The 144179-nt window shown below is 42.8% G+C and overlaps 1 long non-coding RNA gene across 1 annotated transcript; it reads right to left on the bottom strand.

Moving 5' to 3' along the window:
• Positions 1-53784: 53784 nt before the first annotated feature.
• LOC129700208 (uncharacterized) lies at positions 53785-112796 on the bottom strand. Its single transcript, XR_008723994.1, has 3 exons — positions 107189-112796; positions 55557-55610; positions 53785-53975 (listed from the first exon to the last, which is right to left on the bottom strand). It is a non-coding gene; the product is annotated as an uncharacterized LOC129700208 (long non-coding RNA).
• Positions 112797-144179: the final 31383 nt, after the last annotated feature.

The raw sequence follows: 144179 nt of genomic DNA, 5'->3' as shown, positions 1-144179 counted from the left end.
CATGAAAATGCTACCACGTTGCACCTTCAGCACATATAGCTCGGGACAAATTTTTAACGCTCTGTGATTTAACCAGATGAATGCAGATCAGTATGAGGCTGCAGTGGTTAGTTAGTTACCACCCCTGGAGAAGTTTAATGAAAGTAATAGAATGGATTCCCACTGGTAAATAGATTGTAATGTTGCACAGTGTAAGTTTCAATTTGGTAAATGGATAATTGTGTTTGATCCATCAAGTGTAAGACTCGGGCAAATGTAAACTGAGGTAAACATTGCACGCTGGCAATTTGGTTATGTTGGGACACCATTAAAATTATTCCAATGTGTAATATGACAACCTGGCTGGATAAAGGTGATCTGGAGGACCAGGTGTGAAGGCATGAAATTATTTGCCAGAAAGCTAGGCGTGTACTCACCTAATCTCACACCGAAACACTAGTTATTTGATGTTGTTCACTGCTGAACACTAAGAGAGTGGTGTGTAAGAAGGAACTGCAGATGCTAGTTTACACCAAAGATAGATACAAAATGCTGGGGTAACTCAGCAGGACAAGCAACTTCTCTGGGTAGAAGACATGGGTGATGATTCGGTTTGAGACTCTTCTTCGGACTGAGATATGGAAGTGTAAGTTGGGAAAACAAGAGATCAAAAGGGACGAAGATTAAGGAGTGATGACCTTTTCCATTTAGTAAGAGGTGACAGAATGGTTAACAGAACCATCCAAGGCCATTTAGGCAACACAAGAGACTGCAGATGTTGAAATCTGGTGCAACATAATAATCTGCTGCAATAACTCAGCATGTCAGGTAGCATCTGTGGAGGGAAATGGACAGATGATGCTTTGAATTGAGACCCTTCAAAAAGACTAAAAGAGTAGAAAGTAGATAGCCAATATAAAGAGGTGAGGATGAGTGTGGGGGCAAGAAATAGCAAGCATTTGGTGGACCCAGATGTGGAAGGGTTGATTTGCAGGAGGATTTAGGTGGGGGAAGGAAGGGTAGAAATAGCAACAGAGGAAGGAAGGGATAGGTGGAGGCATACCTATGAGAGAGAAGTGAGTGTTACCAAACTTCTGAATTCACTGGGGTGGAACCCTCTCCAAGACAGACGTAAAGATCACCATTTGACCTGTTTTTACTAAATGTTAAATGGTCAGCTTGACATAGATTACCAAACCAACACCAAACCCAAACCTATTAGGAGCAGATGAGGGAATTTGATCCAATTTGAGATAGCAAGACAGGTGTGTACAGCAAGTCATTCTTCGCTCGCACAATTAAAGCATGGAATAGTCTTCACCCTATCCATAGTTACTCAACTAGATGCAACAACATTTAAAGTAGCTCTTCTTCTCCATTAATCCTTTTTTGCTTAAGTCCTCCCTCCGCAACCTCCAGTTTAAATTCCATTTGGAATATTTTGGAGGACCAAGAACCAAGAAGAGAAGAAGAACAAGAGGCTGCAGATGATGGAATGATGGATGATGATAGGACAAGAAGGTGAAACATGGAATGCAGTAAAGGAAGATGAAAATGGAGTGTCCAGATGTGAACAATGGGGAGAGGAAGTGTATGAGGGATGGATGGTCAGATGGAGTGGGTAGGGGTGCGGAAAGAAACTGGATGATAGTGGTCAAGGATGGAAAGGAAGGATATATGTGAGAGCATCTGAACAGAGAGAGAAAGGGACAGTAGGGGGCAGTTTACGAGAAATGGGAGAATTCAATGTTCATGCCTTTGGGTTTTAGACTACCCAAGTGGAATGGCATGTGCTGTTCCTCTAGTTTGCTTTTGTCTCCTCTAGTTTCCCTTGCCAGTGGAGGAGGCCGAGAGCACATCATCAGTATGGGAATGGGAAAAGGAATTAGTGGCTCGCAACTGGGTACTCCAGGTGGCCCTGTGGACAGAGAGCAGGTTCTGGGCAAAGCAGTCAGCTGGTCTGCACTTGTCCTCGCCAATGTAGAGGAGGCTACATCAAGAGCACTGGGTTGGTGAAGGTGCAAATTAAACTCTGCCTCACTTTAAAGTTTTGTTTTCGTCCCTGGCTGGTGGTGAAGGACAGGTTTTACCTCCCAGGGATCTAATAGAAAATGGTTTTGTAATTTAATTGCTGTCTAGGAAACATCACGATTGAATGAAGCTGGTAATGTGGGTGAAATGGTGTATCCATTTACTGCATCCTATGCACAGGGAGCATGTAGCGCCTATTATAAAGAGCTTGCATTTTATAGCGATGAACTACAAACTAGTGGTTGTCTACAGCAGCTATAAAATTTACTGCCCACAGTGGATGGCATTAACTGGAAACACTTGGTTTGAGTCTTAAGTTAGAATGCAACAAGTGACATTGCTCAGCAACAGACTCTGAAATGAAATGAGGTCAAATGAGGAATTGCTTCCCAGTAAAATTCACATGTAAGAACAGTTCCCTGTTGCTGAGGATTCCTGCTCAGATCTCTCCTCTGTTCCCTTCATGTTTGGCTTGTCCTGCCATTTTTGCTGACCATTCCTCCCCTCTCTGCTCATCCCATTCCCCGTTCACACAATCATGCTAAACTCAATGCTGCTTGGCAAAAGAATAGGCAGGAATAGCTGGAGAAAAATACCAGCAGTCCAGAAGAGAAATAGCAATCACAAACAAAAACTATTTACTTACAAGAGCAAACTTAGCAAACTCCACTGTTGCTTTGCAGAGCCAGTGGTAGAACTGCTGCCTCACAGCACCAGGGTTCCAGGTTTAATCCAGTCCCCCGATTCCTTCTGTGTAGAGTTTTTTTGTTCTCTCTGTGACTGAGTGGGTTTTTGTAGATTTCTGTAGATTTCCTCTGGGTGCTCTGGCTTCTTCCCACTTCCCCAAGCCATGCGGGTTTGTAGCTGTCTGATTTCCCCCAGTGTGTAGGGAGTGAATGTGAAAGTGGAATAACATAGAACTATTGTGAGCAATGGTCATGGTGCATGTGATGGCAACAGGGCCTGTTTCCCTGCTGTATCTCCAAACTAAACAAAAACAACACCTATGCAGAAGGGGGAGATAATGGCATAGAATACTAAAGCTTGGTGAAAGAGGTGCATTTTGAGGAGCATTTAAAAAAAAAAGGTTTGAATGGCTAGCTTACACTTGGCATCAAAAGCAAAATCATCAAAATTATGGATGAAGATGAGATAATTGAAGGAATGCTCAAGGCTCGTGGGGCTGGAGGAGGTTACAGAGTTAGTAGAATAAAGTAAAGTAAAGTATCCTTTATTGTCATTCAGACATTTCAGTCTGAACGAAATTGTAAACCTTGCAGTCATAACATAGAATAAAATAACAAAACACACACTTAACACAGTCTACCAGGCACCTCCTCATTGTGATGGAAGGCAAAAGTCTTCAAGTCCTTGTCTCTTCCCTCCCTGTTCTTCCTCTGCGTTGAGGCGATCTAGGCTTCCGATGTTGGGACCCCGCCGGGTGATGGTAAGTCCAGCGGCCGCATCCAAGCTCCGTGAACGGGCTGGTTCAAACTCCGCGACCCGGGGTGGTCGAAGCTGCTGAAGCTGCCATCCTCCAGTCCAGTGGACGAAGCTGTCATTGCGGGAGAGAGGTGAAAGTTATGAATAATAATGGCTCTTTAAATATTGTGATGATAGTGGAAACATATTTAAGACAATTAAACATGGAATAATTAGAAATATAAGAATAAACAACATGTTATGAATGGTTTACATGTTTACAAGCATATACTGTATATATATATATATAGAGTATTAAAAGAAGACAGACATAAAGACAGGACAGGATGGAAGAGTGGTGTTATGTGTTTGACGCTGGACCTTGAATAAGTCTTGAAATGTTGGGGATGTTGTAACAACTATAATAACTGCTGAATACTAGGAATCTGAATCAAGGTTGACTGTTCAGATCAAAAAGCTTCAAGAGGAAAACATGCGATACTAACATCATATATAACATGGTGAAATGATTATATTCCATGCCTACAAAATACAGTTGCTTACCAAGCGTAAATACTCCACACTGCTTTCCTCTTTCAAAGTAAGTGTATGAACATCTTTCCCACATACACACAGACACTGAATATTCTAACTATCAAACAGTTTTCTCAATCACTTTGATCTCCCCACCTCTGTGCTGACTATGGATTAGTTTGTTGAACTTGAGAATGTGTGGCATCCTGCCTCAACTCAATACATTCCTGCAGACAGGCACCATCTACAAGAACATCAACATGTATTTTCTCAGTATCTTTGGATGTAAACTTTGCCTTGAATGCCCGATCTACAGAGAAACATTTAATGGTATTTCCAAAGGTCGTCAAATATTGTTTCAGAGTACAGACCTGGACAATTCAAATTTTTACACAAAGTAGAACACTGAGACAGGCATGGGTCATTGACTCATGCAACACGGTAACAGGCCCTCGACCCACATCCATACCAATTTAGGCTGGTCCACTTTGCGTCCATTTGACCCATATCCCTCTTAACCTTTCTTAAACATGTACCTATCCAAACGTTCCTTAAATGTTATTATTGTATTTGCCTCAACCACTTCCTCTGATAACTCGTCCAATATACCCACCACACTACGAGAGAAAAAATTGATCCTCAGATTCTTGTTAAATCCTTTCCTTCTTACTTTAAGCATATTCTGTCTCATACTTGATTCTCCAACCTCGTGAGCATCTGTGTGAGTCTGATGAAGGGTCTCAACCCAAAACATCACCTATTCCTTTTCTACAGAGATGCTGCCTGACCCGCTGAGTTACTCCAGCATTTTGTGTCAATCTCCTGTGTGCATTTGTCCTATCTATATCCCTCCTGACTCTATACACCACTTTAGGATCTCTCTTCATTCTCCAATCCCGTAAGGAATAAAGTTCTAGTCTGCCCAACCCTGTCCTTGAACTAAATCCCTTGAATCCTGGCAAAAGGCTTGTAAATATTTTTTGCACTCTTTCCAGCTTAATGGCATGTTTCCTCTAGTAACCAAAACTAAACATTTCAAGTGGGGTTTGAGCAACATCTTGTACAACAGCCTTATTTCTTTAAAAACAGAGAAGCCTTCAATATATTGATTAATATTTCATACATTTCTGACGTACAGGTTGTTTGCTTGAGAAAGTGTTTGGTCAATATGGCTGGCAGTGCACAAGGATGGTTATGTTACACCTGTAAAAGCCCTATCTCCAATCCAACTGTACTGTCAAAGTTTGTCAGAGATTAAAACCGACACGTCTATTAAGAAATTGTAGTCTGAACCAAGTTGCTATCTATTATTAAACATTACTATCTAATTCCTTACACCCTTTAAAACACATATTTTTGTAGGAGGGATGAGAGGAAGTCCAATGGGTGAAACCAGGATTGAAATCAAACCTCCTGTCATTATGGTCAATTTCTCATTTTCCCAGAGGCACAGCACTGACAGCTGCCAAACCGCATTTCAGTGGAAATGCTCCCCATCTGCTGTTAAGATCACTCGTCGTACCTTCACCGAGTAAGTCTTGTCTGAATCTTCTCAAACACAGCACACCTGCAGTTGATTAGCGACGGTAGAGAGAAACACCTTCAACGGTTTAGTCCCATTTCAGATTCTTCATGTACTGCACAAGAAAGGGGAAAATTCCCAAAACAAAAATGCTATGCAAACTGTTTGATTTGCCATGCGGACCAGAGCCCAGGAGGGAAGTTTTGAACTTACTGTTTGAGCGTAAAGCATGGAAGATTGGTCGCGCGTTATAACCGTTGCCTGGGCCAGAATTTGTTCAAGCAGGGTTTATGGAGCCTACTCAGTCTGTTGAATGACAACTTTGACCTCAAGATGGTTCACCCTGTAAACTGCAAAAAGATGTAAGTTGTTATGAGAGCAGTGTAAGAATTTGGGAAAGACAATGAATAGTACTTGCATGAAATATGTTCTAATGAAGTTTAGGCGGAATGGTGGTGCAGCGGTAGAGTTGCTGCCTTACAGTGAATGCAGCGCTGGAGACCCGGGTTCGATCCCGACTACGGGTGCTGTCTGTACGGGGTTTCCAGGTTCTCCCCATGACCTGCGAGGGTTTACTCCGAGATCTTCAATTTCCTTCCACACACCAAAGACGTACAGATATGTATCTCTAAACTAAACTAAACTAAACTAAACTAATCTAAATTAAGTAGATATCATATCAAAAGTCCACAATAGGAGGAGCAAGGCAGGATCTGATGTGATCCAAGTGTTACAGCACCTCGTATAGTGTGAGTTTTCACTTTTCTCCACTTATGTTTCTCTTCTATCCCCACCCCACCCATATTTGTAAGTCCGTCAGTGAAGGAATGCTGCCAGATGAAATTTGAAGTTTAACTGGATTATCATATCATAACATTTCAATGATTTGGATGAGAATATACTCAGCAAGATTAGAATGTTTGCAGATTATACAAAAATGGGTGATTTAGCAGATAGTGAGGATGGTTGTGAAAAATTGCTGCAGGATCATGATCGATTGGCCAGGTGGACTGAGGAATGGTTGATGGAATTTAATGCAGAAAAATGTGAGGTTTTGCATTTTGGGAAGTCTAACACAGCCAGGACCTACACAGTGAATGGTAGGGTTCTGGGAAATGTTGTAGACCAAAGGGATCTAGGAGTGCAGGTGCAAGGTTCCTTGAAGGTGTAGTCGCAGGTAGATAGGGTGGTCAAAAAGGAGTTTGGCACATTGGCCTTCATCAGTCAGGGAATTGAGTATAGAAGTTGGGAGGTCATGTTTCCGTTGCATAAAACGTGGTGAGGCCACACTTGGACTATTATGTTCAGTTCTGGGCACCATGTTATAGGAAAGATGTTGTCAAGCTGGAAATTTTACAGAGAAGATTTACAAAGATGTTGCCAGGTCTAGAAGGTCTGAGCTAAAGGGATAGGTTGAGAATGCTGAGTAGGTTGAGTAGGCTTAGACTCTATTCCTTGGAGTGCAGGAGGCTGAGGGTGATCTTATTGAGATGTATAAAATCATGAGAGGAATAGATCGGGTAGATGCACAGAGTCTTTGCCCAGAGTAGGTGAATCAAGGACCAGAGGACGTAGGTTTAAGGTGAAGGGGAAAATATTTAATAGGAATCTTGAGGGGTAACTTTTTCACACAAAGGATGGTGGGTGTATGGAACAAGCTGCCAGAGGAGGTAGTTGAGGCAGGGACTATCCCAACATTTAAGAAACAGTTAGACAGGCACATGGCTAGGACTGGTTTGGAGGGATATGGATCAAACACGGCCAGGTGGGACTAGTGCAGCTGGGACATGTTGGCCGGTGTGGGCAAGTTAGGCTGAAGGGCCTGTTTCCACACTGTATCACTCTCTGACGAGGATTATTCTCCACTCTGGACATTTGCAAACAGCAATGTAATGCAGCAAAATACAGATTTGTTTATTTCAATGCTTCTTTAGAATCACATGGCATGATAAGGCTATTAAACATTTCAATAATAGGTTGCAAAGTGTGGAACTGTGGAGTTGATAATCATTATTTTGACCATCTTCATCAACTAGGATAGCTTTAAGCATAGCCCTTTGAAGCATCTGACTCCTCCAGAGGAATAAGTTTCAAAATTCACAAAAATGATCAAGCTCATGTTGAAAGACATTGGCAAAAGCAGTGCCCATGTTAGTGCGGTCAGATGTCTATCCCTCTCTTCATCTTATTGCCAATGGGGATCATTAGCCACCAGAAAATCGATGCATGGGCCTCTGCTAATTCAGCTACAGAACTAAAATTATAGCTTGCCGTCAGTAGTGATGGATTGCAATGTGATGATATTGTTCTTTGAGCTGGATATGTGTAATTGAATGGAAAAAAGTCTTACATGGCTCAAATTGTATTTAAATACTATGACAGTAATTTGCATGTTCTATTTGCAGACAAGATTGTGAAATTAGAAGTTAGGTATGGTACTCCAAGTACAAATTATCATCTATTCTTGGTATCGTGTTCAAATGTCTCCAAATTTATTTCCAAATAAGAACAAAATACTTTTCAACATTTGAACTTCAAAGGTTCCAAAAGATAAAGTTGTGGAAATGCAAACAATAATTTCTGATGAATTATTTCTGCATGAAAATTGCTCTTTAATTCTTTGCATTTGATCAACTACATGGATTACACATTTCTTCTTGCATTCAGGAAATGTCTTATAAACCTGGTATTGAAACAACTTTACCTATAAATTGATTAATTCCTGAAAAGAGATGGCAAAAATTCTAACGTATGAATTAGCTTGAGTGGAAGCAGGCAGGGCTGTATCTTGAGCGTTCGTCCCCAATAACATTTGTATGGCCAGATTTCTCCTGCTGCACACTGGCTAAGTACATCATCAGTACCCCACATTGTGAAAAACTTGCAGAATAAAATCAACAGATCAATTGTCAACTATGGATGGGAAATGCAATCTTAGCTTTGTATGGAGGATACAACTTGAAAACAGTGCAAGGAAAAGATTAAAAAAATAACCAGTACCTATCAGGAGAGATAAAGGTGGAAGGTCACTGGGCATATGATGAAAAAAAAGTGGGGATTTATAACTGCAGAAACTAATATCAGTCAGAAAGCTTCAAGTCGCAAGACCCAATGTGCTTGAATAACTCAATGGATTGGGCAGAATCTCTGTGGGACTTGGATAGATGATGTTTTGGGTTGGGACCATTCTTCAGACAAAGTTGGGGGAAGAAAGCTGGGGGTGGGACAAAGCTTGGTAAGTAATAAATGGATACAAGTGGGTGGGGTGTTTTAATTGGCAGGTGGCTAGGATGAGTGGCAAAGGCTAGAAGTGAAAAGGAGACAAAGGGTGTTGGGTAGGAGAGAAGGGGAATGGAATGTGCAGCTAGAGGATATAGGTAGAAGGGGACAGGAGGGGGGGAGATGGGGAAGGGTTCATACCCCATGCTATGAACATTGAATTCTCCAATTTAAGGTAACAAACCATCCCTCCCTCCTTTTATTCCCTCTTTTCCCTGTGCCCCTCCTGGCAGCGTACCCATTTCCCCCACTATCCTGCCCCATTTCCCCTTCTCCATGTCCGCTTCCACCTATATCCCTTCCTCTAGCTTCACATTTCAATCCTCTTCTCTCCTTATCTTATACCATTTGTCTTTTTTATTAAACTCTCAAGCATTTGTCCACCCATCTGCTAATCAAAACCCTCCTCACCTGGATTCACCTTTCACCTGAATAAGAGTCTCGACCCGAGACACTCTGAAAAAGAGTCTCAACCTGAAACATCACCATTTCATCTCTCCAGAGATGCTGCCTGACCCGTTGAGTTACTCCAGGTTTTTGTGTCTAGCTTCACCTTTCACTTGCTAAGCTTTGTCCTGCCCCAACACTTTTCCAGCTTTTCCTCCCCCATTACTATTAGTCTGAAGAAGGATCCGAACCTGAAATATTGCCTACCCATATCCTGCCTGACCTGTTTACTCCAGCACTTTGTGTTTTGCTCACGATTCCAGCATACGCAATTCGTTGTTTATCCACAAAGCTTCAAAGACCTGGATCCCATACTAGATGAAGTCCACCAACATCACATAAATGTTCAAAAGACAGAGGAATAGGATTAGGCCACTCGGCCCATTGAGTGGTCCACTATTCAATTATGACTGATCTATTTTTCCTTCTCAACCCCAATCCTCTGCCTTCCCCCTGTAAACTTTGATGCCCTTACTAATTAAGAATCTATCAATCTCCGCTTTGAAAATACCTAATGACTTGGCCTCCTCTACCATCTGTGGCAATGAATTCCACTGATTCACCACCCTCTGGCTGAAGAAATTCCTCCTCATCTCTATTCTAAACGGACATCATTTTATTCTGAGGCAGTGCCGTTTGGTCATAGACCCTCCCACTAATGGAAACATCCTCTGCACATCCACTCATAGAGATTTGTCAAGATCAGTGAATGCATCCATGCTACCAACTTTATCATTAACCTCTGCTGATAATTATTTTATTACACCCTTATCATCCAGTTACATAGTATATCTATCAATCAGGAATCAGGAATAATATTGAAGAACATCATTCTCACACAATTATCTTTATTGCAAGTCTTACTCATATCTCATGAACATTACACAGAGTAATAACTCATGACTGTTGTATCATACAAATAGACTGCACAGTGCTCACCGACACTTCATCGTGTATTGCTTTTCATGTTAACATGAAACGCAATATCCAAAGCGTTGAAGCTGTTTGCAATTCATATCTGTAGTTGGTCATTGATCTTCTGATTATATTCAGCAATTAATTCAGTGGCCCCACTAGAATCCATTCTCTCTTCCATTCTGTTTGTTCTTCATATGAGTAATTTTCTGTACATTCCATCATTCTTTTGCTGCTCGTTTGAATTTGGGTAAACACAGGAAATAGGTGCAGGAGGAGGCCATTCGACCCTTCGAGCAAAGAGGGTAAATCTGAACTGAAATGTTAAAATATCAACTTTGCTGATGAGTTTGCAATGAAACAAATATGAACATGACCTTCCAGGCAAGTCCTAGTTGCTGCTATGGTAATACATTTACTCATTCCTTTACCCATTATGGGTAATACAATTACTCCAGCATTTTGTGTCTATCTTAGATTTAAACCAACATCTGCAGTTCTTTCCGACACATGATAATACATTTGTTCTGTAATGCATTGAAGATGGCAAACAACAAACAATGAGGATCCTGACACCTGCATTGCACAGTAATTCCCCAAAATAACAGCTAGAACAATTGCAGCTTAAAATATCTCTCTCAATATTTTCATTCCAAAGTATATTTTCTATCTACATGCTTTGAAAGGAAGAACCGACATACACAGTGCATGTGGCAGCGAGGGGTCAGTTCACTTTGGATTACTAGCACAATAGTACAAAGGGTTTCTGCGCCTAGAAGTCACAAACAGTGGGTGCATAAATGATGAAGACCTTTCAGCCGGTTTAAGTCATTGAAAAAAAACAGTTTTTTACAAATGCATAAGGTTCTTCTGTGCACACTGGAGTTTATTCCCATAAATGCTTTGTTCTAAGCAATGACACCTTAGTTTGACATATGGGTTTTAGAGACATTCTGTCTAGAAACAGGCCCTTCGCCCCATTAAGTCTAGGCCAGCCAGCAAGCATCCAATTACACCAATGACTGTATTATCCCAATATTGCCATACCTCAATGTTTTCAAATCATCTGATTATCACATAACTCTCTCTTGAATCTTGGCTATAATAACAAGAACTTTGTGCATTTTATTGACATTTGTACAAACTGTTCTGAGATCTTTATTAACCTTCTACAAATGTAATTCCAAAAACAATGCTTTATTTGCCTTTATTTTTGTTACGAGATAAAATTGAATTTTATATTAAAGAGCTCAATTCAATCAGCTGTAATATATAAATGTCCCTGTTGGAGTCATTTTAAACAGAAGAATGTTCTACTGAATAACATAATAATGATTTAATATGACATTTTAGCGTAAAGTACATCTGTCTTACATTTCCTCAGCATCCTTCACACCGCAGTGTCGTATTCAATGCTCAAATTTGAACAAAACATTTAATATGATAATTCAAATATAATTATTTATCAATAGTACATGGAAATATCATACCTTAATATCAGCAGAATTATGTGTTCAAAATTTGTTATTCAAATTATAAAAGACAGTGAAGAACAGTTTATTCAAACTAATTTGTAATCACATATAACTGCAGTTTTAATTAACAATCAACCCAATTTCAACAACAATCCCCTTCCATCTAAATCCCTTCCGTTGGCTTTATGTCACACGCCTCTTCTCTCCTTATCTTATAGTCTTTTGTCTTTTCACCTCTGGCCTTTGTCCACCCATCTGCCAATTAAACCCCCCACACGTATATCCACCTATCACTTACCTGGCTTTGTCCTGCCCTTACCTCTCACCCAACTTTCCCCCTCCCACCACAATCATTCAAAGAACGATCCTGACTCGAAACATCGACTATTCTCCAGAGATATCCTCCAGAGATGTGGCCTGATCCATTGAATTGCTCAACAACTCTGTGGTTATTTCTAAGCAACTTTTGGTCGAGTGGCTGTCTCTTTAGTCTAGTCTAAATAGTGTTCGTCTAGTCTGCCCCACCTACATTAGCATGAATACTGTTTGTTTCATTCACAAGTTTACATGTTTGAAATAAAAATCATGCCAAATCTTTCATGTACGGATAAAAGTTACATTTACTGTGCACAAATATTACTGCCAGGAATTATTTTAACAACATTTTTCACAGTGGCCATGTTGGACGTTGGGAGCAGTAAGGGGTTCCAAACTGTAGTTCCTGTAACTCCCATCAAGCATGGCTGGCTGGCAAATGCTGGGGTGGGGAGTGGTGGAATGGGATAAGGCAGGGTAGAGTGAAAGTTATCACTATACAAATAGTCCTGCCGAGGCCATTCGTGGTGGCCATGCTTGAAAAAGGCTGAGCGGCAGTTTCCGACTGCAAACTTGGCATGCAAGCTTCAGGAACACACTTGAATCATCTGTACCAGCCATTTAGTATCCAAACAATCATACTTAATAACCCTGTTCAAAAATGTATTTTTATTGGGTCAGAAGGAACAAGAAGTTGTTTCTGAACTCTCCCACCCACATGGTGCCATTTCTGGGCAATGTCTGGGCCATACCTTTTACATACAGCTGGTTGATCTGAGCATGTAATTAGCCATCAGCCAGCTCGCATTTCTGATTCTCCGGCCTAATTTTCCATGGGCATGGAGACCAGACGAAACGGGAAGCAAAGCCAAAATCATCAAAATGTCCAACAGCAATGGTGTGTCTGCTCCTCAGGTGAACTCAATCCTAGTTTTTCCAGGCTCATAATCATCCACATTTTTTTATTAATAAACATTGGGAACTACTTCAAACAAAAATAATTAAAATTTTCTTTAGGTTGTGAATATTTTTCCAATGAGGAAATACATCGAGCCAATTTTAAGTTTGAATATTTGGAATTTAACATTTATCATTGGTTGCCCAATATTAGAGTGAATGCGGAAACTGCATACAAGGCTACAACTGAGGCTTTTAATGCCATGTGATAATGTGAAGTAGGTGATAGGGAAATTACATTCTTTCTTACATGTCTCCTGATTCTTGGAGTCCTCAATGAAAAATTAAAAAAAAAACAAAGAGAGAGATTTGAAACAAGCAGTGATTACATGTTACTGTCACCCATCTTACATGAAGCACAATGTCAAATTTCACTGTACCTTAATTGGTACATGTGACAATAAACTGACCTTGAAACCTTGAAACCTTAAAACCTTGAAATTATTCCCATAATGCTAATATCAAATTTTGAACCCATTTACAGGTATCCTAGGGTTGAGACTTTGTATCAGTCTCAACCCTGAAATGTTGACCATCCTTTTGCCTCCATAGCTGTTGTTTGACCCACTGAGTACCTCCAACAACTCGTTTTTTGAGCTCCAGATTCTTTCACCTGCTGTTTCTGGTGTCTCTACTGTGGAAAATAGTATTCAGCCAGTTACATATATAATAGCGACTAGACATTAGAACCTAGAAAACAGTACAGGACAAGAACAGGCCATTCAGCCCACAACCTTTATGCCGAACAAAATGTCAAGACAAATTAATCTCATCCGTCTGCACATGATCCATATCCTTCCATTCCGTTTTTTGAGCTCCAGATTCCATTCCAGTTGGCAATCTAGAAGCTTTTTAAATACCACTATTGTATCTGCCTCCAACACCAACCCTGGCACCATATTCCAGGATCCCACCTTCCTCTGTGTAAAAAACTTGGCCTGCACATTTCCTTCAAGCATTACCCCTCTGTGCTTAAAGCTATGCCCTCTAGTCTTTGACATTTCCACCCTGGGAAAAAACATTAGGACTGTCTAATGGTCTCTATAATGGAGAGTAAAATATCAGGAATACCAGGCATCAGTGAGGTTTGGTAACGACGTCTCCACCTCATTGACCATCTACACAGGTGCACCTCAAGGCTGTGTTTTTAGTCCCCTGCTCGTCCTTCTTTATGCCCATGATTGTGTGGCTAATCACAGTTACAATGCCTTCTATACACTGTCGTTGGCAGAATTACAGGTGGGGATGAGTTAGCATACAGGCAAGAAATAGAATAACTGATTGGTGCCAAACATAAGTCACTTGATCAATGAAACCAAGACTAAAGAACTAATCATTAACTTCATAAAGGGGAAGTTGGGAGATCATGTGCTCATTTTCGTTGGTGGGTGGGCGGATAAAAGCAAGTTAGCCATTTAAATTCCTGAGTTATCTTGGATGACCTTGCGCCACAGTGGCACAGTGGTAGAGTTGCAGCCTCATAGCACCCAGAGACCTGGGTTCAATCTTGATTACAGGTGCTGCCTGTACAGAGTTTATACATTCTCTATGTGGGTTTTCTCCTGGCGCTACGGTTTCCTCCCACGCTCCAAAGACATGCAGGTTTGTAGGTTAATTGACTTCTATAAGTTACCTTAGTGAGTAGGATAGAACTAGTGTATGGGTGATTGCTGGTCAGTGGGGACTTGAGGGGCCAAAGTGCCTGTATCCATGCTGTCTTTAAACTAAACTAAACTCAACTAAACTAAACTAAACCTGTCCTGGGCCCAGCATATAGATGCAATCATAAGGATGCTTGCCAATGCCTCTACTTTCTGAGGTTTAAAGAGATTTGGCACATCACTGGATACTCGAACAAACAGCTGGAAATACACGAGAGAAAATATCCTGACTGATTGCATAATGGCCTGGTACACCAGTTCCAATGTACAAGAATGCAAGAGGCTGCAGAGACTAATGGACCCATCCTTGTCTATCATGAGCACAGCCCTCCCCAGCAGCACAAGTATCCACATGATGTTGTGGTTCAAGAAGGCAGCATCCATCATCAAGGATCCCCACCTTCTGGTTCATACTCTCTTCTTCATGCTACCATCGGGCAGGAGGTATAGAAGCCTGAAGTCCATGCTATCAGATTCAGGAACAGCTATTTTTGTACAACTGTCATGTTTTTGACCTGACGTGCACAACTAATCCTACGTTAGCAACGGAACACTATGGACTACCCCTTGCAGTACCTCAGAGATGTTTTCTAAATTCTTGTCCATAAGGTAGGGTACTGTCCAATTCACCTCTAGCCCATTGCGGATATTGGATTCTGTCTATGGAATTGTCGTGCTACAATGCTGAGAACTGTATTCTGCATCTTCCACTTTGGTCGAACTATGGTACATGAGTTTGACTTGATTGGATTTTTGTATAGTATCATCTGATCTGATTGGATAGCATGCAAAATAAAGCTTTTCACTGTACCTCGGTACACGACAATAATAAACCTAAATCTAAACCTAAACTTAACTGCGTTTTGCAATAATGCCTTTTTTTGGCAAAATAATTTTCTTGTCATTGCCTTGCTGAATTTTATGTATAACTTATGCTTTGTGTGTTGTTGTCTGAGTCTATGTGCCTGTCAGATACACAATGAACTGCAGAAGCTGGAATCTTGCTTAAAACACAAAGTGCTGGAGGAACTAAATGTGTCAGGCAGCATCCGTGGAAGGAATGAATAAACATTTCGGGCAGAGCCCCTTATTCAGACTATGTACCTATGATTGTACCCGTTCCTGAAGGGCCTGTCCCACTTACGTGACTTTTTCGGTGACTGCCGGCTCCCGTCATAAGTCATTACAGGTCGCCGAAAATTTTCAACATGTTGAAAATCCAGCGGCGACCAGAACAAGGTACGACTCTTTGGGCGACTACTCATGACCATACAGGCTTCACCCCGACATGTCACCAGGGTATCGCCTGTATGGTTGTGAATAGTCTCCTAGTCACCCAAAGAATCGTAGCGTCTTTCAGGTCTCGCTGAATTTTCAACATATTGAAAGTTTTCGCCGACCCATGATGGGTGCCGGCAGTTGCCGAAAAAGTTGCGTAAGTGGAACAGGCCCTTCACTGTACTTGTGTATATGACAATAAACTTGACTTGACTTGAATCAGCATGCGAGCTTCTACACTAATTCTCCAATCTTCTTGTGTTAATGAGACTCTACATGGGAGCAGCCTCCCCTCTGTTAAACGAATGTACTGGAAGAAGAAGAACTGGAGTTTTTAAACAGTTGCAGAGAAAGCAAACTCAGTCTGAAAGGAGAAATTAAGACTGAAATTTCAGGGGAACATTCCAAAGTCAGTGAAGCCGAGAACACTTTCATCAGATAAGTTAATTAAACGAGAAAATTGGAACGGCAAATGGGCAATTCTCAGAGCTAATCAAATATGGAAGAAAATTAAAGTCATTCTAAAAGACTAGAGAAGAATAAAACAGAGTTCCTACTTAACTGCCTAAATTTATCTTGCTGCAAGTTAATACCTGCATTGAGTTGCAAATACACCATAATTTTATAAGGCTTCTGAAGATACTTCAATGTATTAAGACATTAAAGTTGGCCAGCTTAGTATGCAATTAGGCTAAGATGGGATACAGATGACATTAGAGTCCACTTTTATTTTATCCTAATCAAACAACTAAGAATTTAAAAATGAAACCTGCCCCCAATATAGATCCAACCTTTTGCCAGCTAGGTTCAATGTTCGGCAAGATGGCTTTGATTTTTGTCTGGCGACTCAATCTAGGCTCCTATATCTGTGTACCAATTCAGGAGCATGGACCATGCAGGTGGTGTGATGAGGTGCATCTCCCATCCCACCAGCCAGCCATTGCAGTCACATCAAGCACAGCCCCATCAGGGAAATCAGCAACCTCCCTTATGAGGGTTGCCAGAACTGACTGGTTTGCTTTTCGTCATCTTTAATTGATTATTATTGATGTTTTTCATTAATTCATATGAGATAAAAGTGTGTTTGAAACCATTTTTTTAATTTTATATTTATCTCAGGAAACCTGTTAATGATAATAACCTAGACTACACTTCTTCCCACCCTGCTTCCTGTAAAGACTCTATCCCCTACTCCTAATTCCTCCGTCTACACCGCATCTGCGCCCAGGATGAGGTCTTCCATACTAGATCATCGGAGATGTCCTCATTCTTTAGGAAACGGGGGTTCCCCTCTTCCATTATAGATGAGGCTCTCACTAGGGTCTCCTCGATATCCCGCAGCCCCGCTCTTGCTCCTTCTCCCCTTCATTTGCACCAAGGACTTTTGTTCGCTCATGTTTCAGACGATGTTCTGTCATCGCTTTGCCACAGCCAGTGCCACATCTGTGCCTCTGCGGAGATCGTCTGCAGTGCATGCCTCTCCACCACAAGTCAGTAGGTGGGCCATTGTCTGTACCTCTCCACAGTTACACTTGTAAGAGTCTGAGAAGCCCCTCTTCTTCAGGTTGAGTCCGCAACATCCTATTCAAGTGCAGAGGCGGTTTAGGGCTTTCCAGGTAGTATAAGGCAGGTGGTGTCCTGGTGCATCTGTTGTTTGGTTTTGGTGCCTGGCACAGTTGGCTCTTCTTCTCAAAGTCCCGCTTGTCCTCACCTTCCACCCCATTAGCCGTCACATACAGCACATAATCCTCCAACACTTTCGCCACCACCAAAGGGATCCCACTACTGGCCACATCTTCCTATCTCCACACCTTCCTGCTTTCCACAGAGACCGTTCCCTCCGCAACTCCCTGGTCCCTTCTCACCCAAACCACCCACTCCCCAGGTAGTATCCCCTGCAACCGCAGGTGATGCAGCACCTGTCCCTTTATTCCCCCTCGACTCCATCCAAGGACCCCGACAGTCTTTTCAGATGAGGCAGAGGTTCACTTGCACCTTCTCCAACCTCATCTACTGTATCCGCTGTTCCAGCTGCCAACTTCTGTACATCGGCGAGACCAAGTGCAGGCTCGGTGATCGTTTCGCTAAACACCTCCGCTCAGTTTGCCTTAACCTACCTGATCTCTCGGTTGCTCAGCACTTTAACTCCCCCTCCCAAACTGACCTTTCTGTCCTGGGCCTCCTCCATTGTCAGAGTGAGGCCAAGCACAAATTGGAGGAACAGCACCTCATATTTCGCTTGGGCAGCTTACACCCCAGCGGTATGAACATTGACTTCTCTAACTTCAAATAGCCCTTGCTTTCCCTCTCTCCCCATCCCCTCCCCTTTCCCAGTTCTCCCACCAGTCTTACTGTCTTCGACTACATTCTATCTCTGTCCCACCCACTCACCTGACATCAGTCTGAAGAAGGATCTCAACCCAAAACGTCACCCATTCCTTCTCTCCAGAGATGCTGCCTGACCCGCTGAGTTACTCCAGCATTTTGTGCCTACCTTTGATTTAAACTGGCATCTGCAGTCCTTTCCGATACAGCCTGTTAATGAATTGTTTCAGTGGAGAACAATTCTAGTTTAGATTAGATTAGTTTAGAGATAGCACAAAAACAGGCAATTTGGCCCGCCGAGTCCACGCCAACCAGCAAACCCTGTACATTAGCACTATCCTACACCCACACTGGGGATAAATTACAATTATATCAAGCCAATCAACCTACAAACCTGTACAACACAGTCGAAAGTGCGAGGAAACTGGAGATACTAGAGGAAACCCACACAGGTCATGGGGAGAACGTACAAACTTCATACAGACAAGCCCCCGTGGTCAGGATCGAACCCAGGTCTCTGGTGCTGTAAGGTAGCAACTCTACAACTGCACGGCCGTGTCAATATTACTAACACCATACTGCCAGTTGTTACCAACTGATCTTAGCTTTTAGGGTATGAGGTCGTTCAGTGTAATTGAGAATATCATTAATATTAGTCAATCAGCTGTACGGTGGCAAGTCATTGATGAATTACCAGCAAAGTTATCCCATAAGATTTAAATTGATTAGCACAGTATGAAGAAGCAGCACAATGTAATCAAGTGACTGGATTTCCCCAGTTTCAAAGTGATATAAATTGCACTCTCTCAGATTTTGAATTTTGCAGCCAATTCCCTCTCACCTGTGATTTGCTTCCTCCTGCCTCAAAATTAACAGTTGAATACTCCACAACAAAGTAGAGGGGTTCCTCAGTGTGTCCAATACTAGATTTAACTTCCTTAGGAAAATTTAGTGGAATTTCCTTCCAAGGAATAAAGTCCTAGCCTGCCCAACCTCTCCCTGTAAATCAGCCCCCCGTCCTGGCAATAATCCTTGAAAATCTCTGCACCCTTTCCAGTTTAATGACTTCCTACCTATAACAGCGAGATTAATACTGAAAGTACTCATGACTTCCTACCTACAACAGCAAGATTAAAACTGAAAGTGTGGCTTCATCAAAGTCTTGTACAACTGCAACATAACATCCAAACTTCGATACCCTGACTGAAAGAAGGGAAATGTACCAAAAGCCTTCCGGATCACCCTATTTAACCTGTGATACTATTTTCAAGGAACTATGTGCCTGTACTCCTAGATCCTCTGCTCTACAACATTCCGCAGGGCCCTACCATTCACTATGAAGGTCATGCCCTAGTTTGTCTTCCCATAATGCAACACCTGCGCTCATATCTGCAGTAAGTTTCCTTAGCCATTCCTCAGGCCACTTGCCCAGCTGATCAACAGACACTCTCCCACCTATAAAACCATGCTGACAATCCCAACCAGTCCTTGTCTATCCAAATGCATATACAGTAGATTTCATCCCTCAGAATCCTCTCCAGTAACTTGCTCAACAGAGATGTTCAGCTCACTGGTCTATAGTTCCCAGGTTTTTCCTTGTGGCCCTTTTTAAATAAAGGCACAACATTAGCCACCCTCCAGTTATCTGACACCTCCCCCATATCTAACAATGTTTCATATATATATATAAGCCAGACCTCCTGCAATTTGGTCTCCAGCTTCCCACATCATCCTCAGATATATCTGATTAGACAGAAGATTTATCTATCTTCATATGCCCAAGGACGTCCAGTATTTCCTTAATGGTAATACAGACTTGTCCTCAAGCCATCCCCATTTACTGCCCCAAGTTCCCTTGCCTCCTTGGTTAAAAACATGATTTTTCTCCATGATAAAAACAGAAAACAAACACACATTGAAGACCATGCCTATCTCCCTCGGCTCAACACATAGGTGATCGCTTTGGTTTCTGAGGAGACCTATTCTCTCTCGTTACCCTTTTTCCCTTAATGTACATAAAATCTCTTTTGATTCTCCTTAATTTTACCTGCCAGAGCTATCTACTGCCCCCTTTTTGCCCTCCTGATTTCCTTCTCAAGCATGCTCCTCAGTCCCCGAAACTTCTCCAGGGAGACATTTGATCCCAGTTGCCAAAACCTTCCCATGCCTCCTGCTTTTTCTTGACCAGCGCCTCAATTACTCTCATCTTCCAATGTTCCTTATCCCCACCTGCCGTGCCCTGTACTCTAACAGAAGCATGCATGCATTCAACTCTCACCGTCACTTTTTTAAAAAGCACTCAATTTTCTAGTCATCCCTTAACGCACAAACAACTTACTCCAATCAACTTTAGCAAGTTGTTATGCTGCTTTCTAGAACTTAGAATATTGCACTCTGTTGTGCTCAGACTATCTTTAACGCAACCACTCTTCCAACTTCCTGTTCTTCCCTTTGATGAAGCAGCTGGAGATGTTTGGGCTGAGGACACTTCCCCGAGGAATCTCTGCAGAGATGTCCTGTGGCTGAGATGTAAGTGTTAGTCATGATTCCAACCAATGGAGGCATTTCACCCCTGATTCACAATGACTCCAGTTTAGCTAGAGCTCCTTGATGCATCATCGATTAAATGCTACCTTGATGTCAAGTTACTCTCACCTCACTTCAGAGTTCTATTTATTTTTGTGCTCTCAGTTTAAATGTTTTGTTTTACATGTCATGGGTTTTCAGACACAGAGCCTTTAGCTTTGACCTTTCATTATTTTTGTAACCTCCAGCCTTATTTGCTGATTTACTCTTGGTTTTGTAACTTTTATCTCTTCCTGTCACAGTCTGATTATCATTTTCCGTGTTAAAAGCTTTCTCTCCAGCCTTGCCTCTGCTCTTTGAATTACAGATCTTTGCATCTTTGATCCCTCAATACTTGGTTTAAAATCCACTCTCCTTCCCTCGTAACATTGCACACTGGTACATGGGTTACAGCGTGGTTCAGATGCCGAGTATTCCAACAGCACGCCTCCCATGTTCCAATATATTGATGATGGCGCTGCAATTTTACCGGACCATTCTTCAACCATGCATTCTTCCCATAACTTTATTTGTTCTGTGCCAATTTGCACAAAGGTCCAGTAATGATTCAGATCTTTGAGATTCCTCTTCTTAATCTGGTGCCAACTGGGACTCCTAATATAGACCCTGTAGAACCTTTGCTTTGATCCTACCTCTATCAATGATAAGAACAGACCACGATAATTGGATTCTCCTCTCTTCCACTCTGCTATTCCTCTCCATCCCTGATATCTGATACCCTTGCACCAGGTCAACAACACATCCTTCCATACTCTTGCTCTTTGCACCAAAAAGCCGTGTAATTTCCTCTCACCATATTGTCACCTACTATATCTACTTTCTTGTTTGCTGCCGTAATGAATGTTTTTTTTTAATGTCCAAACACCAGTGTCATAATCAGTTAGCTCATCCACCCTCATCCAAATGAGAGATTCCTAAATCCATTGGACAATTGTGAAGGCTGAAAATCCTGCATGAGCTTAGAAAAGGCAATCAGAGTGGCCCGGAAGCATAGCCTTGGTATGCACTGCCTGAGGCCCACACACTGTGCATAGATGGCTACACATAACAGTATAGTACAACAGCAACACCTCCTGCAGACTGGCGATTGTGTCACTCTTCAATTTTAAACATGATCTCACATTTAATTTATCACGGTGAACCTCAGCTTGCTGATTAGAAAGACAAATGTTTCATGGGTAATGAATGTCAAAGATGATATGATCTCATAATTGAACTGATATCTGAAGAGGGATCAGTTTGGCTAGATATGTTTGTTGTCTTTATGGTATTGTAATTCATTGGCAGTTAGGACTCAGCCTAGTATGTCAGCCAAATGGAAATGTCATGCTTCTGTTCGAAGCAAAAACTAGTCTAATTGTTGAGGTAGAGCAAAAGGTTTGCATGGCTTGGCTTTCAGATATTTGAAAACAGAACTAGCCAATTTAATCAAACGTGGGGCTGAAGATTGGGTCTTGTCAAAAAAATATAATTATGCAGAAATGTGCATAATTCTTGTTCATCATTCTTGTTCAAGTATTATTACAACAAAACGCTTAAAATATCTTCCCATTTTCTATAGATAGTTCTATTTAAGCTGCAAAATTAAACTACAAAGCTGGTACAAGATTAAGCAAATGGGCAAAAATGTGAAATTGTATTTTATAGTAGATAAATGTGAAGTTACTACATTGGAACTAAAAAAGATAGAATAGAATACTCATTAAAGTTGAGAGTTTGAAGAAGTGAAATTCCAAATAAATTTGGGAGTTCATGTGAGTGGATTACGAAAATGTTATTGACATATTAATCAAAACAACCAATGGGTTCCAGCTTTTATGTCAGTAAAGTATAAGCAGACAGAAATGATGTTGCAGCTAAACCAAGGTGTAATTAGCCCACAGCTGGCTTTCTGTGAGCGGTTCTGTGCATTTTAAGAAGTATATACTGACCTTGAAGAGTATGTGCGGCAGAGATATCAGGAAATTGCCTTAGCTCCAAGGTTAAGATGCAGGGAGAGATTACACAAAACTAAAATCAACACATTAACCTATATTAAGACAGTGCGGAATGATCTGATTCAATTTCAAAATGTTAAGGGAACTATTAAGGTAAATAAAAAAATTAAGTTCTGCTTATTAGGGAGTCCAGAATCAGATCAAAGACATTAGCAATAGGTGTCTCCAGATGCAAAAGATGAGAAAAGATTGGAATTTTCTCTGCAAATAGCTATTAATAGTAGGACAATTTTAAATTATAAATATGCTTGACTGATTTTAGTTAAATAAAGATATTAAGAGATATGGATCTGAAGTGGATAAGTGAAGTTTGGTCAAAGATAATTCCAGTAAATAGCAGAGACGGAGCCGTCACCATGGTGTATCCCCCTTGGAGAAGATTACACCGACTGTTCTTTCATTTTCTTGTACATTTTATGTACAATGTCAATCCGACAGAATATTCAGAAACTGCTGGGTCTGGCTCCTTCCCGTGCTGCTACCAAACAGGCTGGAGGATTCCTGGGACCCCACCTCAAACAAGAATTCGTAATGCTGAACATACTGCAAATTCCTCTGCCACGCTTCGGGCTTATGGGGAAGTATGTATCGTTACTTAAACTCACTGTATATAATGGGTGGCCTGCTAGCCCGCCCGGCGTATGTGCAGTACAAATCCGCCTCACCTCCCTTCGTCTAATGAGCAACTTGACCCTGAGGTAACCATGTTTGTAAATAACAGGTCTTTGATCACTAACGTTGCGACTCCATATCCAGATGTCTCGCGTTTTATATTCCCTCCCACTGCCGGTCCTGCTGCTCCACTATCCATTGGTGACCGTTTCCATTGCGGCCTCCCCGCCGCGTTCGGCACCTAGCTCGCCTACCTCACCAGCTCCCCGCCCTGTTGGGTCCCCATTCCCTCCCCGGGATCTTCTCCAGTGAAGGGAGGTGAGGCAGATTCGTACCGCACACGCGTCGGACGGGTTAGCAGGCCACCCATTAGATACGGTGATTTTGTGTAACATACATACATACATACTCCCCCACATGCGTAATTAACGTTCTGCCACCTATATTGCTCAGCCATGTTCCTAGAGTTGCTACCTTACAACGCCAGAGACCTGGGTTCGATCCTGACCATGGGTGCTTGTCTGTATGAAGTTTGTACGTTCTCCCCATGACCTGTGTGGGTTTCCTCTAGTATCTCCAGTTGCCTCCCACTTTCTACAGTGATGTACAATTTGTAGGTTAATTGGCTTGGTATAATTGTAATTTATCCCCAGTGTGGGTGTAGGATAGTGCTAATGTACAGGGATTGCTGGTTGGCGTGGACTCGGCGGGCCAAATTGCCTGTTTTTGTGCTATCTCTAAACTAATCTAATCTAAACTAGAATTGTTCTCCACTGAAACAATTCATTAACAGGCTGTATCGGAAAGGACTGCAGATGCCGGTTTAAATTGATGGTAGGCACAAAATGCTGGAGTAACTCAGTAGGTCAGGCAGCATCTCTGGAGAGAAGGAATGGATGACGTTTTGGGTTGAGTCCCTTCTTCAGACTGATGTCAGGGGAGTGGGCAGGACAGAGATAGAAAGTGTAATTATACATTTTTCTTATTAATAAAATACTCCTACCAAGTCAGAATATGGCACGATTGAAAGATTCTATAGCCTTTCAGTATATAGGAAAAGCTGGGTACAAATCAAGCTCATCCAATAACAAGTTATTGCTTATCTCTGCAGCATCAGCTATTTTTTCAATCTTGTCTTCTTTATGGCCTTGAAAGAAGCACATGTTATTACTCGGGTTTCCATCTCAATGTCTTTATTAAAAAGACAACCTGTCCTCCATATCATTTACCATATAATTTACAAAGTCATTCAGACTTGGCACCGAGCCATTCTTTTGTTCTACTAGACCATACATTCTTTATAGTAAGTTTCCATTAGTAAGAAGAACAACTCCATGTTGTATTTTGTGAATTCTATTAGATTTGATTGTATTGACTCTTTCACCACCAGCTTTCTGACTGCTAATACTTAAAATGTTAAAATTACTAATAAAACTTACTATAATAAAACTTATCTAAACTTACCTTTTTAATCAAATCTGCAAATCCATGCAAATGCTTATGTTAACTTTTATATAATTGAGTGACGTTGCTTTTTTTTCATATGGCTGTATGGTAATTTGCATATCACTGTACCTTAATTGGAACATGTGACTATAAAAGACTTATGAAACATTTGAAATGGGGCCTCAGTGAAATGGCCAGTGAAAGGGACATAATGTCGATGATACCAATATCAGAATCAGAATCAATCAGAATCAATTTATTTGTCATTTGGACCCCTGGAGGTCCAAACGAAATGCCGTTTCTGCAGCCATACATTACACACAAATAGACCCCAGACACAACATAATTACATTTAACATAAACATCCATCACATAACTGTGATGGAAGGCCAAATAAACGTATCTCTCCACTGCACTCTCCCCCCCCCCGATGTCAGAGTCAAAGTCATAGCCCCCAGCTGGCGATGGCGATTGTCCCGCGGCCATTAAATCCACGCCGGGTGGTGCGAGGTCGCACACCGGGTCTTGGTGTTGGAGCCCCCGGTGTGCGCTCGCAGAGTCCCGCGGCCATTCCAGCCGCGCGGGGCAGCGGTGCTAGGCCCCGCTCCAGGAGCTCTTCGACCCCGCAACTCGGGCGGGAGAAGTCGCCACCGCAGAAGCCCCGAAAAGCAGTCTCCCCCCAGGGAGCCGTGGGCTCGGCGCCGTCGTCCACAGACCTGTAGAGAGCCTCCGACTCTCCGGCAGCAGCAGCAGCAGCAACAGCACCAGCAGCAGCAGCGCTCCTCCACCGCTCCGGACCCGGCCAGCTCCGCTACGGTGAGGTGAGTCGACACCTGAGTCCCCGGTCTCTTCCTGTTGGAGGCCGCTCCTCGTTACGGCCTCAACGACGACTGAGACCCGACGAGAAAAGGTCGGGTCTCAGTGCAGGGAGAGATTCAAAAAGTTTCCCCCCCCCCCCTCCCACCCCCCCCCCCACCCCCCCACACACACACACCCCAACATAAAATAACAAACACTACATAAAAACACAGACAAAAATAATAAAAACGCGGACAGGCTGCAGAGGCCGCTGCTGGCCAGAGCCGCGCCGCCTACCGTTGATATCAGTTCGAGGCTATATACAGTGCATACAGAATGTATACAATATACAGTGCATACAGAATGTATACTATATACAATATACAGTGCATACAGAATGTATTCACACCCCTGCACTTTTTCTACATTTTGTTACGTTACAGCCTTATTTTTAAATGGATTAAATTCTTTTTTTTTAATCAACAATCTACACACAATACCGCAGAATGAAGAAGCAAAAACAGGTGTTTAGAAAATTTTGCAAAGTAATTAAAAATAAATAACTGAAATATCACATTTACATGAGTATTCAGACCCTTTGCTATGACACTCAAAATTGAGCTTAAGTTCATCCTGTCTCCATTGATTATCCTTGAGATGTTTCTACAACTTGAGTGGAGTCCACCAGTGGTAAATTAAATTGATTGTACATGATTTGGAAAGGCACACACCTGTCTATGGGTGCAACAAAGGTAAAACAGTTATAATGGGTGACTTCAATCTACTATATAGATTGGGTGAATCAAATTGGCAGTGGTGCTGAGGAAGAGGATTTCTTGGAATGTATGCGGGATAGATTTCTAAACCAACATGTAGAGGAACCAACGAGAGAGCAGGCTATTATGACTGGTTATTGAGTAATGAGGAAGGGTTAGTTAGCAGTCTTGTTGTGCATGGCCCCTTGGGCAAGGGTGGCCATAATATGGTTGAGTTCTTCATTAGGATGGAGAGTGACATAGTTAATTCAGAAACAAGGGTTCTGAACTTAAAGAAAGGTAACTTTGAGGGTATGATATGTGAATTGGCCAAGATAGACTGGCAATTGATTCTTAAAGGGTTGACGGTGGATATGCAATGGAAGGCATTTAAAGACCGCATGGATGAACTACAACAATTGTTCATCACAGTTTGACAAAATAACAAATCAGGGAAGGTAATGTATCCATAGATAACAAGGGAAATCAGGGATAGTATCAAAACAAAAGATGAAGCATACAAATTAGCCAGAAAAAGCAGCCTACCAGAGGACTGGGAGAAATTCAGAGTCCAGCAGAGGAGGACAAAGGGCTTAGTTAGGAAAGGGAAAATAGACCTGGATAGGTTGGGTGAGTGGGCAAATGCATGGCAGATGCAGTCTAATGTGGATAAATGTGAGGTTATCCACTTTGGTGGCAAAAACAGGAAAGTAGACTATTATCTGAATGGTGGCCGATTAGGAAATGGGGAGATGCAACGAGACCTGGGTGGCATGGTACACCAGTCATTGAAAGAAGGCATGCAGGTGCAGCAGGCAGTGAAGAAAACGAATGGTATGTTAGCATTCATAGCAAAAGGATTTGAGTATAGGAGCAGGGAGGTTCCAATGCAGTTGTACAGGGCCTTGGTGAGACCACACCTGGAGTATTGCGTACAGTTTTGGTCTCCTAATCTGAAGAAAGACATTCTTGCCATAGAGGGAGTACAGAGAAGGTTCACCAGACTGATTCCTGGGATGGCAGAACTTTCATATGAAGAAAGACTGGATAGACTCGGTTTCTACTCGCTAGAATTTAGAAGATTGAGGGGGGATCTTATAGAAACGTACAAAATTCTTAAGGGGTTGGACAGGCTAGATGCAGGAAGATTGTTCCCAATGTTGGGGAAGTCCAGAACAAGGGGTCCCAGTTTAAGGATAAGGGGGAAGTCTTTTAGGACCGAGATGAGAAAATCATTTTTCACACAGAGAGTGGTGAATCTGTGGAATTCTCGGCCACAGAAAGTAGTTGAGGCCAGTTCATTGACTATATTTAAGAGGGAGTTAGATTTGGCCCTTGTGGCTAAAGGGATCAGGGGGTATGGAGAGTAGGCAGGTACAGGATACTGAGTTGGATGATCAGCCATGATCATAGTGAATGATCATATTGAATGGCTCAAAGGGCCGAATGGCCTACTCCTGCACCTATTTTCTATTTTTCTATGCTTCTATGTCCCACAGTTGACAGTGCATGTCAGAGCAAAAACCAAGCCATGAAGACAAAGGAATTGTCCGTAGTCCTCCGAAACAGGATTATGTTGAGACACAGATCTGGTGAAGGGTACAAAACAATTTCTGCAGCATTGCAGGTCCCAAAGAGCACAGTGGCCTCTGTCATTCTTAAATGTAAGAACTTTGGAACCACTAGAACTCCACATAGAGATGGCCACCCGGCCAACCTGAGCAATTGGGGGAGAAGGGCCTTGGTCAGGAAGTTGACCAAGAACCCGATGGTCACTCCGACAGCTCCAGTTCCTCTGTGGAGATGGGAGAACCTTCCAGAAGGACAACTATATCTGCAGCACTCCACCAATCAGGCCTTTATGGTAGACGGAAGTCGCTCCTCAATAAAAGGCCAATGACAGCCCGCTTTTTGCCAAAAGGAATGAGAAACAAGATTCTCTGGTCCGATGAAACCAAGATTGAACTCTTTGGCCTGAATGCCAAGCGTCACGTCTGGAGGAAACCAAGCACCACTCATCACCCGGCCAATACCATACCTACAGTGAAGCATGGTGATGGCAGCATCATGCTGTGTGGACGTTTTTCAGCGGCAGGAACTAGGAGACTCGTAAGGATCAAGGGAAAGATGAACGGAGCAAAGTACAGAGAGATCCTGATAAAAACCTGCTCCAGAGCGTTCTGGACCTCAGACTGGGGCGGAGGTTCACCTTCCAACAGGACAACGACCCTAAGCATACAGCCAAGACAACGCAAGAGTGGCTTTGTGACAAACCTGTGAATGTCCTTGTATGGCCCAGCCAGAGCCCGGACTTGAACCCGGTAGAATATCTCTGGAGGGACTTGAAAATAGCTGTGCATCGACGCTCCCCATCCAACCTGACAGAGCTTGAGAGAATCTGCAGAGAAGAATGGGTAAATTACCCAAATACAGGTGTGCCAAGCTTGTAGCATCATGCCCAAGAAGACTGTGGCTGTAATCGCTGCCAAAGGTGTCTCAACAAAGCACTGAGTAATGGGTCTGAATACTTATGTAGATGTGATATTTCAGTTATTTCTTTTTAATTATTTTGCAATGTTTTTTTTTATTATGGGATATTGTGTGTAGATTGATGATAAAAAAATAAATGTAATCCATTTTAAAATAAGGCTGTAACGTAACAAAATGTGGAAAAAGTGAAGGGGTCTGAATACTTTCGGAATAGATTTTAATCAATCAAATCAGTTAATGCAACACACCCAATAAAGCCAAACTCAAGTACAATAGGTAGAGCAAACAGAACGATACTGAGTGCAGAATATTTTTCTCAGTATTGTAGCCAGTCTTATAGACAATGTCCAATGTCTGCAATCGGGTTGCGGTGAATCAGTACCCTAGTTTATTGATTGAGCATTCAGAAGCCTGATAACAGAGAGGGAGATGCTGAGGAACAGTCTCGACCTGAAACGTCATCCATTCCTTTTATTCAGAGATGCTGCCTGTTCTGCTGAGTTACTCCAGCATTTTGGTGTCTATTTTCGGAAGATGCTATTCCTGATTCTAGTGGTGTGTACTTTCAAGCTTATGTGGCATAACCAGAAAGAAGGCTTAATTCTACTCCTTTCAGTTATGAACTTATAACAGCGTGTGATCTTCTGGTGCTGCAGGAAATGTGCTGGTGGTAGTTTGGAAATTACTTCTTCAAACTACCACCAGTTGCAAACCCCAGCGACAGAATATGCGTCTGATGTTTGCTGACTACAGCATACAGCTCCTCCAGTACTATTTGTTTTATGGTCTTCATTATTGAATCAGTTCTGGCAGTGTGATGCAGGGTCTTGTCCCGAAACGTCACCCATTCCTTCTCTCCAGAGATGCTGTCCGACCTGCTGAGTTACTCCAGACTTTTGTGTCTATCTTCGGTTTAAACCAGCATCTGCAGTTCCTTCTTACACATGGCCCTAATAAGTGTAAGTGAAAATGGGCCTGAGACTTCTAGTTAGATATCAGGTGGCCAATGAAATATTATTTAAATAAAAATCCACATGTTATTTTTTATGGTACACTGGATATTTTGTATCAATATTTCCTTTTGGCAGCTAATCTCATCATGTGATTGTGAAATTAAAAGTTCAGCAAAGACGTATTTTTTCACTCAGCGTGCTTTGTTAAGCTTCAGTCTGTCATTTTAAATCTCAATGAATTAAGCAGCAACAAAGAATATCTTTCTTCCCACCATGTCGTTTGTTGAATATTATAAACCAGTCTAGCAACAAAAAGTAAGTTAATTATATTTATGAAATGACAGCCATCACTACAATTAAGATGTTTGTTCACACACTAAGCTTCAGTACTGTGTGAGGCAAACTGCCAAATGGTAAAATTCGATAGGCAACAAAGTATTTTTGTTTACCATAATTTATGATTCTTAGTAAACTTCATAAATAAAGTAAATGACTTTCTAAATATAATTCCACTTGATCAATGATGAATGCACCACTAGACTAAGTGGGACCCGTTGGGTCACATGTGCAAACGGGAGGGCTGGTCCCCCGACGCAATATTCCACTTCTCCACCAATTCCAATATTGGTGGCCAGTGGGGGGGGGGGCTTTCTGGAGTACTGGTATGGGTTCTTGGGGTGGCAGTTCAGTCCCTCAAGCCTGATGTGCTGGTGGGCTGGCAGTTGACTCATGACTATTCCTTGAAATTCCATTTCAAGCTGGGTGCAAGTCCACCAAATTCAAATCTATGTTCCTACCATTTCAAGCAGGGTGCAAGGCCACCAAATTCAAGTGCAGTTTCTTACCACTATGAACAGGGTGCAAGGCCACCAAATTCAAGTGCAGTTTCCAACCACTTCAAGCAGGGTGCAAGGCTACCGAATTCAAGTGCAGTTTCATACCACTTGAAGCTGGATCCAAGGCCACCAAATACAAGTGCAGTTTCATACCACTTTCAGCAGGGTGCAAGGCAACCAAATTCAGTTCCGTTTCATTCCACTTCAAGCAGGGTCCAAGGCCACCAAATTCAAATGCAACTTCATACCATTTCATGCAGGGTGAAACCACCATAAAACCACACAAAACACCAAACTCACAGTTCAGTAGACATTCAGTGTGTTCAGTTGATTCACAGCTCAGACAGAGTCATGACCTCTCCCTCCCCCATCATGCAGAGACCGAGCCACACCCACACTTCCAGGTATTATAACCCCTCCACCTCCCACCAGAAAAGATGTGGCTTTCAGGCCGTGATTGACACAAGAGAGATTCTCAACATTTTTTAAACACTAATTACACTTTTAATTTTCATTGATGGGAAGAATTCTCTGCACATGCTCAGCGGAGGGGGGACTGAGTAAGATGGCCAAAAATCACAGCCGTAAGTGTAGCACTTTATCTAAAATCAATATACAGTGCAAAAAGGAAGTAAGTGCATTTGCAGTAGTGCCTTTTAACTTCAAGCCAAAGCACCCAAGCCGCCATTTGCAGTGAGTAGTGCCTTTCAACTTCAAGCCAAAGCACCCACGCCACCATTTGCAGTAAGTAGTGCATTTCAACTTCAAGCCAAAGCACCAATGCCACCATTTGCAATAAGTAGTGCCTTTCAGCTTCAAGCAAAGCGACCAAGCCATCATTTGCAGCTAGTGACTTTCAACTTCAAGCCAAAGCACCCAAGCCACCATTTGCAGTAAGTAGTGCCTTTCAACCTCATGCCACCATTTGCAGTAAGTAGTGCCTTTCAACTTCAAGCCAAAGCACCCGCCACCATTTGCAGTAAGTCGTGCCTTTCAACTTCAAGCCAAAGCACCCAAGCCACCATTTGCAGTAAGTAGTGCCTATCAACTTCATGCCACCATTTGCAGTAAGTAGTGCCTTTCAACTTCAATCCAAAGCACCCAAGCCACCATTTGCAGTAAATAGTGCCTTTCAACTTCAAGCCAAAGCACCCAAGCCACCATGTGCAGTAAGTAGTGCCTTTCAACTTCAAGCCACCATTTGCAGTAAGTAGTGCCTTTCAACTTCAGACCAAACCTCCCAAGACACCATTTGCAGTAAGTACTGCCTTTCAACTATAAACCAAAGCTCCCAAGCCACCATTTGCAGTAAGTAGTGCCTTTCAACTTCATCAAAGCACCCCAGCCACCATTTGCAGTAAGTAGTGCCTTTCAACTTCAAGCCAAAGCACCCAAACAACCAATCGCAGGCAGTGCATTTTTACTTCAAACAAACCATATTTTCATTTTCAAGCCACATTAAGGGTACTCACAGTTGTGTAGACATTTGTTTGGTGTTAGTCAGAGCTCAGAAAGACGTGACCCTTGCCTTCATCCATCTTGCAGACTGAGTGAGGCACACCACTTCCTGGTTTTATAGTCCCTCCCCCTCCCTCCAGCTTGGGAGCTTTGGCTTGAAGTTGAAAGGCACTACTTACTGCAAATGGTGGCTTGGGTGTGTTGGCTTGAAGTTGAAAGGCACTACTTACTGCAAATGGTGGCTTGGGTGCTTTGGCTTGAAGTTGAAAGGCAGTACTTACTGCAAATGGTGGCATGCAGTTGAAAGGCACTACTTACTGCAAATGGTGGCGTGGGTGCTTTGGCTTAAAGTTGAAAGGCACTACTTACTGCAAATGGTGGCTTGGGTGCTTTGACTTGAAGTTGAAAGGAACTACTTACTGCAAATTGTGGCTTGGGTGCTTTGGCTTGAAGTTGAAAGTCACTATTTACTGCAAATGGTGGCATGCTTTGGCTTGAAGTTCAAAGGCACTACTTACTGCAAATGTTGGCTTGGGTGCTTTGGCTTGAAGTTGAAAGTCACAACTTACTGCAAATGGCGGCTTGGGTGCTTTGGCTTGAAGTTAAAAGGCACTACTGCAAATGCACTTACTTCCTGTTTGCACTGTATATTGATTTAAGATAAAATGCTACCACTTACGGCTGTGATTTTTGGCCATCTTACTCAGCCCCCCCCCCCCCCCCTCTGCTGAGCAGGTGCAGAGAATTCTTCCCATCAATGAAAAATAAAAGTGTTATTAGTGTTTAAATGTTGAGAATCTCTCTCCTGTCAATCACGCCCTGAAAGCCACACCTTTTCCGGTGGGAGGGGGAGGACTTATAAAACCCGGAAGTGTGGGTGTGGCTCAGTCTCTGCATGATGGGGGAGGGAGAGGACATGACTCTGTCTGAGCTGTGAATCAACTGAACACACTGAATATCTACTGAACTGTGAGTTTGGTGTTTTGTGTGGTTTTATGGTGGTTTCACCCTGCATGAAATGGTATGAAGCTGCATTTGAATTTGGTGGCCTTCGACCCTGCTGAAAGTGGTATGAAACTGCATTTGAATTTGGTGGCCATGGATCCAGCTTGAAGTGGTATGAAACTGCACTTGAATTCGGTGGCCTTGCACCCTGCTCATAGTAGTAAGAAACTGCACTTGAATTTGGTGGCCTTGCACCCTGCTGCAAATGATAGGAACGGATTTGAATTTGGTGGCTTTGCACCCTGCTTGAAATGGAATTTCAAGGAATAGTCATGAGTCAACTGCCAGCCCACCAGCCGTGAGTGTGCTGCCAGCAGATAGGCTTGAGGGACTGAGCTGCCACCCCAAGAACCCATACCAGCACTCCAGAAAGCCCCCCCACTGGCCACCAATATTGGAATTGGTGGAGAGGTGGAATATTGCGTCGGGGGACCAACCCTCCTGTGTGAACATGGGACCCAACGGGTCCCACTTAGTCTAGTATATTACTAAAAGTCTGATCTTGACCACTTCCTGGTGTTCTGTACAGTGATTTTAGAAAAAACGCTGCTACTTACGGCTGTGATTTTTGGCCATCTTACTCAAGAGCCCCCTCTGCTGTGCAGGACAAGAGGATTTTTCCTATCGATGAAAAATCGATGAGTTATTAGTGTTTAAAAAATGCTGAGATTCTCTCCTGAAGGCCACGTCCCTTCCGGGAGGACTATAAAACTTGCAAGTGTTGAGTGTCTCAGTCAGTTTCTGCAAGATGGTGGAGCGAGAGGGTCACGTCTCTCAGCCTGAGCTGTGAATAACACTGAACAGTTTTCTACTAAATTGTGAGTGCGGTTTTACTGACCTTGAGTGCCCTTTATGTGGTTTGAAAATGAAAATCGGGTTGGTTCGAAATAAAGCATAGCAAATGGTTATTGGTGGTGGTTGGTTCGAAATAAAGCACAGCAAGTGGTTGGTTGTTGGTGGTGGTTGGTTCGAAATAAAGCACAGCAAGTGGTTGGTGTTGGTGGTTGGTTCGAAATGGCAAATGATTAAAAGTCTAAACTTGACAACTTCCTGTTTGCACTGTATATTGATTTTAGATAAAACACTACCACTTACAGCTGTGATTTTTGGCCATCTTACTCAGACCCCCTCTGCTCATCAGGTGCAGAGGATTCTTCCCATCAATGAAAAATAAAAGTGTTATTGTTTAAAAAATGTTGAGAATCTATCTCCTGTCAATCACGTCATGAAGGCCACGCCCATTCTGGCGGGAGGGGGAGGGATTATAAAACCCGGAAGTGTGGGTGTGGCTCAGTCTCTGAAAGAGTGGGGGAGTGAGAGGTCACGACTCTGTCTGAGCTGTGAATCAACTGAACACACTGAACGTCTGCTGAACTGTGAGTGTGGTGTTTTGTGGTGTTTTGTATGGTTTTATGATTTTCTGTCGGTGACATGACTTCAGAATTAAGGGACAGAAGTTTAAGGGTAACATGAGGGGGAACTTCTTTACTCAGAGAGTGGTAGTGGTGTGGAATGAGCTTCCAGTGGAAGTGGTGGCGGCAGGTTCATTGGTATCATTTAAAAATAAATTGGATAGGCATATGGATGAGAAGAGAATCGAGGGTTATGGTATGAGTGCAGGCAGGTGGGACTAAGGGAAAAAAAGTTGTTCGGCACGGACTTGTAGGGCCGAGGTGGCCTGTTTCCGTGCTGTAATTGTTATATGGTTATATGGTATCACCCTTGATGAAATGGTAAGAAACTGCATTTGAATATGGTGGCCTTGCACCCTGCATGATATGGTAGGAAACTGCACTTGAATTCGGTGGCCTTGAACCCTGCTTGAAATGGTAGGAAACTGCACTTGAATTTGGTGGCCTTGCACCCTGCTCGAAGTGGTAAGAAACTGCACTTGAATTTGGTGGCCTTGCACCCTGCTTGAAATGGTAGGAAAATGGATTTGAATTTGGTGGCCTTGCACCCTGCTTGAAATGGAATTTCAAGGAATAGCCATGAGTCAACTGCCAGCCCACCAGCCGTGAGTGAGCTACCAGCACATCAGGCTTGAGGGACTGAGCTGCCACCCCAAGAACCCATACCAGCGCTCCAGAAAGCCCCCGCACTGGCCACCAAATATGGAGAGGTGGAATATTGCGTCAGGGGACCAGCCCTCCTGTGTGAACATGGGACCCAACGGGTCCCACTTAGTCTAGTATATATATATATATATGAGCTCCCTAGTTTGTACTTGAAAAGACAAGTGTATCAACTACCATTTTGATCTCACACTTGACATCCAACCAAACACCAGAGAATCCCAATGCCACCAACTAGAAATGCCGTAAGTTATTCTACATCTAGCAACATTATCAATGCAATTGTCATCTAACTATTCATCCAAAAATTGGAGCTCCATGTCTCTGGTCATCATTCTAACCTATCTATCACAATCTTAGTTTATATAGATTAAATTAATATATAAAGATTGCAGTATTCAAACTTCAGATTCAAACGATCACAATGACTTTCCAGGATTTTGCAACAACTTTACCTAAGCTTTGATAAAGTAGGAGCAACTAGGAGAAATTATCACACAACACATGATCTAAAAAGTTTGTACTCACATTCCACTGCTGATGAGTTGACCATAGGTACATAATATCATTTGAAAAGGCTTACCTTTCACACTCCAGTATTGGTAATTGAGCACTAAATAAAATGTATGGGGAAAAAAAAGTTCACATCACAATGTGTTTATGAAAATGCATAATGTGCAGTGAAGCAAATCTAAAGTTGAAAGTGATTTAGATTAATTAATTGCCTCTTCAATTATTAAATACGCTTACTTTTCTTTGGAAGAAGGTATGCTGAATATATAAAGGGAAGTGCATGTCTAAGAGATGAAAATGAGAGAAAACTTACTGTAAAAAATTGCAATGTTTCGGGTTACCTCATGTTTCATCCTCTCCTGGGTTAGCATATCAGACTGTCACGGTACAGTGGAGCTAAACTTCTGGATATAGAACATTGGTTCCTTGCATGAATGTAAAAGACTGTTCGCATTAACAATATTAGTTTTAATTCGTTGTTTCACATAAAAGTCATCATGATGACAAAACTTAAACTTGTTTAATGTTAATTATTTTTATGGTTTAGCTTTTAATTTGTAGAGTGGGTTTCTGTAAAATAGTAAAAGGACAAATTTATGTTTTAAATCATTATGGAACTGCCAGCTTATCTTAATTAGATTGCGATTGATTGCATCTCTATTTGCATGTTCAGTTCTATCAAATTTGTTCTGTTAGGCAATTAAATGTTGGCACTATTAAGGCACAATCAAGAATCAAGAGTGTGTTGTTTGTCAAATGTTCCAGATATGATATACAACTATAAAATGATTACTTGCTGCAGATTTACAGGCACATTAATGCACCAGCAACAACAACAATAAATACATAATAAATGAAGTTATTTTTAGTAACTTATACAATGATAGTGCAACAACCAATTATATAGTCCAAGCATAATGATTCTGGATTAAATTTGAATTTATCGCCTTTTTTTGACAATAATCAGGGTCACGGCATCTCCAAGGTTCCCTACCTAGCAAACACAATCCTTCCCAGATGTGGGAGAGAAGATTGTGAGTATGTGACTGACATCCCTCTCCACCAATTTTCAGAAAATCAGCAGGGATTCTGTCTGTCCCCGTGGGCCTGTTGTTTTGCATTTGGCTTGTAGCCTTTTTGACTTTTCATCGGTCATGTGTGCTGTTGTTTCTTATTTGGCTTTTAGTATTTTATACTTTTGATCGGTCATGGGTGCTGTTGTTTCTCATTTGGCTTGCAGCCATTTTGACTGTCCCTCGGTCATGGGTGATTTTGAGGTTGGACTGGATAGCCAGGTACGTGATGGCATTAAGGCCACTCATATCAACGTCAGAATCGCAACTGTGAAGCTTTTCAAAGTGTTTTCATTCTTTCATATGCTTGCCTCCATTCAGGGCTATTGCAGGGTGTTTGGGCCTCAGACGGCTTTGATAGTGCTGAAGGTCTCGCATGTTATGGCAATGTGCTGGGTCTCCTGAACTCTTTCCACTCACCATTGATTCTTTGCGTCACATAATGTTCCGTTGAGCTGACATCTTCAGGAGCCAATACAATTGTTTCTTATCCATGAACATCCAATCCTGGAGCATTTAGCATTTTCAGACAATTAGCTTCTGGGCCTCTAAGTTAATCCCAGCAAAATTATCCAAGTGTTTTCTTGTAAAGAAGCTAAAAGTCTATTCATGAATGCTAATCATGGTAAGCTTCAGGACAGTCCAGATGCTGTGGTTTCTGTTGGTTGGAGGTTGTTGTTTCCTCTGAAGAAAGCTATCATTATGGATTATGGATTCTTTGATGCCTTTAACTTTGACCTTTATGAAGCAGTATTTTTGTTGTAACTGTTACTTAGAGGCAGAATTGTCGAGTGGTTGGTCAATCAGCCTTTTTTTAAATGTCATGGTATCCTTGTGGTCTCTTACTCCAAGAATGATATAATCAGGATTAAGGTCTTGTGCCTGTCTCTCTAACTTAACGGTGGCACAGTGGTAGACTTGGAGCCTTACAGTGCAATAGACCCGGTTTCAATCCTGACCATGGGTGCGGAGTTTGTACGTTCTCCCCTTCACATGCGTGGGTTTTCTCTGGGTGCTCTGGATTCCTCCCATACTCCATAGACATACAGATTTGTAGGCTAATTGGCTTAGTAAAATTGTAAATTGTCCCTAGTGTGTGTAAAATAGTGTAATGTACGGGGTGATCACTGGTCGGCGTGGACTCGGTGGATAGAAGGGCCTGTTTCTGTGCTGTATCCCTAAATTAAACTAAACTAAACTGAACTAAACTAAACTAAATTAAACTGTATTAAACAACAGTGTGATTACAAGACAGTGCTCCTTGCACTTTATTAGGAGGCACCCTATGGCATTAGTTTTCTTTACTCCCTCCTTGCCAATCACGTCATGTGTTGTCTTTCTGACCCTGGCATTGGAGCTGCCCAAGACATTGGGTTGTCGCTCTTTGGGATCTAGGCCAGATTTCTTTCAAGTTTGGAGTAGAAGTCCTCATTGGCCACATCTGTAGATAAGGCAGATCTGCTGATGATGTTAGACTGGTGGTACAAGATTACAAGGAGGCACCAATTTTCTAGCAGCATCCAGAGATTTTCTCACTGAGATAGCAGATTAACCTATCCCCTAAAAGGTTTTTTTTTTGTGTGTTGTTTTATTGTGCAGAAGAAAGTAAATTAACAACTTAATCTTTGAGTTTGATACTTTCTGCCCATTATGTCTGACTTAGAATGTAAATATGTCTGAGTTACTGGGCTATGATAGCAGAGTCATTTACTCTGAGTTTGTCCATCAGAGTCCTGATGTTCCAAATTGTGAGTTCCTCTGTCCATGGCAGAAACCGGGAACAAGACTATGCTGTATGAGCGTTAATATTCACCCTCTGGTGACACACATGTAAGCTCCTAACAGCATGCACGCTATCATGTATTTACATGGATGCACTCAAGCACGGTTGCCCTTGCCCACTGTCTCTTTGCTTCTGCCCACCTCACCATTAACTCCCTCCTGCCATCAATCCTCCCTATTCATGATTATTTAAGTCTGGGAAATGGGCAAAATGTATCTGAGAGGATGGGCAAGAGTATGACCAATGGCTTTGAATTATACCTGTGGACTCAAGACCATACTTTAGTAACCCAGCTCGGATTCCTACCGAGAAAATGTAACACTCAACAATCTATGGGTTTGATAATAATTTGATCATGCAATAGCAGGTGAACCCTTTATTTACATATGTACACATAAATTAAAAAAAGTGTACGTTCAAAAACCAAGTGTTGAAGAAATATGGCAGATCAGGCAGTATCTGTGGAGGCAAAGGGGTAGAAGATGTTTTGGATCGAGACCCTGCATCAGGACATGGTTCTGATAGAAACATAGAAAACAGGTGCAGGAGTAGGCCATTCGGCCCTTCGAGCCTGCACCGCCATTCAATATGATCATGGCTGATCATCCAGCTCAGTATCCTTTACCTGCCTTCTCTCCATACCCCCTGATCCCCCTAGCCACAAGGGCCAAATCTAACTCCCTCTTAAATATAGCCAATGAACTGGCCTTAACTACCCTCTGTGGCAGAGAGTTCAAGAGATTCACCACTCTCTGTGTGAAAAATGTTTTTCTCATCTCGGTCCTAAAGGATTTCCCCCTTATCCTTAAGCTGTGACCCCTTGTCCTGGACTTCCCCAACATCGGGAACAATCTTCCTGCATCTAGCCTGTCCAATTTTGTAAGTTTCTATAAGATCCCCCCTTTTTAGGTTGATGTAGGGCATCAACCTAAAAAGACGACCTTCTCTTTAGCTTCACCAATGCTGTCTGGCCTGCTGAGTTCCAGCAGCTTGTTTTGTTTTGCTGTAAATTTCAGCATTTGTTGGCTCCTGTGTCTCTGTAAGTACAAGTTGTTATTCTGCTTCAACTAGTCATTTAAATAAGTCTCTAATGTTCATTTGTAATTTGCTTTATGTCATAAAATTAATATAATGGTAAAAAATAAATAAAAGTCATGATCTATGGTGCTCAGGAGAAATAAAATGCTAAAAGATTCTGTATAGCTTTTACATGGATCTTTACATAGATGAGTGATGCAAATAATTACTCTATATTGCAATAACAGAAGATGGGAATACCGATATGAAATAAAGTAGGAGATATAGGGCATAAAGAGCACTTGGGAGTGGCACAGTGACACAGCTGATAGAGCTACTACCTCACAGTGCCAGAGACTGGGGTTCATTCCAAACCTTGGGTGTTATGAAGTTTGTGTGGAGTTTGCATGTTCTCCTGGTGACCGTGTGCATTTCCCCCCAGGTGCTCTGGTTTCCTTTCACATCCCAAAGATATGCAGATTGATCAGTTAATTGTAGTCTGTAAATTGCCCCTAATGCGTAAGGAGTGGATGAGAAAGTGGGATAACATAGAACAAGTGTGAATGTGTGATTAATGGTCAGCGTGGACTTGCTGGGCAAAGGTCTGTTTCCATGTTGTATTGCTGAACTGAACTAAACACTTGGCAAAACTGATCAGATATCGCACAGAGCCAACAGAAACACTGTCATCGCTTGCTTCTGCTTCAGCATTTTGTGATTAAACCCTGTTCTAAAGAAAGTATTTTGCGATTGAAGAAGTACAGTTGTCAAAAGTGAAAAACATTTCTGGAATTAATTTGGTGAAGACATTATGTTCAGACATAATCATTGCTTACCTTTATTTCCCTTTAATTCACTTAATTTAGTTTCAAGTATTGGCTTCACCAAAACAGAAATAGCAAATGAAGGGACAATTATGTTTTCATCATGATTTAATAACTAAACACAAGTATAATTTGTAGACCATTTTTGTCTTTACAAGTCAATAGAGATAACCATGGCTCTGTTTTCTTAAAGAAATACAAATGAGCAAAGATTCATAACGTTGCTATTATTATTGATTTAGAGGAAGGTAAAAGCTGTTCTACAGTGTTAATAAGAGTTTGGGGCTAGAGTAAATTCACATAGAGTGCAGATATGTCAACATGGGAGAGAGCTGTAATGAAAGAGCTGCATGAACATTTAAAAAAAATGGCAAATTCCTCCTTTAGAAAAGTAGAAATTAATGATATGACCATACACAATTAAAAAATGATGGAGCTACAGCTTGAATGCTTTTTTCCCCCCTTGATCTTTCGTGTATAATGAAGGAACTTCAAAGCAGCTGAGAAACATTTATGAATATGGAATTAAAGACCGCATAGTATGAGTACAAGCCTATGTTAACAAGCTCGTTGGAGAGCAGAACTAAAGGATCGTGAACTTCTGAAATCTTAATGCATGGACCGCTTAGAGCGATCAGATACCAGAATAGTGAAATGTCGGGTTGGCATTTGACATTTTGTGGGTTGGGCAAATTTGGAGTTATGGTTAGATGAACAGTTGGAAATAAAATATCATATTCATCTGTTATTTGGCTTCTCTTGGATGTGCATGAACAAATTAACAATTTCATAACCCAATCACTGCTTCACTATGAGATTGCAAACCATTTTCAGATTGCACAGAATTTTCAAATTTCTTGTGTTCCCCTGCCTGAATTGTTGAATATCCTCTGGACCTTTCAATGGATACAATTAAAATCTTTAGTCTTGCTTTCTCCAGTGATATTGCTTCTATAATTCCATTACAAGGACACTACAAATATAATAACAACCACCGTAGACATGGAGTCATTCCACCAAATGTTTTTAATCAGATTGCTTGATAATTTACGTATCAATCTTGGCTAAGCAATTTCAGCTTCTGGTCAGCTGAATATCACAGGATCAAGATATTGTCCATATAATTGGAAACCTATTTTTCATTATTTGAAGCAATACCTTTCAGATGAGTTATGTAATGGAGAGTCAGTTAGCCCTCTTGGGAGTTTGTATAAGATCAATGATGCACGCTGCTAGTTTGCAAAAATGCTAGTTTGTAAAAGATGGCTAGTTTGCAAAATGCTAGTTAGTAAAAGATCCCATGATGCTAGTTGAAATGCCATTTAGGCATTTTGTATATTGTGAGAGAAAATTGGGTATAAAAGTACGAATACCTTGCTGAGATGGTGCAAGGTGTACATGAGATGATGCACAATATATGCCATGGTGTAATTGTAATGTAAATTCACTCCTGATCGATTCTACCCAGAGGAATTGAGCATCAAGCAGGTAAAATGGAAGGGTGTGTAGGAAGGAAATGGAGATGCTGGTTTAAACCGAAGAAAGACACAAAATGCTGGAGTAACTCAGCGGGACATGCAGCATCTCTGGAGAGAAGGAATGCAGCATCTCTGGCGAGAAGGAATAGGTGACGTTTTTGGTCATGAACCTTCTTCAGGCTTGAGGTACTCCAGCAATTTGTGTCTATCTTAGGTAAAATGGCTGTCCTAGCAGAGCCTTTTTAAAAGAATTTTCTTGATGTTAAAGGAACATAATTGTAACATAAAAATTCGCCTACAAGATTGATGGGATTAATATCATGGTTTCTCTGAAAAATTGCGAGTAAAGTGACAAACTAAACCCCTGCCAAAGGTGCCACCTGAACAAATGAGATAAAGTACTTGACGCTAATCCAAAGGCAAATGAAGGAGTGACCTTCATTTCTCCTCACGATGGAAAAATCCTTGTCAAGAAGTGTGGCACATAGTGCAAAGGACAATGAAAAATCATTTCATATTACCTTTTATTTAAGCATCAGCCTATAATCTGTGGTGTTAATAATCTTCTTGGAATTATCCCCAGAGGTTCATTGCATAATGTTCCACTGCTGAATGATCTTCCTACCATTAGTCCTTTACTCCACGCAGCATGCAACCTTTGCATGTTAAATACGGTACGATACAATACAATGGCACTTTATTGATCACAGGAGGGAAAGATCTGCCAACAGTCATACAGCACAAAATACATGAAACATGGAATTAAAGTGACAAGTGGAAATGATTGGGGATGTGCAAAGATTGGGGGAGGGGAGAGAGGTCAGTCTACCCCATGACAGAAGGGTGAGGGGGGAGGAAATAGTAGAACAAGCAGATTCCTTGTTATCCAATTAGTTGATTCGTGAGAATCTTCTTTCGATCTGAGTGATTTACTTTTAGATTTTGCTGGGTTAAATGACTACTGCAAATTGCCCCTGGCATTAGTGGGTGGCAGGAGAATTGTGAAGAAACCTTGAGAGAGAAATAAATGAAGAAATGGGACAGAGGAATATCCTCTGAGAGCCAACATAAAAACGATCAGCTACAAAGCGCCCTTCTATGTCATAGGGAAATGTGAGAAGTTTGGGAAACTAATAAACAGAAGTTTTCAAAGGAAATGAAACATTTTTTTAAATGTCCCTTAGTTTTTATTGAGTGCGAACATTATTTTTTGAAGAGGTGGATCATTAATCCATACCTGCTATAAGAAAATGCTGCTCACTGTGGTCATGATGTTATCTGCTTGCTTTAATACTTGGATTATGGAAATGGAATTCATTTTGGTAATGGCCACACATTTCTCCAGAGTTTAACTTTCAAAGATCAAGTACATACTGAAAACATAAACGACCCAGGAGTCCCACTAGATCATTTTCCCATGCATTTGGGAGATAACATGAATTCCCACCAAATTTATCACTGCAATAACATTTCATTTGAATCCAAGTAACTGCACCAGCCTTTCATCACTTCAAAAGACAGGTATGTTTAATGACTTAGTAGGGAAGCCATTACACTCAAACAATTAAGCATTTCAATTTGTGTAGCGCCTTTCAAGGACTTCAAAGGTCTCAAGAGCTTAATCACTAATGAATTATCTATCGAAGCTTTGTTTACATCATAAAGTCAGAGCACCAAATTCAGAACACCAAATTTCTGTACTGCTAAGTCTCATGAACAAGCATTAAGATAATAAACATATAATCTATTTTAGTGATGAAACATTCTAAATCATAATTCTCACAACTAGAAAGAACTATTACCAAAAAAAAATTTACACTGTAATGAATCACATGCTGTTACAGATGAGAAATGTCCTTGCCAAAGCTGCTCAAAAATTCAACATTGGCTCATTCCTAAAGCACTAGTTGATGTATTCACTCACTGCTTTCATCTATGCAATTGGTTAATATCAGAGGATGGTGAAAGAATAGAAGAGGAAACTGCAAGTTTTTAATGGAGACAGAAAGAAAGACTCTATCCACCGAGACCACTGTGTCGCACGATGGCACAGAGGTAGAGTTGCACTGTATCTATTCTAAAATGAGTGCAGCTAAACTGGAGATAGACCAATATCCTGGCAGGTAGGTGTGCTAGTGCTACCTGGGAGGATGTACAATAAATTGGCAGGGGGACAGGATCCAATGCAGTAGTGAGGTAGATGGGAGCTGTAAGTCAGTACAGGTGAATGTCAGCAAGTTCAGTCAGCAGGAGCATGGCAGGGAGCAAGGAAAGATGGTTGGATTGAATTGCACTTATTTCAATGCTGGAGGCCTGAGAGTAAGATGAATGAACTCGGGGAGTAGATAGGTACTTGTGACTAGGATGTTATAGTCATTAAGGAAATCTGGCAAAGGGAAGGATAGGACTGACAGTTTAATGTTCCAAGGTACAAGTGCTACAGGCGAGATGGGGATGTGGGTAAAAGAGGGTGAAGAATTATTATAGCGCAAGGAACTGTAGATGATAGTTTACAAAAATACACAAAGTGCTGGAATTACTCAGCGGGTCAGCCAGCATTTTTGGAAAACACAAACAGGCAAGGTTTTGGGTCAGGTCTTCAGACTGATTGTAGTAGGGGGAGAAAGTTGGAAGAGAGGTGGGGGCAGGCAGGCACGGAATTCGCTATCAAAATATGGAGAGGACCGGGGGACAGGGGACACACACTTTTTTGGTGTCCGCGTTCGAATGAGCACACTCACACACACATGCGTGAAGCTTTGGAGGGTCAATTCAGCGCTAAATGCAGCTCAACTCTGCCTGTTCCACCGGGTTAACCTACAAGCCCTGACTGGACTGACGGAACACTAGCGCTGCTTCTCCGCGCTGGTCATATTTCCCGCAAGCCCAGGCAGATTAACCTGGCGGGACAGATTCAGATTCAAGATTCAGATTCAATTTTAATTGTCATTGTCAGTGTACAGTACAGAGACAACGAAATGCATTTAGGGACAGGCAGAGTTGAGCTGGGTTTAGAGCTGCTTCTCTGCGCTGGCTGTGGGCCTGGGGGTACAGCACCCATCTGAACTCTCTGGTCACCTGTGGGGGGGGCACTCAGGTGGGGACGGGACAGCGCCAGAGACCCAGCCGGGATCGATCCTGGCTGCGGATGAGGCGCAGGTCTGTGCCACGTCTCCCTCCTCTAATCTCCGGATTTTCCGCCCCTGGGGGCAGGACAAAACCAGACAAGTGCTAGGTAGAAAGGTGGACATCCTAAGACACATGAAGGGATGTTTATCTAATCAGACACTGTGAGAGAAGAAATTGTAAGAGTTCTGACTGAGATATATGGATCATTGTAAAACAGGGGTTTGGTGCTAGAAGAATGGAGGGTGCCTAGTGTTGTGCTTCTATTTAGGAAGGCTGCAACAAATACCTGGGAACTATGAAGAAGTGAGACTAACATCCGTGGTAGCCATGTTACTGGAGGATTCTGGATTCTGAGGGATAAAGATATCGATTTGGAAAGATGGGCATTGATTAAGGATAGTCAGCATGGTTTTATAAATGGGATATCGTGGTTCTTGAACTTGATTACGTTTATTGAAGGTGCCCAAGAAGGTTGATGAGGCCAGGACTATAGAAGTAATCTATATGGACTACAGCAAGGCCTCTGATAAAATTAGGCATGCTAAATGCATATATAATTGGCTTAATGGTAAGAAGCAGAGGTTCATGTTGGAAGTTTGTTTTTCTGACTGGGGAACTGTATCTAGTGTTATGCCTCAGGGATCAGTGCTGGGCTCATTGCCGTTTGTCATGTACATAAACAATATGGATGACATTGTACACCTCACGGTTAGTAAGTTTGCAGATGGCACTAAAATAGGTGGCATCGTAGACAGTGTGGATTAATGATCAAGAATTATATCAGGATCTTGATCAGGCGGCCAAGTGGACAGAGGACTGGCAAATGTAGTCTAAGTCAGATAACAGAGAGGTGTTGCCCTGGAAAGCTTTGTGGAGGGATTTAGAAGTAAAAGTACATAGTTTATTGAAAATGATTTTGCAAATAGAGAGGGTGGGAAAGGACACTTCTGGCAGATTGGCCCAGTCGTGCCTTGAACAGCCAGGGTATAGAATTTGGGACGTTATTTTACAGTTGTACAAGACACCAGTGATGTTGCACTAGGTGTATTGTGTTCAGTTTTGTTCACCCTGCAATAGTAAAAATGTATTAAGCTGGAAAGAGTGCAGAGGATATTTAGTTTAGTTTAGTTTAGTTTAATTTAAGTTAGTTTAGTTTAAGTTAGTTTAGTTCAGTTTCAGTTCAGTTTAGCTTAGCTTAGTTTAGTTTAGCTTAGTTTAGCTTAGTTTAGCTTAGTTTAGCTTAGTTTAGCTTAGTTTAGCTTAGTTTAGCTTAGTTTAGCTTAGCTTAGTTTAGAGATACAGTATGGAAACAGGCCCTTCAGTCCACTGGGTCTGCGCCAACCAATACTCACCTGTTCATTAGTTCTTTCCTGCAACACTAGGGACAACTTACAGAGGCCAATTAACTTCAAATCCTGAACATCTTTGGAGCAATCAGAGAAAACACTTTATGTGTTTTGCATTCACTGAGAGAACGTAGAAACTTAGAAATTTAGAAATATAGAACGTAGAACGTAGAACGTAGACAGCACCCATAGTCAGGATCCAAAGTCTTGGCAGAATTTATGAATTCGGAGCAAGGAAAGATGAGGGGTGATCTTGTAGATGTGTATAAAATCGTAAGAAGAATGGATATTGTGAACGCACAGAGTCTTTTCTGACTGGGGGTTATTGGATTCAGGAACTAAAGGGTGTAGATTTAAGGTAAGAGGAGATACTGAGGGGCAATTGCTTTCACATAAAATGTGGTGGGTATATGGAATGAGCTGCCAGCGGAATAGTTGAAGCAGGTCCAAAAACAACATTTAAAAGACATGAGACCAGGTACATGGATAGGAAAGTTTCAGGAGGATATGGGTCAAATGTAGACAAATGGGTCGAGCTTGGATGTGAAATCTTAGTTGGCAAGAATGAGTTAAGTTGAAGGGCCTTATTCCATGCTGTATCACTATGACTATAAATATCTTATTCAGAGACTGTCTGCCTTTAGAGCTGAGTTGGATATAAATAATTCAGAGAGAAATGGGTTTCAATATGCAGTTGTGGTTTTAATATTTGATGGCGATGTACTTTTCAGCCTGCAGCTGTTGACTAAAGACAGCCAGCATAAGTCTTTATCAGGAACCTGAGGGCAGAAGACTACCTGGATGATTTGCAATTAATCATCAGGCTGGGTTCTGCCAGCATCACTCAACCCTAGACTCCTTGTCTGTCCCGTTCCGAGCACAGTCATGACTAACACAAAGGAAAATAGTGTGATTATCAGAAGTCAATCAACTCAGCTCCTGCTCATTATTGCAAAATATTGCCACAGTGCAAAATCATATTTCATATTTCTTGTTTTCTTATCACATCAGAAGCCATTCAGGCCATCAAGTCTGTGCCAGCTCTCAGAGAGTAAACCCATTCAACCTTATTCCACCACATTTCCCTGTAAGCTATTTTCTCGTCCATGCCCAATTACACCGGCTATTTCTCCTACAACCCATCTACACCAGGTAAATTGAGAATAGCCAAATAACTCAGCAATTGACACATCATTTGGATGTGGGAGGAAATCGGAGCACCCAGGGGAAAACCCCCATTCTCACTGAGAGAATATGCAAACTCCTCAACAACACCAAAAGGCAGAACAAAACCACACTCGCTAGAGCAACACTACTCTGTTGGCAAGCCCCAACCACCAATGTTTCATCATCAACCATGCCTGTACCATGAAGACAAAAAGGAGAATGGTTGCTGATGACCGCCCTGATCCATTCTCAACCCAGTTGGTAATAAAGCAGTCCAAGCCCAAATGCAGCAAGACCGGGATAGCATTTAGCCTTTGGCTAATAATTGCAACCAATATTTGTTACACATAAGTGCCAGGCATGACTTTCTCCATCAGGGGAAAGTCTAATGGTGTTCCATTGACATTCAATGGCTGTGCCAGCATCAAATCCCCCACCACCGGGACACCATCATGGAGCGGGCGATGCCCTACCCGGGCCGCCGTGTGGTAAGCTCCAGAGTGCTGTGACCGCCGACTGCAACATCTGAGGAGCTGTGGCTGCGGGCGTGCAGCCACGGGCGGTGCTGGATTTAAAACACCGCGGAGCCTGGGATCCGAGATCGCCAGAGTTGGAACTCCAACCAGCGCGGCCTGAAGACTATGGGTGCCACGGTCTCCGGGGAGGAAGCGGCTGCTCCAGACATTCCAAGCCGTTGAGGAGCGTTCACCCGGCACTGGAGTTCCATCTTCCCGGCAAGAGGGCCTGAAAACATCGGATTGGCTGCGGAGGCCACAAATAGGCCCCGACCTCGGGTGATCACAGAGGAAGTAGACTTAACTTTCTGATGCCTTTCCCCACAGTGGAAAATTTTGATTCTGTTGTGGGGGGACGTTCATGTTAAATTCTATAATGTGTTGTATCATTTTTATTTTTTTTAATTTTTCTATGGATGTTCGGAAACCTAATTATTTCTTCTATGTAAAGCACTTTGGTTTCAACGCGAGTTGATTTAAACGTGCTATATAAATAAAATGTACTTACTTACTTACTTACTTACTGTCCAATTACTTCTTCGGCATTGCACCAATCCCTGCCTCAACTAGCTCCTCTGGCAGCATGTTCCATACACCTACCACCCATCACGTGAAAAGGTTACCCCTCAGATTCCTATAAAACCTTTCCTCCTTCACTTTAATCTTATGCACTCTGTTTCTCGATTCCCCCACTGTGGACAAGAGACACTGTGCATCTACCCAAACTATTCCTCTCATGATTCTGTACACCTCTGTAAGATTACTCCTCATCCTCCTGCACTCCAGTGAAGTCCCAGTCTCATAAAATTATAAGAGGCAAAGATAGGATAAGTAGACACAACCTCTTTCCCAGATGGAAATACCAATTATTAGAGGGCACAGCTTTATGGTGAGAGGGACAAAGTTTATAGGGGATGTGCAGAGCAAATATTTGACACAGAAAGTGGTGAGTGCCTACTGGGGGTGATGGTGAAGGCATATACAATAATGACATTTAAAATACATTTAAATAGGCACATGTTAATGCAGGAAGTGGAAGGATATGAATTATGTGCAGGCAGATAAGAGTTGATCTTGGCATCATGATTGGCGCAACTGCGCTTCGTTCATGTGCTTCGTTCTTCTTCAATGTTATTAACAACATAAAACCAATGAAGTTTAGTTGTCCTAGTAACATTAAATGAGGGATAAATATTGACACGATCTCCAAGGACAATTCTCCTACTGTTATTCAAATTGTTGTCATAAGATATTTACATCCACTTCAGTGAACAGATGAAACCTTGACCATCATCCAAATATGTATCATTAACCATGTGATCACATTGTTCTTCCAGTATTGTGCATGGAAAGCAACAATTGCCGTAGAAACCAAAAAATAGTTATTTCCACTCTTTCCATTTTTTGGTTTGACTTTAAATATTATTCTGTGGAAAGCAAGTCATAAGGTCATAAGGAATAGTAGAATGAGACCATTCGGCCCATCAAGTCTACTCCGCCATTCAATCATGGCTGATCTGTCTCTCCCTCCTAACCCCATTCTCCTGCCTTCTCCCCATAATCTCCGACACCTGTACTAATCAAGTGGCACTAGGCTAGCTATCCACTGGACACTCCACCCTTGCAGTTTGTGGAAAGGACATTCCAATGTGACCTTCAAGTGCTGTCAACACTTAGAGTATTCACTTGAGGAAAATCAGTGAAGAATTTAGGAATGGAAATGTCGTTCTCCTAATAACATAGAAGTAACCCATGTTTTATGTACAGAATGGTCTGGATGTGCGTATAGTTGTTGGTTTTTCAGTAGTGTTTTACAATGTAATCATCCACTAAGAGCAGAGCTTAATCTCTGCTCTGCGGATGATCAGCTCAGGATTAGGTTAGGTTAATTTAGCTGAGTTTAATTTAGTTTAGTTTCACAACATGAAAACAACTCCTTTGACCCACGAGTCTATACCAGCCATCGATTACTCATTTATACTAGTTCTATGTTATTCCACCTTCTTATCCACTCCCTACACACTAGGGGACATTTAAAGAGGCCAATTACAGTAACCTACAAATCTACACATTTTTGGGGTGTGGGAGGAGATTGGATTACCTGGAGAAACCAATGTGGTCACTGGGAAACATGCTGGTATTGAGAGGCAGCAGATCTACCAGATGCATCATTGATCTGCCTGGTTTAAATGTTATTCTTTACCTTTGACAATCAGTGAAGAACCCGTGGCAGGTACATACATAAAGTATCTAATTTATCAAGAGGATTGTTAATCCATATTTAATGTTAACAAATCTCATAGCGAGAAAATCACCTTGGTGGACTGGGTTACATAAATTTAATTTGCCAAGCTTCTGTGGTCTAGTCACTACTGAACTTTCAGGAAGGTTCAGTGTCTTCAAAATCCAACATCATGTGTGTGCAACAAAAAGACAGGCTCTAACGAACATGAAACATTTGTGGTGGATTACAAGTTGGACAGGGTACAAGGCAGGGAAAGTTGCTGGGGAACTTTGATTAATTTCATGGTGGTAAATTCTCAGAATGTAACTTATAATTAACAGGAATAATGGAAGAGTAACACAATAAACAAGAGATCATGGTTAAATATAATTAGTTTTTCTGTTAATAATTGAACTCTTCTTTAAAAAATGTAGCATCATTTTGCATACTTAATTTGCAATGTATTTGGATCTGAAATTAAAGATGCTTCCAGCAAATTTTAATTTCCTGCAGCAATTTGAAAGGAACAGGATTAATGACAATAAACTGGTAGATTTATATAATGCCATTATTAAGAAAATAATTATACTTGCAGTAATTACAAAGCAGAAATCTAATCAATGGTTTCAGATGAAGTTGAACCCACATGCAGACATTAAATGATTTATAATCATCATCTGAATCACTGGACTCAATTACTTCCTGGAAATCACTCAATCTCATCCCAAATTATTATTATATAGCCTATATTATTATAGTTTTGTGAATGAGCAATGCTATTATAATATAAGTTGTATAAAAATATACCTTGCATTACTAATAGTAATAAAAACACATGTAACTAATAAAAAACAGACCATGTAGTTGTAACATCTGGCCATCAGTTGTGCCAGAGACTAGATAGCTGAAACTGATCACTGAAATATAACTCGGACAAATCTCATTCTGATGAAGGTTTTGCATATTCATACAATTTTCTCATATTTTCTTATAACAGCCGTTTGAGACCATGTCACTTCTCAGCACGTGTACCCATCAGTCCCTGCTGACTCCCTATAACCTACTCTCTTATCACATGCAAATCAAATTTTCTTAAATTCTATTTTCATATCATCCGCAAGCTTGGACGAGGGGGATGGGAAGTTTTGTGGCCAAGCTTGCGGATGATACGAAAATAGGCGGAAGGGCAGATAGTGTAGAGAAAGCAGGGCCTCTACAGAAAGACTAGGACAATTTGGGAGAGTGGGCAGTTAAGTGGCAGATGGAATATAGTGAGGCAAAGTGCGGAGTCATGCGTTTTAGTAGTAGGAATAAAGGCATAGACTATTCTCTAAATGGGGAGAGAATCCAGAAATCGGAGGTGTAAAGGGACTTGGGAGTGCTGGTGCAGAATTCCCAAAAATTGTAATCTGCAAGTCGAATCGGCAGTAAAGAAAGCAAAGTCAATGCTAACATTTATTTGAAGAGGGCTTGTACCCTGTATACAAAAACAGGGATGTAATGCTGAGGCTCTATAAGGTGCTGGTAAGGCCGCCTTTGGAATATGTGTAAAAAGTGGAGAACCCAGGAAAACTCATGTGGACACAGGGAGAATGTACAAACTCCATATAGATAACTCCATATTATACAAACCCATAGTCCGGATCAAATCCATGTCTCTGGCGCTGTAAGGCAGCAACTCTATTGCTGCATCACTGTGCCATCCACAATCAGATTTAGACTGTTTGCACACAACCTAGTGACATAAGTTTCAAAATTTACTGGGAGATACAAGAAGGTAAACTAAAACAATTTCATCCTATGAAAACGTGATAGTTTTTCGGCAAAAACAATTGATTCTTTTTGAACAACACCTTTAATATGGCCCTATGATGTGGCCCTTGTGGCTAAGGGGATCAGAGGGTATGGAGAGAAGGCAGGTACGGGATACTGAGTTGGATGATCAGCCATGATCATATTGAATGGCGGTGCAGGCTTGAAGGGCAGAATGGCCTACTCTTGCACCTAATTTCTATGTTTCTATGGTTCTAATATGAATTTGAATAATAATTGGCAAAAAGATTTTATCTCTGATAGTGAATGCTCATCTTAAACTTGGTCTGAACAAATAGGCTTACAGTTTGTGATATAGAGAAAATGCTTCCTGGGATTAATAGTGGAATTTATGATTATTGAGGTTGATCAATATTAACATGACTTCATTGTGGATAACAAACTAATGGTATATTGAAAAGTTATGTAAAGTGTTAAATGCTGTTTTGTTTCACATTCCTGAAGGTTTTGAACTAATCTCCTATGCCACCTTGAAAACATCTCACCATTGCAAATGGGTCATTCAGGTTCAATTTGTGCAAAGTTAAATTTAACAGATTCCTAATAAATTGAAGCAAGGCTGGTTTGTTAATTCCCCACTGGGAGAATGGAGCGGCTTGGCTTGTATACTGGAGTTTAGAAGGATGAGAAGGGATCTTATTGAAACATATAATATGGATGCTGTCTGTATGGAGTTTGTACGTTTCCCCATGACTACGTGGATTTTCTCAGAGTTCTTTGGTTTCCCCCCATACTCCAAAGATGTGCATATTTGTAGGTTAATTGGTTTGGGTTTGTATACTTGATATGTGTAAGTTGTCCCTAGTGTGTGTAAGCTTGAGTTAATGTGCGGGGATCACTGGTTGGTGTGATCTAGGTGGGCTGAAAGACCTGTTTCCACGCTTTATCTTTAAACTAAACTAAACTAAACTAAACTAAACTAAACTAAACTAAACTAGACTAAACTAAACTAGTTTAGGTCAAACTAAACCTGACCCTTGTCAGAGTTAAATTCCATTTGCCATTCCTTGGCCCTTTTTCCTAATTGAAATTAATATTGTTCTAAACATATCCTTCCTCACTGTCCGATTTTGGTGTCATCTAAAAATTTATGAACGATATTAACTATATTGTCATCCAAATCATGAATGTATATCGCAAACAGCAGTGGACCCAAAACTACCCCCTGCAGCACACCCCTGGTCACAGGCCTCCAATAAAAAAAACCCTTCCCCAACTAACCTTTGACTCCTTCTTGAAGCCAATTTTGAATCCATTTGGCTAGCTCACCTGGGATTCCATAGAATCCAACCTTCCAGCCAAGCCTACCATGTGGGACCTTGTCAAAGGCATTGATAAAGTCAAAATGGACAACATCATTGCCCTGCCCTCATCAATCCTCTTGGTGACCTCTTCAAACATATTAGATTTGTGAGAGACAATTTCCCACATACAAAGACATGCTGACTACCCATAATCAGCCCGTGCCTATCCAAATGTTGTTAGATCCTACCCATTAGAATCTCCTCCAACAGCTTACAACGACAACTGACGGGTAATTGTTGCTCGCCAGCCTGCAGTTACCTGATTTTTTACTTGCATCCCTTCTTTAATATGGTACAAGATTAACCGTCCTCCAATCTTCCAGGACTTCACGTGTGGCTAAATATGGTACATTTATCTCTGCAAAGTCCTGCACTATTCCCTCCCTAGCTTTCCACATTGTCTGAGGTTGTACTTGGTCAAGCTCTGGGGATTTATCCACCTTAATGCATTTTAATGTCAAAGCAGTGATCCTTCCAACATCTTGTCCACAACTGTTATACCCCAGCAATGTAGAATGAAATGCAACAAGCTCTCTTTGAACAGCAAACCTTGGTTACTTCTCATACACTGCGGTAGATGACAAATTCCAATATGCTGCAAATGACTTTGGATCCAACCTGGAAGAGACCAGATGTGTAAACATTCATTGCCGCGGTCAGCATGACAGTTCCTTTCCCTTTTATGGGCTTGCAGTTGTGCCTGAAATGGGTGGCAGTTTTTAATGCAAACTTGACAAAACACAAACATTTTATAATGTGTTCCTCCCTTAATTTCAGGTTAGATAAATTCTTCCTCATGACCCTATCTGGGTGGATGTTATTTTCCAGGGAGCATTTCAATGACTCTCTCCCCACTTTTCCACCATCTCATTCCAACAGCCCTCCCACCACACCCCTCTACCCGAAACCACCTCAAAGGAAATTAACCAGAAATTAAACTATGTGGCAACGATCTCTTTAAAAGTGCTGATGGATGCTATTTCTTTCAATTAAAAAGTTTACTTGAGTAGGTTGTTTGTGGGAAAAGAGACATCTGGAAAGTGGGATGCTTTTAAAAAGATCATAGGGAGAATGCCTCTGTAAGAATGGAAGGCAAGGCAAGTGGAACCATGGAGGTGGAGTGAAATTGAAGCTAGAGGGAGGCATGGATCAGGTATTGGCAGCTGGGATCAAGTGTATTCCTGGAAGAGAATAGGGGATTTTGGAAGCACACTTAAGAAGGAAATCAGGAGGGCCAAAAGGGGGCACGAGTTGGCTTTCACAGATGATATTAAGGTGAATCTAAATAGATTTTATCTACATGAGAAAGGATAGGGCTGCTCAGAAACCAAGGAGGTCACCTGTGTATGGAGCTGCAGCAGACACCCAGGTCTTCAATTAATATTTCTCCTCTATTTTCAACTGTGAGAAAGAAATGAACACAGGAAAACATGGAAACGGTCAATTGAGTTTTTTTGAGAACTGTCTGCATAACAGTCGAGGTGGTGCTGAATATCCTAAAACATAAGGAGATAGATAGATCTCCCCGCCCTGCTCAGATATACCCAAGAACACTGTGATAAACTAGAGCAGAAATCGCAGGCTCCCTGGCTGAGATATGCAAATCATTGTTACACATGAGTGAAGTGCCAGATGATTGGAAGTTGACTAATGTTGTGTCTCTATGTAAAAAGAGCTGCAAAGAAAAACCTGGGAAATTTAGCCCAGTAACCATAACACCTGTGGTTGGAAAGTTACAGAAGAGGATTCTAAGTGATAAGATATACATGCATTTGGAAAGATAGGTGTTGATTGAGAATAGTCAGCATGATTTTTACGTGGGAGATTGTGTATTGTTAATTTGAATGTATGTTTTAAAGTACCCAAGAAGCTAATGAGGGCAGGGCCATAGATGTATCTATATAGACTTCAGCAAGGTCTTTGATAAGGTTCTGCAACATGGGCTGCTCTGGAAAGATAGCTCACATGACATTCAGGGAGAGCAAGCTAATTGGATAGACAACTGGCCTCATGGTATCTTGGTTGGCATGGATGAATTGGGCCTGTTCCCGTGCTGTGTAACTCTGTCATTCTATGACTATGACTCTAATTATAAATTCTCTCATTCTTCTCAACTATAACAAATCAATATTATCAGTACTATACGCGATGATGAAGAATCCAGGAGTCACGGGCAATTCTAATGGATAACTTCTTTACCTGCTGACTATAGCGTGTTCTGCAATGGCTGCTCCAGCATAACTGTCTTCATAACTGTGAATATAACATATTTTAAGCGTCAAAAAATTCACATCAAACTTAACACAGAGCAAATAATGCTTATTAACTTCTACAATAGTTACAATTAGATAATGGACTGGACACCATGAACTCAATCACAGTAAGTTTAATTTGTTTTGCATCTTAAGTCTCCCCACTTTTGTGAAAATAAAAATGTATATTCTGGAAATCTAGTGAAGAGTCTTTGACTTGAAATGTTATCTATACTTCACTTTCCACAGGTTCTACCAGATCTCCTTGGTGTCTCCAGGATGTTCTATTTTTTTCTGTGCTTCAGCTTTCAAACTGCGCTTCACCCTGATTAACTTTCAGTTTGGTTTAGTTTGATTACATTGTGGATTACATGTCCTGGGCCCAGCACCAAGATGTAATCATGAAGAAGGCGCACCAGCATCACAACTTTCTTAGAAATTTAAATATATTTGGCATGTCACCCAATACTCCTACAACCTTCTGCTTATGCACTGCAGAAGGTATCCTGACGGGTTGCATCACAGCCTGGTATGGCAAATCCAATGCACACTGTTACCAGGGACTGAAGAGAGAGATGAACAGTGCAGTCCATCATGGGCACAGACCTCCCCACCATTAAAATCTTCTATATATTTGGCACCGTATCAAGATGGTATCCGACATTAAGAATCCCCGTCATCTGTACTATGCCCTTCTTGCTGCTGGCACTCACAGGCAGGGTCATGACATTTGCTTTAACCATCAGGTTTTTAAACTGACCTGCACAACCTTAGAACAAATGGAAGAGTAAAAATGAACCCATTGGCTCATGTACCCTTCCCCAGATACACAGCATCCCAAGGACAAATTAGATACGATTAATAATGTAGTATCCTTGGAATACATTGTAGCGGCACCTAGTGGTGGCTTGGGGCAATACGAACCCTCGCTATTGGCTGGTGCGGGCACATGATCGCGGGTGTGTTTTCAAGTCAAGTCAAGTTTATTCTTCACATACACATACGAGATGTGCAGTGAAATGAAAAGTGGCAATGCTCGCGGACTTTGTGCAAAAAGACAAACAATCAACAACCAAACAAACTACAAACAGAAGGTTTTACAGGTTTTATACAGTCAGTTAGTCAAGTTCCACCCATGTAGAAGGAGCTTTGTGGTATTCGGCTGATCTAAAACGCGGTTGAGTTAAACGCTTTGTTATCGTTTAAAATAATGAATTCTACTTTACTCAACTGACTCGTCTTTTCCAAGGTGGACCTGGTGCGCGGCTACCGCCAGATTTCGGTCCACCCCGATGATGTGTCTAAGACTGCTACCATCACCCCATTCGGCTTTTTTGAATGTCTGTGCATGCCGTTTGGGTTAAAGAATGCTTTGCAGGCTTTCCAATGGTTCATGGACTTGGTGGGCCAGAAACTGGACTTTGTCTTCATATATCTGGATGATATCCTGGTCACCAGCCGCTCCCACCAGGAACACTGCACGCACCTGTGGGCGCTGTTCCAGTGGCTCCAGGATCACGGGCTCGTTATCAACCCCACCAAGTTCGGACTGCGCTCCATTTCCTTCCTGGGGCACCATGTCACCTCGCAGGGCATGGTCCTGCTACCCACTAAGGTGGAGGCCATTCGCCAATTCCCTCAGCCGCTCATTGGATTGCCTGTTTTGGCGTGCTGTGGAAGATCTCCACCGACAGCTTTGTGATCGGCTTTGGCGCAGCTGTATGGGGCACGGTTGCACCATACCACTGCCTATCACCCTCAGGCCAATGGGTCAGTGAGCGCTTCCACCGCCATTTGAAGTCGGCGCTGAAGGCACAGCTCAGGGGCCCAGACTGGGTCGACCAGTTGCCTTGGGTGCTGTTGGGCATTCGCATGGCTCCATAGGTGGATCTGGATATGTCATCCACAGACCTTGTGTATGGCTCCCTGCTGTGGGTACCCGGGGATTTCCTTCCCGCGGCTCAGGGGCAGTTGGAGCCCGTTTCGTCAGTGTTAGCGAGCATCAGGGAGAAAGTGGGTGGCCTGGCTCCTGTGCTAACCTTGCGGCATGGGACAGCTCGGGTGTATGTGCCGCCAGACCTTTAGAACTGTATATTTGTATTCCTTTGCAGGGACTTGCACTGGACACCGCTGCAGCGGGTTTATGAAGGAACTTTCCAGGTGTTTCGCCCCGGGGGTTCGCGACTTTTGTTTTGGATGTCGTGGGCAGAGAAGCGATCGTTTCAGTTGCTCGCCTCAAACGCCGCCCACCTGGATGTCGATAGCCTGATGATCGTGGCTCAACCCCCGCGTAGAGGCTGTGCGCTGGTTGTTCCATATGCACCTGTTGTGCCTGTCTCCCCTGCACCTGTTGTGCCTGTCTCCCCTGCACAGTTAATGTTTCCTGGCTTTGTTCCGCAGTCCCACTTGTATCGCCCGTCCTGCCCCTTGCTTCCACTAGGGTCACATCACTTCTTCCAGCCGTTTATTGGTTACACAAAAAAGCTGGAGAAACTCAGCGGGTGCAGCAGCATCTATGGAGCGAAGGAAATAGGCAACGTTTCGGGCCGAAACCCTTCTTCAGACTGATCGGGGGCGGGGGTGGGTGGGGACAAGAAAGGGAAAAGGAGGAGTAGCCAGAAGGCTGGGGGATGGGAGGAGACAGCAGGGGGGCTGAGGAAGGGGAGGAGACAGCAAGGACTAACAAAATTGGGAGAATTCGATGTTCATGCCCCCGGGGTGCAGACTCCCCAAACGGAATATGAGGTGCTGTTCCTCCAATTTCCGGTGCTGCTCGCTGTGGCCATGGAGGAGACCCAGGACAGAGAGGTCGGAGGCGGAGTGGGAGGGGGAGTTGAAGTGCTGAGCCACCGGGAGGTCAGCTTGGTTATTGCGGACCGAGCGGATGTGTTCGGCGAAACGATCGCCCAACCTCCGCTTGGTCTCACCGATATAGATCTGCTGACATCTAGAGCAGCGGACGCAATAGATGAGTTTGGAAGAGATGCAGGTAAACCTCTGTCGCACCTGGAACGATTGCTTGGGTCCTTGAACGGAGTCGAGGGGGGAGGTAAAGGGACAAGTGTTGCATCTCTTGCGGTTGCAAGGGAAAGTGCCCGGGGAGGGGGTGGACCGAGAGGGAAGGGAAGAATTGACAAGGGATGTTATGGAGGGAGCAAATTCTTTGCGGAAGGGGCAGATATGGGGGGAGATGGGAAGATGTATGCGAGTACTGTTTTACACGTTGGAGGTGGCGAAACTGACGGAGGATTACTTTTTGTATGTGACGGCTGGTGATTTGAAAGGTGTCACTAGGGGGACTCGGCCCTTGTTTAGTGCGGGGATGGGGAGAGAGAGCAGTGTTGCGGGAAATGGAAGAGACCCTGGTGCGAGCCTCATTTATGGTGGAGGAGGGGAACCCCCGTTCCCTGAATAGTGAGGACATTTCAGATGTCCTGGTGTGGAACGCCTCATCCGTGGAGCTGATGCGGCGTAGACGGAGGAATTGGGAGTAGGGGATGGAGTCCTTACAGGAAGCAGGGTGGGAAGAAGTGTAGTCCATATAGCCATGGGAGGCAGTGGGGTTATAGTGTATGTCGGTTAGAAGTCTATCAGCTGCAATGGAGATAGTGAGGTCAAGGAATGGTAGGGAAGTGTCGGAAATGGTCCAGGTGTATTTGAGTGCCGGATGGAAGTTAGTGGTGAAGTGGATGAAGTCAGTCAGTTGTGTGCGGGTGCAGGAGGTGGCACCAAAGCAGTCGTCGATGTAACGGAGGTAGAGGTCGGGGATGGGGCCCTGGTATGTATTGAACAAGGATTGCTCGACGTAACCTACAAATAGGCAGGCATAGCTGGGGCCCATGCGTGTGCCCATAGCTACGCCTTGTATTTGGAGGAAGTGGGAGGAGCCTCCCGCTCGGTTCCGTAACTCGGGTTCTGAGGAGGGCCTGTAGCGGCACCTAGTGGTGGCTTGGGGCAATACGAACCCTCGCTATTGGCTGGCACGGTCACGTGATCACATGTGTGTTTTAGCGGGTTTTTGTATAGTCAGTTAGTCAAGGTTCATCCATGCGGAAGGAGCTTCATGTTGTTTGACTAATCTAAAATGCGGTTGAGTTAAACACTTTGTTATCGTTTAAAATAAAGTATTCCACTTTACTCAACTAATTCAACTCGCCAAGACATTTATCTATTATAGTGAAGCATGGCACAAGAAATTTGGTGTAATGAAAGGATTATTACATATATGATCTGACATTGTTATTTTGCATAGGAAGAGACTGAAGACGTGTCTCGCCACAAAATGTCACCTATTCCGTTTCTCCAGAGATGCTGCCTGACCCGCTGGGTTACTGCAGCATTTTGTGTCAATCTTCATTGTTATTTTGCAAACTGATCTTTTGCGGCATTGTTCCTTTGTGAAAACCTTTGTCTGGGTATTGGTTGTGGGAAGGTATTACACAGGAAATAAGTTTTAATGTTCTGTATAAAATAATTTAATTCAAATTAGTTACTTAGATTGGGAACAAGTTGTGAAATGGCATTTTATGTTGATAACTGTTTTACCAGGTTTTAGAAACGTAGTTAATAGTTTAATCTTACTCCTCTCTGATTTCTTGTAACTCTTAATCCAATTCTTGTCTGTCTCTCTTTATAAATCTAATTTAACTTTAAAGCGAACACTGTCCATACCTCTTTCTCCATCATTCCATGATTTATTCCCAATCACTGTCTTGCTAAATATGAAGATATACTGTCTGTTATCCTGCTAACACATGGCTCAGATAGCCTGTTTCACTATGTTGTTATCAGCTTGCAATTCTAGCAACTTATTGACCAAATCTTTTAATTCAAATTTGTGTGATTATGTCTATTTGGTGCCTTGCTACCTTAAAGTCTAGTTGCCTGCATTCATGCAATACCGTAACTGAATTTGCTCCTTAGTTCCTCAAATGTTATAAATTATTGTATATAATATCTAAAGAGCAAAAAACATCCGTGCCATAACAGATGGGGGATGAATTATGTGTATTACCTGAATTAAATGGATCAATACATGGATCAATAAGTTGATAGACTGATAGACCTAAGAACACTTTTTTCATCTTGGCATTTTTCATAAGGACAATGGTGTCTCTCATTATAGTTACATTTGAACCTTTTGTATTTTCACAGCAACTTCTATTCGAGGTTTTAATAAATGGATGATTTTATGTCCTTTATATCATGTTGGCAGGTAAATGTATATATATTTCTACATGACTTTAATCGCAGGAAATTAAAAATCATTTCAAAACATCCATGAAAACAGTTTCACAAAATTTAATCTTTAAAATGCAATAACAAAATAATATTGCAGGGCAAATGTTTACCACAAGTTTCCAGCTCTAAGCTTTGCTTTATAAGACATTATAAACAAATATTGGAATTGCTATGTATCAAAAATAGAGACATCAAAAGGACACCACTCAGAAACTAATTATTTTTCTGTAAAACTTGTTGATTTATTTTATTATTTTATTTACATAAATGGAAGTTAAGGTTCTTCAGTGGAACATCAAAGGGTTTTAACAATCCATGAGGGGACTTTCACAAATAGAGATGTGGAAATCATGAAATAGCAGCCTATAATTTTCTGTCAATGATGGATGACAAATCAAAGCCTGAACATCAAGAACTTTTCAAAATATGGATCTTATCAGGAAACCAAGCCTACTGCAAGCCACAGCTTGCAAAATTGTCTACATTAGTATATAAGGCTTTAAGTGAGACCAGGCATCATGTAACAATGTACTGACAAAACCCTTGAAATTGCAATATTAATATGACTTTGCTTTTTAATTAACTACTGTTTTAATATCATATGTGGTGAGTGTTTCTCAAGATTGAACTGTAGCATCAGAAACCATTGGGCTCCCCTGCAAAGTAACATTGCTTGAATTAGTTTAGTATTGAATGCAGCTTGCTGTGGATTGTAGGGTGAATTAAGAACAGTCATGAATAGCTCAGATCTCAATAAACTCCACCTGTAGGCAATCTAATTGTGGCTGAGTCAATCCACGTAATGCAGTGAAGGACTGAATACCAGTGTGGGATAGAAATTTGTCAGCACCAAATTTTGGCCATGAGGGCATTGATTGCAGTGCCAACTACACCACATGGCTGAAAGCCAGACATAAGTCGGGTATCAGATCTCATCCACAAAATCTGGGCAGGGGTCGGAAGTGTCACACTTCCTTTCAGCAGCTTTGAATCTCAAGGTGTCTCTTTAGTGCTCGTGGGGAATTGACGGAAAGGAATTGATTGGAGCCAATATCAATCAAGAAGGCCAAAAACAGATCAGGTCAATCACAAAATGGTTTATTTTCCTCATTTACCTTACAATGTCAAATCCATGCCAGCAGGATCACAGTAGGGCCCAGCAATGACTCTGCCATGGGAGCTCAGTTTCTCCCAATAAAGTGAGCTATGAGGCAAAGAGCCAACAAGCATGGACTTCATGAGCGCCCAACACTCATCTGCCATGTATTTCTCTTGTGATGCATAACATTGAGGTGTTGCATTTTGGGATGTTGAACAAGGGCAGGGCCTACACAGTAAATGGTAGGCCTCTGGGTAGTGTTGTAGAGCAGAGGGATCTAGGAGTACAGCTGCATGGTTCCTTGAAGGTTGAGTCGCAGGTAGATAAGGTGGTCAAAAAGGCTTTGGCATTTGGCCTTCATCAGTCAGAGTATTGAGTATAGAATGTGGGAAGTCATGTTGCAGTTGTATAAGACATTGGTGAGATCGCATTTAGAATATTGTGCTCAGTTCTTGGGCACCATGTTATAGGAAAGATATTGTCAAGTTTGAAAGAGTTCAGAAAGATTTACGAGGATGTTGCCAGGACTAGAGGGTCTGCTAAAGGGAGAGGTTGAGTAGGCTGGGTCTCTATTCCATGGAGCACAGGAGGATGAGAGGGCATCTTATAGTGTGCATCTACCCGACCTATTCCTCTGAGGAATAGATCAGGTAAATGCAAAGAGTCTCTTGCACAGAGTACAGGAATCGAGGATTGAATGACATAGGTTCAATGTGAAGGGGCAAAGATTTAATAGGGATTCGAGAGGTAACTTTTTCACACAAAGGGTGGTGGGTGAATGGAACAAGCTGCCAGATGAGGTAGTTGAGGCTGGGGCTATCCCATAGTTTAAGAGACAGTTAGACATGTCCATGGATAGGACAGGTTTGGAGGAATATGGACCAAGCGCAGGCAAGTGGGACTAGTGTAGCTGGGACATTGTTGACCAGTGTGGGCAAGTTGGGTCGAAGGGCCTGTTTCCACACTGTATCACCATGACTATATTATGAAGGATCTAAATTGAGTATGTAGGAAGGATCTATTTTGCTTGTTGCCCGAAGGGGGCTGGCATTAGCCTAAATTGACATGGTCCCTTGCAGCAGCTGGGCACTGTGTGAGCTAATTGTGAAGGTATAGAATAAGCCAACCCATGAAACCGTTCTTCTTCTTATCGAGTCCACACAAAAGATTAGAAGTTGTACAGCCAGAGCTGACCACACTTCTCGGCATCTGTATACAATGGTGTCTGGCTTGAGCTTCTTGTACTTCTTGTGCGTGGTGGTGGTGGAAAGATTGGTGAAAACAGGGCCGCGACGTGAACGCTCTTTCCTTGAAACAGTTAAAAAAAACAGACAACTATCTAAGTCCTGCACTTTAGCTCAATTGACTGTCAAGGTCTTTGAATGCCGTTAAATGTCCCTAATATTTACAAACACTCAAACCCTATTAAAAGCCAATGAAACAATTTAACATAATTAAACATGATTGCAATAAAAAATGACATTATAAAAATCTTTAAAGTAATTAAATCCATTAAAGTAGACTCAATTAAATCTAAAATGGTCATTATCTAATCTTTATTTAGGTCTCTTCCAGCCTGTTTAATAGACACATTGTAAATTATTCTGATACTCAAATCCTAATGATCGTTTAACAAATGTCCTGATCATGCAGAGGAATATAGTTTCTGAACACATATAGGCACATGTACACATCCTATTAGAAAGGAATATAAATAAATGTTCTTTCCACAATATTTATATCTCTCTCTTTCAACTGAGCCCCAATTCTCCTAAATTTCCCACCAATGGATGTCCAGAATGTTTCTATACTGGCAAAGATGCAAAATAATTAACCCGGCTCTGACTCTGTATAGTCAACTGGAATTGGGAGAACAATGAGTGAAAAAGTAGGTCCAAATATCTGTGACTTCTGCTGCATTCATAAGTTATACTGCATTGGTCTTCATTAAATCATGTCACAGGGATAGAGCCACTAAATATAACCCTCAATTGAAGGTGATCAATACTAACCCCTTATTGAGGATATTTGGTTAGTAGCTCCATCCCTGTCACTTGTTTCAGCAGTCTCTGGTCACATAAATCATATTACATGGTATTCAGCATTATAAAATTACACCCACACTCATATAAATTACAGCTTCATAACTGAGGAATGTCTACAACATCTAAGCAATAATGTTCTTGTACTAGGAGTTTGTGTTGTTGTGCTGATGTTCATGGTGTTGCCGTCATTGCTGGTATTCATAATGTTGTAGATGGCGCTATGTTTGTCAGTGGTGACGGTATTCCTGTGGAACACAATTTGTAGACCTTTGAAAAATTGAATATCTTTTCAACAAAATTTGCTCCCCAATAAACACGTGCCGAATCACACATAGGGACCTTGTCTATATCCTCAGCTATTTTTCTTAACAGCCTAGCTGTCTGTTCCAGAGCAGATGTCCACCTGCTTGGTCCTTGTATGTGAAGTGTGGTTCATTATTGCCATATGAAAGCCAGCTTGACAGTTAAAGTGGAAAACATCCAATCATCTTGGCTGTGCACTCATGCAGTACATTTTATTCACTTAGAGTCTACAGATGCCCAGTTAATTATTTGTTCAAAAGAACATTATAATAGATGTCCAGCAGCTTTGAAAATTCATGACATAAATAAGCTCTTTCGTTCTGCGTATATAGATTTTCAGATGGTTATCTTTTCACGTTAGATTTATGTTCGTTTTTTATTGTTTCCCCACATTATGCATCTTTTAGTAAATAATGAGATAACAAAGGTTTTATGTTTCAGGTACATAGTCATTATATCAAAAAGGAATATTTAGGCAGTAAATGTGATATGTTATGCATTTACTGCAATAGAATAGAGTGCATATCAATATGAAAATTAAATGTGTTTATATGTCAATATAGCTGGATATTTAAGCCTGGGGACCATGTGCAGTCTGTTCTTAACTCTTCCTGTTCCAGTTTTCCTCCAAATCAAGCTTTATGAGTCCAGACTCGACCATTTGCACTGCATATGTGTCCACAATCACCATCTGACTTTAATATCCACAGTCTCTTGCAGACAGCTTTGCTTTTAGGTTTCTGAAGCAGATCTGAGACATTTGTGGATGCTTTGACTGGTATACTGTCTGCCTCTGTGGCTTCATTCGGAACATTAAAGCCGCTGGCAGACTACTTACTCAGTGGCGTACATGTGAGTCTTTTAAAGAAGTATCAGTCTGTCAGAGTTGGATTTAATACAAGAAAAACAAAGCCAAAACACTTAATGCACGGACGCTGAAAATTCTCTTTCCAGTATTCAATTAAGATGTTTCCTTACTTCAGCCTTTCTTCTTCATGGATTTGGTTTATAACTTATATTACACGGATGTCAAAGAACAAAACAAAAACTTAGAGATGGAGATCCCTGGCATAGGATCACAGCATTAGTGCCGGGATGTGGCTTCCCAGTGAAGGATCAGAAAAAGAATCACTAGTTGCCATGGTCACCTGCACTATCGATCAGAAATCATCAGCGCCCTGTCTGTCCCAAATCCAGCTGAGGGGAAATGATTTGGAGGAGATTGGGAATTCTGCTCCCATCCCAACACTCCATCCCCTATCTCTAGTAAGAAAATATAAAAAAAACTGTTGCAGTAAGGAAAACAGATTGGCAGTGTTCTGATGCCAAACCACCATTTTCCCTATTCTTCTTCCCAGGTGGCACCAAGGGCTGTCACTCAGCAGCCCAGTGCAACTGGTTTCACTCTGTATGTCGACCATTGATCTGCACCAGCCAGTTTACAGGTTGCTAAACTGTTCTGGATCAATCAGTTGCAGCCAATGCATAAATTATTGTCTCCATCACAGACTGTTCACCAGCCATTGGCTTCTTCCCTCTCCTTGACAATTGTCTGAGGTTGACCTTGGACTAATGGGCACCCTACTGTGGTATCTAATTCTTTATATGTATCATCACTGAGACCATCTACTTCCATTCTGGTTATCTTTCCCCATACAAGCTCATCTGCTAATGAAAATCTTTTCCACATCTTAACTCTAGACTAGGTTGTTCTGACTTAGCTCTAGACTAGATTGCTAGCCTGCCTGTCGCCTCCATGAGATTAAATTCATTCAAGTGACTGTTGCCTTTGTTCTAACTTGCCATCAAGTTTTCTTTTCGCCTAGGCTTATTGTCACCTATTAGCTCCTGGTCTGGCATCTCTCATCTTGGTTTCTGATCAATCACAAAACTTCATTAAAAGCACTGTAGAAATTCAAGTTGTTATTGTTGAAATAACCATTGGCTGCCACTTTCCAGGGAAGGGGAAAAGGGCAAGACCATTTGAAATTAGAATGATGCTGGTTTTTGACTGAGTAATCATGTCTTTCTTCAGAATGGACGGATTCCATCAATGCATCTGTATGATTAGTATCCGTAATAATCAGGTTATTTTTTTTAATTTACCAACTCATCTGACAGCTGGGATGAATGGTCTAAAGCTCGTTTTCATCTCTGTTCAGCACAGCCTCTGATCTTTTTTGGACACTGGCTTTTTACTCTGTGGGTGATCTAAGAAGTGCAGCAGATGGAGAAGTACATTTGGTAGTTCCTTTCTTCATTCAAGGTTTGAAGGCTGTTTGCATGCCAACTTCACAGTGCAATTCCTGTTGTTTTCCAAACTACTGCCTCATTAGTAACCTTTCTTATTTATGTACTCAATCCAACGGAGCTTCAAAGTTGCCATCTGCCACCCCATGATGCTTCTTGGGATGGAATTTTCAAAGACCCCTTTCTTTGGCTGTGTTTTTTTCGTAGCTTAAGATATGCAGTAATTGCATCCTTGTATAACATAATCTATCTCAAAGCCACCTGTGAGACCTCTCCTATTGTGCTGACTGAATATCAATCTTAACAATTAGTCGAGTGATTCAGACCTGAACTCATGTCAGTTGGGACCACCTGCAATTCGGACCACCTTACACTGCTGACATAGATAATCTCTTTGATGCTCCTAAAAGCAAGTTTAATTATCTCGCAACATTTACATTTATCATTGATGCTTGAACAGGGCTGCCAATAACCTCAGTTTCATCCAGCATGCAAATATACCACATCACTGAGTGGTGCAGACATGCAGGGATAAAGATGCCAGCGTGGCTGTAAGGGGTTATGTTCTGAATGGCCATGAACTGCAGAGATCTCATCAGTTACAGCTACGGAATGGAGACAAACCATGCTGGCACTGCAAGCCAGTGATTGTGCATCTACATGACAAAAACTACAACACAAGAACTTAAAAAGAAACTACAAATGTATCTTAATTAGAGAGAGTTGATTATTATGTTTGACTGGGAGACCTCCCTTACTAATCATGCTGAGGCTTTATTCTTGTGTGCTGCATAAAAGAGACACAACAGCCGCTGGCATTGAAAGCAAAGTGGTGTCGCATCTGACTAGAACACAGACAGTGACGGGTTGAAACCATCAGTAGTACATCACGGTATTATAGTGTACAGAAGAAAGACTGTTACAATCACAACATCCTCCATAATGAATATCAATATGGAAACACGCAGAGGAAAACAAGGAAAACCATTAAAGTTGTCTCTTGAGAAAATTGCTGTTTACTGTCAAAACAAACAACTAGTTGCAAGTGAAATGTTTGAGCAAAAAATCCATTTACCAGAAAAACCAAATGTTTAGGAGAAAACAAACTGAAATGTAATGAAATAAAATAAGCACAGAGGGTAGACACAAAACGATGGAGCAACTCAATGGGTCTGTAGAAAAGGAATAGGTGATGTTTCAGGTCAAGACCCTTCTTCAGAGAGGGTGGTGAGTATCTTGAATAAGCTATCAGAGGAGGTAGTTGAGGCAGGTATTATAACAACATTTAAAATACATCTGACAGGTATATGGATAGGAAAGGTTTTGAGGGATATGGGGTGAAATGGGGGTTGTTGAGACTAGCATAGGTGGTGCATCCTAGTTGGCGTGGCCAAGTTGAGTGGAAGGGCCTGTTTCCATGCTTTATGACTCTCTATAAAACTGACCCGACCATGGATGGTCATGGAATCTTTCTATGAATTGGGAGAAGTGATACCTTAAATCATGAAAACAAAATGGATTGATGGACACTGAGCAATGGTGGCGCTATGGAAGGGTCCCAGTACACCAGCATGAGGGACAGAGCAGGTACATACATCCAACCAGCACATTTAGATGTCACTTCTCATCTGGAGCCAATATCAGATAGGCACCTACTCTACCTATCTGATCCTGTAAGCTGGAGGCCCGAAGTAGGTTTCATCAGCAAGAAACTCCTACATTATTTATCTCCCTTGGAGCATCCCTTTCACACAGTTTCTCCTTTTCTGCAACATCTGCTCTCAAGATGAGACTTTCCAATCAAGCACATCTGAGGTGTTCTCTTTCTTCAGAAAACATGGTTCTCCCCTCTTCCCACCCACCCCCTCCTCAGAATTGTGGATGGAGCCCTCAGCCGTATGTTCTGGTTCCCACAATTCTGCCCTTGCTCCTGCACTCCCTGCAGATCAAATAGGAGCAGAGTTCTTCGGGTCCTTGCCTTTCACCCCACCGGCTCCTGCATTCAACACATCATATCTCTTGTCAATTTCACCAGTTTCAACATGATCCCACCACCAGCCACATCTTCCCCTCTCCACCCTGCTTTTTGCCGAGACCACTCTCTCTATGACTCCTTGGTTCACTCATCCCTCCACATCCACAGCACTTTCCATTGCAACCACGAGGTGAGCGGCACTTCTCCCTACACCTCCTCCTTAACCTGAGTACAAGGATGCCAAAGGCCATTCCTGCTAAAACCAAGGATCACATGCACCTCCATCAACCTTGTCTATTGCATTTGATGCTTTCGATGTAGCCTCCTCTACATTGGTGAGACTGCGTAGACTTGACAACCACTTTGCTGAACCTACGTTCTGTCCGCAAGAGCCCACTGGAGCTCCTGGTTGCACGCCATTTCAATTCTTCATCCCTTTTCTAGAATGGCCTGTCTCTCCCCAGCTTCCTTCACTACCAGAGTGACAACCCAAAGACACAAGCAATGAACCCTCCAATGTCAGGTAACCCCCTCGTCCCCACATCTTTCTTTATCTATCCAGCTTCCCCCCACACACCCTTATGCACATTTTTCCATTCCACTTCCTCATGCCTATCACTCATCTCCTCCATCCACTTATCACCCACACCTTCCTACTCTGGGTCCCCTTCACTCACCATCCCTCCCTCTGGTTCTGCATTTCACTCCCCATGTTCCTTTCTTGTTCGATTCCAATATTTCCATCTTTTAGTCTTCTTCATGTAATATCTCCAGCCTTGGTTCCATCCTTCTCACCCACATCTGATTCATCTGCCAATCAACCCTTACCTGGAGGCACAGACCACTCACCAGCTCTTGCCTCCCTCCATGCCTGACTTCTTTCTACCCACTCTCCCCTTCTACTCCATCAGTCTGAAGAAGACTGCCGACCTGAAGAATCTGCTCTCCATTTCCCATCATAGATGTTACCTGACCCACTGAGTTCCTCCAGTGGTTTGTTTTTTGTTGGGATTACTGGATATACACGAATGCTTTGCTTCATGCATTTGTGCACTAATTACAGTGAATTATCTCAGACCATAAAAGCTAAGAGAACTTTGTACCCTTTGTAACCTATGACAGAATGATGCCTGTGACAGAGATATTTTTGCTCACAGAGCATGCAAAACAATTCATTAATAGAGTTTCTTACACAAATACAGTACTAGCAAGTGTGCCAGTCGGCTACGTGTATATTCGGAGCTTTTGTACTTCAACTCTTTTGGCATCCCTCCATTGATCTCAATTGTCATTAAGGCAAAATATAATCATAATGGTTTGTCCATTGGGAAAGCCATTACTTTTCATTAGAACGGAGATGAGGAAACACTTTTTTCTCACAGAGACTTGTGAGTCTGTAGAATTCTCTGCCTCAGAGGGCGATGGAGGTCGGTTCTCTGGATAGTTTCAAGGCAGAGCTAGATAGGGCTCTTAAAGATAGCGCTCTTAAAGATAGCGGAGTCAGGGGAGAAGGCAGGGACGGGGTGCTGATGGGGGATGATCAGCCATGATCACTTTGAATGGCGATGCTGGCTCGAAGGGCCGAATGGCCTACTCCTGCACGTATTGTCTATTGTCTATTATCTATTTCTATTGTCTATTGTCTATTGAACCAGTGGTAGTACTGGCGAGGACTTGGGGTACTAATGTTGAGATGCAGCTCCACTAATGTATTCACACTTTCTGTCATAAACATTGTAAACGGCAGAAAATCAAACAATTAATGTGGCAGGCAATATAGGCTGTGGGCCGAGCATCAAAAATGTGTCTAGAAATAGGTTTTCATGACCCAAGTCACCAAACTACATGAAATTTTCCACAGATTTAGATGAAATATAATTGAGAAGGAAGTCATAACTCGTCATTGCCAAAAGTTGCACATTAATTAATAAAATTAATTAGAAAATGAGATCGGGAAAATAAGCGCCATCTAGTGGCCGATGCCCGTATTACACCATGGGCAGCTTATTTCCGTGTTGCAGTCCATTTAAACTATACTAGACCAAGTGCAGACCCGTTGGGTCTGTTTCCCCAACAGCGTTTGCGGGGGGGGGGGGGGGGGGGTGGAGGGGGGAGGGGGGAGGGGGGGCGGGGTGGGGGTGGGGGGGGAGGGGGGGGGGGGGGGGGGCGGGGGTGGGGGGTGGGGGGTGTGGGGGGGGGGGGGGGGGGGGGGGGGGGGGAGGGGGAGAGGTGTGGGAGGAAAGAGGGGAAAGAGTCGGGAGGGAGAGTGGAGGGGAAGGGGGAGAGAAGTGGAAGAGTGGGGAGGGATGTGGAGAGGGGTAGCGGGAGTGATGGAAGAGGGACAGAGGGATAGGGGGAAGGGGGGTGGGGGGAGAGAGGGAAGGGGGTGGGGTAGACAGGGAAGGGGGGGGGGAGAGAGGGGATGGGAGAGGGGGGTGAGGAGAGGGGGGAGGAGAGAGTGGGAGAGAAGTGAAAGAGTGGGAGATAAGTGAAAGAGTGGGGAGGAAGGGAGGGGTAGCGGGAGTGGTGGAATAGGGACGGGGGAGTGGTGGAAGAGGGACAGAGGGGTAGGTGATGGGGTGGGGGAGAGAGAGGGGAAGGGAGGGGAAGAGAGAGGGTGGGGGTGGGAGAGGCGCGGGGTAAGGGGATAGAAGTGGAAGAGGGGGGAGGGAGGGGTAGGGGGAGTGGTGAAAGAGGGACAGAGGGGTAGGGGGAAGGGGGTTGCGGTAGCGAGGGAAGGGGTGGGGAAGAGAGAGATGGGTGGGGAGAGGGAAACATAGAAATTAAGTGCAGGAGTAGGCCATTCGGACCTTTGAGCCTGCACCACCATTCAATATGATCATGGCTGATCATCCAACTCAGTATCCTGTACCTGCCTTCTCTCCATACCCCCTGATCCCTTTAGCCACACGGGCCACATCTAACTCCCTCTTAAATATAGCCAATGAACTGGCCTCAACTACCTTCTGTGGCAGAGAGTTCCAGAGACTCACCACTATCTGTGTGAGAAATGTTTTCCTCATCTCAGTACTAAAGGATTTCACCTTTATCCTTAAACTGTGTCCCGCTTGTCCTGGACTTCCCCAACATCGGGAACAATCTTCCTGCATCAGACAAATGCAATTCAGGACTTTTCTCTTCACAAGCAAAGTCAGAATGACGGTTAGTGAAGAATTCGAACAATCGCTGAACGTTCAGATGCTGCGCGCGCCTCCTGCACCAAAGGAGGGGGGGGGGAGCGTGTGTCGTCACGCACAAAGATCTTGTAGTGGTGAGCTCCGCTATAAGATCTTTGGTCACACACTAAGCTCGCGCCTCCACAAACAGATGAGCGTCTTCTTGAATGGAGAGCGCGTGGCTGCCTCCACAAACAGTCACACGCACTGTGGACCTGCCCCCCACAAAAAAAAATTGTGTGAGGAAGGGGAGGAGGAGGGTGGGGAGGGGGAGGGGGAGGGGGAGGAGGGGATGGGGGAGAGAGGTGGGGGGGAGGGGTTTGGAGCGGGTGTGCATGAGTCGAGAGAAGAGAGAGGGATGGGGAGGGGTGGAGGAGAGGAGAGGGGAGGGGGGGAGGAGAGAATGAGGAGAGATTGGAAGAGTGGGCAGGGGGGGGAGGGGTAGCGGGGAGTGGTGGAAGAGGGACGGGGGGGAGTGGTGGAAGAGGGACAGGGGTAGGGGAAGGGGTGTGACAGGGAAAGGGTAGAAAGAGGGGTGAGGGAGGGAGAGGGGTGGGGTGGGGTAAGAGGAGAGAAGTGGGAGAGTGAGGAGGAAGGGGTAGAGAGACTGGTGGAAGAGGGACAGAGTGGTAGGGGAAGGGGGTGGGGTAGAGAGGGAAGGGGGGTGGGGGAGAGAGAGAGATGGGTGGCAGAGGGAGAGGGGTGAGGAGAGGGACACATAGAAACATAGAAATTAAGTGCAGGAGTAGGCCATTCGGCCCTTCGAGTCTGCACCGCCATTCAATATGATCATGGCTGATCATCCAACTCGGTATCCCGTACCTGCCTTCTCTCCATACCCCCTGATCCCCTTAGCCACAAGGGCCACATCTAACTCCCTCTTACATATAGCCAATGAACTGGCCTCAACTACCTTCTGTGGCAGAGAATTCCAGAGACTCACCACTATCTGTGTGAGAAATGTTTTCCTCATCTCAGCACTAAAGACTTTTCCCCTTTATCCTTAAACTGTGTCCCGCTTGTCCTGGACTTCCCAAACATCTGGAACAATCTTCCTGCATCAGACAAATGCAATTCAGGACTTTTCTCTTCACAAGCAAAGTCAGAATGACAGTTAGTGAAGAATTCGAATAATCACTGAGCGTTCTCTATGGCAACAATGTATTTGAGCATCGGGCATTGTGACATCACACGATGGAACGTTCACCATGGGCTGGGCTCCTGCAAAGGCATATGTAAATGAATCCATTCCGATTGGACATATGTGAACATCGGGCATTGTGACATCACACGATGGAACGTTCACCAGGGGCTGGGGCAGGTGCTGCTTCTATGGGTGAGAAGCCAGTTTATTTTTGAAATATTGTGGTGGGGGGGGTGAAGGATTTGATTAAAAAAGTGTACTTAAACACGACGAAATGTAATGAGGTGCGGATACTTAGAAAGAAAAGTGAAATCTCTACCGAAATAGAAAATATGTCGGCGATTCTGCATCCGGTTTCGGAGTTGCGGGGAATCAAAGGAAGAAACGCGGCTGGAAGCCGTACATGCAAATGGATCCATTCCGATTGGACGTCTGCGAGCGTCGGGCATCACGATTGGACGTCCGCGAGCATCGGGCATTGTGACATCGCACGGCGGGAATGAATTGAAAGGCAGGAAGGGCGCCGTACGGCAGGCGGTCGAATGGGGCGACAGTTTTATATATATATAGATATTATTAAACCAATAAGGGTACCTAGGCCCCGCGATCGGAGCCCTTTTTCCCGGTAAGTTATCGCAGGCAGCTCCGAGATTAGCTGTTAAAGATTTATTACTCTACAAAACCCTGGCATTAGTGACAATGTTTAATTGACTGTGTTATGGAAACATATAGTTTAGGCCCTCAATTCCATGAATGAATGAATGAATTAATTAATTAATTGATTGATTGATTGGTTAATTAATTAATTATTTAATTAATTGATGAATTTATTCACATTATAAAAGGGTGCAATTAAATTAATTAAAGTCCCTACAGATAGATTTTCATAAATTCAGACCAGATCTTACCTTTCAGTTAGAGTTGATTCCTGGCTGTCTTCTTGTGTTGCAGCATCTCAGCAGCAACTTTGCTTTCAAGGCTTTCTTCCACTTCAATCCACTTAGCAGCACATTCTTCAGCCTTTTTTATGCTTTTCTCACCAAATTCAATTACCCTGCTGCAAGTTTCCACAACATTTATTCCACAGAACAACAAATCAGAATCTCCAGTAAAACAGGCATCTGCAGGGGCACCCTCCGCCATTTTGTGTGCTAGCCTGAAGCAAAGCGCGTGATTGGCCAACTGGCAGACAATTCAATGTTAAACGTGCTTTGATTGGACTAAAAATTACCCGAAGGTTTTTCCGGTTTTTCTCTAATTTAATAAAAATGTGCAAGTCTTCTTCACGACGAGTTTCAGGGGTGATTTATATAATTTTTTTTACACAATATGTGAACATTTCATGTAGTTTGGTGACTTGGGTCACGAAACTGTAGAAGAAAACTCCTCGGCCCACAGCCTAATAGTATATAATTTTCATTCATTAACATTAAAATGGGAAGGTGCTTCCTACAGCCTCTAATAGTGCTCCAAGTTGGCGTATGCACAAAATGTTTGAAAAGGCCGGTCTGATTGGAAAATTTGGACTGGAAAGTACATCCAAAACATTCTGTTTTCATTTCAGCGTTACCAGGGTACAAAGCCTTTCTTTATTATTTGTGATGCATTCGTTTCCTGTTATATAATGTATTGTGAGCAGATTTTGCATTCTATTTACATTTCATTCAGCCAGGAAACTACAGTTGATGAAAAATTATTTACGTACAACCTGCTACTGATAGTTTGATATCAACAGATGGGAATTGTACATTGGAAATTTTCCAATATCAGCTCCACACAGACAACATAACCCACATCTTTCAAATACACTCAGTAACTAAAACAAACCAAATTTGACCTCAGACAATCTATAGTTTAGAGATCAAAGAAAATAGTTGAATCTTGGGTCTGTTCGAAGAAGCAACCAATTTTGGTGCCTACTCTTCCATTTCTCCTAGAAGCTGTGAAACACTTGCCATAATCCACTTCTCAAACCCATAGAATGAGCTTTACGGATGAGAATATTATCCATTCAACCCATCCCACTAAATCACTGACATGGTCCCAGAGGAACTAACAAAACATAATAGAATTCAGCTTTAAAAAGACGGATGAGTAAATTTACTGTGACATGGTAACCAGTAACCTGTCACCCACTAAACTTCACTGACATGGTCCCAGAGGAATGTTTAACAATGAAGCAATAAAAGGACTGTCATGCTTGTTTAGAAATGTGCTCAGGTCGGGAGGCCTGTTTATCCGCAGTTTTTACTAATGACATGAGTAACCAGAACTAGTCATACTGCCTGTCAGCTGTCACCAGGGACTAAAGAGGGCTGACAACCTCCTCCCATGAGAAATTGTAGGGAGCGTAGCAACTTTTGCATTTTTCAGCTTGGGGTTGTGTGCAATCTGGTTGTGGGGGGGGGCATACTGTAGCGAGTCTTTTAACTTGCATTTGAACGCAACATTTATCATTTAAATTGGATTAGGTATGAATAAGGTTAGGCTAAATTACATTCCTAATTACATTCCACAATAGAGCCAGGCTCTGATCAACAGGTGCAGCACATGAATGACCACCCCATTAAATAATTTTTTCTGTAATATATTTATTACGGTGTCACATGAATAAAGATGAACACATGATTCTGATTTCTGCCCTTAGTTGGAAAACACTCAGGTCCAGTCATTGTGTTTTATGGCTGGTTTCAAACCTATTCAGGCTGATGGTCTCGACTCGTAACATCACCCATTCTTTCTATCCAGAAATGCTGCCTGTCCTGCTGAGTTTTTCTAGTTTTTAGTGTCTATCTTCTGTTAAAACAGCATCTGCAATTCCTTCCTAAACTATTTGTTAAGCAAAACAGGTCCTATTCTCATTATATAATTTTGTGATCAGCGTGAGAGCATGAGAATTTTGTGAAATGCGTGAATCTCACGCTCAATGCGTGAGAGTTGGCAGCCCTGCTAATAATGCAAACATTTTATGCAAGTTCCAATTGTTTAGACAAAAATCACTTATTACTGCTTTATAACAGTTAAGTTACTTTAAGACAATTTCAGAAATTATGGCAGTCACCAAAAAATCAACTAACAAATAGCAAACTAAAAAAAAATAACGTGTTCCCTTTCCTGACTCATAAGTACTTTAACGCTGCTAACAGAGCAAAGGGATATTAATCTCAAGAATCAAAATGGGGAAAGTGAGGGCAATGGTCATTCAAAGCCTATTCAGATCTGCATAGAGTCAGAGTTATACAACATGTACATGGCTGGCCCAATTTGTCCACAATGATTAAGTTGGCATTCTGTGTGCCCAGGGACTGGCTACCGTTCCAAGATCAGCTCGCGTCCCAGGGACTGGCTGCAGTTCTCAGGTCGGCTCGCCTGCCCGACCCTGCGAAAACGAATGAAAAAATAAACGTGGTTTTTCGGGTTACGGGCCGGATTCAGCCCGTGTGCCGTCGGTTGCCGAACCCCGTCCTAGATGTTTGGCCTCATTGTGATCCCCCCCATGTTTTACAACCAATTCACCTGGTTAGTTCTATCTCCGGCTGCTTCATGTCGTCGGCGGCTGCACATCCAATCAAGAAAGAAGAGAAGAAATGCGACAACTGACGCTCTTCCACATACCGTGCAGATCGCTGTGATGTGGTGCAAAAGAGACAAACTGTGCAGGGACTGAAGACAGCGTGAGAATTCTGTCATCAGCGTGAGAATTGGCTGAAATGCGTGACTTTCACGCTCAAAGCGTGAGAGTTGGCAGCCCTGTCTAAGGCCAGGATGTGACAACAGACACACAGGGAGACACATACACAAAGGAAGACATACACACACACACAGGGAGACACACACAGGGAGAGGAAGACACACACACACACACACACACAGGGACACACACACACACACACACGGAGGGAGAGACACACACACGGGGAGACATACACACACACAGGGAGGGAGACACACACACACACACACACACACACACGGACACACACACACACACACACACACACACACACACACACACAGAGACACACAGACACACACACACACACAGCACACACAGACAGGGAGATACACACACACAGGGAGACACACACACACTGGGAGACACACACACACACACACACACACACACACACACAGACACACACACACACAAGCACACACACACACACCTTTCCTTCCCCCTCCCTCCCTCCATCCTCCCCTTCCTCCCTCCTGCCCCTATCCCTGCTCTTTCTCCCCCTCCCACCCTCTTTCCTCACCCTTCCTCTTTCTGCCCTTTCTCCTTTCCTTCCTTCATCCCCTTTCTACATTCCCTCCCCTTGTCTCTCTTTGCCTCCATCCCTCCCTTTTTTTCTTTCCCTCTTTCCCTCTCTGACTTTCTGCCCTCCCTCTCTCTCCCCCGGCCGCCTGGCGGGCACAGTGTAGCGTTGGCGCTGGCGCTGCCGTGTGAGTTGAAGGGCAGGAGGGAGGGAGCGAAGCTGCAGCAGCAGCCGGCACCGCAGCGCTCACAGCCGGCGCACAGATGCGCTGACACTCGGCGGCTGCACATCCAACCAAGAGAGAAGAGACGCGACGTCACTCACAGCCGTCAACCGACGCGCTTCCCCAGACCGCACAGATCGCTGTCATGGCACAAAGAGACAAACTGTGCAGCAAAGATCATATAGGGTGATTTCACGAAAGGTCACTGGAGCATAGATCCGCACCCACGTGACCGAAAATCTCAAGTGGAGGACATGCTAGACATCCGGTACATGTCAGTGGATGGGAAAACATGCACGTTCCCACCCGTTAAAAACATAGAAAACGGCCAGGTTTTGATCTGCAATTTATTGTGCCAGTCGGGGGTGACCGTGAGGCACAGCTACCTAGATTTACAGTTAAAAAAAAAGATAGAAACTAAGGTAAATTAAAGAGGGAGCTGAAGGTGCCAATCCAGCGGAAGTGAACAGCGGACATTTGCCGTGGAGATTTAAAGGTCCAAAATATCGGGAATTATCGAGTTTGCTCGCTGAATTTCATCAAAAGTAAGTCAATAATGCCTTACTTTTGATGAAATTCAGCGAGCAAACGCGATAATAGGCTCCACAATAAATTGCAGATCAAAACCTGGCCGTTTTCTATGTTTTTAACGGGTGGGAAAGTGCGTGTTTTCCCATCCACTAACATGTACCGGATGTCTAGCATGTCCTCCACTTGAGATTTTCGGTCACGTGGGTGCGGATCTACCCTCCAGTGACCTTTCGTGAAATCACCCTATAGCTCCGCTATAGGTTCCTTGCTCTGCAGGGACTGAAGACTTCTGAGAATTCTGTCTTCAGCGTGAGAGCGTGAGAATTGGCTTGAATGAGTGAGTCTCATGCTCAAAGCATGAGAGTTGGCAGCCCTGGGAAGGTCTTGTGGGAATGTTATACTTTGACCTGGAAAGGGAGTTTTCAGTGGCGTTCTAGGGCAGTCAACTTCACTCACCAAGGCAAGCTGGTCTTTGGATACTGCGGTGGATGAGCAAGTCAATGCTAGAAAGGAAAATGTACACTGTGCCAAAAAAGCCAGGGAAGTGAGCTGTCAGTGCCGGCAGCTCCATTCCAAAGGATTGCTGACAGTTTTGAAAAAGTGTAATGGCCTTACCAGGATTATTAAAATTAAAACCTTCTAACATATTTCTTTGGACGCAATCCTACCCTTTCCTATTTTGCTCACTTGAAGTCATGAAAAGTAAATCTTTCTCCCTCCTTTGCACGGTTGATTATTTCCTACTGCTTCTCCATAGCATTGTGTTAATGTTTTTCATTTTACCATTTTCGAGATCCTGATAACTCAAGGCTCTGTAGCCAAATGGAGTAGGCGACGTTTTGGGTCGAGACCCTTGAAGGGTCTCGACCCGAAACGTCGCCTACTCCTTTTCTCCATAGATGCTGCCTCACCCGCTGAGTTTCTCCAGCATTTTTTGTCAACTGCATTAATCTATGATTTGCAGTTGATTCTCCTTCATGGAAGACAATAGACAAAAAACCCCACATGGAATGGAGGGTAATTACTAACCTGAGTGATATTGGTTGTTCAGCAGATGACCATTATTAAAGATAATAGCAATGTGTTTGGATTGTAAAGAAGTAACTAATGATGTCCCACAGGGCTCCATGGTGAGGCCTCAACTATTTGTCTTATTTATTAATGATCTGGATAACACAATAAAGGGCAACGTTTACAAGGGTGCCAATGACACAAAGATTGGTGGTTTTGTAAGTGGTGTGGACAGGAGCATAAAGTTACAAGGAGACATTGATAGATTAAGTGAGAGGCTGAAAGTGTGGCAGTTGGATTTCAACACTGCTATTTGTGAAGTGATCCAGTTTGGACTAAAATGGAAGAGAATTCAAGTATTATTTGAATAGTAAATGCCTAGGAACCGTGGAGGCCCAGAGAGATTTATAGAGCTATGAACCCAGGTCGGTAATATGGCAGTCAGATTCAAGCATTAATAAATAGGTTAATGGAATGTAGCCCCTTATTATAGGGGTCTAATGAATAGAATGGGAATATTTTGCTGAAGCTATACAGGACCTTGGTTAACCCTTGTCTGGTTTACTAATTTTCAAATGGATTGCCATAGTCAGGTAGTGTAATTTCAGCACACACACTTACCAGAGACCCGAGGGTTAGATTTTAAGGAGAGATAGCATAGATTTGCATACGCTGAAATAAAAATGGTTATGAAGTTATTTGATAAAAGCATTTTTGAGTTTGACAGCTTAGTTGGAGAAAATTGTTTTCCATTAACAATGAGTCTGGCTCAGGAGAACTAGATAAACAGAGGAAACAACTCTTCCAGCAAAGGGTGTTAGAAGCGTCAAACTCCAACAAAAAGCATCGGTCAATTAATAATTTTAAACCTGAGTCTCTTACCAATCAAGCTTATAAAACATCTGGAGCCAAGGCAGATGGATGTATCTGTGCTGAAGATGACTAACAATCCAAAACTACAAGTGTACAGGAATACAAACAACAGTTTTGAGCAGGAGCCGATAGAAGATCTACAGCAGGGAGGCATTCAGGGCTTTGTTGTCCCATACATTAAATCAATTTAAATATCTCACTAATTATTGCAAAACAGCAGTGGAATCATCCTCACAACAACTTCCTCTTTCTGATGCAGGGCTGCTCTTTCTTCCCTTTCAAACTCTCCACAACACAGAATCACTCTTCTCTCAGAAAGAAAAATCATATTACTCTCCCAGTCAGTCTCTCATAATTCATGAAGCCTCTCCCTAAATTTGTAAAACCTATTTAACACAATTAACACAACCTAGATTGATGAATCAATAATTTAGAAGGCTCTTATTGTCGTTTTCTCAATTTATCAATTCAATCCAGTGAAAGTAATTATTTTAGTAATCATAATAATTACCTAATTTTGAAATCATTCCAATCTTTGTAATCCATTAATTCCTTTGTAGCTACAAGTACATTACCCACATACCCAAGCAACAAAAGGACTACAACCTGCTCAGATAAAAATATTTTCCTACATTATGTGGATAAAAGGTGTTTGAGATAGATTTTCATCTTTACTGCATGGATGAGACATTGCCTCATGAGATAAATGGAATATTTAGTCAGGCAGATTCCATACAGGTAGTCACTCTACAACGCTACCACAACAAACTTGGTGTGGTGAGATATATCTCTTTCTGTGAGTGATGCCCACTATCAATGTCCTCATTCTAGCAATAAAGGACTTCATCTCCCAGTATGTCAACGCTCTCTCCTATTGAGGCACAATTATGGATTAGCAGCTTGTACAGCATATGCATTTGAATGCTTGTGAGTCATTATCTCCACCAGCAACTAGGAAAGTATTAGACATTTGGGATACTTATTCTGCATCTGTATTTTAAACTGCCTTGTGTACAATCAATATGCTGCTGGAGATGAAAAGCTGGGTTGAAGCTAATGAAAGCTCCAGCATCCACACTACTAGAGCATCCATGTGTTAGTGCTAATGTCAGGCTGTAATACCCTACCTTTGCCCATTTCATTCATGTTAACGACCATACGCACCCAATATGTCAAACACATTGTACATGCAACAGTTGTGAGTTCAAATAGGTAAAGAAGGGAGCAAAATTAATTTAAATGTGATTAATTTTATGAAAGAAACCTGGAATACAAAGATAGTATCAACTGTGAAAACTATAAAAATGCTGAATTGATGTAAAAATAAATTAATTTCATAAATAGCTTTCAGGTAAAGGAAATCTGCCATCTATCCATTCCTGATCCAAAGCTATATGGTCAAATATTAATATTTGTCTCAAATTATTTAAGTGAGAATTCAACAAGCAATTATGAATAGGAAATAAATATTGGCATTGCCAGCTTTGACCCCATTCTGAGAATGTATAAAGAAGTCTCCTTGTCATATTGATCATATCAAAATAATTTGTAATGCACTAATGCAGTGAACCTTGCCAGTAATATTACATTAGGTGAGAGGAAAAAGATTTAATAGGAACCTGAGAGGAATCTTTTTTACAGAGTGGGTGGTAGGTATATGGAATCAGCTGCAGGAGGAGGTAGTTCAGGCAGGTACAATCACAACATTTAAGAAACATTAGGACAGATAAATGGATAGGTTAGGTTGAGAGGGATATGGCCAAATGCAGGCGGGTGAGACTAGTGTAGTAGTATGTTGGTCAACATGGACAAGTCGGGAGGAAGGGCCTGTCTAGACAGTGCATGACTCCATAACTGATATTTTAAATTTGGGTGATTTAAGAAATGTAAACAGATGTTCAGAAAATTATGAGCAATAGTTTTGTGCTGAAACAGAAAATAAACAATTAATAACTACAGTATATTAACCCCATTGTATCAGCATAAAAGCTTAGCTTTCCCACATTTGCAACCTTTTTGTCCTGACTGTTAAGATTCCAGATTTAATGCCTAACTGGTTTTTCAATGATTAATTTCACAATACAAAAGACTGAATTCCATTATTTACATTAGGTTTCAGGGCTTCTAGTGGCTCTTGAACAACATTATGGCAGACAAAAAGGGGAATTATTACATAATCTCGCCCAGGAGTGTTTTAGAAATCAAATGCATGGAACTGTGCAATTTTACATATAATATTCATCCTGAACTACTGCCATTAGCTGTACGAAATCATGTGTTCTGATATAGAGTCAAGGAGTGATACAGTGTGGAAACAGGCCCTTCGGCCCAACTTGCCCACGCCGGCCAACATGTCCCAGCAACACTAGCCTGCGTTTGGTCCATATCCCTCCAAACTTGTCCAGTCCATGTACCTGTCTATCTGCTTCTTAAATGTTGGGATAGTCCCAGCCTCAACTACCTCCTCCGGCAGTTGTTCCATACACCCACTACCCTTTGTGTGAAAAAGTTACCACTCAGATTCCTATTAAATATTTTCCCTTTCACTTTAAACCTGTGTCCTCTGGTTCTCGATTCACTGACTCCGGGCAAGAGATTCTGTGCATCTACCCAATCTATTCCTCTCATGATTTTATCCATGTGCTCATAATTCAGATGATTCACTGCCTGACATTGATACATAATTTGCAATTTTCATGCAAGTACTGAAGTGTAAAGTATGATCAAAAAGACAGGCAAAGGGGCCAGACAGCAGTCAATGTAGGTATTCTGTTGCTATTTTGTTAGGATTTCACATCCTGATGTCACATCATGTCAAATGCCATCCAGTTTGGCTGAGAAAGAAAGGAAATAGTTCAAATCTTTTCAATTAATGCTCAAAATAAGCATTGAAAAGCCTGATAGCTTGACGTTTTCTTCACAGTTTATATTACAGAAATGTTCTGAAGGAGGATAAAATAGTAAGATTAAACGAGAACTTACCAGTTTGAAGTTTGATCTGTATTTTATGAGGAGTTACGATGAGGGAATACGTGAAGAACGCGTTCAGCACGCATATGCGGCATACTTCAAAGCAGCTGTGTGGAATCACAGATAGACACAGTTATTGAAGTAAACATAGTAAAGATAAGGAGACATCTGTTTATGAATTTGACCCATATTATTGAGGGTGGGAGCGGAGGGCACGTAATCCCTCATCGTAACTCCTCATAAAATACAGATCAAACTTCAAACTGGTAAGTTCTCGTTTAATATTACTATTTTACTTTGGAGTCACGTGAGTGATTCCGTGAAGATTTCAAAGCTCTGTGATTTCAAACCGTGTAACAGTTATTACTACATCACTGCCGAAGTCTTTGAGGGAGGAAGTGTGTTATCGTAATCAACCAATGTTTGTAGAAAAACACAATGGTATTTTTTAACAATAACAATAAAGAAATTAAATTGCTCTCCTGGGCTTAAATTAAATATTTGCAGTTTGTAAAATCTTTCCTGCAATTAAAACAGGTTTTGCCACCGGCTTCTTATAAAATTTCTGAACAGTCTTTCCCCCCACCATCCTGCTGTAGCCAGGATGTGGTTTATAGGCACGTCCATTCTTTTAGCCGTCGACGTGGATGCTGCCCTGGTGGAATGAACTTTGTACATGTTAGTTTTTATCCCAGCAGCTTTTAGCACCTGCTTGAGCCATCTCGAAATGGCTCGTCACCCGACCATAAGGTTTTTTATGACTGACACACAAAGCTTTTCATCTCCCTCGAATATTTTGGTTGTGTCTTATGTAGGATAATAAGGTCATGGCACATTACTGTGTTTCTGGCGGGTAAGCCCGGAATTCCACGACTGGATTAGGTGTTCCTGGTCTGGTCTGTTGATCATTCCCTGGATAACGACAGAGATCTGGTCTGGAGCTGTGAGCATGGTGTCCAGTCGCAATAGGTGTAGTGACTGGACCCTCTGTGCAGCTACAAGTGCCATCAACATGAGTGTTTTGAGCATAGATGGTTCCAGGTTGAGGGATCTGGCTGGTGGCCATCCCCTGAGGTATGTCAGGACCACACTGACATCCCATATATGGGTGTACCTTGGTCTAGGGGGTTAGAGTTGTAAATACCCTTCATTAGTTTGACCACCAGCTGGTGGGACCCCATGGCCTGTTGTCCTGGAGCTGGTTTTAAATAGACAGGCAGGGCAATTCTAGCTGTGTTGATGGCTCTGTAGCTGAAGTCCTTCATCGTGGTGAAGGTTCACCAGGAATTCCAGTACGTTGGTAACTGTAGCGGTTGAATAGGTGGTCCCTGTATCCAAGCAGTACTTCTTCAATTTTTTGATGCTGGACAAGTGCTGTTTTTCAGTGGATGTTTGGAGGGATGCTGACATGGTGTCGACGGTTTGTTATTATAATCCTAGTCCCAGAAGTGGTTTGTGCAGCATCTGCAACTCAGGAGTTTGATTTTTTCATGGCACGGGTGGCTTGTGCCCAACACTGAGTGTTAATAACTCTGGGTCACTGGGGAATACCATCGGAGTTTCAATAACCATGTCATGGAGTATTGGGAACCATGGCTGTGTAGGCCAGTCGGGTACTATCAAAATACCTGAAGCAGAGTCCATTTGTACTGTGCGTAGCCCCTGACTGATGAGGCAGAAGGGAGGAAATGAATAGAAGAAAAATTTCCCCAATCCAGCGCGAACGCATCTACCGCTGCTGCCTCAGGGTCTGGTTCCCAAGCGACATACATAGGTACCTGGTGATTTAGTCTAGATGCAAATAAATCGATATCTAGCGTGCCATATTGCTTGATAACATTTGTGAAAAATATATTTTTTTTTTGGGTTTTAACATCCATTCGATGTTGTCATTAAATTTACGTGATCTGGTGTCTGCCACTGTATTTAGCTTACCTGGTAGGTAGGTTACTGATAGCCAAATATGTCTTTGGACACACCATTGCCAAATTGTATTGACCAACTTGTCGCATGATACCGATTTTATGCCGCCCATATGGTTAATGTAGGCCACCACCGTAGTATTATTTATTTATAACCGTACATGCAAGTGATGCATATTTATGTATATGCTTTTAAACCATAAAAAGTCACCCAAACATCTCCAGATAATTAATGCCCAGTGTAAGTGGTAACGATGTTTCTGGGTTAGTCCATCTACTACTTGTGCTGGATATAGAGTTAGGTGCTCCCCAGTCTTGAGCACTGGCATCTGTTTGGATAACTGACGTAGGGTTAGTGATGATAATAGGCTGAAACTATGTCAAACGTTTTTTGCCCACCACTGTAGTTCTGATATTACTTCAGTGGGTAACTTCATGAAACGATCATAATGACCTGTATGTCGTTTTTGGTACAAAGGTCCGAATTATGTAGCTGGAAATGCCGCTACCATTATCCCAATTACTCTGTTACTTGTCGAGTAGTTGGTAGTTTGTTGATCATTAAATTGTACGATTGTGCCAATACAACTATTTTGTCTCTTGGCAATGTTACAGTCACGTAGACTGAATTAATTGTGAAGCCCAAGCAGTCCATGATAGAGGATGGCTTCAACTTAGATTTATCTGGATGTAACACAACCCCAGGGTTTTGAATAACTGTTTGGTAGCTAAACAGCTAACAAAGTCAAATTCATGGTCTTGCCTACCATTTAAGATATCATCAAGATATGCCATGACAATATGTTTTTGTCTTCTGAATATTGCCAGAGCTGGTTTTAGTGTCTGGGGACACTCTTGGGCTGACGTGAGCCCATTGGGTAACGCTTTAAACTGCTATAGCTGCCCCATCCAGGTAAATTTCAGGTATCTACGATGATCCTTGTGAATGGTACTAAACAGTAAACATCTTTAAGATGAATGCTTGCCGTGAAGTATCCTTTGGAATTTAGTTGTTTGGCAGTAACAACCGGTTCCATTTTGAAATGTATATACTTAACAAACATATTTAGTGAAGTTAAGTCAATGATGATGCGACATCCACCATCTATTTTGGGTTTAGTGAATATATTTGATACGAATTGCAAGGGTTCAGGTTTTCCCATGATACCCTTTGTAATTATTCTCACCAGTTCAGCTTGTCCCTCTTGTTTCTTTAACGGAGAGGGGAAAATACCCTCTGGGGTGAACGTTGACCTGGTGGCAATTTTTCTAGTATGAATTGTATTCACTAATGCCATTGAGTATATACTGATCACTCGAAAGTCCCCCGAGAGGTGTTGGCCTGCAAAGACTCTGATTATCATCTTGAAGGTATGAGATGCAATAAAATTAGGTAAGAACTCCTGCGGAGAAAACACATTGGCACCAGTGACATCCTTGAAGCTGTCGGCAGAGCTATCACAACCCAGCATGGTGCCCTGGGTATAAATGTTTGGGGATTTAAACGTCACTTCAGGACCTCAGCATGCACTGGAGTTCTGTAAGACTGCAGCGTCTGAGCAAGATATTAAACAACTTCCATCTTCAGGTGGCTGCAAGGTTTCCGGCGGTGTATCCTGCAGGTAAACAAGAGCATGTGTTGTCCAATCTTTATCCCTCTATCCCTCACTCAACAGACCCACACAGGTCGTGATTTTCCTTATGAGTGAAAATCACTCACCTCACCCCACCCCCCAAAAAAATCTGCCGATGCTGGAAATTTAAATCACAAAACAGAAAATGGTGGAAATACCCAGCAGGTCAGGCAGCACCTGCGGAAGGAGAAACCAAATTAATATTTCAGGCCAGTGACTCTTTGGCGGGACTGGAATGGAGATGGAAGAAGCTTGCTAAAGATGCAGAGAAGATGGGGAGGACAAATGACTCTGACCAGCGGGGATAAGGTGTAAGCAGAGCTATTTTGGTTGGTTCGTTCGTGTGTCAGACGACGTGTAGCTCGCTGTTAGCTTCTGTCGTCGTCCAACATGTTGACAGAATTGGTCGCCCGAAGCGTCGCAGAGTGCATCGTGTCGTCGTTTCCGGGGATCGCCACAAGGAGGCTTCTGTCATGATCGGCGCTATTTTGGTGAGACACAAGGGATTGCTGATTCGGAAATCTTGAGCGAACACAATGTGCTGGAGGAACACATTCGGTCCGCCTTGGCATATGTAGAAACATAGAAACATAGAACATGGGTGCAGCAGTGGGCCATTCGGCCCTTCGTGCCTGCACCGCCATTCAGTGTGATCATGGCTGATCATCCAACATGTTGATCCAAAATCCAAAATATTTTGTGCCTTCCACCACAGTGATGAATGCTGTGGTGGATGTTTATGTTATATGTTGTGTCCTGCTTATGCATTTTATTATTTTGTTAACCCATCTTTATGCTTTGTATGGAACTGATTTTTAAATTATGTAAAGCACTTTGGGGTCAATGAAAATTGACTATAAATGTGCTATATAAATAAACGTATTATTATTATTATTATTATTATTATTATTATTATTATTATTATTATTACTCATGATAGACTCCCATGTGTTAGTATTACTCTATATACTGGTAGGAACCAGACCCACCTACCTCCATGATTATGGGTATTCTTCTGTTTCCTGCCGGTCCAACTAGTGTTGCACGCCGTCTGACGTGGTGGTGACGTTGGGGGGTGGCACATTTTCCATGGGGCCCGCTCTGGGCCCTGGTCTAAAGAAGACTTTCAGTGATAGATGCGGACCCAGAGCTTTCATCAGTCCGATATGGTAGACGTTGACTGATGGATGCGATAGGGTGCTGCTGCGTAGGAATTACTGTTTTTGGTTACTCGTCCCGGACCTGCCCTCATGAGCCGAAAGTTTTGTAAAACCTCTTGCATGCCTTCATATGCTTTGTGAGGTTTTTCCCCAAAGAGCAGTGGGTCTGTCTCAGTGGCTGGGGTATGCACAACCCCGCAATGTAGGATTTTATGGCAGGTCTTATGAATTGTTTACGAAGGTTGTGGTCATCTCCGTATTTGTCCATGGAACGAGGAGAAAAAACGATGTGATGGCTGTCGTCAGGCTTTGAACGGCCTCCTGTACGTGGGGTTTCCACGTAGCTGTCCACCACACCTAGCAGCTCTTCCTGTTCCTGCACCCCTTGCATACTCCCGAGATCATCAGCCATTGCCCCTGTTCTTGACCAGCCCAGTCCTGGCCACCAAAGCTATCCTCTGGAAAGGAGGAAGCAATGGACAGTGCACAAGGCACTGTGGAGGGAGAGCCTGACCCCTTCTGCGAGAGCGCCCCTCCTGGGGTGCACCTTGCTGGAGCTCCTGCTCCAAGAGCCGCTCCATGTGGCTCAGGCAGCTGTCTCTCCCCTGCCTGGGTGGAGAGACGTCCCCGTCCGATAAGTCGGAGCCACCGGCTGGAAAGCCTCCTCCTTGGCTCGTACATCCAGCCCGGTGCTCAGGTGCTAGTGGGGCTGGGCTCGGTCGCGGTGTCGGGTAGTGGACCACCCGGTAAGCGGTCCTACCGCCTTGTTGCTGCCCCCACGAGATGAAACGCTCCTCCGTGGAGTTGAGCGGGGGGGCAGGTCTGTGCAGGCGGCTGTCTTTCCTCCCGTGCGGGTGGAAAGACGTCCCGTCCGATAAGTCGGAGCCACCGGCCGGACGCCTCCATGACGTTACTTCCAGCCCGCTGCTGAGGCGCTAGCGGGGCTGGGCTCGGTGCGGTGTCGCACCCGTTAAGGAAGGCTCCTCCGTGGAGTCGAGCGGGGGACAGGTCTGTTCCGTTGCTGCCCCCCCCAGATGGACGCTCCTCCGTGGAGTCGAGCGGAGGACAGGTTTGTTGCAGAGCCTTTCTTCTCTGCCGGACAGCAGAAGGCTCCCTGTGAAAGAAACTTGACGTCAGCTTACGTGACGGTCCGTTCTTTCACCTCCATAGCGGGAGAGCCCGACTCCCGCCTGTCGCTGTTGCTCTGCTGGACGTAATGCTGCGCATGCGTGCTGAACGGGTTCTTCACTGAATCACTCACGTGACTCCGAAGTAAAATCAGACCACATAGACCAGTCCAACCATTAAACAGGATTCAGGTGTTTGGGATGTTTCACCAGACAGATTTTCTTTCCCAGATGATTAAAGACAACTGCCTAATCGTCTGATAATGTAATTTTTCAGCGATAGATAGCAAGTCCAAAATGTATTTTATTATGTTCCACTACTCCACACAGCAGCAAGAAAAATAACACAATTAGTTGCTTCTCATTACTGATATGTGTTTCATTATACTGACGCAAAAAGCTTGTTTGAAAAATAGACTTTCACTCATCTTCCTAGCCAGATGGTGCAAAAAACATGTTTTGCTGCTGAAAATCAAAAGCTCACTTCAGGCAAAACTGTTCTGTTACCCTTTGCTTTATCAAACAATTTAAGTGAAATTTCAAGGGTATTTTGTAGCAAAATCAAAGTTACCAATGATCAACAATCAAATATCAAGAGAGAGGAGAATTAATATTTTGTTAATCTCAAAATAGATTTTAAAGACAAGCACAGTTAGTTGTCAAAGAAAGACACAAAGTGCTGGAGGAACTCAGCGATTCAGGCAGCATCTCTAAACAAAAAGGGTGGGTGATTCAGAAAGGGTGGATGATTCAGAAAGGGTGGGTGATTCAGAAGACCTGATATGTCACCTATCCTTTTTCTCCAGAGACGCTGCCTGACCCACTGAGTTACACCAGCACATTGTGTCTATCTTTGGTAGAAACCAGCATCTGCAGTTCCTTGTTCCTAGTTGTCAGCTCTGCACCAGTGTTATAGGGAAAGACAAACTCCCATATGGGGTAACTTGACAAATTTACTATAAGGCCTCTACCACAATGAGCCAGATTGTTCGACCGACTTCTCTCAGTGTCTCTCACCTTCATTTAAGTGACTCCTGTAGCTTGCTATCTGGTTTCCCATTCACACAACATAAACCTATCTGCTTCTGCAACAGGCCCTGTACATCCAACTAATTACAATTCTTGACTACTGCAGTGCACCAAGGATGTTCTTAAAAAAGGCAATAATTCCAAAACTAAAACACTCTACATGGTTACTGGTGCTACCTAAATGACTTAAAAGAGATTTAAGTATTTATGCACTTAAGATTTAAACAAATAACATATCTTATTGACTTTTACAAATTACCATGATAAAATCAAGATTACTTTTCTGCAGTTTTGACTCTTGTTCACAACTCCAATTTATATTATTTTAACTTTCATCCCACAATTATGATTTGGCCTGTTAGGACAAAGTCAGAGATGCTTATCCCAGTATCCACCAGCTAGATGTACAATACATGAAAAGAACATAACAGTAAAATCATGAAATGTAAAAGAAAAATGCAGATGCTGTGAATTTTTATTTTGTTTTTATTTTTATTTGAAGCAGTGTACAAAAGTATAAACCGCAGCATCTGACATAATACATTTATTGTACAGCTTCAATTTTAATTATTAGCTAAAGATGAGAAAGAAGAAGAGAGAAAAAGCAAGAGAAAGAGAAAGTGAATGTGCAAGAATAGAACCCCTAGGCTGCCAAGTTGGTGGAGCCGAAGTGTGAGTAAGTAAAAAAAATAAGAAAAACGTAAAGAAATAAAAAGACAAAAACAGAAAGAAAAACAAAAAGTGATGATATTCCTGCTTCGTATCTCTCCCCACCCATCACCTAATCTGTAATTCAATTTAATCCCGAAATTGTGTTGCACCATACTATCCTTGTAATGAATCAATGAATGGTGTCTATGTCTTCGAAAATTGCTCTGGTTCTGAGTGGACAGCTGGGAAAACTGCTTATTCAAAATCTCACCAAAGTCCTTTGCCATAGCATGTCTTAAAGATTGTTCTTGTTCTTTTACTTTTCCTTCCATAGTAGCAATAAATCTTTGTCCTTCAGATTGCTCCTCAGATTCGTCAGGGGTTGCTTTCTCTGACTTGAGCAACCCGCAGTCTGGTTTTTGATCTTGTCTGAGGTACCGTCGGGAAAGTCCGTTTTTGCATTTAAAAATACCGGTATCCCGTCAATTTGCAGCGATTTCTGATTACGTCACTTACGCGACGTCAGGTATCTCCTGGTGAGTGTTTTTAAATCAGTCCCGTTTTTCTTTTCAGGCTTTTTTGCGCTTTTAGCGCATTTCAGGAGCGGAGCTAAAGCGGACGCCTGCTTCCTACTCTATGGCGTCACCGGAAGTTTGTAAATTTGAAACAAAAACAGAAATGCTGGAAGCACTCAGCAGGAAAGAGAAATAAGAATTAATATTTTGGGTCGAGAACCCTTCACCAAAACTGGTAAATAGTAAATATTCATGACTGCTGTTTAACTTGCTGTAAGTCAATTTCAATTAGTTACTAAGTTTCTTCTCAGCATAACCAACCAATAGCAAATCCTGGTCAATATCAACGATGCTCTACGATAATCCTCAACACCAGTGCTCCGCAAGAATGCATTCTCAGCCCCTTTCTTTTCTTTTTGTACAACCATGACTGTGCAGCCATGTACAAATCTAATTCAATTTTCAAATTCACAGACAACACCTCCATTGCGGGCCGGATATCAAATACTAATGAGACGGAGTACAGGAAAGAGACAAAGAACCTTGTTGTCCTGATGTCGAGACAACAACCCTTCTCTCAATGTCTGCAAGACAAAGGAGATAGACAACAGCACAATCAAGAACGAGTCGCACCCTGGCCAGTCCCTCTTCTCCCCTCAAGCATTAGGTATAGAAGTGTGAAAGCGCACACCTCCAGATTCAGGGACAGTTTCTTCCCAGCTGTTATCAGGCAACTGAATCATCCTACCAAAATTAGAGAGCAGTCCAGAACTACTATTTACCTCTTTGTTGACTCTCGAACTATCATTGTTTGGAATTTGTTGAGTTTACCTTGCACTAAACATTATTCCTTTATCATGTATCTATACACTGTAAATGGCTCAATTGTAATCGTGTATTGTCTTTCTGCTGACTGGATAACATGCAGCAAACTGTACCTCAGTACACATGACAATAAACTAAACTGAAACTGAAACTTCTACAGCCAAGAAAGCACACCAATGCCTCTACTTTCTCAGAAGACTAAGGAACGGCAACATATCTCCATCAACAATTACCAATTTCTACAGATGCACCATAGAAAGTATCCAATGCACAACAAATAAGTTCCAGGACATATCACAACTTGGCTTGGCAACTGCTCTGCTGGAGATTACAAGACGTGGCAGAAAGGTATGGATGTAGACCAGTCCATCACATGCACCAGCCTTCCCACCCATTGACTCCATCTACACTTCACGCTGCTTTCGAAAACCAGCCAACATAATCAAGGATAACCCATACCCTCTTCTCCCATCTCCCCAGGCAGACGGTATAAACATTTGAAAGCACATAGCATGAGATTCAGAAATAGCTACTTCACTGATGTTACTGACCAGACCTCTTATTGGCTAACGATGTAGTCCTGATATCCCAACCTATCTCATTGCGGCCCTTGCACCTTGTTTTTTATCTGCATGTTCTCTGTTGCTGTAACAGTAATGCTGCAACACTATGCTCTGTACTCTGGTTATTTTTCTCTTAGCACTACCTATTGTACTTGCATATGACTGCGTCGCATGCAATGTTTTTTCGCCATATCTCAGTATATGTGATAATAATAAACCAATACCACTGCCAATGACCTTTTGTATGAAAATATCCTCAATCGTCTTTATGGACTTGCAGCATTAAAAAAGAGTTAGCATAATTTCTCAAAACACACTCGAATATTATTCCATTACTGTGCATTTCATTCATTTATGGAATTAAAAAGGGAAACAGACACCTATTTGAAGGAGGAAAATGTTAAAAGCTGAAGCGATAAGTATTAACATGAAATTAAAGTTGATAGTTCTGATGTGAAACTAATACCATAACAGGCACATTGGGCTTCATTGTCTCTTCCCGTATTGAAATTTCAGGAATTTTGAAAAAACCTAGTAATGATTGCACTCATCTTTTCGCGCTGTGTTTAGTTAACTTGTTAGCACTACGATTGATCACAAATGCTGGTAAGAAGATTAAAGAATGCAAGCAGGCCTTATTTTGAATGACTTGGATCACGTGGTCAGTAATTTGAGTACTTTTACCTTCATTAATGAGTTTTCACAGTTGTAGCCCTATGCTGCTTTATCAAGCTATGCGTGGGTTCATCTAAATAACTCTAGACCAAGAAAAGAAGAAAACATATTTCTTACGCTGTCAAGTTAAGTTTATGATCCTTCATTACACCCAGGTCTCAGACAATTTACAATCAGTCACATTCATTCCACCAGAAACATATGCTTTTGGAGGTGTTGGACAATAAATCACCTTTAATGCCCTGCTTTGTTGCAGCTCATTGTCAGAGGTCTCCAATAATTCTGCAACATGATGGGTCTGCCTTGCTTTAAAGCTAATATTTCTCATTGCTATATGTGTCCAGTTGCAACATATTTCGCCATTCACAAAGTTGTAATTTGCAGGTAAGATGCCCTATTGTCATGATAACTATCTGATTTCACCAAACAAATATTGGCAGCAGGTGCTTCTTGTCAATGAAGGGTGTACATTTCAACGGTCTCACACTGCGTACTTTATCTTTTGAGTGATGAGAGCTGTACTCTGGGTGACCCCTATTCCCTCCACCACCACCACCCCCCACCACTGTCAGTATTTAATATGATTTACTCAACTTTAAGTGGGACTTAACAACCGAGTGTAATGTATATTGTAACATAATAGACACTGTGTGTTACTGTACTTCCAGGAGTACCTAAAACCTGCAGCCTAAAACTATTTATAGAGCATTAAGGAATTACACGCTACATTCCATTTTATAACACAATGGATCCTGAAGGTTTGCTGTGGTGATTCCAGCTCATTGTTGATCTCTTACTGAAGATGTTTTAAAAAGATTGTCTAAATCTTTGATTTCAGGCCCTTTGTCCTGTCGAGTCTGGGCCGACCAGCGATCACACCGCACACTCACAGTATCCTACACACTAGGGACAATTTACAATTCTTACCAAAGCTAATTAATCTGCAAACCTATACATCTTTGGAGCATGGGAGGAAACCAGAACACCTGGAGAAAACCCATGAAGCCACAGGGAGAACATGCAAACTCCATAAAGACAGCAACCGTAGTCAGGATCGAACCCAGGTCTCTGGGTTCTATTGCTGCGCCACCGTGCTGCCCCTATTTTTCTGCCTATGTGTCATGGGAGAAGGGTTGATGCTGTTCTGGACTCAGGTTGGGTGAGCTGAAACTGATTGATTGATTGAAACATACAGCATGGAAACAGGCCCTTTGGCTCACCGTATCCATGCCGACCATTGATCACCCGTACACACTGGATCTAAGTTATCCTATGTTTACATTCACTCCCTACATAGGGGAGTGGGGTTATTTACAGGGGTAACCTACATACATGCACGACTTTGGGGTGTGGGAGAAAACTGAAACACCCAGAAGAAACCCCAGTGGTCACAGGCAGAACATGCATACACCCTACAGACAAAACCTGAGGCAACATCTCTACCATCTGTGCCACTATGCTGCCCAGTGATCTTGACATTCAGCAGTATCCCTGGATCAGGATAGAGTGACCACTGCGCTGGTGATAGGATTTCTACCGTTGTGTTGGAGGGGCAGCACTGCGGAGCAACCTAGCAAGTGCAGTAGGTAGAGAGCAGAGCATGGGTTGTGAGGACTTGATTGAGGCTCAGAGATATAACTTCCATCAGGAGTAGCTTCTCACTAACCCTCTTTTATAAAGGGCTGATGAGGCCCTTCAGTCTTAACATAAAAAAACATAGAAAATAGGTACAGGAGAGGGCGATTTGACCCTTCAAGCCTGCAGCGCCATTCAGTGTGATCATGGCATATAATCCACCATTAGTAACCTGTGCCTGCCTTCTTTGATTCTGTTAGCCCCTAGAGCTCTATCTAACTCTCATTTAAATCCATCCAGTGAAATTGCCTCTACTGCCTTCTGTGGCAGAGATTTCCCCAAATTCACAACTCTGGGTGAAAACATTTTTTTCTCATCTCAGTTTTAAATGGCCTCCCCTTTATTCTTAGACTGCGGCCCCTGATTCTGGACTCCCCCTACATTGGGAACATTTTTCCAGCATCTATCTTGTCCAGTCCTTCTAAATTCCAAAGGTTCAAATTGGTGTAGTGAAATGCTTATTGCCATTGCAGCACATAAAATAAAGAATACAACATAACAGTAATAAAGACATTTAAACATAAAAAACATCCCCCACAATGGTTCCCATTATGAGGGAAGGCACAAAGTCCAGTCCCCATCCCCATGTCCACCCATAGTCGGGCCTATTTAGGCCTCCACAGTCGCCTTTACGGAGGCCCGATGTTCCAGGCCGTTCTCACTGGATGATGGTGCTTCAGCGTCGGGAGAATCCTCTCAGCGGCATGGGAAACCTGGAACGGCCGCTTCCTTATTGTCCGCGGCTTCCGAAGCTGACAGGCCGCGCTGGATGGAGCTCCACCACTGGTGATCTCAGCAAGAGATCCCAGGCTCCCGATGTTAAAGTCAGCGCAGCTGCCTGCGGTTGGCCGCTCCACAGACCCGCAGCTTTGCGATGTTTTTGTCGCCAGTCCCAGCATACCGGAGTACCAGCGCGGCGACCTGGGCAAGGCATCGCCCGCTCAGCGATAGCGCTCCAGCGTTGTGCCGCCGCCAAAGTTCTGACCGGTAATCTCATGAAATGCCACTCCAGGCCTGCTGGTAGGCCACGAGGACGGGTCGAAGATGCTGCCTGGAGAAAAGCCGCCTCTCCGACCAGGTAGGGACCCTGAAAAGCAGTTTCTCCCTCCCCCCCATCCCCCACATAAAAAAGACTAGAGCTCCGAAAAACAAAAACTCAACTAACTAAAAATAAAAAAAAGAAGTGAAAAAACGGACAGCTGCAGGCTGGGCAGCCATACCCATACAGGACGGCCCATACAAGCCCAGTCTTTCCAATCTTTCCATATATGACAGTCCCGCCATCCTGGAGATTAACCTCGTGAACCTACTCTGCACTCTCTCAATAGCAAGGATGTCCTTCCTCAAATTAGACGACCAAACCTGCACAAAATACTGCAGATATGGTCTCACCAGGGCCCTGTACAACTGTAGAAGGACCTTTTTACTCCTATACTCCTCCCCTCATTATAAAGGTCAACATGCCATGAGCCTGTAATGGATATCTTGTTTACTAATGACCTGGAAGGAAGTAATTTGTAGATTAAAAAAAGAGCAACAGGAAACTTTTAGCAACTATATTTTTTCTATGAGCTGGTGTGAAAACCCGATGTGTGGAATTTGAAGACTTTTCACCATAAAATTACAACAGGCAAAATAACTATATTTACTAAAATGTTGGAAAGAGGATTCTCAAACAAATGCTTTAATACTCTGCATAATTTCTTGCAAAACTAATCTTAAAATCAAACCTTGGCAATGTCTCAAGCTGTTTTCCAACATTAATTTTTATGTCAGTTATTGAATTGGAATTGGCACGTGTTTACATGGCCAGTACTTTGTTGTTGTTATAGTGCTTTGACATACTTTGAAGTAGAGCTATAGATTAGCCTTATCTAAGTTAACTAATGGGTTGTACACTTCTCAGATTTCCCCTCTTTCAGTCTAAAGACCAGTAATTTCTTCAGTCTTGGCAGAACTCAATTATCTGACACCATGAATCACAGCTTATCATGGTGATGTCTCCTTGGCTTAAGAGTTGACTTTGTGCTTTGGTGAAATGAACACACTATTGTAAATGTCCAGGGCATTGTATAATTTCTGATTTAAGTCAATTGATCAAGTGTCATTCATGTTTAACTGATGTGATTGCTTTTCATCTGTCCTCCAAATTATTCAGACAAATTATTTACACAGGTGATGGTTTATGTTATTATTATTATAAAAAGTATCATTTGCCCATTCTTAGTCATGTATGTGACCAAACATATGAAAAATTGTGGAATACATCTCTTTTAATTCTGAAAGCATTACAGGTATATTGTTTTGGGCTGTATATATGATTCATATTTTATCATGACATTTTTATGTTATGCTGACAATGTTTGTTTAGTGTCAGAGGTCAAATACGACTGGTCACGTGTGTGACCTCACACAGAAGCATTTTTTCATAACTCAGTTTTATCTTACACACTCTGAATTTTAAAAAGCTAGAATGTTCATATCTTTAGCAGACATGCACTATAGTTCTGTAGGTAGGAAAATAGCAATGAATAAGATTAATCTCTTACAATAAATGTTTTAATGTATTACTTTATGTGATGCCATCTGGTCACGTGTGTGAAATTTGGTTCTCTCTCCAAAGAATGGCCCCATTATAATTTGTCATTAATTAACTTTTAGCTGTATCAAGTTCAAGTTCAAGTTCGTGTTTATTGTCACATGCACCAATTAAGGTACAGTGATATTGAGTTACCATACAGCCATACTAAGTGAAAAGCAACAATACACACAACCACATAAAATAAACTTTAACATAAACATCCACCACAGCGGAATCCACATTGTGATGGAAGGTTATAAAGTTCAATCATTTTCCTCGTTGTTCACCCGTGGTTGGGCTGTTGAACCCTCCAGCAGTTGCCGCTGTCCAAATCCCTCGCGTCAGGATGATAGAAACTCCGGCGTCGGGATGGTTGGGAACCTGTTCACCCACTTGGTTTTCACACTATGATTTCAATCATCTATTCATCGTGCAAGCTTTGCAGAAACCAAATGAACCCTTTAAATGGATATTTGCCCTGCTGAGTTTAAAAGTAATACTTCATAATTGTTTTATTATTCATAAAGTACACCAGATGTCTTTCATGTACTAAATTGGTGAGGGAGTATCAAGTCTAAATGCAATCATTTGAAGAAGGGTTCCGACCCGAAAGGTTGCCTGTGCTGATGAGATGCTGCCTGAGTTCCTGAGCTGGCCTGCACAGTTATCTCGGCACTTTGTATTTATTGCTCTAAATTCCAGCATCCGCAGTTCCTTGCATGTGCAAAGCAAAATAAGTGGCCTCTCCCATTACCATAAAAGGCACCAATTCTTTCCATGTTTATTCACTCAGTGTTGCTCTCTTTACATGGGTCTCTAGTATCTGGGTCCTGTGATCCTAAGTATCTCTGTTCTGGCTCATCTATTGCAACAGAGCAGGTCATATACTTTGAATGCATTTTCCATTAATAGTATTTTCTACAATGATTGTGAAAGTCATGTTATGTTCTTCATTTTATTTTCTTAGCAGTAATGCATCTTTTCCCAACCAGCACTGAAGAGTTCAACCCTGGGCCATCCTAAGAATGCATCAAAATTTTCCCCCTGACAGTAGTGAATTCTCATGATGGATGATCAAAAAAAATTCTAATGGAGCATGGAGGCTTCTTGAGATTATGTTAGACCGCACACGCAATAAGCTTTTACTATTCTACTTGGCTGTCATTATGTTCCCATAGAATTAGAGCACAGCTTGGTTCCAGTCAGACACAGAGAGGTAAACAATTTCACATCTGCTAGGTTCTTTGGATGGACTCCTGTATGCTACCGTATTCTCAAATCTGAGGACATCAGCCTGACTTGATACGAATGAGTGAAGCAACCAGCCAGAAAGCAGAAAATATCATATTGGTGCAAACATTTGCTCCATATAAAAGTTGGCTAAAGAAACGGAAAATTATTAAATTATGTTTGCAAAGTCAGTAAACTAGCCGAGCCTGGATGCAAAACTCATTTTACAGCCTAAATAATGGTAGCAAGGTGGAGGCAGCATTTGGGTCACCGTAGCTGCCTTGCAGTTGTGGCGGGGTGTGGGTAGTGTGTGCTCCTGGTGGGGCAATGGTAGGAGGAGATGGGTTCGAGGAGGGAGGGGGGTGTAGGTGAGGGGGAGTGGGGGGAGTGGGAGGAATGGGGGGAGGTTTGCTCCTCTAATAGACTAGAGTGCTCCTCACAAAATTGGAATGTAATAAAATGTTCACCCTGTGTACTTTGTGGTCCAGAACTGTCCATTTAATAATTAGGTAATTTTATTTTTGGCACCAATGGGTGAAACATACACAATGCTTGTTCGGAGAAGAGAGTTGCATTTGGGATGATACACACAAGAGGATCCCAGTTTGCATGTACATGCTGTCATGATATTCATCTAGATCTGCTGGGAAAAGATATCAGACAAAGTCTGAACCTCAATCAGTTTTTAGCAGGCAGATGCTTGCACTATCGACCTGTCTCGTTGTCTCAGATGCAGACTAAAAGCAATTTGAAACATATTCTGTCAAAGTGCATTTGGCATCAGGCAACATTAAACATTGATGTAAATAAGCGAGTTCGTATTCCGACTGCGTTCGCGATAAACACTCTAGGCGGCTGTGCTGTTGCATGGGTGCAGAACTGCGTTTCGTCTGTGGTCGGGGCTGGGCCTGGGTATCCGGTGCTGGTGAGTTGCTGCTGGGCCATCCCCGTCCCCGCCCGAGTGTCCCGTCCCGTTCCAGGGGCAGCCGGGGATATCCGATGTGGCCCTGGGCTGGCGAGAATCAGATGGGAGTGGCGGCCCAGGCATGCAGCCAGCGCGGAGGGGGGACACTGGCTCCAGCACCACTCTGCCTGTCCCACCGGGTTGACCGACAGCCCTGAACTGACCACCGGCCCAGAGCAGTGGAGTTGGTGCTTCTCTCCGAGCTGGCTGTGGGCCTGAGCCACCACTGTGATGGAACGATGTCCCGTCGGTCCAGAGCTGTCGGTTGGCCCAGCGGGACAGGCAGAGTTGAGCTGGGGTTGACGTTTCTTCTCCGCGCTGGCTGGGGTGCCGCTCACTTCTGACTCCTGTCATTCCGGGGTCACCCCGGACATCTCAGGCCACCCCCACTCGGGAGGGGCGGGGACGGTGCAATGGCAGCTCGGCAGCGCTTGCGGTGCCGGAGAGATGGGTTCAATCCTGGCTACGGATGAGGCGCAGATCTGTGTGCATGCAGCGGCATGGTTGCCAAGAGTATTTATCGCGAGTGACCATTGACAAATCCCATAATTCCTTGCGTTTTTTTAATACCAAACTCGCATATACATAATGAAGGTGGTGATGAAGTCAAAAGGGATCCATTTTTGTGGCGTGATTTTGTGGAATTTCTTCACACCGAGCTAATTCTTGCCCCCTGATTCCTGAATCAGCTTCTGAATTAGTTAAAATTGTAAAACAATGTAATTCCTCACTTCCAAAACTTTATAAAGAATTTCCACTTATTTGCACACGTTGGCTGATTTTTTATACTGAAAATTACTTTGATTTTTTTTGCAGAGATCCTTGTGGCCTTGAAATCATTCTCTGCTATCAATATTATACATCGCCCATGCAAATAAATGTAAGCATGCTGGAATCATATGCTGACTGGAATTTTATTTAACAAAATAATAAATCATAAGAGATGATTCAAGATAAATGCTCCACTGATGTTACTTTAAAAAGAACATTGAGTCTCAGATTAAAACTTCTTGTGGGCTGCAGTTGCAATCAACAATGTATTAGAAACAGATATTTAAGATCAAAGAGCGGTGTGATATTTTTAGCTCCGGCACATCGGGGTTGATGAAAAGTGTAAAGGAAACATGCCAGCTGCTCACTCAGATCATGTCAACAGCTTGGTCCATGAGCACAAATGATGGCCATCAGAGAAGGCATCATTTCTTACAACTTGTAAAGGCTGCTGAACAAAAGCTCAACAAATCGCTGGCACCACATCAATTTTTTCACCATCCTACACAAATATATTCAACAACTGTGGAAGAGGGACACGTATAGACAGGAGTAAAATTCGAAGCTCTGGAGTTCTTACGCGCCAAAGCAAAATACACAAATCAGTTACAAAGTGGTACATTTGGTTGCAATTTATCTTGACTGTGAAGAGACTCTTTGACAGTGCGGAATAAAGCAAAAGCAGATGAAAGAAATAGAATGCATGGTCTCTGAGATAGTGTAGGGCAGTCAGTGTCTGTTTGACAGCCACATTGCACAGCAGGAAGCGAGGACTGTCACTGCCTTGCACAGATGGTGAACTTGAGGACTTCACCAATTCAAACGTAAGATGGCTCAGGCTGCCAATAAACGAGCAAAACAGGAAAACACAAGTGTCTTCAAATGGGTTTAGTGTCTTCCTCTTATACTTCATCCATGTTTTGAAGTTGTTGGATAGCCAAATTATGGAACGTGCAGTAAACTATGATGACCTTATGAAAACTTTAAGAAGCCAGTATGATTAGATGATCAGGCAGAGTAATCTCTGATATCCTGGCACAGTGATCCTATGACTCCTGCATACTTCTCCATGGCAACTTGGCACAGCAATCAGTGGCATCTGAACTCTGGCATTCAGGCAAATGGTGATTTTCCCAGAATCTGGGGAATATATGCTGCAGAACAGCGATCCCTGACATTTGCTGCAGCCGTCTGCGGCATCCAAGTTGGCAATGTGATCCCCAGCAAACTAGCCTGGTGATCTCTGATATCCCAGCTCAATGATCCCTGACATGGGACTAGTGATCCTGGCATATGGGGACAGTGGTCTAGCCATCCAGGTATAATTATCATTCGCAGCAAGATGCAGCTAACTTTGGTATCTGGGTCCTGTAATCCTTTATATCCATGTGCAATGATCCTTGGTTGTTTGGTAATGTGATCATGACACCCAGCGTATTCATTCCTTGCATTCCGCTCAGTGGTCCTTTCACCCAGGCACAATGAACCCTGGCCTCCTGTCACAATGATGTCCTGCATTTAGTATAATGTTCCTGCAATCCTGGTTTCCATGCACAGCGAGTCCTGGCACTCAGCACAGCAAACCCCAGCATCCAGTCATACTGATCCCTGACGTGGAGATCAAACACAGGGATCTCTTAAATCCAAGTATCCAACACAATGGTTCCCAGCATGTTAACCAGATGATCCCTGGCATTGAGCACTGCGATCCCTGAGTTTTGGAGAAATGACCCTAAGCTTCATCATGCTATGTTTTAGCATCCCAGCGCAATGATATTCCATCGTCCAGGCACATTGATCCTGACAATGTGAAAACTTTCATCCTGTGTAATGATCTGGGCATCTTGGCACAGTGGTCACTTCCACCCAGACTTGGTTTTCCTTTGAATAGAGCACAGGGATCTCTTGAACCAAACACTGCGGTAATCACTGGCATGTAAGCTTGTGATCCCTTAGGTCCAGCATTGTTCATGGCACCAAGACAATGTAATAAGATGCCTTTGACATAATGGTTCCTGAACACCTGCACGGTCATCACCATTATCCTGGCACAATATGTGAATGTAAATGACTTGAAAATATATGAAGATGACTGGTTAGTTATTTTGCAGACAACACTATGATTGCTGGAGTTACAGACTGTGCTTAATACAGTGTGATATAGATCAACTACTGAAATGGCACATGGAGTTTAATCCAAGCAAGTGTGAGATGTTGCACTTTGGGAGAACAAATGTAAGAGGAAAAAATACAGTTAATGGCAAGACCTTTAATAGCAGTCGTGTATAGAGGGATCCAGGGATCCGAATCCATAGTTCCCAGAAAGTGGTTACACAAGTAGATAGTGTTAAAGAAGGCATATATGGTGTTTGCCATCATTGGTCAAGGCATTAAGTATAAGAGTCAGGAAGTCATGACGCAGCTTTGTAGAATTTTCGGTAGACCGCTTTTGGAGTATTATGATGGATCGAAAGTTACACATTCAGAATCAAAAGGTAGACTATACTGTAAACAAATAAAACATCATGTACAATTTTGGTCGCCCAATTATAGGAAGGATGTCAACAAAATAGAGAGAGTACAGAGGAGATTTACTAGAATGTTGCCTGGGTTTCAACAACTAAGTTACAGAGAAAGGTTGAATAAGTTAGGTCTTTATTCTCTGGAGTGCAGAAGGTTAAGGGGGGACTTGATAGAGGTCTTTAAAATGATGAGAGGGATAGACAGAGTTGATGTGGATCAGCTTTTCCCTTTGAGAATAGGGAAGATTCAAACAAGAGGACATGACTTCAGAATGAAGGGACAGAAGTTTAGGGGTAACATGAGGGGGAACTTCTTTACTCAGAGAGTGGTAGCGGTGTGGAATGAGCTTCCAGTGGAAGTGGTGGAGGCAGGTTTGTTGGTATCATTTAAAAATAAATTGGATAGGCATATGGATGAGAAGGGAATGGAGGGTTATGGTATGAGTGCAGGCAGGTGGGACTAAGGGAAAAAAGTTGTTCAGCACGGACTTGTAGGGCCGAGATGGCCTGTTTCCATGCTGCAATTGTTATATGGTTATATGGTTATATCATACAATAGAGTAAATGAATCAGCAGATCTGTTGAAAAACATTCCACCGTAGGCTGATATGAAGTCATCAACTTTGCTTTCAAATGGATAGGACAAGTAACTTTCTAAATATTGAAAAGTTTCCAGAACAAGGGGTCACAGTTTAAGGATAAGGGGGAAATATTTTAGGACCGAGATGAGGAAAACATTTTTCACACAGAGAGTGGTGAATCTCTGAAATTCTCTGCCACAGAAGGTAGTTGAGGCCAGTTCATTGGCTATATTTAAGAGGGAGTTAGATGTGGCCCTTGTGGCTAAAGGGATCAGGGGGTATGGAGGGAAGGCAGGTAGAGGATACTGAGTTGGATGATCAGCCATGATCATATTGAATGGCGGTGCAGGCTCGAAGTGCCGAATGGCCTACTCCTGCACCTATTTTCTATATTTCTATGTTTCTATGTTAAACATGGGAAAGTGATTTAAAAAAAAAACCTTGGAGACCCATGTAATAGGTTACTAAACATTCATGGAGACACTAGAGACTGCAGGTGGTGGAATATTGATCCAAACTGATCAAAGGTGCTGGAGGAACACAGCGGGTCAGGCAGCGTCTGGGAAGTGATTTCCTGATTAGATGCTACATGATCTGCTGAGTTCCTTCAGAACTTTGTGTTCCACTACACTATCACGGGCGGGTGCAGAAAATAATTTTTAAAAGGCTAATGGATTGCTAAATATTTATACTTCGGGGAATAGAAGGAATGGAGAGAGAAGCTGTATGATCAGCAAAACAACCTGGTAAACTACCATCTGTTCTGAACACACCAGTTTGGCATGGCATGGCCATGGAGAAAATGCAGCAGAGATCTATCCAAAAAATGCCCAGACAAGAGTTAAATCATGAGAAGAGATTATTGAAGACTAGCATTCCCTAAAATTTAGAAGGTTTCAAGGTATTAAGGGGAACTAATAGGATAGAGAGAAATTATTTCCGCTGGTTGGGGAGTCTAGGACCAGGAGCACAATTTAAAGATTAGAGCCAGACCTTCCAGTGGTAAAGTTAGAGAACACTGTTACATGCAAAGATAAATCTGTGGCAACATTGAAATCCATTTTCCACAGCTTTGCCCATCACTTAATCTGTTAATATCTATGGTAAATCAATGCTTTCTTCAGTATTACTTACGAGACTTCCTTGGTAGAATTTTCGAATTCTTTTTTACAATTGACACTGGGCCACTTGTTTACTTTAAGCATATTTTCTTAACAAATGGTATTAAGGGAGTTGGGGCTTCTGGAATCAAATTGCAGATCACCGTTATTTCAATGAATCATGGAAAAGTCTCATGGGACAGTATGGTTTAATCCTGTTCTCACATTCTTATGTATTGTATTAGTGGGTGGAAACTCTCGTATTGGTGCACTAAGTTCAGGTGCCCATTTGGTTACAGTAACTGCCATCGATGGCACACTCAGAAATCTTACCATTTTGAAGACCTGAGTCTGCTGCCAGTTGTCCATGGGGAAAGTTATTTTAGTATAGTTTAGTTCTGTTTAGAGATACAACATGGAAACAGGCCCTTCAGCCACCTAGTCACACCGGCCATTGATCACCCATTCACACTAATCCTATGTTATCCCGCTTTCTCATCCACTCGCTGCACACGAGGGATAGTTTTACAGAGGCCAATTAATCTACAAACCCACATGTCTACGGGATGTGGGAAGAAACAGGTGTACCCGGAAGAAACCCAGGCGATCAAAGTATTCAAAGGTATTCAAAGGTTTTTATTAGTCACATTCACATACACCGAGGTGTAATGAAGTGAAATGCTTTTTGCCATTTTGCAGCACACAAAAAAAAGAATACAGGCATAACACCAATGAGAGTCTTAAACACAAAGAACATCACCCCACAATGGCTCGCACCATGAGGGAAGCCACAAAGTCCAGTCCCCAACCCCAGTTCCCCCATAGTCGGGCCTATTGAGGCCTCCACAGTTGCCTCTACGGAGGCCCGATGTTCCTGGCCGTTCTCGCCGGGTGGTGGTGCTCCGGCGTCGGGAGAGTCCTTACAGCGGCCTGGGAACCCTGGAACAGCCACCTCCGTACTGGAGGCCGCGGCTTCCGAAGCCGACAAGGCCGCGCCGGATGGAGCTCCACAACTGGCGATCTCGTCGCAAGATCCCAGGCTCCCGGTGTAAAGTTCGGCGCCACCGCCCGTAGCTGGTCGCTCCACAGTCCCGCAGCTCCGCGATGTTGTTCCCGGCGGTCTCAGCTCACCGGGGCTCCAGCGCGGTGACCCAGGCAAGGCATCGCCCACTCCACGATAGCGCTCCAGCGCTGTGCTGCCGCTGAAGCCGAGGTTCTGGGCTGTCCGCGACAGGAAACGCCGCTCCAGGCCCGCTGGTAGGCCGCGAGGACGGGTCGAAGCTGCAGCCCGGAGAAAAGCTGCCTCTCCGACCAAGTAGGGGACCCACAAAAAAGGTAGTTTCCCCTTGTGGGGATCACCCCCCCACCCCCCACAGACACCCCACCAAGGTCAGTAACAAAAATGTCTCTGGCACTAGACCTGCAGCAAACAAAACACTGTGTGGGGATCATGGGGACTAATGTGCAATACTCCACACCGACTGACATGGACCCAAGGTCAGGATCAAATGCACAATGTCTCTGGCACTATGATGCAGCAGCCCTACCAGCTGTGCCACTGTGCATGGCAAACAATGTACTAATAACCTGATTAATACACATTGCAAAACTAACACAATGCACTGGAGTAATTCAGCAGGTCAGATATCTCTGGTTAGGTTTGCCAACTTTCTCACTCCCAAATGAGGAAAAAAAAGGGTAAAATACAGGACAAATTCCCAATGACAGTTCGTTGACTGACTCGGCCGTGGCTAGGTGAATGATGAGTTGGCTCGAGTGCTGGACTGCACACAAAGCCCAGCCAGCTGAAGAGTTTTGGCCTGGACGCCGGATTTTGCATGCGACGTCGCGCGCAATGTCCGGTACCCCCATCCAACTCAAACAACTGAACCGATCAGCCAGGTGGGGTGGTAGTGTCAGCCGTAAGCGAAGGTCCAAAGGTCTGACAGCTGGCATGCTGCTGACCGACGGGGCCACGGGCGAGGCACTGCTGCTGCACTCCATGGGCTGCACTATGTCGGGACGGGTGAGGCAGGACCCGACAGACCCCTCGACCCGAGTAGTAGCAGTCAAATACGAGACAAATCAGTTTAGCCCAACATACGGGATGTCCCGGCTAATGCGGGACAGTTGGCAACCCTATCTCTGATGAACTTGGATTGGTAAAGTTTTGGGTAGAGACCCTTCTTTGGGCAGTATTTTTAGGCTTTGTTCCAATGCAGATGTTCTCAATGTGATAAGACTTCATGATAAAGGATGGATGAAGTAATCCACAATTAATTACATATCATTTGCCTTGTGTCTTTTCTTTTGTATTTTTTAAATTACAAATTGAAATCGAACTGAATTTGCAATTAAAATTGTGGAAAATCAACATGGATCCCGAAAAAACTGGCAGATGTTAGCAAAGCAAAATAGCTTCCAGCACAAAGTAAATAATTGTTTCAGAAATGCATTTGCAAGGTGATCAGGAAATTTAGTTCAGACACCATAGACACTATGAGTTATGATATGCGTCCAAGATTCTGCACAATGCTAGTATAATTCACACCATTTGTCACGTTGGGAAGGATTGTAGCAGCAAAAGCATTTGCTTATGCTGAAACTATGCAGACTAGGCAGGTTATGTTGTCACACTTACCAGACAGGAGCTCCACTATATTTGGCCTTAATGATATAGCAAACAGCCTGTGTTTGACAAATGCAGAGGATAGTATTTGGCATCAGAAAGGAAAATCTTCAATCTGCACCTTTTAATGGTGTCATCAGTTAAAGAGTGTCCTTTGGCATTGGTGTGCTTCTGGGCCTTATGATAGTTTTGGCAGTCTAACTTGTTTGCCAGAAGGAAGTAAATTTGTGCTGGAGGCCACAGAAACCTCTTGTTTCTGGATGTGGAGACTCTGAAGACAGTTCCACTAAAAGTGCAATATATCATGAAGGACGAGGGTATGCAGAATAGATCAAGTTGTTAGAAATAGAGAAAAAAAGAGTACTCACCTGGATGCCATATTCACAGAGGGGATTTAGAAAGTATTTCTTCTGTCTACATTAGAGCAATGAGCAATAGCTTAAGAGAATCGGCTTTACTAAGGAGGTGCAGATGGAGTTATGCCATGTGTTCCAGCCACTGGCAGTAAAGCAGAGCAGAACAAGAACAGGACTGCTGGAATCTGGAAAGGTCATCAGTTCATGTTTTTTGTTTTCTAGGCTGGTGCACAGACCACTTCACAGTCCGCAGTACACATTACAATAGGGAGGTCACAAACACTGTCTTCTCCAGAAAATAAGAATTCAAATCCTTCCCAGCTAAGGGCTCCCAGGATTGAATGGATAGCAGTGTTTGACAGCATTCCGGGATCCCGGATGGATAGTTCAGTTTAGTTTATTATCACGTATACTGAGGTACATTGAAAAGCTTTTATTGCGTGCTAACTAGTCAGCAGAAAGACTGATTACAATCGATCCATTTACAGTGTATAGATATATAAGGGAATCCATTGATTGCAGTCATATAATTTTAAGGCAAACATTTTTTAACATGAGATGTTTTGTAAATGCAATGGATTTAATTCATTGAAATAGGTCACGACCACAACTAGAGCATAGTAATAGACATAGTCTAATAACTGGGTAGGATTCATATGCTTTTATTTTGTATCAGTCATGTGGTCAGGACCACAACTTGAGCATAGTAATAGCCATATTCTAATAATAGGTAGGATTCATATGCTTTTATTTTGTATCAGTCATGTGGCTTCTGTTTTTAAGCCATTACACCTGACCAAAGGGTTGCTACTGGGGGACAATACTGCCTTCTCACCATCATCTCCTAATTTCAGACTGAAACTAATACACCAGAAAAAAAAGAAATCTTATCATGGGAATCACTCATACATACACACAATCACAGAGCTGATTAAACGATTGATTCGTCAGCTGTCTGGATAAATCTGGAGCCACCTTGCTGCACATAATGGAGCAAATCTCCAAATCTGCGTTAACTGCTTCATGCTGGGAAACCTGCCAAACAGACAAGCATAACCCTTGCCAGCAGTTGTGGAATAGTAGGAGGAGTAACAGGAAGGAAGAAGAGGGAGAAATAATGTAGTATTGGGAGCCACTTCCTGTTGTTTCAAAGTGAGAACCCAATGTCATTTAACAGCACTCAGAACTTGCATGGTGGATATGTGAACCTCCAGTGCAGCAGCTCAATTGGTACTTTCTGCGGTGTTGCTTTGGAATCTAAGACTTCAGACATCGTCTGCATGTGTTGAAATAGACTGACCACTATCCATACTATAATGAAGCCATGGCCAAGACCTGTACAAGGTTAGAATGACAATCCCTCATGTGCCTAGATTTTTCAAGCAAGACTACCAGTGTGCCAACCCATCATCTTCCTCTGTACCTGTCCCACCAAAGTCATTACCTGAGATTCACCTTCAGTGGCTAGTACCTGAGATGCATATTTCCCCGAACCTGAGCCTCACGATATCTAAATCATACCTTCACAGTGCAACCTTTTTTTGTTCTATTTGAGCTCATGGCTGCATGCAACACATTGAGATACCAGGTGCCTTCATCAGCTCTCTCCTATCAGTTTACCTGGGACCTCCTGTTTATCTGAAACAATAGGCACAAGGATTGTGTTATGGTGAAGGAGGATGGAAGTGAGAGGTACCTCCTGCAGATTCTCATTCAAAATGTATTTAGAACTTCCCTGATTTCTCTAGTTATGGGCACCAGTAATGTGGATTAAGTTGGCAGTGGATTGGAAGGATGATTTGACTTGATTGTAATGTCACCTTCAATGATTTCAGAGCTGCCGCTGACCAGAGACTGCATGACTGCTCCTCCGATAATGGAGAACACTGTCGTCTGGGAATTAGGAGTTGTCTGGAGTATTCCAACTACAAGTTTGTGGCACATACTTGGTTTCACAAAATCACAAATTATAGGAGTAGCATTAGGCCATTCAGCCCACCGAGTCTACTCCACCATTCAATCGTGGCAGATCTCTGCCTCCTAATCCAATTTTCCTGCCTTCTCCCGATAACCCTTGACACCCGTTCTAGTCAAGAATTTGCCTATTTCTGTCTTAAAAATATCCACTGACTTGGCCTCCACTGCCCTCTGTTGCAATGAGTTCCACAGATTGACTACCCTCTGACTAAAGATGTTCCACCTCACCTTTCCAAAAGAGTGCCCTTTAATTTGGAGGTTATGACCTCTGGTCCTAGACTCTCCCACCAGTGGAATCGTCATCTCTATCTATGCCTTTCAATATTCTGTAAGTTTCAATGAGGTCCCCCCTCAACCTTCAAAACTCCAGCAGGTACAGGCCCAGTGCTGTCAAATGTTCATCATATGCTAACCCACTCATTCCTGGAATAATTATTGTAAACCTCCTCTGGACTGTCCCCAGCACATCCTTCCTCAGATATAGGGCTCAAATTTGCTCACAGTACTCCAAATGCAGTCTGACCAGTGCCTTATAGAGCCTCAGCGTGACATCTCTGTTTATTGAAACTAGAAATAATCACAAGCAAGAAATAATCACAGGGACTCTGCGATGCTAAATAATCTCAAGGAATATAAAAACAAGGAACTGCAGATGCTGGTGTAAATCGAGAGTAGACACAAAATGCTGGAGTAACTCAATGGGACAGGCAGCATCTCTGGAGAGAAGATGATGTTTGGTGTTCAGTCTCGCAAGGACCTTGTGATGCTGATTGTTACCCATTGGGTTTGAGATATACACCTATCAATGCAAGCTGGGGAATTCTGAATACAAAGCCGGGTATGTGCGTAAGAGTCAAGTGGGGGTATTTGCGAATCTGTTGCCCCTAACTAGGAACCACCTGAAACAATGGAATACAATCCTGACAGTTCTTGCTCCTTCCAGTCAATACCAAACTTATTTGCCATCTTTCTTCACATACATAATGTTGATGGTGCAATGCTGTAGCTCTCACTTCCCAGTTTCTTCACCATAACCTAACCCTTGTTGCTCAATGAGTGATGAGTGAGGCATATTGATCAGTGTTCGGGACAGGCAGTGCATTCCGCGGGGAATGCTGCCTGAAGATGAGACACCATTGATCTTTGTGTGACACCACGTTCATGTCTTAGGGGGGTTTGACCATGACTAATGTCTCCTTCCACTGCTGTTCTCCCATGTGCCTGGAGGGCTTCTTGATTACCTGATCATCTTCACCTCATCTAGAGATCTCCAAAGCGATTATCAATGGATATTTTTAAGGCAGAGACTGATAGATTCTTGATTAGTTCAGGTGTCAGGGGTTATAGGAAGACGGCGGGAGAATGGGGTTAGGAGGGAGAGATAGATTAGCCATGATTGAATGGTGGTAGACTTGATGGGCCGAATGGCCTAATTCTGCTCCTATTACTTATGACATGATTTCTGAACACCTTGTTCGCCTCCTTCATTCAGATACAGCATTTCTTTAGTAGGCTGCCGAGACCTATCGATTACTTCCATCAGAGATACCTCCTCCATAAGAGGTGCAAGCTGGCTTTAATCAATAATACCTGGTTTAAAGGGGGTGGGGGGATGGGTAGTCATTCATGAAATTGGGCCCTGTGGCGATGTGCACAGACAATAAACAACATTGAGTGCTGGCTGGACATTGACATCATGATGTGAGCAAGCAGCATAAATTTCACATCCCTCCTCTGCCGGGGCAAATGGGCATCACAAATGGTGCATGCTTTCCAGCACATTCCAATTTAGTTCCTAGTGACTCCATCTTAAAATGCCGACTTCCTTTTGGAACCTGCATTTAAAAGGGAATCTCTTGCCGTGTAATATCCGTGGAAATCCAATTGCCGAAGAATGAGAGAAAATTTTAAAAACAAGATAAAAGAGTCTCAGGTTGAATGCATAAAGATTGGGTTTGAAATATTTTTGTTCGTTCAGGAGATATGGTATCATTGACAAGGTTCATCCTGGACTGCCCTTGTACTGAGATGATTCCTAGGCATTTCCAGGGGAATAATACACATGCAGGCAAATTTCCCACATGTCAGGACACTGGTGAATCATACAATGTTGAGCTGGCACTTCAAGATCATGAACAGAGGATACAGTTTTCAATTCCAAAAAAATAGATGGGATAGAAATAGGAATTTCAGTCAGACTATTTCTCATGATTTCAACACACAGTCCAGGCATTGGGTCAGTCCAGCATGATATAACTCTTTTCTTTACCATTATCAAAGTAAGATTACAGCCAATTTGTGTTCTCGGTTGAACTGCTTTCTTTATGGCAATAATATAATTTTATTTGCATTTTTACTTTTTGCTTCTCAATCAACGTTATCCAATAATTATTTTATCTCAGAAAGGGCCATAGTCATTGCAGTGAAAATGATTCAATAAATGACAAAGTAGAATCAAATAAAATCCAGATTCCACACACAATGCTTTTTACGAACATTTATTTTTCAGAATCTTTTCACAAGATTAATGAGGTTCGATTTAATCCTGTTATAAGGGGAAAGGATATTCATTGATGACATGATTTCTGAACACCTTGCAATATTCATTGATGATGCAATCTTGAGATCCTATAGCGAGCAAGATAGTCCACTCGACGAAAAAGACGTAGTACGATCATGGGCAGATTCATGGGTAATTTAAGGCCCCATTTCCGTAACCGGCTTCCGTCTCTGCACCAAAGATCCCATAGGATAATAGTGCGGAGACGGAAGCCGGTTACGGAAACGTCCTCGTAAAAATAAAAGTTATTTGGTAAAAATCTTCTCCCCATTTTCAGAATTTTAATTAATTATCACAAACTGTTCCCCCACAACGTTGATTACACTGCGAGTCGGGTCGGGTCGGGTCCGGTTACGGAAATGGATGAAAAAAGGCCCACGTTCTGTTCCGTTGCGTACTACACGTCAGCCCATTGCATTTAGCAGGAGTGGTCCATCTTGCCCCGCTATAACATCTTTGGTCTTACTGGTCTAAACACTGCTGTGTATTTTCCCAAGATGTTAACAAACAGGCAAAGTCAATTTAGTTAAGCAAATGCTCATTCAATGCTAATTCACGCTGCATTGGTAAACAGTCAAAGAGATGTCAATGCGCAATCAATATCATCGTATTGAATTCTGAGCTCTTCCAATAATAATTGTTTTCATCGTCTTAATGCATCACCACAGGCTCCAATTTTGTGAATGGCTAGTTGAAGTTAGGCAGCACTGATTAAAGCTGACCAACGAGAGAGACTTGATCTGCTGCTTCCAGCTCAGAAACCATGTCCTTCAGAGATTTGTTTAGAGATGGCTTGAGGTTAAATCAACAGACATAAATGGCCAGCAACCACATGTCCAACAATAGTGAAGCCAAGCGCCTGCTCTTCAATGTGTGCTCAAATGCAAGTCCTATTTAGGAACATAGGCAAGGTCTTCATGGGAGACCTGCAAGATATGTCTAATAGCTAAGCCTCAAATACTTTCTCTGGAATTTTGTTCCATTCAGTAGCGGACTGGCCAGGGTGTCAGCTTGCCCGATGGTAAGTGGGCCCCTGATGAAGTAATAGCAAGTGATGGCAAGTCCAATTCAGATTCAGATTCAGATTCAGATTCAGATTCAGATTCAATTTTAATTGTCATTGTCAGTGTACAGTACAGAGACAACGAAATGCATTTAGCATCTCCCTTGAAGAGCGACATAGCAAACGATTTGAATAAAAAAATAATAAGTGTCCGGGGGGGGGGGGGGTGGTGGTGATTGACAGTCACTGAGGTACGTTGTTGAGTAGAGTGACAGCCGCCGGGAAGAAGCTGTTCCTCGACCTGCTGGTTCGGCAACGGAGAGACCTGTAGCGCCTCCCGGATGGTAGGAGGGTAAACAGTCCATGGTTGGGGTGAGAGCAGTCCTTGGCGATGCTGAGCACCCTCCGCAGACAGCGCTTGCTTTGGACAGACTCAATGGAGGGGAGCGTGGAACCGGTGATGCGTTGGGCAATTTTCACCACCCTCTGCAATGCCTTCCGGTCGGAGACAGAGCAGTTGCCATACCATACTGTGATGCAGTTGGTAAGGATGCTCTCGATGGTGCAGCCATCGAAGTGGGCCCCTGTTAAAAGATAACATTGTAGTTGTGAGTGGGCCCCCTTTGTCTCCTAGCAACCAATATTTTTAGACCCAGTCCGCCACTGGTTCCATTTACCAACTACACTCTGGGAAAAGATTGCCCTTCACGTTCCTATTAAAGTGGCACAGTAGCGTAGCTGGTAGATCTTCTGCCACACTGCGCCAGAAACCCAGGTTCAATCTTGACCTCGGGTGCTGCCTCTGTAGAGTTTGCACATTCTCCTTGTGACCAAGTGGGTTTCCTCAGGATGCTCCAGTTTCCTCCCACATCACATAGACATGCGCTTTTGTAGGTTAATTAGCCTCTGGAAATTGATCTTAGTGCGTAGGAAGTGGATATAGAAATGGGATAACATAGAACCAGTGTAAACAGGTGATCAATGATTGGTGTGGACTTGGTGGGCTGAAGGGCTTGTTTTCATGCTGTGTCTATAAACTGTGTCCCTAGACTGTCTCTCAAAATGAAATATGTTCCCTCTCACCTTAAATCTATGTCTTTATTCCCCTATTCTGGTTAAAAGACCGTGCATTCACCTATCTATTCCCCTCATGATCTTACACATCTCTAAATTATCACCTCCCAGCCTCCTGCGCTCGAAGGAGTAAAGTTCTCGCCTACCCTACTCTCCCTAAATCCTAGGCACTCAGGTCCTGGCAACATCCTCGTAAACCTTCTCTGCCCTCTGTCCATCCTCCTGTAGCAGAGTGACCAAAACTGAACACTTTACTCAAAATTCAGCCTCACCAATGTCTTGTAACATTACATCCCAACTTCTATACTCAATACCCTGACTGATGAAGGTCAATGTTCCAAAAGCCTTCTTGTTCACCCTACCTGTAACACCACTCTCAAGGACCTATGACCTGTAGGATTCTTCCACAACATAACTCAGGGCCTGACGATTCACTGTGAAAGTCGTGTCCTGGTTTGATTTCCCAAAATGCAACACTTCACTCTTATCTGCATTAAACTCCATTAGCCATTCTTCAGCCCATTTGCCCTACTGATCAAGATCCTGCTGTATTTTTTGTCAACCATCATTGCTATCTACAATAACACTCACTCTATACTCATGACTGTGCAGCCGGACATAGTGCAAACTCCATTTTCAAGTTCGCCGACAACACCACCATTGTGGGACGAATTACAGATGGTGATGAGTCAGAGTTTAGAAGTGAGATCGACCGACTGACCAAATGGTGCCAGAACAAAAACCTGGTTCTCAATTTCAGCAAAACCAAAGAACTGATTGTGGACTTTGGAAGAGGAAGGTTAAAGACCCACAATCCTGTTTATATTAATGGGACCATGGTGGACCGAGTCAAAAACTTCAAATTCCTGGGCGTGCATATTTCCGACGATCTTTCCAGGACCAAGAATTATAAATAAAGCACATCAGCGCCTCTACTTCCTGAGAAGATAACGGAGATTAGATATGTCAAAGAGAATTCTCTTGAACTTCTCCAGGTGCACAGTAGAGAGCATTGTGGCCTGGTTCGGCAATTTTAACATCCAGGAGTGGAAAAGACTGCAAAAAGTTGTGAACACAGCCAAGTCCATCACTAGCTCTGAACTCCCCACCACCGAAGGGATTTATCGAAGTCGCTGCCTCAAAAATGCAGCCAACATCATCAGAGATCCACACCATCCTGGTCACACACTCATCTCACCACTGCCATCGGGAAGAAGGTACAGGAGTCTGAGAAATGTAACGTCCAGGTTCTGGAACAGCTTCTTCCCTATAGCCATCAGGCTAATTAGCACTACAACCTCATAAGCTCTGCACTACAATAGACTATTATTATTATTATTATTATTATTATTATTATTATTATTATTGCAATGTTATTTTTTTTTGTTTTTTGTTATATTATTTATCATGATTACATATTCTGTTGTGCTGCAGCAAGTAATAATTTCATTGTTTTATCAGGGACATATGACAGTAAAACACTCTTGACTCTTGAATTTGGATTAAAGTCATCCTAAAAAGCAAGTTTATATGTAAAATAAATTACTTACACTATGTTTTGTCCCCTACTTGAGATCCGTCCCGTTGTAGGCATTGACGACGTTAGAAATAGCTTTTTATTTTACTCCAGCGATTAAATTGTCCAGTGATTTTTTTTTTTAAACTTCCGAGATCGGAAGTCCGATCGATTGTTCTGCAGCAGCTGGCAGCCCGAGGAAGTTTGCCTCCGACAGGCAGGAGAAAACGGCAGTTTAAACCCGCCCCCCCAAAGGCGCCAAAGTCGCGCTCACGGCCAGTGGCAGAAGTGCAGCGCCGCTGAAGGTAAGTTTTGTAACATCGCTACATACTGTACGATGCAAAGGCATATTATTATCGGCACAATTCTCATATTGCACTACTTTTGAGAGATTGCATTATTTCTCTTCCTCTTCCATATCTTTAAATTTGTTTAGATTCATCTGCTAACTAGTCAGATATCTACTAATCTGAATGAATGAATAAATGGTACTTTATTATCACATGTGACATGTCACTGTGAAATTCTTTGTTTTTGTATTTGATCCACAATGTATGCAAAGAGTCTATTTACATTGTATAGATTGGCGACAAAGTTACAAAGTCTTCAATGTAGTCCCAATGGTCCCGCTTTGTTCTCGGTGGCCCACCACACTGGGTCTGCAGAAGGGTCTCAACCCAAAACGTCACCTATTCCTTTTCTCTAGAGATGCTGCCTGTCCCGCAGAGTTACTCCAGCATTTTCTGTCCACCTTCGATTTAAACCAACATCTGTAGTTCTTCTGTACACATTGGGTCCCCCTTTGTTCTCAGTGCCCCCCCCCCCCCGGCCACACTGAGTCCCTGTTCTCTCGATGGCCTGCCCAAATAAGTAAATATCAACCATCAAAAAATACTGCCCAGCCTCCCCACCCCGCTCCCTCCCATTTAGCTACATTATTTTGATATATTTTCTTTTTTCTAACTGCTCCGTCGTCTTATTTTTTTCTATCTTATTTAACTTTAATTCATTTTGATTGTTTGCAGAGATCCTGCGACGGCGCTGGTGCCAAACTGTAATGGCCCTGCTGTCCCTTTGGATCGATCAGCGACGTGGAGAGGCGGGACGTGCTGCAGGGGCAACAGCCTTTCCTCCATATGACATGGTCCAGGCTTGCATCCGACCACACATAACCTGCAAACTAGGATGCATCACCCAAGGTCAGTCATGACCGAAGCGGGCCTACCAATTCTGATGTTTATAACTGTCAGGTCTCGGGTTTGATCTAGTTTCTGTTTCTTATTGTTTTTTAGTATTAGAGTGTGCATTCTTGTTTTATTTTGGTGTCTCGCATCACCTCTTGTTTCAGGTCCCATTTCCTGTCAGGTTGTTTACCCTCATGTGATTATTGGCCTGATGTGTTTCACCTGTGTCTCGTTATCCCCTGCTAGTCTGTATTTAAGCCCTTTGTGTTTTAGTTCTCATTGCCAGTTCGTTGTGTATGCTACTTGGTATCACCTCGTTCCAGCTCTAGAAATCTTGTGACCTCGACCATTGCCTGTTTTTCGACCTCTGTTTTTTGCCTGCTCCTAGATTGTACTGTTGCCTCTGTTTTGCTTACCTGTGTACCGACTTGGACCGATTAAACTCTGAAGACTGATCTGCCCTGTGTCTGAGCCTGCATTTGTGTCCTCCTCCTTGTTCAGTTCTGATAATAAACAAAATTGGAAGTAATATCAAGAAATAATAACTGACTCATGGGGTCTGAATAACTTCTTATTCTATGGTGCGTGTTAAACATAGGAACATAGAAATTAGGTGCAGGAGTAGGCCATTCGGCCCTTCGAGCCTGCACCGACATTCAATATGATCATGGCTGATCATCAACTCAGTATCCCGTACCTGCCTTCTCTCCATACCCTCTGATCCCCTTGGCCACAAGGGCCACATCTAACTCCTTCTTAAATATAGCCAATGAACTGGCCTCAACTACCCTCTGTGGCAGAGAGTTCCAGAGATTCACCACTCTCTGTGTGAAAAAAAGTTCTCCTCATCTCGGTTTTAAAGGATTTCCCCCTTATCCTTAAGCTGTGACCCCTTGTCCTGGACTTCCCCAACATCGGGAACAATCTTCCTGCATCTAGCCTGTCCAACCCCTTAAGAATTTTGTAAGTTTCTATAGGATCCCCTCTTAATCTCCTAAATTCTAGAGAGTATAAACCAAGTCTATCCAGTCTTTCTTCATAAGACAGTCCTGACATCCCAGGAATCAGTCTGGTGAACCTTCTCTGCACTCCCTCTATGGCAATAATGTCCTTCCTCAGATTTGGAGACCAAAACTGCACGCAATACTCCAGGTGTGGTCTCACCAAGACCCTGTACAACTGCAGTAGAACCTCCCTGCTCCTATACTCAAATCCTCTTGCTATGAAAGCCAACATACCATTCGCTTTCTTTACTGCCTGCTGCACCTGCATGCCTACCTTCAATGACTGGTGTACCATGACACCCAGGTCTCGCTGCATCTCCCCCTTTCCCAATCGGCCACCATTTAGATAATAGTCTGCTTTCCCGTTTTTGCCACCAAAATGGATAACCTCACATTTATCCACATTATACTGCATCTGCCAAACATTTGCCCACTCACCCAGCCTATCAAAGTCACCTTGCAGTCTCCTAGCATCCTCCTCACAGCTAACACTGCCCCCCAGCTTAGTGTCATCCGCAAACTTGGAGATATTGCCTTCAATTCCCTCATCCAGATCATAAATATATATTGTAAATAGCTGGGGTCCCAGCACTGAGCCCTGCGGTACCCCACTAGTCACTGCCTGCCATTGTGAAAAGGACCCGTTTACTCCTACTATTTGCTTCCTGTTTGCCAGTCAGTTCTCTATCCACATCAATACTGAACCCCCAATGCCGTGTGCTTTAAGTTTGTATACTAATCTCTTATGTGGGACCATGTCGAAAGCCTTCTGGAAGTCCAGATACACCACATCCACTGGTTCTCCCCTATCCACGCTACTAGTTACATCCTTGAAAAATTCTATAAGATTCGTCAGACATGATTTACCTTTCGTAAATCCATGCTGACTTTGTCCAATGATTTCACCACTTTCCAAATGTGTTAAATGCAACTCTCATCACTGCTTTGATTGTGAACTACATGAAGTCCATGTTGTTGACATAAAGATCAGAATGTACTGATGTTTTCTCACTAGGTGCAGTGAGTATTATCATTCTTGCTTTTGAGGTTGCAAAATAAATATGTATTTTAAAAAGGCATTGTTTCTCAAATGAGATCATTACATCCTTCTTTTCTGATAATGAAACCAAGCTTTCTCATAATAGTACTAATGACCTGAACGTTTTATTGAAACGTGTCAATGCTGTGTTATATTGGCACAAGAATCACGATGCAGTAAATCCATGTGATATGGAAACATTTGTACATTGCACAGTTAAACTGCTCTTTAGGCAGCTGGATTTCTAAAAACACAATCAAAAACCTCTTTCAAGTACCTTGATCTAATAACGCTTTGCTTCAATTGCAATATTACTGAATGTTATTATTTAAAAGATTTACTTGGAAATCATGTGCTATTATAAACTAACAATTTTGAGGGTTTATTTGTATATCACATTAACCAAGACTGAATTATTATTTTTAAATGTTATCAATATGGCCCAGCACGACACTTTTACAAAAGAAGACAGTTGTCTTCAAATACATGATCTATTGAACTGTGAAACATAGAAACATAGACATAGAAAATAGGTGCAGGAGTAGGCCATTTGGCCCTTCGAGCCTGCACCGCCATTCAATATGATCTTGGTTGATCATCCAACTCAGTATCCTGTACCTGCCTTCTCTCCATACCCCCTGATCCCTTTAGCCACAAGGGCCACATCTAACTCCCTCTTAAATATAGCCCATGAACTGGCCTCAACTACATTCTGTGGCAGAGAATTCCAGAGATTCACCACTCTCTGTGTGTAAAATGTTTTTTTCATCTCATTCCTAAAAGATTTCCCCTTTATCCTTAAACTGTGACCCCTTGTTCTGGACTTCCCCAACATCGGGAACAATCTTCCTGCATCTAGCCTGTCCAACCCCTTAAGAATTTTGTAAGTTTCTATAAGATCCCTCCTCAATCTTCTAAATTCTAGCGAGTACAAGCCGAGTCTATCCAGTCTTTCTTCATATGAAAGTCCTGACATCACAGGAATCAGTCTGGTGAACCTTCTCTGTACTCCCTTTATGGCAAAAATGTCCTTCCTCAGATTAGGAGACCAAAACTGTACATAATAATACTCCAGGTGTGGAGTACACAAGTTTCCGGTTGACGGTGCGACACTGTTGCAGCGGCCCCTACAGCCTGGCTGTCTTTTTTTTTTGTCTAGTTAAATGTAGTTGTTGTGTTTTTTTTAATAGTGTTTTTACCTGTGTATATGTGGGGGGCGGGGAGGGGGAGGCTCCAGCTGCAGCCGTAGGTCCGGTGGACTGTGATATCGGGAGCTCGCGGGTCCGGGTGGGAGACCGCTTTCCGGAGCTCCCACAACGCGACTTCTCCAGCCCGTGTCACAGGGTTGGATCGACCCGGAGCGGGGCCGTATATCGCCTAGCGCGGCTTTAATGGCCGCGAGACATTCCAGTGCCCGCCGGGGGCTGCAACTTTGTGACTTTTGGGCCTGGAGCGGAGCCGTACATCGCCCGGCGTGGCCTAAAATAGCCGTGGGACTTACCACCGCCCGCCTGGGGCTTCAACATCGGGAGAAAAATGGTGAGCAAGGGAGAGAAAAGACTTTGCCTTCCATCACAGTGAGGAGAAGGTTCACTTTGATGGATGTTTGTGTGAATTAAATTGGTTGTGTGTCTAGTAGGAATCGTTTTTGTTTGTATAGCTGTAGAAACAGAGTTTCGCTTGAGCCTCACTGAGGTTCAAATGACAATAACTATTGTATTGTATTGTATTGTGTGGTCTCACCATGACCTTGTACAACTGCAGTCAAACCTCCCTGCTCCTATACTCAAATCCTTTTGCTATGAATGCTAACATTCCATTTGCTTTCTTCACTGCCTGCTGCACCTGCATGCCTACTTTCAATGACTGGTGTACCATGACACCCAGGTCTCGTTGCATCTCCCCTTTTCCTAATCGGCCACCATTCAGATAACAGTCTACATTCCTGTTTTTGACACCAAAGTGGATAACCTCACATTTATCCACATTAGACTGCATCTGCCATGCATTTGCCCACTCACCCAGCCTATCCAAGTCATCTTGCAGCCTCCTAGCATCCTCCTCACAGCCAACACTGCCCCCCAGCTTCGTGTCATCCGCGAACTTGGAGATGTTGCATTCAATTCCCTCGTCCAAATCATTAATATATATTGTAAATAGCTGGGGTCCCAGCACTGAGCCTTGCGGTACCCCACTAGTCACTGCCTGCCATTCTGAAAAGGACCCGTTTACTCTTACTCTTTGCTTCCTGTCTGCCAGCCAGTTCTCTATCCACATCAATACTGAACCCCCAATACCGTGTGCTTTAAGTTTGTATGCAAATCTCGTATGTGGGACCTTGTCGAAAGCCTTCTGAAAGTCCAAATATAACATATCCACTGGTTCTCCCTTATCCATTCTACTAGTTACATCCTCAAAATATTCTATAAGATTCGTCAGACATGATTTACCTTTCATAAATCCATGCTAACTTTATCCAATGATTTCACCACTTTCCAAATGTGCTGCAATCCCATCTTTAATAACTGACTCTAACAGTTTCCCCACTACCGATGTTAGACTAACTTGTCTGTAATTTCCCATTTTCTCTCTCGCTCCCTTTTTAAAAAGTGGGGTTGCATTAGCTACCCTCCAATCCTCAGGAACTACTACAGAATCAAAAGATTCACTAAAGATTCACTAATGCATCAACTATTTCTGGGGCTATTTCCTTAAGTACTCTGGGATGCAGCCTATCTGGCCCTGGGGATTTATCGGCCTTTAATCCATTCAATTTACCTAACACCACTCCTGGCTAACCTGGATTTCACTCAGTTCCTCCAGCTCATTTGACCCCCGGTCCCCTGCTATTTCCAGCAGATTATTTAAGTCTTCCTTAGTGAAGACAGAACCAAAGTAGTTATTCAATTGGTCTGCCATGTCCTTGTGCCCCATGATGAATTCATCTGTTTCTGACTGCAAGGGGCCTACATTTGTTTTAACTAATATTTTTCTCTATAAAAACTTTTGCAGTCAGTTTTTATGTACCCTGCCAGTTTTCTTTCATAATCTATTTTGCCTTTCCTAATTAAGCCCTTTGTCCTCCTCTGCTGGACTGAATTTCTCCCAGTTCTCTGGTAGGCTGCTTTTTCTGGCTAATTTGAATGCTTCATCTTTTGTTTTGATACTATCCCTGATTTCCATTGTTATCCACGGATGCACTACCTTCCCTGATTTATTCTTTTGCCAACTGGGATGAATAATTGTTGTAGTTCATCCATGCAGTCTTTAAATGCCTTCCATTGCATATTCACCGTCAACCCTTTAAGAATCAATTGCCAGTCTATCTTGGCTAATTCACCCAGAACCCTTGTTTCTGAACTAATTATGTCACTCTCCATTCTAATGAACAACTCAACCATATTATGGTCACTGTTGCCCAAGGGGTCACGCACACAAGGACTGCTAACTAGCCCTTCCTCATTACTCAATGCCCAGTCTAGAATAGCCTGCTCTCTCGTTGGTTCCTCTACATGTTGGTTTAGAAAACTATCCCGCATACATTCCAATAAAATCCTCTTCCTCAGCACCCTTGCCAATTTGATTCACCCAATCTATATGTAGATTGAATTCACCCATTATAACTGTTTTACCTTTGTTGCACACATTTCCTTTTTGATGCCATCCCCAACTCCACTGCTACTGTTAGGTGGTCTGTACACAACTCCCACCAGCATTTTCTGCCCCTTAGTGTTTCGCAGCTCTACTCATATCGATTCCACATCCTCCAAGCTAGTCCTTCCTTTCTATTGCGTTAATCTCCTCTCTAACCAGCAACACTACCCCATCTCCTTTTACTTTCTGTCTATCCCTCCTGAATATTGAATATCCCTGAATGTTGAGCTCCCAGCCTTGGTCACCCTGGAGCCATGTCTCCGTGATCCCAATTATATCATAGTCATTAATAGCTACCTGCACATTCAACTCATCCACCTTATTACGAATGCTCCTTGCATTGAGACACAAAGCCTTCAGGCTTGTTTTTACAACACACTTACCCTTTATACAATTATATTGAAAAGTGGTCCTTTTTGATTTTTGCCCTGGATTTGTCTGCCTGCCACTTTTACTTTTCACCTTGCTACCTATTGCTTCTACCCTCATTTTACACCCCTCTGTCTCTCTGCTCACACATTTCAGAAACCTGCCATCTCTTATTCTCTGTTCATCATATTTTTTCTTCTTTACCCCCTACATGTTGGGTCTGAGTGCTTCCCTTCTCAGCCTCCTGCCTCACACACTGTCTACTAACGTTCTCTATTTGAGTCCCTCCCCCCAACCGTTCTAGTTTAAAGTCCCCCTCGGGTTCAAGTGCAAACCGTCCTTTTTGTACAGGTCACACCTTCCCCAAAAGAGGTCCCAATGATCCAGAAACTTGAATCTCTGCCCTCTGCACCAGTCCTTCAGCCACGCATTTATCCCCCACCTCGCTCCATTCCTACTCTCACTGTCTCGTGGCACAAGCAGTAATCCTGAGATTGTTACCTTTGCGGTCCTTTTCCTTAACTCTCTTTGTAACTCCCTAAAAGCATCCTTCCTCCTATAGTTTTTCCCCTGCTTGAGTGAAATCTGAATCGCAAAATGGTATCTATTCAATAATGTTGTAGAATTAATTCTATTAGGGAGCATTATTACTTCCTATGTGTACTAATATTAGCAGATGCATCTTAATGTGGATGACTATAAGGTAATCTACTCTGGTGGCAAAAGGTGGAAGGCAGGTTATTATCTAAATGGTAATAGATTAGGAACAAAAGGAGGTCAAACAAAACTGTAATATCGATATGCACCAGTCAATGAAAGTCAACATGCAGATGAAGCAGGAAAAAGTTAAATTAACCTCTATGGTAAGGGAACTTGAGTACAAGACCTGGGAGATCTTGCTGTGATGGTATAAGAGTTTGATGCAAACACTTTATTGCTGCATGTTGTTTTAGTCTCCTCATCTAAGGAAATATGTCATACCACGGGAGTGAAGTCTAATGTCCTGCTATGGATGCTACAGATATGTGGGACTAATGCATGAAGAGATATTGAGATAACTGGGCTTGTAATCACCAGAATTTCGAAGAGAGGGAATATCATTGAAACTTATAAAATCCACATCGGACTGGACAGACTTGCTGTGGGAAGAATGCTCAAGATAATATAAAAGTTTAGATCCAGGGGTCATAGCCCAAGGATACATTTATGACTGAGATACATTATCCAGTTTTTAATAATTTTATTGTTGGGATAACAAATATAATTAAAAAGGCAGAGTTAGAAATAACCATTAAAAATCCCATCAAACGTTGAGAGGGCTGGAATGATAAAACACTCTATTCAAATTCAAGTTCATGACCGAAGGGTAAATAGACAATTCATCAGTCATGATCTACATCCCAATAAATGTTCTCATCTATGTACCATGGCTCAATCATTGTCTTTGCATCTTTCCTCCAGTGGTGTTCATTAACTTCATGAATTGCTCACACCTGAACAATATGACAAAGTTATCAATGTGGAGTTCTTTCTATGTTCATGTATAACCTCTCGGTCAATGGTGCGAATGGTTCTTCTCCTCTACTGTTATCATCCCAATCTCTGAGGAACAGATAGCAATCCTGTGAGTGCTCAGCCAATCACAGGTAATTAGCAGGACCACCAAGATTAAAACAAATATTGAGATGGGAATTTTTGAATTTTCAGGGATTGGAATCTTCATGCAAAGCATCATAATGGATTGTAAGTACAGACCATGATGGAGATAATAGCAAAGGCTTGATTGATTTACAATTCAAGTCTATTTTTCTGCTTCTGCTTCTGCTTGCTGCTGCACAACCACCAACTGCTGGTATATCTTGTGCAGGTTACACTCGCATGGGCACTGGTTGAAAAAGGGTTATTGAGATTTTTATCTGGGCAAGTTTGGTGAGATGATCCATGTCCAAGTTGTCAAGCTGTGACTTGTAGAATGACAAGGTTTGTGCATATCTGGTGGTGTCAGGGAGGATGTTCCACTCTGGAATAGTCCATGGATATAGTGACAGTAGATAGCTATTATTGTTTTTATCTAATTCTAGTATAAATAAAGTGACCTGAGGGCTGTCTTGTAGATTTCTGGGTACTGGATTGAATGAGGTGAGATATGCTACTGGGGATGATGCCATGAGTCTCCTTGTAGACAGTACATAAGCGGGCTTTGGTGCAACTTGACTCCAGTGACTCCCAGCCAAGGTGATTTAATATCTCGGAAAAACTTGACTGTCTTGAGTAGTCGCTTTAGATAAACCGGGCTGCACGCTGCCTCGTAACCTTGTGGCAATCTGGTTTATCTGTCTGTTCCAGGCTAGGCCAGATGTGAGTTCAACTCTCAGGTATAGGTGGTGATAAACTTCTTTAAACAGGCTGTCTCCCATCTTGTACCGGTTCATGACTGGCTTGGCTTTACGAGAAACTCTCATGGAAAAAGCATTTGGTGTGATTGAAACCCATTTGCCAAATGGTTTCCCAATTGCAAATATGGTTTATGTCATTTTGAAGAGCCTTGGTATCTTCAGTAGATTTGATTTTTCGATATACAATACAGTCGTCTGCGAAGGTCTCACTCTCAAAGACAGGCTGTCAGGCAGATCGTTGATGTAGATTAAGAAGAGCAAGGACCCCAACACCCCTGTGGCACACCGGACTTGATTGGAGATTGTTGTGATGACTCAATGACTACTACAACCGTTTGATGAAGTTTGGTGAGGAATGAATCAATCCAGGAGTAGATGTTGTTACGGTTGCCAACGTGGTGAAGCTTGGCCATCAACCTACAGTGGGGAACAGTTTTGAAGGCCTTGCTAAAGTCCAATATAATAAGATCAGTCTGCCCTCTGTTACATGAAGTAAGGCAGCAAGAATGAGAACTGATACCTGCTATCCTGGACTTTTGACACACAGGTAAGATGGTTACTGACCTTTCTCACACCATTATGGCAGCAGGAAGAAGCAGAAAGGTGGAGCAAGATCTAACCGGCATGGAGGATGGATTTTAGAGAGGGAGTGTGAGGTGAATATCAGAAGCAGCCCAGATGATGTAGCACGTCACATGTTAGGAAGATTTACTGATATATGCAACAGTGTATAAGCCTCATTCAGACCCTTTGCAAAGATTCTGAGAAAAAATAACCTGTACGGTGGATTTTCTATTATTATTTGCTTATGTTTCAAAGCTGACATTAGCACAATGTTGACAACTAAGTGTGACTGATGAATTAAACCATGTTATTGTCATGTGACTGCTTATTATTATTAATTTAAGTTAGCACGAGGGCACCTAGGTGTCAAGGATGTAATGTGGCTGTGACCAAAAATGTATCATAATCTCATCAACAGATTACACATTACTGTTGCGGTTATTCAAATATGATCAATGTCATTTATATATATAAGTGTACACTACTCATATAATTAGTTACAAGTTGTAAACTATCATGATTCAGACATGCTCTGCAAGTTATTGTTGCAATATTGTTATTGTCACATCACTTTATAAATGGGGTAATCATTATCGATATAATTAAAACTGAATGGGATGATGCACAGATTAAGAATATCATGGCATATTTTTCAATTCCATAGATTTGTGTCTCTAAAGGGCCTGTCCCACTTGGGCGTCATTTGTGCGTCATTTACGCGACAACCAAAAAATTGTTTGGCGCATCGTGACGTGCGCATGTCGCGTGGTGAGGCATGGTGACGTATGCAGCGACGCGCGGTAACGCGCGGCGCCCCAGGATTTTGCAGTGGTCAAAATCCGCACACGCCACCTGCGTGACGTATCCCTTGCGCACGCTGACGTACTGATGGCGTACGTGTAGCGGGTGGTGACGCATGGTTATGCGTATGCTAATTTATTATGTAACACCGTACGTCAACATCTATAACCATGCACCGCCCGTACGCCGTCGGCGCGCCATTTGCGCATCATTTGAGCACCACACCACATGACCACCCGGGTATAAAGCGCACGTAGTTTTGAAAGATTTTTCACCATAGTATCTTTGATTTTCACTGGGAAAATCCATGCCACGGAGATCGGACTAAGTACGAATGACATCACAAATTACTTCCAAAAGACTGTGGCGCATCAGTCACGACCAGCCTGTCGCGTAAATGACGTGCAAATGACGCCCAAGTGGGACAGGCCCTTAACAACCCACTTTAAATGTAATAACATTTTGTGTTTCTATCTTGAATATTGTATGACTTATGTGTTTATTTAGACAGAAGTACTGTATTGTTCACAAACTGATCTCAAAGCAGGCAAGATTAACTCCTAAGCAATAAACTCAGGCAGAGACATTATATTAAATAGATAATGTTGTAACAGAATCTCAGGTTAGAAAGAAGATATAAATTATTCAGTTTATCCTTGTTGCAATGCATCAAATTCAATTTTTTGGTAAAATACCATATTCCTACTTGTTCAATTCGCATTTTGGTTAGTTCTGAATTTTATTTTCACTTTCTTGTTGGTCCACCAAGTTTGTTGTTCCGACTGTTGGTCATTGTAACTCATAAATGGCCATATAAGTTGTGCAATCACAGTAAGATGCAGCAAACTATATTGCAGATTCAATTTTCCACTCCAAAGAGCAAAGCAAATCCTTCAAAGAATGAATTTGATCCAAGCTGGTTGAAACACAAAGCAAGATCCTAAAGCAAGAGACTGTTTGGAATGGTAATAAATGGCCAGGGGCTGTATTCAAATACTGTAAAGCTGCTGTAAAAAGACAAACAAAAAGGAATTATTCCTTGTGTTTGGGTATGCTTGATTTTATTTTCTGGCCTTGGCTGCCAGATAAAATTACATGCCCTTCATGTTGTGTAACCAGATTGTGGAGATTCATTGCAGGTGGACTGATGAAGTATGTCAATAATTATAATTGTTTTTGTCAGTAGCAGTGGAATGATCAAAGTGCTGAACCTCTGTGCCAGTAGTTGTTCCAGTTCTTGATAGTGAGTCTATGATGACAGCATTTTGGTCAGGTGTCCTTATATTAATCAATTGACACTACACTCAACAATCAAGGAGGTCATCATTGTTTCACTGAGATTTTTCAGCGTATTTTGCGGCGTTTCTTAGTCTGCGTTGAGTCGATTCCACACATGTTGAACTCGTCAATTCTTCGGCAAATATGGGTCATTCCAGGATAAATGTATTCAAAGCAGAGTGGGTAATTTCAAGATCAGAATGCTGCAGGACAGGCAGACCTGTTAAATCATCATACGTTCTGGCCTCGATTTCCAAATGCCTCCTGGTCAGGAATCATTGGATTATGTCCTATAATATGGACCAATCTTTCCTGTGATCTATTACATACATTTAGAATGCACAAGCAGACTATTTAGCCCAACTAGACAATGCAGTATAATATTTTCAATAAATGCAATATTTAAACCGGATTGAAGTTCAGATGAAGAATTTCTATTTCCTTTCATTGTACATCAAGGTTCACTGTCAGGAGGAAACAAGAGGATAGCTTTCTTCTCCATTCCCTTCTTTAGACTTTAAAGATACAGCGCAGAAACAGACCCTACTGCCAACCGAGTCTGCACTGACCAGTGTCCAGCCCGCATACTGGCACTATCATACACACTATGGGCAAATTACAATCTTACCGAAGCCAATTAACCTACAAACCTCTCTGTCTCAGGACCTGGAGAAAACCCACGCGCTCACAGGGAGAACATAAAAACTCTGTATAGACAGCACGTGCAGTCAGGATCAAACCCGAGTCTCTGGTGCTGTAAGGCAGCAACTCTACCGCTGCACACCGTGCCGCCTTCCTGTTATATCAATCTAGCACCCAAGCTGTGACAAATTGAGATAGGTTGTCAATTCATTGTAAACAGTGGCATGAAATCTTTAAAGGAACTTTTCTGATAATAGCTGCAGATTGCAATAAAGCAACTAGACTAAGTGGGACCCATTGGGTCCCAGTCACACGGGAGGCCTAGTCCCCCCAACGCAACCTATTCCTCAATGCAATATTCCACCACTCACCTGTTCCCCCAACGCAACCCGTTCCCCTAAAGCAATATTCCACCACTCAGGGGAGGGGGGGGTGGGGGGGGGGGGGTTGGGGGAGGGGGGGAGTGGGGGAGGGGTGGTGGTGAAGGGGGGGGGGGGAGTGTGGTGGGGGTGGGGGGGGATTTAGGGGGCTGTGGGGAAGGGGGTGTGGGGGAGGGTGGGGTGTGGGGGGGGGGGTTTGGGGAAGGGGGGTGTGGAAGGGGTGTGGGGAATGGGGGGAAGGGGGGGTGGGGAAGGGGGGTGTCTGGGGGTGGGGGGGGGGGAAAGGCATGTGTGGGGGGGGGGGGTGTGGGGAACGGGGGGGGGGGGATGGGCAAAGGCGTGTGTGGGGAAGAGGGGGTTGTGGGGAAGGGGGGGGGGGGGGGGGGGGGGGGGGAGGGATTAGGGGAGGGGGGGGGGTGGGGGGGTGGGGGGGGGGTGGGGGAAGGGGGGGGGTAGGGAAGGGGGGGGGTGTGGGGAAGGGGGGGGAGTGGGGGTGGGGGAAGGGGGTGTGGGGAAGGGGGGGGGGTGTGGGGAAGGAGAGGGGGGGTGGGGGAAGGGGGGGGGAAGGGGGAAGGGGGTGTGGGAAGGGGAAGGGGAGGGGGGTGGGTGGTCGCAGCTTGCACTCTGCTCACCCCGCACCTTCAGCTTTGTGCAGCAGGGAAGGGGAGGGGTGGGTTGAAAAATTGAAGGGGGCTGCATCTGGATTCAAAACTTTGAAATGTTTGTCATCTAGAAGTGTGTATTGTGATTCCAACCAAAAAAACTAAAACATAAAGAAAATTCATGATTTCTGTGAACGAAGGCGAGGTGTGGGGAAGGGGAGGGGGGGGAAGGGGGTCTGTGGGGAAGGCGAGGTTGTGTGGGAAGGAATACTTGATGGGGAGGGGTGGGTGGGGAAGGGGAACCCGACAGAGGTGTGGGGGAGGGGGGGTGTCACAGGGAGACCTGGGGGGGGGTGTGGGAGGGGGGGTGTGGGGAATGCCTCCAGGGGGGTGGAGAAAACTCAGCGGGTGCCGTAGAATCTATGGGGGGGGGTGTGTGGGGGGGGGGGGGGTGTGAAGGGGAGGAGGGCAGAGGTGTGGGGAAGGCGAGGTGTGGGGAAGGCGATTGGGTGTGGGGAAGGGGAGGGGTGGGGAAGGGGGCTGTGGGGAAGGGGGGTGTGGGGAGGGGGAGCCAGGGGTGTGTGGGGGAAGGGGGGGTTGGGCGAAACGAGATGTGGGTCACGTTGGCCGACATCTGTGGTGAAAATGACGGAGGACTATTTGTTGTATGTGATGGCTAGTGGGGTGGAAGGTGAGGACTAGGGGGACTCTGCCCTTGTTCCGAGTGAATGGAGGACGGGGAGAGAGAGCAGTGTTGCAGGGCATAGAAGAGACCCTGGTGAGAGCCTCATCTGTGGTAGGGGAGGGGAACCCCCGTTCTCTGAAGAATGAGGACATTTTCGATACCCTGGTGTGGAACACCTCATCCTGGGAGCAGACGCGGTGCCAAAGACTTGTGGGTTTGTAGGTTAATTGGCCTCTGTAAATTAAAAAGCATGCCTCTAGTGTAGGGAGAGATAGTGGGGTAACTTAGAACATGTATAAATCAGTGATTGATAGTCGGAATGGACTCGTGGGCTAAAGGGCATGTTTCCAAGCTGCATCTCTAAACTAAAACTAGCCATGGTGTCACACACAGACACATATATAAATGTCTGCATGTGCAGTCTATGTGAGGTTCAAAACCTAACTCTTTATCGAATTAGATATTTCTAGCCTTCATTTTTGTTACCATTTTTCCTGTATTTCAAGAATAGACCAGAGAGAAAACAATTATTTTTATTCCACACAAGCAAATTGTTTCTCCCATCATAAACCCTCTGAGCCTGTTTCACCTCTCCTTTGAGTAATTAGGCCAAAACAAAAATGAAAGTGGTCACATCAGGAAATGAGCTCCAAATGAGAAAAAAAACTTATTGTTCACTCATTCTTAAATAATACCTTGATTTGCCAGAGAAATTATCCATCCAAACTTCAAACAACTTATTATGTATAATCATAATCACAGAGCGATGCAAACACTGGAAATAATACGAAGAGGAAGAGACGGATGTACAGAAAGGAACAAATTACTTGTTTTATTCATTTACAGTGGCTAGTGCTGCCATTGAAGGAGGGAGTTGCTATTCTGAGGAAAGCAGATCATTTTTTGAACTAGTAGGGGGCCTCATTTGTTCTGTCACACTTCAGAAGAATCATAAACCTGAGGACATATTATGACTTGGAAGCAATGAGTCAGTCCTCTCTCATTAGAGTGCATGAAGAATCTTCATGCCTTGTTTATTATTTTGCCGCATCTAACAAAATCCTATATTTGTTGAAAACGCAACTGTGCCTTATTATGGTAATCTGCAACACGTTTAATGGTTTGTGATAAATAACAAATATCCTGCAAATGGCCACAAACTGTTAGATTATGTGCTTTACTCCACAACTGGATTCATGAAAGAAGCATTTTCTCCTTCGCTCTCCTGAGAAGTTGATGAAGTACCCATTTTTGCACATTAATTCCATGACACCAACGACATTCTTTCAACAACATTGGTACAGACAACCAACTAACTTCCCTGGCCAAGAAAGTGATCAATCTGCCCAAAATTGATTCAATCTTGAACATTGCAAATTGACAATTTTAAACTTAAATCATTTTTGTAATTTCTCCTCCTTTGCCTTTTCCCCCCTCCTAATCCAATGCCCTTTGCCTTCTCTGCATGTTTGTAGCTGTCATTGAACTAATTCACTTATATTTGACTTTATTTCTCATTCTTTCATTCATTCTTACTCTCTCGTTTTCTCTCATTTCCTTTCACCCCGTCTCCATCCTTCTCAATCTGTTTCCTTTTTTTTCTAAACTAAATAGGACTACAGGTACTATGGAATGAGTTAAGCAGCTTTGTGAAATCGTTATCAAAGCTTTTCCAACAATCATACTTAAGTGTCTTTAATTTATTTATATAAAGCCAGCTCCCGTATTCTGACCATGCTTTCATATATGATTGAAAGTGCCTTGACTTGATTGAAAGCCTTTTTGTGAGACGGCCTGAGGTGAAATCAGGAGGATTTTTCAATAGAAGTATGCATCTAATTTTTAACATCAAAGGAAACTTTCTTCAATGTTTTTTTGGGGGGGGATATGATTAAACAGTAATAATATATTTGTGCTGTAACCTGTCTATGTGCTGTTCACTGCACATACTTAGAAGTTATGACTTAATATGATTCAACCTAGGTATTACATAAAGTAAGAATTTATGCGCTCTGCTTTTTCTTTCTACTCTGCAGCATATCACTTGGTAGTGTAAGGCAGCTTTGACACAACATTGATTTCTTACATATTCAAAAAATCTACGTGGAGCCAATCAAAAATAAAGGCAACCCACAGTGTTTTAGCACATAACATCTGCAAAACTGGCACAGGCTGGTGTTAGGCATCATTAACCATGTTCTGCTGAAGGACCTTTACATTAATCTGCAGTTCATTCTGGAATGATGGCAAACTGGCGCAAATGGTAGAGAAATGCCTGTTGAACATCTGGGGAGATCAGTGTTCTTATTTATTTTTTTGCAACCTTCAAAGTAAAAATTTCCAAAACACTTTGGTTTATTGGCATGACATTAATTTTGCTTCACAGCATTGTGTGGCTGTTTCATGTTATTTGTGGAGAGTCTATCCATGCATTCTAACAATTACAGCAGCAACAGCAAGTTTCTGGTGATTACCAGTACAAGCATCGTGAAGTGCACTAGTAAAGCTCATTCCTTTGCTGTTTCTGCAATTAGCAACACAAAATACTGCCAAGCCCTTTCTCCAATTTAATCAGTACATGTGTCTTCTAAGGAAAATAAAGCAATGGCCTACAAGCTGTTGAAGCTCCACCACACCATTCAAACAATAATGGGATAGGACCTGCCCATTAATTTGAATCTTATCTTGATCCCAACTTATAACTCAGTGTCGGTCTCCCTGATATACTGTTGGAGTTGGGTCAGGCAGGCTGGGACGGAAGGCACCCTCTATATTGATATATTATAATTCCACATTTATAAACACCCTTGCTGTTTCAACATCATAGAAATGAACTAATTTTGATAACTGGCACATCCTCGGCATCCACTCAGCGGGCATAGCATGTGGCACTGGCAATGGATGTAAAGTCGAAAGGCAGTAGGATCAGCTATTGAGATCTGAACGGCTGCAAATTGACCTCTTTCACAGAAACCCAATTTCGGAGAAGCTGCTTTGAATTTTCTGAGGTGATCTAAAATGCTTGTTCACTGACCTCTCCGGCAGTGCCTCGCTGATGTCTGCTTGAAGCAAGGATGACAGGAGCAGCTGGAATGCCGGTGAGTGACAGATCATATCCCACTGGCCCCATTTGCATCCAACATTAACCTATAAGTGAGGCATGGCTTCTTGCCCTGATGCCACCAGAACAAAACAAAAGTAGACAGGAGTTCAGAGGAAAAATAATTATCATAAAAAGACCTGAAGCAGCTGTGAGGGAGACCTGATGTTTCATAACTCGGAAAGCCTTTCTAATTGAGAATGCACCGTGAGCGGAGACAGTGCAAAATCATGGCAACATTTCAGTACCCGACTTATAGCCATGAGGAATTGAGTTGGATCTGTCCAATCTTATTTCATTCAGAATCCTTATGAATGGTCTGGAAAGAGAGGAGGCTTTCATCTCAACTCCGTACATTGACTGCGAACCCATGTCACCCAGGTGAAGTCACATTCTCATCCAACACTGTTCTTCGTAGAAAAAGCTTCTGTATGTTCCTAATTTGTTTGTTAGCCTCCCAAAATGCTGCAAAAATAGAGGCATGGAGTGTAATAAAATGTAATTCCCTACTACTGTTGCCAGGATTGAAATAGAACAAAGCTGCCCAATGTAAAGATAACTGCACAGCCCAAGAAGAAAGGAGAACTTTGAGCAGATGTGGATGACTAATGTTGTGTGAGACTTCCTGTAAGTGAGGACTGAATTAAAAAGCTTACCCATTCAGTATATATTCCTATATTCCTATATCATACACTGAAAGTCTGGGTATAGAGGAGCCATGCTCTTCTCTCTTATAAAAGTGGTTCTAAACACCAAAGCACAATCTTTAAAGGTTGTGGGGTGACTATTCCAAACATCTGGCCACTCCGAGGGTTGTTTTAAAAGCATAAATCATATAGTAAGCGTATTCAAAAGAAAGTGAGGAATTTAATCAAAGAAAGCACTTTCATAATGAGATAAACATTATATTCATAGCAACCTTTCCAACAAATATTTTCCTGCAAATTGTAAAGGAATATATGAGAATATTAAACTTTTAATTCAATTTACATTGAAATACAAAGTATCTACATGATATGACTCACTGCATCCTTATGTTTATTTTCAGTGGATTTATAAACTGTTGAGATTCCATGTAACCCCAGAGAGCAAATCTTATTATCCATGAAAATTAACTGAATTTTTAAAATATTAAGTAAAACTAGAAATTACTAGAAATCCTTCTGGGCCTGTCGCACTCAGGCGACTATTTAGGTGACTGCAGGAGATTATGCAGTCGCCACAACGGTCGCCACATGTTCGCGGGTGGTTGCCGGGGAGTTGCCTTCATGGTTGTGAGGAGTTCCCGCATTCTGGGAACTAGCCGCGGCCTCATCAAGGACGCCGTGAATTTTTCAACATGTTGAGATTCCAAAAGGAGTGGAGACATGTTGAAAAATTAGCGGGGACTACAATGAAACCGCCATGGAGAGTAGCCAGAATTCTCGTGCTGTAAGTGGGTCTTCCTATTGGGTTGCCAGGAGGTCAAAGGTCCTCGGCGGTTCTCGTAGGTTGTAGCTGGTGCTGACCAGTGAATTTAATTGGCTCATTGGGAAAAAAAAGGGTAAGCAGTAGTTTTTAGAACCAAGGATAACCGACCGGTAATGTTAATGTCCGCCGAGCTTCACAGCCGCGTATCTCCGGCTTCATAAAAGTTGGCTCCACTCCTTTTCCCCCCTTCTCCCCCCTCACACCCCCCTCCCCTTTAAGAACTTACCGTACACTGTGCTTTAGCTGTCTTTTTACAGAGCCAGCCTTCCTGTTCATCATGGTGTCTGGCTGTTTCACCTTGGCTTTGCGTTGTGTGAATTTCACTCAGACAGCGTTCCATTCCGCTTGCCCTGTCCCCCACCTGCATAATGGACTGGTGAAGGAAGCGATGTGTTTTTTTTTGTGTGTGTGGGTGTGTGTTGCACTCTGACAGTCGCCGTTCTAGTTGCCAGTTTTTCATGCGACTGCTGGCAACTTGACAGTCGCTGGCAGTCCACTGAAAAATTGCCTAAGTGGGACAGGCCCATTAGTAGGTGAAGCAGCATCTGTCAAGGAGTTAACATTTAAGGAAAGACACACAATACTGGAGTAACTCAACGTGTTCCTTCCTCTCTTGGCTGACCATGATGTTTACAGTATTTTCTGTTTGTATTTCAGATTTGCTACATCTGTAGGTTTTTGCTTTTTAAATATTATTTTCCCAGGGCACTTACAGGAGCAATTAGAAAAATGATAGAAAAAGTTTGCCTGACCTTCATACCACAATGGAGATAAAATCTACACAAGATGTTAAGTAAGAGATTAATGCAATTACTGTGTGTGTGTGTGTGTGCGTGTGCGTGTGCATGTGCGTGTGCGTGTGCGTGTGCGTGCATGTGTGCGCATGTGTGTGTCTGTTTCCGCCTTTTTCATTAAACTCCAATTGTAAGTGCTTGTGATTGTTGGCGCATTAACAATTAACAAGTGGCAGACAGCCATTAACCACTACCAACATCCTAATTCATCTACTGTGCAGCTGGGCTGTTGGGACATCTGAAACTATTCTGTGAATTAATGTATTTAAAGTATAAAAAACAATATTGTTTGGAGGACACTGCTGAACACTGGTATTAGTGCAGCTCAACAGAGATTTAGATACACTTGCAATTAATGGGACCTGGAAGAGTTTATTAATATTGGAATATTGACTTGCCTATAAATTAAACAATACTCATGCTAAAATTGGCATGAAATAGGAAGGTTCAATAAAGTTGAATTCCTGCAGGATGTGGGAATTGCAAGCAGCAAATGCTAACTGCTGCGCGTCTGTGGAAGTATTTCCTAAGGGTATTATTGAGCTACACATCTCAGTCCTTAAGACAAAAGTTATAATCAGTAAAATCTATCAAATAAGATATTTTTAAGAATGTGTCACTCTGGTAAAGGAGAGAGAGCTGAGGAAAGAAAAATCCAGAACAAATAGTCTTTTCTAATAAGTGAGAAGCACTAACATCCTTTTGAAATCCAAACTGGAAGTCCAGGTGCCCCATTATATCCTCATTAGAAGAACAATGCAAAGGAGGGTATTATGATGCCGAGGTCAATCTGGATATTAAAGATTTGGGACAGGAAAGGCTTAGAAATGCTGCACCATGGGTCTAAGAGATCTAGAAACAGACCCAGGAAAAGGTTTTCAAGGGTGGTTATCGCGCGATTCCTCCCAAGCCATGCACAGACATAAAAAATGATCAGCAAACTAAGGAGCTGAATCCATGAGTCAAAGGGATGTTGGGGAGAGAAATTCTATTGTACTGAAAACTGGCATCAGTTCCAATGAAGATGGAAATTATTTTGAAAGGGGAAATAATTCTACCCGCACAGAAATGCAAATGCTTAATTGGGGAAGTGGCAAACCATGTCAATGAACAAGATGGGGGGAAATAAACAGAATGATAGGAATAGGCAATGTAAATTTAGAACAAAAAAAGCACGTGGAAGGAAGAAAGAGAATAGAAGAAGAATATTTAATTTCTTAGTTGTTGAAATAAATGAATTGAGTATTAGTGTGCACATAAAATAAGAGGGAAAGGGTAGTTATCTGGACATTGTGAGATGTATGTTCCTACGTTAAGTATATGTTGTCAGCAATCATGTAACGGAATGGATAAAATCTGATATAAATGCCACTCTTAACAGGAACAGAGCAGTGGGAAGTTAAAATGCTGGCAATTTGATATTACTTGGTTCTGAAGTTAATTTCTCAAAGATACAGCATTCTCCTTGGCCCATTGAGTCCACACTGACCATCGATCACCCGTTCACTTTAGTTCTGTTATCCCACTTTCTCATCAAATCCCTACATACAAGGGGCAATTTTACAGAGGCCAATTGATCAACAAACTTGTACTTCTTTGGCATGTGGGAGCACCCAGAGGAAAACCACACAGTCACAGGGAGAACATGCAAACTCCACAGAGAAATATCATCCAAACTATTGATGGCTTTTGAAGCCAACCTACTCATTAATGTAATCTGGTGGTCAATGGATCATGTCAGTAGTGGGGGTGGGGGATGGGGTGACTTGGCCTCGCATGATATGTTTTCAAATTCTAGTATCTCAAGATGAACATTGGAAGGAGGAGAAGAAATGTGAAAATAGATTCAAATGAGCCAAAGCCTACATTGTCCTAAATGTGCAGCTGTGATCATCATGGAAGGTGATCTTCTCAGCGGGAGTGGTGGGAGGACTCATGGTTGTTAAGGTGGGGAAAAGTTAGTGATGGTGGTGGTTGTGAAGCCACATGTTGCTGATCTCCGGAACCAATGCTTTAGGGCAATATAGCATTGCAATGTTGTTCAGATCTGGAATGTTTGTTCCTTCTGTGTCCCAAATTAAATCCAATTTCATCTAATCACTTTTGCCATTCTTGTTGATGAAGACCAAATATGGCTTTTGCTATGGTTGTTAAGACAAGGTATAATCTGCACCAGCTACAACATACACCAAGAAGAAATAGACACTGATCAGTTCTGTTCAGTTTAGTTTGTTGTCACATGTACTGAGATACAGTGAAAAGCTTTTGTTGCGTGCTAACCAGTCAGCGGAAAGACAATATATGACCACAATTGATCCATTTATAATGTATAAGGGAATAACGTTTCACAATTCAACATTAAGGGAATAAGGGATCAAGGTACCCTACGACTTAAGGAAGAGCAAAAATGTTTCTCCAGTATTTGTAAAAAAAAACAACACTTTCCCAACAGAGAGTTTCCTTTCTTTGGAATTCACCCCAATCCATTTCAGACCTATCTTTGTCAGGAACCATCCCTGGTGTTATCCTCCTGTGGCACTCACCTCCTGTTGGCCCATGTTATTGGTACCATGTTAATTAAGCACCCGGAATGCTTACCAGATTAAACCTATTATATATAAACAAATTGATTCCTCATTAATACCAGATTCAGGTTGCGGTCCAGTCTCCCTTACATAGTTGAAACTCAAGCAGAAAATCTCTTCATGGCAATCTACAAAGAATAGATGTTTAAACGTTGTGCAGGATGTCTTCTTGAGGCAGTTTCATTGTAATCTACCAGCCATGAGAAATGAATAATATCCAAGAGATGAATTAAAAATATGGAGATGCCTCAGGATGGCTCAGCATAATAACACAGAGTTTATTAATAATACAGAAACTGAAAACATTACTGTAAGAACTAGGCACGAGGACAGGACATGCATTAAAACTGAGAATGTTCAACAAAATAAAGTAAAAAAAAAGAATTATGTGGTTCATACAGTAGATGGTTATCTAAAAGGGACTTAAAATATAAGTAAGGATGCGATGCCGAGGCTTTATAAGGCACTGGTCAGACCACATTTGGAGTATTCTGAGCATTTATGGTCCTTCATATCCGAGGAAGGATGTGCTGGCATTGGAGAGGGTCCAGAGGAGGTTTACAAGAATGATCCCAGGGATGATTGAGCTAACATAAGTGGAGCATTTGATGGCTCTGAGCCTGCACCCACTGGAGTTGACATGGATGAGGAGGGATATTTCTGAAACTTATCGAATAATGAAGGGCCTTGATTGTGTGGATGTGGAGAGGATGTTTCTAGTAGTGGGAGAGTCTAGGACCCAAGGTGCACACTCAGAATAAAAGGAGGTACCTTCAGAAAGGAGATGAAGAATTTCTTCAGCCAGAGGATGGTGAATTTGTGGAATTGATTGCCACAGACGGCTGTGTAGGCTAAGTTATTGAGTATTTTTAAGGTGGAAACTGACAGGATCTTGATTAGTAATGGTGTCAAAGGTTATGGGAGAAGGCAGGAGAATGAGGTTGAGAGGGGAAAATAAATCAGCCATGATCGAATGGCAGAGCAGATTCTTTGAGCTGAATGGCCTAATTCTGCTCCTATGTTTTATGACCTTATGATTTAAAATAAGAAATATAAATATATCTCATTGTCAAAAATATATGCCAAGTTCCATCGTCTCTCAGTAAGAAGGGTAACAATAAAAGGAAACACATGCAAATATGGAATGAGGTAAGGAAATGAAGGAAGGAGCAGAAGAGAAGTCTAAAATATGAAAATGAGAGCAGTCAATCTCGTTGTACCATTGTGGACATTTAATCCAAGCCAATAGTTAAAGTAAAAATTGAAGGAAACTATTAATAAAAAAAGGCCAGTTTCCAAACTGTGATAAATTATTACTGAAACAGGTTATTTCAATTTGATTTGACTTAGAGAGGTTATAGTTCCTGCCCCATCTATAGTTCCTGCCCCACAGTGAAGGGGGCGCTGTTCTGGCGGCAGCCATGGCAGCAGCGCGTCAGCCTTTCAATTTTATTTTTTATTTTTAGTATGTTTTAAAGTGTGTATTTAGTGGGGTTTTTTGTGTTTTGTGTGGGGGGTGGTGTGGGTGGGTGGTGTAAGGGGGAAACCGCTTCGGTCGCCTCCTCCATGGAGAGGCGACTTTTTCCAGGTCGCCTCCCCCGTGGCCTACCATCAAGGATCGGCGAGGTCTTTCCCAGAGACGTGCCCGGGGCTTCAGCAGCAGGCGCAGTGTGGACTCGGAGTGGAGCGGGTGAGCCCTCGCTGGGGCTCGCCGGAGGGCAGTGCTCCGTTTCACTGGCCCGGGGCAGCCGGCAGCCTGAAGTCGCAGCCTGAAGCCGCGGTCTGCAGAGTTCCAGCTGCTGCGGCGTCTACAGCCCGGGATCCCTCGTGGGGGACCCGAGGGAAGAAGAAGCCGCCATTGCCGGCCCGCGGATAACTTCTACCGCGAGCCCGGCATGGACTTACCATCACCCCTGGAGGGGAGCTTCGACCGCCAGCCCTGCAGTCTACGGTGCATTCTGAGATGCTGCTGATGCGGGGTCTTTAAATCTCCACCGCCCTTGAAGGTCTTTTTTTTCTATAGGGTACCGTACAAACTGATGAAGGCCAATGTACCCAACCAAACATTCTTTGAAACCCTATCTTTGGTTTAGGTTTACTATTGTCACTTGTACCCAGGTACAGTGGAAAACTTCACTTTGCATGCTATCCAAATAGATCAGTTAATTATTATATATAAATACAATCAAGTCAAACTCAAGTGTAATAGATAGACCAAACAAAATATTATATAGTGCAGATTATAATTCTCAGCATTGTAGCACGTCAGTTCCATAGACAAGGTCCAATGTGCTACAATACACATCAATCTTGAAGCTAGTGGGAGGACTGTTGAGCGGTCTGATAACAGAGGGGGAGGAAAGCCGTTGGACTGGCACTCTGGACTGCTTTTCTGACGGGGGGGGGGGGGGGGGGGGGGGCTACGGGCCGGCAGCCCTGCCAGCAGCAGTGACTGCGGAGGGTTAAGGTCCCGACCACGGAGGAAAATGGAGGAGGACTGGCCAAATTTGTGCCTTCCACCACAGTGATGAATGCTGTGGTGGATGTTTATGCATTTTATTATTTTGTTAACCCATCTTTATGCTTTGTATGGAACTGATTTTTAAATTATGTAACGCACTTTGGGGTCAATGAAAATTGACTATAAATGTGCTATATAAATAAATTTATTATTATATTATTATTATTATCTAACCTTCTCTACATCAGCAGAATCTTATTGCCCCATGTATCCTACATTACTGGGAAATAATTTATTGCAAACATTTCTTAGATCTTTCATACAATAATTTCTATCAATAATATGTATCTGTGGGTGAGAGGACGTTGATTTGGAACATAAGATCGTATGGTCATAAGGAATAGGAGTAGAATTAGGCCATTTAGCCCATCAAGTCTAATCCGCCATTCAATCATGGTTGATCTATCTCTCCATCCTAACCCCATTCTCCTGCCTTCTGCCCATAACCTCTGACAACGATAGTAATCAAGAATCAACTTGCATTTCATGGTGACAAACCACAAGAAATTGAAGCATATAGCGTGGCCAAACAGCATGGAAACAGGCCTTTTGGCCCAGCCCTTCCATGCCAATCAAAAAGCCCCAAATAAGCTAGTAAAATTTGGCTCTGTTAACCCATTTCCCTCTAAATCTTTTCTGTCCATTTACCTGTATAAGTATATTTTAAATGCTGTTGTATTACCTACCTCAACTACCTTCTCTGCCAACTCATTTCATATACCCACTGAGTGAAAATGATGCCCCTCAGGTTCCTATTGAATCTTACCCCTCTCATCTTAAAACTATGTCCTCTGGTTCTTGATTCTCCTACCCTAGGTAAAATACTCTGTGCATTCACCCTATCTATTCCCCTCATAAATTTACACATCTCTTTAAGATCACCCCTCAGCCTCCTTCTCTCCAAGGATTAAAAATCCCAGGCTCCCCATCCTTTACCGAGAGCTCAGGCTCTCGAGTCTTTGCAACATCACCATAAATCTTCTTTGCACTCTTTCCAGCTTAATGACACCGTTCCTATAGCAGGGTGACTATAACTGAACACAGAACAAATGCAGCTTCACCAACAACTTGTACAACTGTAATATGATGTCCCAACCTATACTCAATAGGAAATCCAAGAAACAGCATCTCTGTGTGAGATGCTGCCTGATGCACTGTTGCTCCAACACTTTGTGTCTTTTTTTTCTATACTCAAAACCCTAACCGATGAAGGCCAATGTACCACAAACATTCTTTGAAACCCTATCTTTTGGTTTAGGTTTACTATTGTCACTTGTACCCAGGTACAGTGGAAAACTTCACTTTGCATGCTATCCAAATAGATCAGTTAATATTATATATAAATACAATCAAGTCAAACTCAAGTGTAATAGATAGACCAAAGAAAATATTATAGTGCAGATTATAATTCTCAGCATTGTAGCACGTCAGTTCCATAGACAAGGTCCAATGTCTACAATGGGGCAGACGTGCATCGGATATTGTCCTAGCTAGTGGGAGGACTGTTGAGAAGCCTGATAACAGAGGGGGAGAAGCCGTTCCTGAGTCTGGCATTCATGCCTCTGTACTTTCTGTCTGATGGGAGCGTGAAGGAGGAATGTGGGATGTTTTTGATCATGTCGGCTGCTTTTCTGAGGCAGCACGAAGTGTAGGTAGAGCCAATGGTGGGATGGTTAGTATGTGTGATGGACTGGGCTATATCTACAAATCTCTGCAATTGCTTGTGGTTTTGGGCAAAGCTGTTCCCAAACCAAGCTGCGACGCAAGCTGACATATGCTTTTCATGGCGTATCTGTAGAGGTTTGTAAGAGTCATTGGAGACATACCAAATTTCTTCAGAAAGTAGAGACATTGGTGCACCTTCATATCTATCATTGTCGGACTATAAGAAATCGTCGGTAATATTAATGCCAACCAGCTTGAAGCTCTTAACCATTTCCTCTTATGTACCATTAATTCTGATTGAGGCTTGTACTCTACCTCACACTTATCTGCATTAAACTCCATTAGCCTTTCCTCAGCCCACTTGCCCAGTTGAAGATCATCCTGCTGTAATTTTGAATAACCATCTTCACTGTCTACGATACCACCTGTGTGGAGGGTATGTTCCTGAAGCCGTATAAATATAACATTCAAGGAAGAAGAGGCAGTTAGATTGAGTAATGAGTCATTTAATAATCCCAGTAGATGAGTTAAACAGTGGCTCTACCCCAAACTCACAAATTATTGTCCTGCTGCCCTAAGAATTGATCCATTTTCATTGCTAATTATTCTTATTCTTATGTATTTGTTTCTGTGGCAAGGTAAATATCAGCAGATAATTATAATGACCGATAGTGGGATTATGAAGCAAAGCCTTAACATTCACATCAGCTTTGAATTTGGAAGATCAAAACTTAAAATCCTCAAAACCTGAATCTGAACCCTAAATTAAATTAAGCCAAGAATTCACAGTATCAGTGGATCAAATCCATTCTATGTGTCATGTGAATGGTTCATTTGTTATGTAATGTGCCCTCTGAACTTAAGGGTGGTAAATGTTCAATCATCCTTCGGAACACAGGTTATTATATTTGATAGTCCAGTATTTTCTGAGCATCAAGGCCTTTGAAGAAAACTGAAGGAAAATGATTTTGTCCTCATGTTTGGTTTTCAGGATCAGCGAATTGGGAGCTTAGCTCACACATGAATGAATCACCAACCCCTGTGATTCAACCACTTATGTTTGCAAGCTGCTTTGGACTTTTTCCAGAAGAACCATCCAAAATAGGAGGATTGTGCAGAGGGAGGGTTTGATGTAAAGGCAAAGTGGAGAGCGCAATATTGCAGAATGTGTTGGGGAGAGAGTGCAAGTGTTAGGAAATCCAAAGCTACAACTGTTTTGCAAGGGCCAAACCTGTAATAAAAGTAGTTAGATTTCTTCTGCAGGAAGGAATATGAAGTAGAAACTTTTCGGTCCATGGCCTGCTCCCACCTTGTCCAGGCTCCCTGCTGCCTCAAGCCAATCGCTCTGGTACACCTCTCCTCCTCCACCACTGCCCTCACTTCCTCCTGGACCAGCCTGCGCCGCTCCTTCCCCTTGGCCTTGTCAAACTAGGGAGTTGTGAAGATTCCCAGACCAGCTCTTCCCTGAGTCACTGCTCCCACCAGGACTCTGTGGCGCATTCGAGACTCCGCTTGCAGCACGGCTTCGCTGGCTCTCCACTTCCTCCCAGTTTTCACCTCCACCCCTGCCTGAGCCACCTTGGGGTCACTGGAGTCCCTGTACAGCATCACCTCTCTGGCCCAAGTCACATTAAACTCCTCCTCCAGGGACTTCGGGGCAGCTGGAGCTTGGTGTTATTTCCGTAAAGGGCGATGCTGCTCCTGGGCAGTCCCAGCCACCTCCTGAGAAAGCTGCTGACTTTCCTCTCCAATCTCTCTACGATGGAGATTGGGACTTCGTAGACAAGCAGTGGCCAGAGTATCCTTGGCAGGATACCATGCTGGTAAATCCATGCCATGAACTTGCCGGGAAGCCCCGACTGGTCCACTGCTCTCAACCAGCTCTCCAGCTCCTGACAGGTACCCTGGACAGATGCTGTATCCTCCAGGCTGCTGTTAAACACCTTGCCAAGACTCTTCACTGGCTTTTCGGAGACAGTTGGGATTGGTGACCCTTCGATGCTGAAGCGGAACCTGTCCATGGCTTTGCCCTTCTTCAGCACCAGTGACCTTGATTTTCCTGGCTTAAACCTCATCCTTGCCCATCCAATCTGTTTCTCCAACCCCTGCAGGATCCACCTGCCTCCTGGCACTGACTCAG

The sequence above is a fragment of the Leucoraja erinacea genome, chromosome 1, assembly GCF_028641065.1.
Source record: "Leucoraja erinacea ecotype New England chromosome 1, Leri_hhj_1, whole genome shotgun sequence".
Lineage (NCBI taxonomy): Eukaryota > Metazoa > Chordata > Chondrichthyes > Rajiformes > Rajidae > Leucoraja > Leucoraja erinaceus.
The sequence above is the reverse complement of the archived record's forward strand: the minus strand, read 5'-3'. Positions and strand labels throughout refer to the sequence as shown.